Source organism: Thermobia domestica, chromosome 14, assembly GCF_964235325.1.
Source record: "Thermobia domestica chromosome 14, izTheDome1.hap1.1, whole genome shotgun sequence".
Lineage (NCBI taxonomy): Eukaryota > Metazoa > Arthropoda > Insecta > Zygentoma > Lepismatidae > Thermobia > Thermobia domestica.
Genome location: NC_137467.1, coordinates 43042588 through 43186766, shown reverse-complemented (window position 1 = coordinate 43186766; position 144179 = coordinate 43042588). Strand labels below are relative to the sequence as shown.

Below are 144179 nucleotides of genomic sequence, written 5' to 3'. Positions count from 1 at the left end.
CTTTGATTAAAGTGTAATATAAGTAAAATATGTCTATCCATAAAACAAATACACAATAAAATACATACATCAAACAGCGTCTCTGTGTTTCTAATTGATTCATTGATTGGACTTCAACTTTTTTCAGCTTCAAGGCTATATGAGACGGAACCACTTGCTACAGCCTAATATGACTCACTACTCGGTTTTGTATTGGAGGCAAGGACTCCACCATGTATCAAAGTTGTAACAAACGAAAAGGTGCCTCGTGGCTATAGATGGTTAGCATTTGCCCTTGTGTGTAGTAGAAAAGACGTTTTTTCCATTGTTTAACGTGTCTGGAATTGTCCTAGGGTATGAACAAAAGATGTCTAGAATGCATTCTAAGGGTAGCTAACGAACTTCCCTAGAATTATTAAAAATGTACACCTTGTCTCAAAAAGGTTGAGCGCATTCTTTACTGATGTTTTGAGGCAATAATTTTCTAAGTCCAGCTTCGGGTATCTTCGGGAAAAAGTAAGCCAGGTTCGAACCTCCAAGCCAGCCTTTGCAATCGGGAAAAAGTTTGCAGATGTGTTTTTCTTCTTTTAAATATAATAAGACTTGTTACCAAGTGTTTAAAAAAGCAACATTGATTGAAATACTTAATGATACAATATTTCGAAACTTTTTTTTTTTTTTTTTTTTTAATGTTAGCACATGCTTGTTTGTCGTTTAGCTCTCCATACGTAAAGGAACATTTAAATACGTTAAGGAATCTTTCCATGTGTAAAAGAATGCTCAAAGTTAAAAAATAGAACATAATTATCGCCTGAGTACTAAAATAAAAGTCAAAGTAGAACAGAAACAGCGTTTGTAATGGATATGAATGTCATAATTATCTTGAGATCCGTTATACCTCGCTAGAAGGTTGTGTTAGCTCATTGGTAAGCTGTCGGATTTCAAATCATGAGGTTGAGGGTTCGAATCCCGTCTAGGCTAATCCTTTTTTTTAAATTATATTTTCCGCAATGCATGAAAAATTATATAAAATAATTACATTAGAATACATAAGTTGTGTATATATAACATAATCATTGCAGAACATAGTAATTATTATGTTTAAAATATAACATCTGAGATAATTTTCACAGTAGGTCGGTATTATATATGAGGATGTAAATACAAGTTAAGAAACTCGTTAAATAGCAATAAATAAATCATGTAGTGTATTTATTTGCAGCTATTTGTCATATAGAGGGTAATCCTCAACATTCATAATACAGAATGTCATTTATGTTCTTGAAAAGTTATTCGATGCATAAACAGAAGGTATAAACAGAGAATCCAAAGTCGGAACGCTCGCAAAAAAAATTCATGAACCCCAAAGGTCACGTGAGCAGACTGGAATTGTCCTTATGAAGCATGCCACAGCAGAAAGTCTTTACATAGATTTTCAATTCAATTCCTGATATATGCTTTTGCAATGTGGAGGTGGTGATGCCTTGAGTCGGCCTCTCTCGCTCGCTCGCTCGCTCGCTCACTCTCTATTTATACAGAATATAAAAGTGGATTTATGTGTGTATTTCAACATAATTCTGATATATCTGCAATTTTAACTATATTTCTTACAGTCTGGAAAAAGAGTACTGTCGGGATACATATCAAAAATGCTAGAAACGGGTCGATATTAGTATCGAATCTATAGTTTCGTGGTCGCTTAGGTGAATAGTTCTACTTTCAATTCAAGTCCAATTAAGCTTCCATTAGCACCCAGGGTGGTTACGTAGCGACATAAAGATATCGAAATCATTCGATATTAGAATCGAATCGTAAGTTTTCAGCGCCGCCAACAGTGGAGCATTTCCCATTAGTCCACATTAGTCCACATTTCACATTAGTCCCATTGCCTAGAGGGCAACATATTTGCAGAGTGCAAAGTTTAAAACTTGAATAATATTTTAATTTTTTCCGTATGAAAAAGTTATAAATCAAGAGCAAATATACTATTTCACGAACAATCCTCTTTTACTATTCTAATATGTTTAATAATAGCGTAAGAAATCTAATAGTAATTCAGAACATGTTTCACAGTTGTTATTTTTTGTTACATAGTTGTAGCTGTAGCATGTAGTGAGTGGAATTTAACTGTAATAAATTCACTAATTAACCATATTCGAATTAAGTTTTATTTTTAAGTTCGGGATGAAGGGGTGGAGAAATATGTAGTTATTGGGGGCACCGAGCTTTTCTACATTTTACTTTCAAGATCTCCATTTTTCTTTTGTCATTTGTTCCTAATAAAAAAAAGTTCAGTCACTTTTGGATTGTCATAGGATAGTAGGAGTTGGATTTTGGGATGCAGCCTGTGAGATTCTAGAGGAGCTAACTGCTTGAAAAAATATTTTTGAATCATCTGTAACATATGAAATAAGGATATGTATCATAAAAAATTGAAAGTAACTATGTCTGCGTAATCATCACGGTCAAATTGCAAAGTCAAATGAATTGACGTTTGGTATATAATCAGGCTCCATTCCCAACTTGGAAGTTACCATACGCGTGTCACTTTCATTATAATACATATCCTTAGGGGGAGTAGAAGTCCGAATTTTTGCGAAAAATTTAGTATCTTACAAGCCGTTCAACTGAGAGCTGAAATTCAACATATAACTCTTTATTAAAAATAAAGAAAATATGTCCTGGCATTTTTTAAAATTATCTTTTATGGGTGGGGGGACGGGGGTGCATTTTCTATATATTGGAAATTGGTAGTGGGTTGATTTGTAAAAATAATCGAAAACGATTGATATTAGTTGAGAAACATATTGAGTAATGCATACTAAAGTTCTTTTTGAATTTTATACCCACTGCTTTCTATTTATAATTGCTGAAGCTGGTGTTTAATGTATGGAGCTTTCCGAGCATAAGGCAATCAAGCCATAAAGTTAGAGAAAAATGGCCATAAAATTTGTATTCTAAACTTAATTACATGGGCATTTTCAATTAGTACGGCATGCTTAATTATATAGAAAATTAGTTTCTCTCTCTCTCTCTCTCTCTCTTTTTTTTTTTTTTTTTTTTTTTTTTTTTACGTTGGTCTACTTTTCCTTGATTTGAAACTTTCAAATTTCACCCTATTTTCTACTGAAATGTGTCTGTAAGGCAACAAAGAAATAATTATATATGATAAATTTAAATTCATTTTAATTTGGAAGATGAGAAACACTTTGCCATTATATATCGTAAAGGTCAGACCCACCAGTATTGTAACAGAGAGGTGCTTGAGCCATTGACGGTAGAAATTCAAACTCCGATAAGTGATAATTTCACAGTCTTGTTTTATTACAAGTGTAACCTCTTTAGTCAATGGAGAGGAGGACGTGGGCCATCGGTCAGAGTTGATGTCGATGGGTTTTGGTGGGTCGGAGTTGGTCGCAATGGTTCAGAGTGGGTCATAGTTGGTGGTGGGTCAGAGTGGATCACGATGGTTGATGGGTCAGAGTGGGCCAATGGGGCATTTGGGTGGTGGGTGATAGTGGGTCATGGTGGGTCGTGGATCAAATTTTCATTGACCCACACCATCTCTGGTTAAAATTGTACTAAAGATAAGAGGCACCGAAGATGCATGTCGGCTATTATGCTCAAATTTTGCTCATGGATAGTACTCCACCAGGAAGCAATAAATCTGAAACGGTTCACGGTATCACCTTCTAGAACTCGAGATGTAGGGGTTTGTCTGATTGGCTAAATTAAGACGTCAATGATTTATCCTTCAACAACCAAGCCTTTTATGATCGTTTCCGTGGGGAAGTCAGGAGAACACGTGCCTAGTAATCGTAATATTGATAGTTTGCGTCCACCCCGGGTATTTTTTTTTTGTGTTTTTTTGATTCACCTAAATATAAACAAATCACACATATAGGCATTTTGACATATTTTGGGAGAGTAATTTTGTGGTTCGTTGGCGTTTCATCGCGTCTCTGCTGCTGGTGGTAAAGTTTTCAAAATGGAACTTGGGCCACCACGGATCGTCGCTGCGGGGCCACCAATTTCTGGCGAGAGGTCAATAGTTGACCATCTGTAGTCCACCGACGCTTACAGCTTAGAGTAATGAACGATGTCTTTGCCTTGTAGAGTTCATGACTACCGACGTCGGCAGTCAACTAGCTTTTAGTATTCCTTTACTAACCATCTATTGTTCATGTTTGTACACGGTGTTGTCATAATAATAATAATAATAATAATAATAATAATAATAATAATAATAATAATAATAATAATAATAATTATTATTATTATTATTATTATTATTATTATTATTATTATTATTTGTAGTAACAGTAGTATAATTGATGATAGAATAAATATTGTCTATGTATTGTCTAGGTAGGACTACACACAGGATTTGGCTCGTTTTGGTTCGACTTGACTCTAATCCGAGTCGAGTTGGAAGATATTTTTCGCGCCGAGTCCAAGAGTAGACCTCAAAGATGTCTGTTTCGAGTCGAGTCGAGTTTCAAAGAAAAGTCGTTCGTGCCCCTCCCTACTAATGAGAGCTTAATCGGAGTTAAGCGAAATTGAAAGTCTCACTATTTATCTAAGCGACCCCGAAAACTATGAATCTAATATCGATCATTTTCTAGCAATCTTTTATATGTATCCCCCTCCCATTCACCATAGGTAACCCGACAGCAATCTTTTTGAAACTATAAGAAATGTGGTTAAAATTACTCTAGACCAGTGGTTCTCAATCTAATTCCTATTACGATCCCCTTTTATCACACGCTCTTGCCAGCGACCCTTTTTAATTTGTTTTATAATAAGCTTGTGTGAGATTTTTAACATACCTATTTCTATAATAGTAGAATCCATTTTTTTGTTTATAGTGAACAGTGCCATGGAAAATCAGTGCCCGGGGCGAGAGTATAGTACGATGTCACCGTATATATGAGTGACGTCGACAGACTAGCTACGAAGCACCAACATGGTTGGCACGAAGCTCAATAACATTTTCAAAATAAGCCCTACCTTTCCTTAATTTTGAGCACATTTTATTACGTTTTTCCTTCTATTTTACACATGTGCACATGTACTTTCCTAACATGAGTAACACACTTCCTCCGAAATGTGTGGCCCCTTTTTTCGGCGCCCCGCACTGACAGTGGATACAGTAACTGTAATATCTATATTCCCAATGACGAAGGTGCTGGTTCAAGATGGATGTTAAACTCCTTCATTGAAGAGGCCATTAACGTATCCGATCTAAGCCCACAACTTCTTGACCAAATAATAGAATGATCATGCTACAAGTCTTTCCAACTGTTTTTTTGTAACGAAGACTTGGACAAGTTCTGCCTGATGAGGAGAGAAGAATATCCTGGTCTGGGGATTGCTGCTTTAAAAGTAATAATTCCATTTGCTATATCGTACTTGTGCGAAAGTGTTTTTTTTTATGGTAAACATTAAAACAAAGATAAGAAATCGCTTATCAGTTGAAAATGGTTTGATAATGTTCGTCATGAAGATTGAACCGGACATTGCTGCACTAGTGAAATTACACCATGCTTAGGTATCTCATTAGGTTTTAATTTTAATTGTATTTCAATGTGCAGGTTTTGTTGCATGTGTATTTTTCTAGTATTTCTATATACAGTTCTCATTAGTTTTATATCATACCTCTTTGATTTAAATTCATTTTTAAACAACTCTACTAACTAACTAACTCTATGGCCTATGGAACCCGGAGGTTCAATGCCGCGTTCACAAAAGCTCTACACTGACTTCTATCCTTAGCCAATTGGATCCAGTTTCTACTTTGTATTCTTATCTCAGCGAGATCCATCTTAATATTGTCCTCCCATCTGCGCCTAGGTCTTCCTAATGGTCGTTTTCCGATTGGTCTTCCAGTCAAGATTTTGAAAGCGTTTCTACTTTCTTCCATTCTAGCTACATGACCTGCCCACCTAAGCCTTCTAGACTTGGCGACCCTAACAATGTTGGGTAAACCGTATAAATTATGTAGTTCCTCGCTATGAAGTTTCCGCCATTCCCCATTCCCGTTCCTCTTGGGTCCGAATATTCGTCTAAGGATCTTGTTCTCAAATACTTTCAGTCTATGTTCTTCCCTCAGAGTAAGCGACCATGTTTCGCAACCATACAGAACAACAGGCATGATTATCGTTTTGTATATTTTAAGCTTCAAATTTCTCGACAGAATTCGCGACGACAAGAGACTTTGAACCGAATAGTAACACGAATTCTACACCCTTTGAAAATGTTCAGTAGACTTATTTTTTATTGTTCTTTACAGTGTGTATAAAAAATAAAAGTATGCTTATCAGAACAAAATTAAAAATAATATTTAAAAATAATTTCTGGTATTAGATTCTAACTATATTTAGCTCTTCCGCCTATCTTCGCGATCCCCTAGGGGCCGCGACTCCCAGGTTGAGAAACCCTGCTCTAGGCATGCATGAGTTATGTTGGAACATACATACATACACTTTTATGTGTATAAATGCAGATAAGAGAGAGTTGAGAGAGAGCGATTAAGGAATTGCCGCTCTCAATCTCTTCACTTTACTTTTGCGATTCGCGAATTTCTTGCGTGACAGTTTGGGGCTAGCTAGTTTTTTGTCTTGGACCACGATCCGATTTTCGATATGCTCTACCTAAATGCTGTAATGCGAATATTGAGAAGTTATCTGCGATGAAAGTAGCTGCAAATAAATACATTACATAACTTATTTATTGCTATTACACGATTTTTTAAATTTGTATTCAATATTCACACATAACACACCGACGTTCTGTCAATACCTCAGATGTTATATTTTAAAGATAAGAATTACTTATGTCGTGAAATGATATGAATATATATATTCAACTGATATATACAACTGATGATATGAATATATATATTCAACTGATATATACAACTGATGAATTGTAATGTAACTATTTTACATAATTTTCATGCATTGAGGAAAGTAAAATATCATAAAAGAATTTCACCTGAACGGGTATCGAACTCACGATTTAAGCGCTCGGTGGTGTACCACTGAGCTAATATGACCGCTTTTCGGAAGCTGCTTCTGAAATATAACTGAGCTCATACGTAAATGCTCTTTTCCGTATGGAAATCACAATGACGAAACGAGAGTGTGAATACATAGTCTCGAAATATTGTATCATTAAGTATTTCAATGTTACTTTTTTCTACACTTAATACCATTTGAACATGTCTTATTATATTTAACAGAAGGAAAAACATATCTGTACATCGTTTCCCGATTACTAAGGTTGGCTTTGGAGGTTCGAACCAGCAGCTTTAGTTTACTGTTTTCCGAAGATACCCGAAGTTGGACTTCGAAAGTGTTTGTCTCAAAACAGCTATCATCATATCGCTCAATCTGTTTGGTATATGGTATATGTTTTTATACGTGTAAAGTCAGTATAACAATTCATTCTTTAAACAGCTTTTCGTATGTATTAATATTCCTTTATAAAAACTGTTTTTAATATTATTATTACGGCGCACCATTTTCAGATTTCTTTCGCGAGTCGTTGACCAAGTCGTTCCCCACCAGCGTTGCCAGACTCACAGCTCGGAATTATTCCAAAACCTGATCGAACTTATGCTAGATTCGGTCAAATTATGCTAGATCCTCATAATTACTAATTCAGGAGTTTAAAAAAAACGAAGTTGAGATACGATAACGTAACTTAAAATACACAGAGAGCAAGAATGCATGGATAGAACTCAATACTTCACGCACCAAAATTTTAACTCAACTAAATTAATGCAGTCGTTGCCAGATTCAATGGCGTATATGTCGTATAAATGAATGCAAAGTTTTTGTTTACATATTTTGAAAGAAAATTACTTCGCAGCATAAGCGGAGTTGGGAATCGTCTGCTGGGGGGGGGGGGAAGATTTTTGGTCGGTCTCGGAGCTGTCATTTCAGGAATAAACATGATCATGAAGTCAGAAATAAAGATGGTGAAGTTGTCAAATGTTGGGGGGAGAATGGCCCCCATAGCTCCGCCCATGCGTCGGAGTTAAAGGATTAGAAAACCCTGGGTGGAGCCACAAAAAAGCCCAAAGACGTTTCGAACTTACTTCGAAAAATAAGACTGCCTGTATGGTTTACCGACTGTATGAATCAATGGAAGAGGATACATTTCTGCCGTTCTTTTTCTTCCCACGACCAACTTCTTTCTCATCTCCAGGTTTTACGGCTTTTTGATAAACTTGCTGAAATTGTGCTAGATTTGGGCAGGATGCTAAAAGCAAGATGCTAGATGCTAGAGACATGCAAATTATGCTAGATCTAGCATCATTATGCTAGATCTGGCAACGCTGTTCCCCACAATAGGCGTGTCGTGCAAGTAACCAATCACACGTCAGGTACTAGCTTTTACCTATTGCTTCCTTCTCACAGCTCAGAACATTGGTAACTATGGATAGACGTACAGCAGTAATTACTTTATGGGAGTTGGAAGGTTATTCTGCAACTGCAGCTAGCAGGCGAGTAGGTGTCTCGGCCTCTACAGGAAGGCGATGGATTCGGAAATATGGTGCTACAGGTCAGACTGATAATTTACGATCTCCTGGTCGTCCGCATGTGTCAACCGAAGCCCAAGATGCGAGATTAGTAAACGAAGCCCGGTTAGACCCACTAAGGACGTCTAGACAGCTAAGGGAAGTTTCTCTCTTTCCTGGTAGTAAGCATACAGCTCTGCGAAGGCTTCGTCATGCTGGGTTACGTGGCCGTGTTGCTGCCGTGAAGGAAAAACTCTCAGGCGACCACAAAATTTACCGTCTCGCGTTTTCACAGGCGAATGTGGGTCTCAATTGGGAAAACGTAGTTTTCTCAGATGAATCCATATTCACAACATCAAAGGAGGGACGCCGTTTTGTGTATCGTCCAAGAGGCACCCGATATGACCATGGATATGTGGCTGCTTGCAATCGCAGTGGCCATGTATCTATTTTATGTTGGGGTTGGATTTCCAGTCGCGGAGCAGGACAGCTTCATAGAATTGAAGGACATCTGGACAATGCTCAGTACTTAGACATTATCAGTAATATCATGGTGCTATCTGTACGAGTATTTTAGCCTGATGGTGTAATTCAGTTCCAGCAATACCAGTCGCCAATACATACTTCCCGTGTGATTCAGGAATGGTTCGCAGGGCATCCTGAGATTGATTTAATCGACTGGCCGCTCGTGGAGCAGACCTCAATCTCATGGAAAATATGTGGGCAGAAGTGAAGCGTACTCTAAGGGAAAGTTGGCCTGAGGCAGATCCACCAAGAACTCAGGATGACCTGTGGCATCTTGTTTCTGAAGCATGGCTGGAGGTAGGGGAAGGAGATAGATTTGTCACCCATGTAATAGATTCCATGCCCAGAAGAATGGAGCGTGTAATAAATTCAGAAGGGTCTTGGACACAATATTAATGTCCCAGCCTTAACTCCCGAAAACAGCCCTTTTCAGGGCTACCTAAACGCTTCTGAAAATATTTCTAGAAGTAAACCACTCCTTGTATCCGATTTCTGTGCAATCCTACCAACAAAAGAATGATAATTAGCTGTAGGCTTTGAACTCAAGACCTCTTTATTGGCAAGTCCGTACTCTACCAGTGAGCTAACATGAACACGCAAACCCAATCTGAAGAAACACGATTTTCAATTTCTGGTATTCGATGACAATGATCCTCATATACTTGGCAAATGTTGTATTCAACTTGGGATATTCCGCAACACACATACACACACACATAAACAAAGCGAAAGAGAGAGAGAGAGAGAGAGAGAGAGATGAATATACAAAAGCATATTCAACGTATTCGAATGAGACTCTAAGTAACGACATTCCGTTCTAAAGAGAATTTGTGTTTCTTCCCGTGACGTTAAGGGGATCGGGAGAAGTTATGTATCTTGAAGCAGGATACGACTTTGGATACTCTGTTTATACACTTTCTATATCCGTAGGAATATATTGTATTTCACGAATGTAAATGACATGCTGTAATGAGAATATTGAGAAGTTACATCTGTATGACAAATAGATGCAAATAAATACACTACATAACTTATTTATTGCTATTAAATGATTTTCCTAACTTGTATTTACATCCTCATATATAATACCGACCTACTGTGAAAATTATCTCAGATGTTATATTTTAAACATAATAATTACTATGTTCTGCAATGATTATGTTATATATACACAACTTATGTATTCTAATGTAATTATTTTATATAATTTTTCATGCATTGCGGAAAATATAATTTAAAAAAAAGGATTAGCCTACACGGGATCCGAACCCTCAACCTTATGATTTGAAATCCGACAGCTTACCAATGAGCTAACACAACCTTCTAGCGAGGTATAACGGATCTCAAGATAATTATGACATTCATATCCATTACAAACGCTGTTTCTGTTCTACTTTGACTTTTATTTTAGTACTCAGGCGATAATTATGTTCTATTTCTTAACTTTGAGCATTCTTTTACATATGGAAAGATTCCTTAACGTATTTAAATGTTCCATTACGTATGGAGAGCTAAATGACAAACAAGCATGTGCTAACATTAAAAAAAAAAAGGTTTCGAAATATTGTATCATTAAGTATTTCAATCAATGTTGCTTTTTTAAACACTTGGTAACAAGTCTTATTATATTTAAAAGAAGAAAAACACATCTGCAAACTTTTTCCCGATTGCAAAGGCTGGCTTGGAGGTTCGAACCTGGCTTACTTTTTCCCGAAGATACCCGAAGCTGGACTTAGAAAATTTTTGCCTCAAAATACCAATAAAGAATGCGCTCAACCTTTTTGAGACAAGGTGTACTTTAGCTTCTGATGTATTCAGAAACAACTTATAAATAGCAAGGTATAAAGGTATCATATTGTTTAAAAGTCGTTTCTGCGGCCATATACTCTTTGGACATACGGAAGTTCAGGTACATTTTGAATACTTTTAGGTCAGTTCCTTCATACCACTGTTTGGATACATTCTAGACATTTTTGGTTCACTAATGGAATACTTTAGAACAATTCCGGACGTTCCTACAATGATCTGAAGGCGTTTCTTTTTAAAAATGTCCAAATTATGTTCAAACACTGGATTGCCTTTCGCAGTGCAAATACGAACTTAACCTTCTGTGAAAACTGGAAGTAATGAAAGTACTACTTCTGTATCAATAATGAATTCTAGAGTTAGTTTTGAATTCTACTATAGATTCACAACAGAAAACGAAACTCACCTGTTATAATAAGCTTCTGTATTCATCAATATTGGTTAATTTCGATTTTCAGTTTAGAGTCTCTTTCAGCAGCGAGACTATACGACATATGGACCTACAGCTTAACGTGAGGTTATATCCATATGATCTCCCACCGGCAATCGAACCTGAGTCTCCCTCTCCATAGGTGTGTACGCTAACTACTTAGCCGCAAGGGAGCGGCTATATCTATGTTTTTAATAATCTAAAGCAGTCTTTCCCAGTTGGTGATGCGCGGGCCATTCCAAGGGCGCCGATTTCTCTGTAACTTTGGCAAGGGCCATTCATTATTTATATATATATATATATTCACAAAAATACATGTGGGCCCACTTAAGTTTGGGGGAACCGGACCCCCGGACCCCCAGGATCGGTACCCTTGAGTCCGTGAAAAAATTACGAGGTCCATGGCAATTTTAACAGATCGTAAGTTACAGAAGATTAAATAATGCTTTGGACCCCCTGTACAAACGTATGTATATATGTACTGTACGTTCTATGCTTATATTGTAAATAAAAACTTATTATTTTACACTTTGGCTCCCACGTGTATAAAATTGATAAACATATTCCATACAATATGTATCTCTAAAAATGGCCTCGGCCTGGTACATAACCATGAGTGATTCATGTCCGGCAGGCAATGTGTTTTAATTGTTAACACTGCCACGCACCTCTTGATTACTGTTACACTACTCAGGGATACCAAATGTTAAAGATCTGAGTTAATAACTTGCCTTTAAAATTAATAGGGGTCCGCCACTGTCAAGTAATTGAGAACCGCTGATCTAGACAATAACCTTAACTTTAAATATTTACACATTATACTAGTTTTAGGGTTTTAACTTTAGTACAGGGTAACGCAGAAAAAGGAGGAGGTTTTAATAATCCAATAAAACCAAGAGTGATGGAAGAAAAACATTTTATTCAGAGTAATAGGAACTTTAAACTTTGCCATTTAAGAAACATTCATGGAATTTATCATTTCTTTAAAATAACATCCTTTAGATGCCGTCCTCATGAGCCTCAAAGAGAGCCTCATTTGACATCCACAACTTACTTAGAAATTCGTCGTCATTGTTTATGTTTGTTGACAGAATTCTAATCGCAACTTGTAATCGTTTTCCTTCAATAGTTGCACTATCTGCACTTGTATGGATAAAATTTCAAATCTAAATGAAGAATTCAGCGAAAATTTCTCCCGGGACATTTCAACCGCTGCTGCTTGCTTACGAATTGAACGCCGCGCCCTGGGCTCTGTAAGACAGACTCCCGCACAGCATTAATGAGCCATTGTTACTAAAATGGCAAACTGTTTACTTACTCAAGGTCGCTGTCCAGCAGTGCTGCCACCTGCTCACAGCTGCCAATACGCATTTAAAAAATTTCGGTTATTCTGTTTCATCCTGTATACTACAACGTACCATATCACTAATTATTCAGTATAATAGCATGTAATGATTAAATTATATGTATTTTTTTTTTTTCATTTATTTTCAGTTACTTAAGGCATTCCGTATAGAATATCATTACGAAGAACTTGGATACTTCACGAAATTTTCGAACACACCAGACAAGCCATTGAAGTTCCGTTTCATAGACAGAGACCTCAGTTGAGTGTATGAGCAAAGTTGGGAGATTTCAACAATAGGAGGGAGAGAGTTTACCATTAGTGCAAGCGAATGAAATGTCTGCCGCATTTGGAGCCCAACTTGCTGCAATTATAAACACTTATGAGATGAATATAAAATGTATGTTTCAGATAATACAGTTTACATTTGTGTACAGAATGTTCCAAAACATTATCTACAACTTTTGGGAGTTGATTCTTGACACCAAGATAAGACAAAAAGTATAGATCAAACAAAGTGTTGACATGCTTCCTTTAAGCGTTATGACCTGCCAAACACTTGTCAAAAAAATGCGAATACAATCCTAAAGTCGACAACGAAATGGCGGGTCGAAGTCCAGTAAAAGGTGAGGTGAGGTGATTTTTAGTTTAGCGTACTTTTTCAGCAGCGAGGATATATGAGACGTGGAATCCGAACCTCATGAGCTCCCGCCGGGAATCGAACCCGGGTCTCCCACGCCAAAGGCGCGTGCGCTAACCGCTTAGCCACGAGGGAGCTCTCCAGTAAAAGGGAATGTTCATTGTTTTTAGTCGCAGATTCTATTAATGGACGACCGGATGTAATGCAGAGGCGGTGGAAGGGTAATTTTCAACAAATACAGAAACTTCAGGAGTATTCAATTAAACTTCAAGTAGAGTACGGCACTCTTTTCTAATCAATGTACTGTGGCTTTTAGTCGCTGAAATATTTTACTTATTGCTGATTTTTCCATATTGAACTTTTATAGAATACCCCAGGATTTCCCAATTTCTTTGGAGGCTACTCTTACCACACTTTTCCACCACATCAAACTGTACATTAATTGAATGTACCATTAAAAGTAATGAACATTCCATTTACACGACTTCGATACAACAATTTGCTCTCGACTTACAGCAATTTTCGCATTTTTCTGACGAAATTTTACCTAGTCACAGCGCTGAATGGTAGTATTTTTAAATCTAGATTAGGCTATACCTTTAGTTTTAGTCTTAGTCTCAGAAAACATTTCTCAAACGTGGTATTGTTCTACAATACTTCTCGAGAACGAAAATACATCTTTTACTATTTAATTCAGTACAATATAGACCAGCGTTTCCCAACCTTTTTCAACTTGCGGCACACTACGGGTGTAACTTGAATTTTCCCGGCACACCCATTAAGATATTATTATTATTATTATTATTATTATTATTATTATTATTATTATTATTATTATTATTATTATTATTATTATTATTATTATTATTATTATTATTATTTGTAAATATAAAACACGTTGGTATTTTTTTCTGTGATTAATGATATCTTTTTCACAGACAAGAAGGTTCGATCACTGGTTTCAATCCGAGGTAAATCATTATGCTTATTTTTCATTCTAATTTAAAAATAGAAAACAATTACAATGAAATATAAGACTCAGGTTTATAAAAATACACTTTCTCTTTCGAAAATTGTATCCAACCTTTCACTAAGAAGGAAGATTACTAAATAACGAACGAACAAACAAATCTCTTGTACTTTTAAAACACAAATGAGGGTAATTTGTATGCAGGTTTGCTTTCTCGAAATGACTGAATAATATTTTAAAATTTCAAGTTATGAAATAGTCTGCAACAATAAAGAAGCAATAATGGTAATAACAATTATAACAAATACCTTTTTAACATTAAACATGTACAGAATAGTAACACAGTATGCAACTTAAAATTATAGATTCATAGACGCTCAAAGTGATGTGAAACACAAATATACATTTTTCCTCACAAATATAATGTGAGACACAATGTCTTTAAATTTAATTGCAATAGAATTAATAATTATGTTTCGATTTCCTCGCGGCCCATTCGCGGCACACTGGTGTGCCGCGGCACACCGGTTGGGAAACGCTGATATAGACACTTAGGAGGGGAATTTGATTATATCAACCGAGCACTTTGCAACTCTTACGAATTGTTTTGCCCTTCAAATTGCAAGTTGCAAAGTAGTTTGGGTTGCAAATTCTTTTTTTGAGCAAAAACATCAGAGTTTTCCAAAGTTCCTGATATCCAAGTCTGTTATCGAGAAAACTATGAATGATAACTGTTTATCCTGTTATATATTGCTGTAAAGATTAATTATTAAATATTTATAAATAAATAAATCTCTAAAATTACGATATTATTTACTTCAAACTTGATGTGGAAGAATAATGCCGCATGCTGAATATTCGATTACCCTGGGGGGAGGGTTTGAAGTGTTTACGATGATTTAATTTGCTACACTTACCACCACTACATGATATTATTTGCAAGTGGTATCTGCTTTGAGAGTACGCTATTCGTTTGACAAATACAAATCTGATGTTGCGCGCGGAAACTGAACTGACGTTTGATTTTGAATGCTGGTTTTACTTCAACCTATTTACTTATATTGACGTTGGTAACGCTGTAATGTAGAAGTTCCCTTTCTTGGAAACAGTATACTAAGACGAGGATCTTATTACGTCAAAATATTCGTTTGGTGAAACATAATCTTTTTTTTTTTTTTTAACTTAATATTTTTACTTAGTATTAAGTAAAATTAATATTTTACCGAAGATTTGGCAACAGCGTATTGCCCTGTTATTGATGCTCGCCAAACGTGAATTCGGCTGCTAGATACGTAAAGTTTAATAAAGAACGTCTTTATTATTCATTTCGCACATTATTTTATGCATACATTTTGTAAACTTTGAAAAGTTTATATCCCATTCATCGCTATTCGACTTCTTATTTTGAGTAACATTTCATCTGTTCAAAAGGTTAGAATATAGCGAATTGTATCAATTATAGAAATAGGAGTCTAGAAAAAATTTTGCGATATCTAGATACTATTATTAATTGATTAATTACTGTGTGTTTTCGCCCCTCTTCAGCTGTATAGAAAGAAAGCTGCAATTTGAAGTGCAATATGAATGAGTTTTCGAGTTTTCACAGAGAAATGACTTTTACCACAATATGAGGTGGTAATTGAAAAGCAGATATATGAAATATGAACAAAATATGCTTTTTTTGCGAAAACCTCGGACATTATTATATAAAAGTTTCTACTTATATATATTTGTAATATCCTTTACAGTAGAATCGTGAAACCTCGGCTTAATGTGCACCGAAGGGTGGCCGAGTTTGTGAAAATCCTGGGTTATCAGGAATGAGGTTTGAAAAAGAATAAGTGTGAGTGTTTCCGTAGGAAATACAGTACTGTACTTGTAGGTATTGGTTGCTTGAGAATACAATACGCTGGTGAAGTCGTCTGCTGTGAATTTTACTGCGCGCAGCCATATTGGTTACAAACAATCTGTTGTTAAGGTGGTTGCTAACGGAGTTACAATGGCGTTGTATGTATCACCTGTGAGTCTTGTGAAAGACGAACTTAAAATTATGAAAAAAAAAAAAAAAAGGCTATATGTTCACGAATAGCAGTGAATATATTGACTTTATACTTATATGAAGGCTATATTTATCATAATATGAAATAAAATTACTCTACATTTTAATTCCTTCAATCGCCAATAACTTACTGGACAACAAGTGAGTGAGAATCCCAACCATGTATATGAGCGCCCCTTAATAATAATTTTAGATTGACTTTAATTAAAATTATTGAAAATTGTTATGCTATATACTTCTGTCGTTATTGTTTGTTTAGCTTCAGTGAAAATGTTTAATATGGAAGAAACTTGTTTATAAAACTAGTGGTAAGATATTCGGAACAAAGGAGTACAGCTCTAGAATAACCAATGCATTTTAAAGCATATAATTACGAATGCATAATCTCAGAAACTTAGCATCTTCGTGGAAATAATTTATTCCTCATTCTTTTGGTAGCGGGTGTCTGTTGGCTTTTTGGCACTGGTAAAGTTGAAATGCGTCACCAGAAATAATTAAATAATTTAAAAGGTATAACTCTCTAACTATCCTATATAATGTCCTAATGTTATCTGAATTATTTTCTTTGCGTCTACTACAAACGACGTACAGATTTGTAGCATGCTAGCATATACATGTATTATAATTCATAAGGAGAACCCGTACCAACTTACGCTGGGTGGTCACTTCACATAACACTACATCTATGATGATTAAGGGCAGCTTGCAGCTCGAGCGCATGTAAGGATGCATCTGTAGGGAGCAAACGGATCAGTGAAGTTGGGTGTGCGTGAAAGAAAGGCAAGTTCGAAAAGCGTACACTAGCCAGGGCTAGTAATCACTACAAGTGGATTTGCATTTTAATTTCTTAGTAACCATGGCACGTTTTTAACGCTGTTTCTATGTTCTCCCTCTACATAAATAATTTTCTTGCACAGAAGTATTTTCGTAGATTGGACAAATTTTACACATAAATTTTCAAATAGTGATCCCGTATTTTTCATGCGTACTTACTGTAGATCGATAGGATGGAGCAATTATATTTTATGTCAAACGGGATGAGAGAAATTAACAAGTCCCGTTTAAACTTCACTATATTGCTTGTACTATACTCTTACCAACATTCATATGCGGTAAGATACGATTAGGTTAGCTTGTGATTACTTAAATGCGGTTGTCTTACATATATCTGTAACGCCGATTTACCAATTTTAAAATCATCCATTGCCTGCAAATCTCAATTGTATCAAGAGTTTCAATTTTTTACACATATATGCAATCACAAAGGTAAAATTGTTATCGAACTTACGCTGGTAAGGATCGAAAAGAGCGGAGGCAGGCGAATATCACACTCCATGCTGGGCCAGGCACTATTCGAAGATTATATATGCCTTTAAACGTGTGATTCAATTATCAGTTTACTAAGAAACAATTTTTCAGTGTTCTGAGTATTAATATATATTGAACAGCGAAGTTAGCCTAGAAATGTCACAAACAAACAAACAAAAAGATAGAGCAAGTGAGCTTTGGTAAAAATATGTGTATTTTAATTTATTTCTGGCGGAATGTGCAAGGAGAGAAAGTGTCCTTCAAAAACATTGAGATATATTTGTTGGCCCAATAAGTAATTAATCACTATATCGCTTATTGTACAGTGTAGCTTTGATTTTTGTTTCTCTTTAATATGTTATATAGTACAATATTTCTAATTTCATTCTTGAAACAAAAAACATTGCATGTACCTCTTAAACTGTTATGGTTATATCCGAAAACGAAACAAATCATTTTCATAGGCGAGTACCATGTAAACTTCTTCATATAACCGCTCAAAGCTGGTTTGTTTGTAACCAGTTAGCTGAACAGGAAGCGAAAATGACGTTTACTTCACCAGCGTATAGAAAACAAGGATAGGTGCTGACTGCCACGGGTGCTGACTGCCACAGCCAATTATTGGTGATGACTGCCACGACAGTGGCTGATTACAAATATGAAGGTGCTGACTGCAACGACGGCGTGCTGACTGCCACGAGCCTGGGGGAAACTGTATTTGGAAAGAGAGGAATTAATCTCTCATACTAAATTTATGATTATTAATTAATTTAGTAGAGAATAATTAGGGATTAATTTAGTAATCATCACAGCAAATCTATGTGGCATCCTATAAGTTACAAATTTGCTCACTAAGTGGAACGACATACGCTTGGATGTTTATAAAGGAATTGTCTTTTCTGTTATATGTACAATTTGCACATTTCATTGTTTATATTAATTGTTTTATTGCATTATTTAATTAATATGAGGGTCTGAAACCAGCTGACAAGGGAAGTTTGGGAGAAGCACTCGCCTGCAGAGAAATAGGCTAAGCATGTCATTTGAAGGACCAATTCATGCTGATTACAACAGGTAATAAAACTCCTTTACTTGAGAACTGTTCGAGATATTCAGCGTGGAAGTTTATATGAGAAAATGAGTGGATGCACGTTTCAATGCGTTAAGTATTCTCTCCCATGGCGAAGCCTGATGGTTTGAACTTGCTGTTGCTTGATCACTGGGGTCCATCCACAGACAAATTGTCCATTACAAGTTGCATGACGGATGGCAAAGACCTAATGGTTGAGAAGATACCAAAGAATTGCACACAATTTGTGCAACCATTTGATGTGTTTTGATTCCGATCAATCAAAGATTATGGCAGATTTGTACATAATATGAAACTTCTTCATCTGGACGCTATAATGTACCAACGAAACAATCAAATAAAGTTCGTGTCCATACGAATCATTTCCGATCACCGCTATACATTGGATTGTTTCAGTTTGCGTTCTAAAAGGCAGGTTACGGTAGGTAGGTTTATAAGCCTATAACTTTTGAATCACTTGTCGAATTTGCTTTTTGGTTTGGTTCTGCGAACTGTTCCCTTGACGGATGCAACGCAATTGCACATATAAAATGTTCATGATGCAAGGGAGTCTTTTGCATGCATCATTTCTTCATAAAACAGAAGAACAACAGTGATCAATTTTCATCTCTAACCTATGATTATTGTGAACAATGTGATGACTAATTGTATCTAACAAACCCAGTTATTGCGAAACACTTTTTTTTCTGTTACTTCCAATAGCTTTCAATTCGTATGTCAATATTCGTTACTAATTATGTTGTACTTAACGCGTATAAATGCGTATATCCTGATTTTCTCATATAAACTTCCAAGTTGAATATCTCGAACCGTTCTCAACCGTACAGGAATTTTATTAGCTTGTTGTAATCAGCATGTATTGGGACCTTAAATGGCATGCTTAGTATCTCTGCAGGCGAGTGCTTTATCCTGAACTTCCCTTGTGAGGGACAGCCAGCAGTGCTTTTTTTATGGAACTTTCAAGAGCTGCTCGAAACAATTTGCGCAGCTGTACACAGTTCATGATGACATAGGGAGTTTAAGTGAGAATACATAAATCCTACCAATTTTGTACGCCCCGCTCCCTTACAAAACTGAAGTACACTCATGTCCAAAATCATTGTCGCATACCTATAACTGTCTTCTTGTAAGAATATAATTTGATAATTTTGCAGAGTACTTTTAATACTGATATGTGTATAATCAGGAAATGTATATTTGTGGTAAATTTCATAGGAAAAGAATTATAAATGCGAAAATCATAATGAGTAAAAGAAAATGTAACTAATGGACAAGAAAAATTTATTTTCGTTTTATTGTTCTTATTTACTGCTCTTTTGACATGAAATTTACCACATACTTGTCTTTGCTGATTATACACATACTAACATTATAAGAAATACCGGGCGAATTCGTTATCAAATTATAATACTAGAACAACATATTTATAGTCATGCGACAATAATTTTGGACATGAGTGTACATACAGAGACCTGTTTACCTTTGTTAGGTGTTGGTCTGAACAACACGATCCTAAGGTTCATCACGTTTCTTTCATGCTTCTTGGCGTCCGGTAATGTTACGTCTAGCAACTTTCTCTCAGGCTCGTGGCAGTCAGCACGCCATCGTGGCCGTCAGCACCTTCATATTTGCAATCAGCCACAGTCGTGGCAGTCAGCACCGATAATTGACTGTGGCAGTCAGCACCCGTGGCAGTCAGCACCCCACCGAAAACAAACTGCCGAAATATTCTTGAACAAAGGAAAAGTACTACTTTCTGAAGGCAATTGGTTAAGGAATTGACTAACCCTGGCAAAGGTTGCAGGTACACTGAACTTCTGAGCTCGCGCCGGCGCCAGACACGTGGTGGAGGAGTGGGAATGTAACGCGAGAAAAAGGAATTCGAGAAGAGGGGACACACGCACGCAGGCAATAACATTGAACGGGTCATCGTGCAAGGTTTATCTCGCCCTGCCAGCGTGTGGCCAAGTTATCCGGTGTCAGGTGCCGAGTTTTAGTGACACTACTGTATAATAAATATCAGTATCTCGTGTATACTACGTAAAGATCTTTGTTTTGTATGGAATGATATTTTATCAATATTGAAACTGGAAATCGTAATAGATTTGTACCAGTTCCTCTTCTAGTAGAGAGATTAGAGTGGACATGGAATATATTCTTAGGACGCTTAACTGATGGCAGAACTTCACATCTCGCTATCTATTACCGTCTTTACTTTATATCTACCAATGTTAAAATCTGAAGTGGTTAATATCTTCCATTTCTGGTTTAAATAGAGGTGTTAAGAGAGAAGATAGTACATACTCTTAGAACGTTAATTGATCCTAGAAGTCGCTTCTCGTTATTTTTGCTTTATATAGGTTAACAATAGGTTCTAGAAGATATCTACCCCTTCCGGTTTTAGTACACAGTTAAGGATGCAGATGAAATGTATTCTCAGGATGCTTAATCAGCTCCAAGAAACTGCTTTTTGCTATCTAATAACCATTTTTGTTCTGCAGTGATTAAGTAAAACCGGAAATGACTGATTTATACTATTTCCGGTTTGAATATTACCTTCATCAAGGAACTCGATTCTAAAACATTTGACCCGCTAGATCTTGGCCAAAATTGAGTGGTCTATCTAGTAGGTTTTAGACATTTGTCTTCCGGATGGACGAACGGACAGACAGGCAGAGTAAATATATACATAAGGGAATTTTGATTTTTTAAGAACCCTTTAAAAATTAATATTTTCACTAAGATAATATCAAGGGATCCCAGATAATAAGCTAAAAATATTTAAGGCGTCTTGAATGAAAAAAGCTTCCGTTCTTGCATGAAAACAGCATTAGGTGCCAAAAATAACTCTTAATTTTCAAGGAAGTTCTCACTTCTTTGTTTTTTTCTTTTAGATTATTCTGTTCATTTAGAAATATATCGTGCGGGAAAATATTAAATTAGGTATTCCTACGGGTAAGTATTTAAGAGTGACGTAATACTAGAAATTTTAGAAGGTATAGAATACGCTCGAGCTTTTTCAAAAATATAACCTGTACCTGCCCTTATACCCTCTATTTTCGTCTCTGAATTAAACTGAATATACAATGAACTATCAAAATATTAGGTGAGTATGTATACGCTCCACTAAATCCCTAGTATTTAGTACATGATCAAACGCAAGTAGAATATATCCAATCCAGTGAGACATATAAGAGTCCATTGTTAGTTCATCCGTACCTTATTCTGCTCAACAACTGAAACGAATGCATTTTTCAATTCTGTTTTTTTTCTCTCTCTCTCTCACTCTCTCTCTCTCTTTTTTTTTTTTACAATGGATAGGTAGATTATCTCGGCCAAGTTCGTTAATGGAATTAATCCGTTAACGTTGTTAACGTGTAACGACGATTTTAACGGTAGCTGTTTATATTTTATATCCCATATATATATAAGCGAGTTTTTGAATTATAATTTTTGCAAAAGATAGCTAGAGCGATTATGTCGGCCAAGTTCGTTAATAGAGCCAATCCGTTAAGTTCTTAATTAGTAAGATGACTTTAATTGTGGCTATTCATATACCATACATAGAAATATTTAGAAGTGGCCCTCTCTACTTCCTTTACCAGAGTTAGTTGAATCACCCATGTCATACCTTAGAGATTATCAACTTCATAGTTGCTTTATTTCGGTGCCTATTGACTGAATAATAATACTTGAACCAGTGTTGCCAAACCGATCAGTTAAAAAACCAGAAGTCTCGAAGATAAAAAGCAGGAGAAAGCAGTAGACACATAAAGTGGCGGAATTTGAGTGCAAATCTAGGGGGAACAAAAAAATGCCACTCTTAATAGGACAATGGACAAACAAGCAGTCCAGAATTCATTATTACTTTCATTTCAAAACAAAACAAGATAAGTTTCATAGAGTAAATTTTATTCGATGATTAGATAATCTTTCGGAGGTAGAAAGACCCTCGTGCCCTCTTTACATTATAATGTTTGATACATACGTGTGTGAAGTAAGACGTAGTGAAAGAGCAAAGTGGGGTGGGAAAATATCTTATCATGCACCTAGTTATAGTATAGCTATATGATACACTCGCAGGTGATCGTGACGTAAGACGATTTTTCGCTGACGATCGTGGAGAGGTGATCTAAGCTACACTTCCAACCCAAATCCCAATCCAAAACAACACATACCCGTAAATCTTACAGTAAGTCATAAAGATCGCCAACCATCATGATTATACAAAATGACGTATAGTTGTATCCTTGTATTTATATTATATACAGCAAACCTATAGAACTATATGCTCTACGAAGATTTGTGTATGCATGTAGAGAAATTTCCTTTTTTATGTAAGGAAAAATATGAAAATTCAATATTAATAATAATATATTTCTTTAACTTCTCGAAGTAGAGAAAAAGGAGGAGATTGTTCACTTTTCATTTTCTTTCGTAGTAGATCAGTAGAACGTACAAAAAACAGGAGATCTCCTGCAAAATCAGTAGCTCTGGCAACACTGACCTGAACATTAATAGCGATTCTTGAACTAAATGGTCTTGTTATGTCAATAAACAGACAAACAGGATTCTGAAATACAATGAATGTACAATTAGAGGGAAGTAAGGTGAAGTATTTGTAACATAATTCTCAAATAATACTTGTTACTTTTTGGTATTAAGGATCTTTATTTTATGTTTCGTTTGAAATTTTGACTTGCTGATATATTCAGGTATAAAAGAAAATGCAAACTACATTGTTTTTGGTAAGACATTGTATTTTAAAATTACATAGTCTCACACTTTAACAACCTTAATATAACACCATTAGTTGTGCCATCAGTTGGTGGTTGTGATAAATCACAAAAACGTTCCTTTCTTGAAAGTGATGTTGAATCCATTGGCATTAATTGTCAATATTCCTGTTAGTATTATTTTTATGTCCTATTAATTAGTCGTAATTTTAAAGGTCCGTGCGGGGCGTACATGAAAGTCACTTTGTAGTCTAATTTCTCATGATGGTACTCCAGTTTGTACTTTCGAAGAAGCTGAAAAGAGAAAAAAGAATATTTTAGGTCTAAAAGATTTCATTTACCTAGGGCAGAGAATACTAATCTTGATTTTTTTATCCTCTGCCCCAGGGATAAAAGTAAGGAGGAACGCGTTACTCTACTTCCAAAAATATCTATGGCGTTCCCCACTTCCTACAAAAATTACAATGGGCGCATGAGGGATGGCGTGACGTCACCCATCCTCCTAGCTTTTCAGATCCACTTTTACCCTTGCTCTGCTTCCTCCTCCAACAACTACATTTGTTTAATTCATAGCACTGCTACAACCTCGGGGTCACTGTTGCAATCTCGACAACTATTCTATATGTTATTTCCAACTACCGGTATGTGGCAGTGTTATAGTTACAAACAGGGCCGGAGTTATGGGGTGCACTGGTGCACGTGCTCCCCCCCCCCCGCCTTCTTTGTAAACATTCACTATCTAGAATGAGAAGCTAGCAGTGAAAACAACAAATACTTTCCATTTGCCATCATGTTTCCGTTTGGAGCTTAAAAGAAAGCAGAACTTTGCAAAAGAATAGTTTAAGTCGATTTTCTAAAATTTGAAGGCAAAGGAGCCATCAAGCAAAACAATATAACGTTTATCGAGTAGGCGGAACGCTTCTAGAGACTCTTCTTACATCAAAGGAAATTTCGTATAGCAGTTGACATACTGTTAATAGGAAAACATGAGTTCCAGATGCTACTGCAACGGTCTCAAGCTAATGCAGATGAACTGTTGCTTGAACATCGTCAAACAGGCAATGCCATGTAGAGTGTCTCGTGCTGGATTGTAATACGTAAGTTACTTGCTACATGTTGTGTCTTTGTTTTTGTTCTCCTCGAATCTTGTTCACAATTGCGAAATTAACTACGATCCTCATTCAAGTCCGCACACATTCCGTTCATTTTTGTTGTTATTATTATTATTATTATTATTATTATTATTTCTCGACAACACCTAATGTTTTCTAAAGCCTTCTTTGCGCCATCTTCTGTTTCTTATGCACTTTATGTTTACGTACCGAAGGAAACATAAAGTCAGTGATGCCAACCTGTGGGAAAAATCCCATGTGGTGGGAGTTTTTGACCTTATTTTCTCGGAAAGGGATTATAAGCAGCATATATGGGATTTTTCGAGAAGATCGAAATTTTTGTCTTACTCATTTAGATATTGTAAAAAGTGACAAACACCGAGAAATTTAATTTTTAATATTATAGTATACTTTTAATTAGTATAATGTGGGAAATTCACATGTAAAATGGGAATTTTTGCCTCTCGACATGGGATTTCATATTGTTTCAGGTTGGCATCACTGGATAAAGTTTGTAACACTACACTTTGAAGTTGACCCCGCATGTACCATCCACCGATGATTAATCACACTTAAAAGAGCTTTCGCGTTCCTCATAGACTTTCAATTTACGTCATTTGTGTGCAGTATGACCAGGTACTTTCTCGACATCTACGAAAACGCATTTTGTGCCATGGTGTCTACTAATCTCTGAAAATTGTAGCAAATTGCATATCTTAAAGAAAGTGAAAAAGTGTTCTAAAATTTAAGAACACCTACAGTCCATTATAAACGTAACAAATTCCTTACCTTGGCTATAAAAATTTGCATTTCCAAGTCTGCAAATCGTCTTCCCAAGCACATTCTAGCTCCATATCCGTACGGAAGAGAAGCAAATGGGTGTAGCTTAGAACTGGACATAGGACAAGCTGTTTCCATTACTTGCTTATCTTCCTTTAACCATCTCTCGGGTAGAAACTCGTTAGCTTTCGAGACATATTCTTCCATCGTCCCCGTCACAAGAGTTGGAAACACTACTTGTATCTGAGTGGGGAGGGGAAAATACCAGAAATTAGGAAATCTTTGTTAAAGTTAAATGAGAGCTGATATCACTACTGTATATTGTTATGGAATTGAGATTCAGTGAAAGAGAAACTACGATATTTTAGCTAAAGGCGAACATTCTCAAATACGTATATTCATTTTTGCACAAATAGGCGTTCTTCCACCTTCAATTTTGTTAAGTTGTAAACATTTCAAATAGTTTACGCAATAATTATTCCAAACCTAAATGAAGTTGCCTATCTTTTATTTACTTATTCATTTTTAATTAGTAAGGTATTTCTAACAAATTTCAACAAAATCAGTGGCAATTTCGTCAGATTCAAAATTAAATTATTTTCAGATTATTTTAGATGTACTTCAACAAGAAGGATTTGATTTCTGAAGTTTTGAGAAAGCAGTTCCTCGGGAATCGAATTTGAGTCAAATGTAATTGACATACTGGATGGACTTCAAAATGAGTTTACAAAGTAAAATATACATATATATATATATAGGCAAAACAAAAAACTTACGCCGTACCAAAATAAAGCTACACTAATTAAATAAATTATGACCTAATAAATAATTAACAACGAGTCCATAAAAAATAATTAAAAACCTTTTTTCTGGAAAATGTATGTTCGGGTCCCTGCAAGAAATTGAGTTGAGTTGATTTTAGTTCAGCGTCCCTTTCAGCAGCGAGGCTATATGAGACGTGGACCTACTGATTAACGTGGAATCCGAACCATGTGAGCTCCCGCCGGGAATCGAACCCGGGTCTCCCACGCCAAAGGCGCGTACGCTAACCGCTTAGCCACGGAGGAGCTCTACAAGAAATTGAGATTGCTGTTGTTATTGATGTTCAATTTATTTATTTTACTATATCTTGTGCTTTGGCATTATAAATGAGTTTAAGAAATTTTTCTCCCCGAACAGTGGAAACTATTACTATTATTATTAATACGAAAACGTTATTTAAATATTCCAACTCAAGTCAAAACTTCTTGTACAAAATTCCTTAATACCAAGAAAAATCGTCGATTGCACTAGTTTTTTGTGTGTCAAAAGGATGGTTACATTCCGTGAATATACCCCATATTCACCTGATTTGACCCCAGTGGACGTCATGCTATTCCCTAAGTTCAAATCTGCTCTGAAGAGGAAGCGATTTGAGGATGTAGCCTCAGTTCAGGTGAATGTGACGGTGGTGTTGAGCAGCATTACACTACACGCCTTTCCTAGGACGTTAGAATTCCTCTATGACTAATCCTACGAGTATGTGGTCAGGAAAGGAACGTATTTTTTAAAAAATACTGTGGTGATATTTTGTTCTTTCATCATTAAGTATACTGTAAAAATTCGAGGTAGTTCGGAATGTATTGAACGGCTGTACATAAGTTTGGGTATGAGCAACCAGCGATCTGCACGTTCGATTAGTATGTCCTGCTTCAAGCTTACCAAAAGATGCCAACTCCAAAACGCATAGTACATAAGATTTAAGAACAGTCTTCAAGTTTATGTGTTATGTATAAATAGTCAAGTTAAACTTCTATAAATGTTTCATTTCTAAAGAAACTTACCCCTTTCGGAATGCGATACCCACTAATGACAGTGTCATTCTGAAGTGTTCTGCCGTTTCCAATAACAGTTGAGTACATTCTGTAAAATGAAAAAGATGATTACAAACGAAATAGAATTTTATGTTCAAGTAAACACAAAACTAACTGGAACTGTATTTTAAAGAAAAAGGTAAGCCTCAAGTATACAAGGATCAAGTTGATAGCCAATTTTGTAAACGAAAGGCCACACAAGAAAATACTATTGTTCATGTTATAATTACTGTTTGTGTTATACTGTTTCTAGGAAAGTAGCAGATAAATTATCCAACCATTACACTTCTGCAAGAATAGATTTCGATATATATTTTCTATATTTTGTACATTTCTTTAGCTAGTTATTAATATTGGAACTATATTATACGTTTTACAATAATACGTTTTTTGGGACTTAGTATTTCTAGTAGGGAAACATGTTTAAATTACCCAAACGAAACTCCAAAACACTGTTTCTCTTGTGGTTCGCAGGACAATGGACAGATGGCAGTTTATCTACACCAGTGGTTCTCAACCTAATTCCTATCACGACCCCACTCTTTCATATCCTCTTGCCATCGCCCCCCCCCCTAATAATTTCTGGTTTTAATAAGCTTGTGAAGGGCTTTTAATATACCTATTGCGGAGATCTCACGATATCCATCTATTTCTATAATAGTAGAATCCACTTTTTGTACACAGTGGGATACAGTAACTTCCCTAAAAGCGAATGGACTAAAACCAAATTTGGTCAGATCATTCATATTACAAATACCGAATTCGATCCATCATATTGTTTCAAAATGGAGGCCGTTTGAAAATTTTAAAACTTCATATAATTCCTTAATTTTGGGTCATGTGATAGAAAAAGTGATGGCTAATTTTGATTTTTTTTAAAAAAAAAACTTGTACAGTTGTTAAAAAATGTTATTGACTTATTAATTGAACGTTATTAAACTTCATAATGTGCGTCACGAAGATTGAACCGAACATTGCCGCAGTAGTGAAATCACACCATGCTCAGATATCTCATTAGCTTTCAATTGTACCGTGCTATGCAAAAATGAACTAAGCGCCAAACTTTGAAAATCCACGTAAATGCGACGCTTGGTTCCTGATACACATTAGAACATTTTTTACAATCAAAAAGAGAGAAAAACCAACACCTTTCCAAAAAAAAGAAACATAATTTCACTTTTGATTACGGCTACATTAATGTTGGGCATCAACCTTTACACGTAATTTTCTTAAAAGTATGAAAGTGGCGCTTAGTTCGTTTTCGCAGGAAACGGTACAATTGTAATTGTATTTCAATATGCAGATATTGTTGTATTTGTATTTTTTCTGGTATTTCAATATGCAGTTCTCATTAATTTCATATCGTACGTCTTTCATTTAAATTGATTTTTAAACAACTCTGCATCTGTTGAAAATGTTTAGTATGTTATGTTGTTCTTAACACAATGTATAAAAATAAAAATATGCCTATCAGAACAAAATTCAAAATAATATTTTAAAATATTTTCCGGTATTAGTTTTTAATTATATTTATCGTCCGCTTATCTTCGCGACCCCCAGGTTGAGAAACCCTGATCTACACTATTCTCAATTCACCCAGATGATGCACTATATGTAAAAGGAAATATTAAACAAATAAATAAATATATAAAATAGAATTACAATAATCTTGTAAGTTTAAATTTATACTAGCTTACCTAAACACCTCCTTGATAAATGCTTTGAGATATTGCATTTCTTCTAAGTGTTCTGCAGTAATGTGAGTTGTAGGGGATGGAAGCACTGACTGTAGTTCTTGGAATACCCTCGCTTGTTCTTCTGGTCGAGTTGCTAATTGATACAACATGGATGCTACAGCCATTGAAATCTATTAATCAGGGATACATTAAAAAGATAAATTTTCTACTTCAAACAAAAAAAGTTTTAAACAAAAGTTTGGGATGTTATTTATCAAATTATCTTTACTAAATAAACTACGTAATTTTATCAAATCAACAATATCTTAAAATTTAAATACATGTAACATTCTAAATGTGTATTACGACTGTAGAAAATGCATTTCCCAGGACCGCTAGTTAGAAGGTGTACACAAAAAGATATTATAATACGAGACAATTTCAAACAGTTATGTACTAAATTTTCATTTATTTCCAACGTATTGTCTCGTGACGTCACAGATCACGTGTTCCAATCTTAAGAAAACAGACGGAGCCCGAAAACAAAACACAATGACAGTGAGGACCGAAATAAATTGGAGATGTTCCGCCTTGAGCTTACCTTACAACCTCTCCAACGAAAGAGAGGCAGTCCAACTTCGCTGGCAACCCCTAGATACGGATCTAAACCTGACAGAAACAACGAAATATTTTTTTCTTGCCCGTGTATATACATAATGATACCTTGGAAGACGCATTTAATCCGTTCCAAATCCCAAGACAATATGTTTGCTTAAAAATAATAAAAACTGGATTAAGTTGCTTTTAGGTTCCACAAACTCGAATCTTGAAAATGATTTGAACATTAAATACATTGATTTTAAAATATAATATTAACAATAATTATAATATTTGAGAAAAAAAGGAACTCCTTAGGATTCACGGAAAATTCGCTAAAAAGAGAAGCTATCCAACTCCTCGACGAGTATTGCATTGAAATGTGCACAAGTGGAAGGACATGTTGAAAGATAGAAAACATTCTTACTCCTACGATTCGCAACGTCATCGAACATGTATAACGATTGTTCCTCATAGCCCCTGAAAGTTATGTACCCTGGTTATACATGACTTGGATGGGATATGAATCTGATACATTGGAACTTGTTTTCACACGAAGAGAAATGTTGCAAACTCAGGATGATAACAGTCGATAGTGACTGTGATGTCTGGTACATTATTGATGCGAATCGATGTCAAATGGAACACGATACGCGATCGTAAGTTCCAAACGGGAACTGTTACCCGATGGGGAAAAGGGACACGCTGAAATCACAACGCAAAAATGACTTTCTATGATGATTAATATTATTATTAGTATGGTCATTAGTCTTATCATTAATATTATTATTATTATTAGTAGTAGTAATAGTATGATTAGTATTATTATGGTTAGTAATATGATGAGTAATAATAATAATAAAGAAGACAACCATAATCATTTTGCACTTCACTTCTTTTTTCCATACTTCAATTATGAACGTAATACTCTTTTTGCATTGTTTTATACTTGGTTTCTTTTATTTTGAATGTGGTGTTCATTTCGCACTTTACTTCACACTTTTGAGCTTTCGTTTGAATGTTCCATTTTTTTTTTTTTTTTTTTTTTTTTTGGTAATATAATTCACTCTTTAATATTTCAATTGTGAATGCGGTAGTCTTTCTACACTATATCCCACATTGTACACTTCCATTGTAAATGTGATGTGGCTTTTTGCCCTATACATCGGTCGTTTATACTTCAATTCTGAATGTGTTACTCTTGTTGCACTATACTTCACATTCTGTGTTTTGATTCTGATTGTTTCTTTTTTTTCTTTCTTTTCTTTTTTTCTTTTTTTTTTTTTTTTTTTTTTTGTACCATAGTTCATACGCTCTATTGTAAATGTAACGATATGTTTCGGCATTTCATTTTTAAACATGGCTGTCGGTTTCTTTATTCAAAACAGTAGTTATCGACTATAAAATTATGAAAACCATTGTATAATTTACTATAAAGAAATACGAAAATTGTGTCAATTCGTTTCTTGTACCAACTTACCGTATCAATGCCAACTAAAATTAGATCCAAGGCCATGATGCAAGCGGTTTTAGGATTATTTTCAGTCGCAATCACCCTTTCTAATAACGATAAATCCTCGGACGATACGTCAACCTTCTCTTTCAATCTCTCCATGGTCATGTTGATATATTTCATACAGACTCTGAAAAAGAATAAAATATAGCTTACATAAAATTAATCCTCGCACTACCTAGGTACCTTTTGTAATGCGGAAACCAAGAGAAAGTCATTTTGTATCCACCGTTAAGATTAAATATATCTCAGAAAAAAAAAAAAACAAATTAGAAACTCTTACAAAAATCTACAGTGATTGAAGTGAACAGTAGTCTAATACTAACAGCTACTTATTAGCCTATATTAAAGCTTGGTCCGGAAGTGGGCGTACCCCTAATTGGTGTTTTCTTACCTGGAGACCTGGAGATGCTTAATGAGTGGTTGGTGCCTCAACTGGAAAAAAAGTGGTATCAAAGATACTGTTATGATACAGCAGGATGGAGCACCAGCGCACTTCGCGATTCACGTGCGCAATACCTGAATCAGACGTTTCCTGGCCGCTGGATTGGAAGAGGCTGTGCATCTTCACTAGCTCCCTTTGCCTGGCCTCCAAAGAGTCTCGATCTGACTACACCAGACAATGATCTCTGAGATTTCATAAAGCAACAAGTATGAAACACTCAATATCACACAGCGCAAAAATTACGAGCAGCTGTGGAACACACCTTCACCCTCCTGACTCTGGAGTATTTCCGCAAAATATCTGCGAGAACATCGCGCAGAATTCAGCTGTGTTACGACATGGATGGTGATCATGCTGATGTTTATGACTCTTAAAACTCTTAAGAGTTCAAGGTAACTATGTACAGACACTCTACCATAGCTAACACTATACTGTTGAAACTAAAGTGGGTACGCCCACTTCCGGACTACCCTGTACTATCTAGGAGTGACACTTTTAAATGTAAGTCACATTTCTTAGCAACAGGGGCGAGGGTATTTTGTGCCCACCAACTTAAAATGGCAAATTAATGAAACATGCTAACGTGAAGCTCTCACAAGAAAATCTACAATGGCTGAAGGGAACAGTACACAGGATAAAATTAACCGCCAGGTTCAGAAAAGACTTGATACAGCTATTTATAACACTGCCATTATGGAGTAACATTTCTAAATGTCAGTCACATCTCCTATCAACGGGACGAGGGCATCTTTTGTCCCCTAACTTAAAATATAGCAAATTCTTGAGACACGTTCAATTTCCACCATGGTTAGGTATACGCTTTAGCTAAACATGTTGAGCAATAATCTACTTTTTTTTACAATTTTAAAGAAAGAATTAGAAGAGTAATTTAAAAAAAATACACTATTGTGGGCACAAAGTATCCCCTCGCCGTCCCCCCCCCCCCTTTGTTAGTGCGAGGGTTAATCAAGTTATTCAATCTCAATTTAGCGTCATGGTGGCTCAATGGTAGAATGCTCACCCACTGATACAACGATTAGAATAAAGATTTTCATTTCTGGGCTTTCGGCATCTATGGCCATTTAGCCCGTCACGTATAGAGGGATGACGTCCCTTGGCTAGCACACTATCTTATGAAAGGGAAGGAAGAAAGAATTGGGGAAGGAAAGAAGCGGCCTGGAAACACTATGTTAGGTACCATCCCTTCATTTGCCTGATATGAATGAGGGACACTCAGGTAAAACCTCACTCAAGATGTCTGGCCTGAGAAAGCTGTTACACTATCAAAAACAAGAGCGTTACCAACTACGACACGCGGGGTTACACTCTTGCAAGGAATTCCTGGTTTCGATTTTAGGTTATGTCAGCTAATGGTAGTCAACCTCGTGTTTGTGGTTTTTCTGGAGGTTTTCCCATTTCCTTGCACGTTCTCACTCTATCAATGATGATATTTTATAATCATTCACTCTTATTAATCATCAATATTATTTACCCGAAGTGCAAGGGAAATTGTTGTTTAGTTTTAGAATGTAAACGTTAAAGTCAATCACCTTAAATTACTCAGTTGCTTCCATTTCTCTCATTAACACAATAAAAACATAATACAATAAGTAAATATTCTATTTTTGTCCAACTATGTGATATCAGTCAGCCAAGTTTGAAACTTCTCTACCTTATTCGACCAAAAAAGAGATTAGTGGATAACATTATACTAAATATGCATTTCTGTTTTCTTTATTGGGGAGGAGATACGAAGAATATAGAAGGATAATGAAGGATAGAAAATAAACGAAGACAAGAGTGATTGAAACTAGTGAAAATTCTAGGAATGAAATTAGGTCAGATGAAACATTTGCGGTACCTAGGTAGAATAATTCATGGAATGTGAACTGGAATCAAAAGTAACATAAGAATGTTGAAAGAAGGAAAGTATTATTAATCAAGATCTGAAATGTGAACGGGAAAGAAAATAAAGATAGCAATGGCGAAATAAGTTTTTTAGGAAGAGGAATAGCAGTATTAGCGAAGATCTCAAATGTGAACGGAAAAGAAAATAAAGATAGAAATTGTGAAACAAGTCTTTAGGAAGAGAAATAGCAGTATTAGTGAAGATCTCAAATGTGAATTGCAAATAAAATAAGGATGGGAATGGTGAAATAGGTCTTTAGGAAGAAGAATAGTAGTATTGGTGAAGATCTCAAATGTGAATTGCAAATAAAATAAAGACAGGAATGATGAAATAAGACTTTAGGAAGAAGAATAGTATTACTAGTGAAAATCTAAAATGTGAACGGGAAAGAAAATAAAAATAGGAATCGTAAAATAAGTCTTTAGGAAGAAGAATATAATTATTAGTGAAGATCTTAAATGTGAACGGGAAATAAATCAAGTATATGAATGGCATAGGAAATATTTATGAAGAACAAAATCGTTATTGGTGAAGATCTTAAATGTAAACGAGAGAAAAAATACCAAGAATAGGAATGACGAAAGAAACATTTAGGAAGAAGAAAAGTATTATAAGTGAAGGTTTTAAGTGTGAACGAGAAATAAAAGCAAGGAGAGGAATGGAGAGAAAAGACTAGAATAAAGAAAAATACTATTAATTAAAATGTGAACGGAAAATAAAATCAAGAACGAGAATAGCAAAATACTTCCTTAGAAAGCAAATATTTTTTTATGAGTCCTTAAATGCGAGTTAGGGGAAAAAGATTGTCAAGTATTTTTGTAGTTTACGGGAGGAGAAGCACAAACAATACGATGGTCAGAAATGGATAACTGAGTTGTATTAAATCACAAGGAAAATTTAGGCAAAGAAAACTATGTTGCGAAAAATAGCTAAAAATGAGGAAAGTAATCCGATGTTATTGCTTAAGACTGAATTGTAATAGAATGCGTGTTGGTAGGTAAGAGGGGGAGAAAAAAGTTTATTTAACAATAGTGTTGCCAAAAGACAAGAAATTTCTCCCAATTGTTAGATGTTAAACTCTGTCTTACTATAAAAGTAATTATACGAACAGAATGAAAAGCATATATCTACATTTAAAGATAAGAAATCATTATGCAATATATTTCAATAGGAAATAAAATTTAAACGTTATTATACCATACATTTCGTAAATCTCTTCTGAAGAATTCTGATAACTTTTGGATGAAATTGAAAAACATTCAGGACATTCATTTGGTATCTAATTTTACAAAATGGAATAGGAAATTTCGAACGAGACGAAAAGAAGCTTTTACGAGAATCGAGATAAGGCAAAAAAAAAAAAACTTTCCTTTTCGACTCGATAATTACGCTAATTAACGAACATTCGAGAGGCAATTCTTTTGTTAAAATTAACAGATAAGTAGGTCACCTAAATGCCAGCAATTGCGAAATGTTTAGGATGCTTTTGTTATATCTGTATTCACAGTATGTATTTGGACAACAATTTAAGTGCTATTTAGGCCCATATACTCAACTGCTCGGAAACGAAAATAGTTAATTATTGTAGCCTATGCTACCTGTTCCTGATAATTTTTGTTAGTCGATTTGGAGTTTAATTAAGTATCGAGGCTGATAAATTGTGGACCTGCATTTTAAATATAGTATGCAAACTACATAAGCCCCAATCGTGAGGTTCGAACGTGACCCTCATGTACCATACAACAATGAGGAAGATCTAATGCTTATGCTGTTAAGGCTGCTAAAATGATCGTTAGTGTGAAACTTGGTAAACTAAAATGATATGAAAATTATTTAGCACAATTTCAATGCAGTTGTGGGAGAAAAACAGGAAGGTAGTATCGTAGGCAAATATGGTTTAGGCGAAAGAAATGAAAGGGGAGAGGGACTGGTGAATTTCTGTAGACAGAATTCACTAGTAATTGGGAACACTTGGTTCAATCAGCACAAGAGAAGAAGATATACATGGAAATCACCAATAGACGGCGGAAGATATCAGATAGACTATGTTATGATTCAGGACAGGTATCGGAATAGCTTAAAGAACGCGAAGACCCTTCCCGGGGCTGATATTATCTCTGATCATAATCTTGTGCTGGCCGAAGTAGATATTCAACTGAAAAATGTAGGCAGAAGAAAAGTAGGTAACAAAGTGTTCAATACTGAAAAGTTGAAAAACGAGGAAATAAGAAATCTTTTCGTAAAAAATTCGAAGAAAAATGTTCAAACGAGGAAAGGATAGGCGCAGGTAGTAACGCACGGTGGGAACATATTAAACGTTGCTTACAGCAGGCTGCAGAAAAAGCAGTAGGTTACCGCGAACACAAAACTGCTAAGAAACCATGGGTTACGGAGCAGATGTTGCAGAAAATGAGGGAGAGGAAGATGTGGAAACAGGTTGATACAGAACAGGGCAGAAAGATGTACAGAAAGTTAAATAATGAATTACGAAGAGAAACAGACAGAGTGAGGGAAGAGTTTTACAAAAGAAAATGCGAGGACATAGAAGAATTAGAAAGAGTTGGGAAATATGAGGAAATGTACAAGGAGGTGAAATCTATGGAATTTCGGAGGAAACAAGGGAGTATTATGATGGCAGGATAAAGGATTTAGTATTCTTCGGGATGAGTTTGAAAAGGCTATATCCGAGATTAGGAATGGAAAGGCAACAGGAATAGATAACATACCAATTGAATTCATTAAAAATGTAGGAGACAAGGGAAAGAAAGAATTGTGGCGACTATGCAATGAAATATATGAAACAGGAGAATGGCCAAGAGACTTTCTGAAAACGATTATGATACCGATGGCTAAGAAATCGAACCCAAAGAAATGTGAGGATTATAGAACTATTAGTCTCATATCTCATGCAGCTAAAATACTGCTCCGAATACTGAACAGAAGGTTATATGGAAGAACAAATAAAGATGTTGAGGAAGAGCAGTTCGGGTTCAGAAGAGGCAAGGGCACAAGAGATGCTATTGGATTATTAAGGGTGATCGGTGAAAGGTTTATAGAAAAAGGGAAAGAGGTGTATGTTGTATTTATTGATCTAGAAAAGGCTTTTGACCGCGTGAATTGGGAATTCTTGTTGGGAGTTCTAACAAAGATAGGGTTGGAATGGAAAGATAGAAGATTCATAAGAAACTTATACATGAATCAACAAGTAAGTGTTAGGATAGGGGAAGAACTGACGGAAGAGAGTGCAATTGGAAGGGGAGTTCGACAAGGATGCTGCCTCTCGCCAACACTATTTAATGTCTATCTAGAAGAAATGGTGAAAAAGAGCCTACATGATGATGATGGCATTTAGGTAGGAGGTAGAATGATTAGATGTATAAGATTTGCAGACGATATGGCGCTTGTTGCGGAATCTGAAAAGAAAATCAATAAAATGTTAGAAAAAATGAGAAAGGGCTTTGAGGAATATGGGATGAAGATAAATGTTAGAAAGACAAAAGCCATGGTGATTGGAACGAAGGGGTCTGTGTCAAATATAAAAGTAGGGGGGAGAAAATAGAACAAGTGAATAGTTTTCGATACCTGGGTCGATACCTGGGTCTAGTTTTCGATAATGTCGCATTCTTAGTAATGACATGAAATGCGAACGTGAAATAAAAGCAAGGATAGGAATGGCGAAAAAGCCTTTAAAAGAAAGAAAAGTCTGTTTTGTGGGACCTTGAACAAAGAGTTGAGAAAAAGACTCATAAAATGCTTCGTGTGGAGTGTTGTATTGTATGGGGCGGAAACGTGGACATTACGTAAAGGTGACGAAAATCGACTGGAAGCCTTAGAAATGTGGGTGTGGAGAAGAATGGAAAGAATTAGTTGGGTCGAGCGGAAAACGAATGAGAGAGTGATAGAAATGGTGGGTGAGAAAAGAACACTTTTAGATATTATTAGGAAGAGGAAGAGAAACTGGTTGGGACATTGCCTAAGAAGAGATTGTATCATGAGGGACGTCTTAGAGGGTATGGTGGCGGGAAGGAGAGGGAGGGGGCGAAAGAGACTACAATTAATGATGATATTAAAACAGAATGATCATACGCGAAGACGAAAAGGTTAGCGGAGGACCGTGGAGCATGGAAGCTTCTCAGCTGCAGCAAGTGACCTGCCAATAAAGGCAGAATACCTATGATGATGATGATGATGATGATTATCAATTATTTCAAAAATTCTGTTGTCTATCTCTTAAAATTTAACTTCTAGCAACTCTTGCAGTCATTCTAAAATAGAAATCCTTATAAAGCTACAGAAGTTAATTATACCCAGGGCCGGATTAAGGGAGGGGCTTACAAGGGACATCACCCAATTGTCCGGCTCCGATTTTAATGAAATTTTTGTTGCTGATAGAGGACATGTATTCATTACTTGTGATGACAGAAATTTTTGCCATCGTGCATGTTTTCTATTTTTTAATAATTTTTAAATGTTGTGATGTGGTTAATAGAGATTACTGCAGAAGTCCCTTACTACCCCTTGCAAACGGAGTGTTAATGAAAGAACAACCATGTAGATACGTATAGAGCCTAGGGGGAAGTCGTCTGGTACGTATGACCTTGACGGCAGCCATCTTGAAATCCGCCATTTTGAATTAAGGTCAATTTTCTTAAATGGGAATAGGGTAATATGATACATAATTTCGGGCTAGAATTTAATCAGAAAGACAATGGTGAAGTTAGTTTTAAGATGCGCTCATTTGGTGAAAAGTTACAGGCATATTAATTGTTTATACTTACTATGTGCATAAGTCCATTATCTCCACTTCTAACCCGCGTATTAATGATAATAACTGGATAAAGGTTTCGGTAATACATATTATGCCTAGTGGGAAGTGGTACGATAAGGGTATCATTGACGGCAGCCATCTTGAAATCCGCCATTTTGAATTAAAGTGAAGTTTTGAAAACTAAAAACCATAGCATGTGGCACCAAATTTTAATAGTAAATTTTCCCCAAAAGCCAATGATATACTTATTTTTGTTCTATAGTTAACCAGTATGAATTTATGACTCTTCTAATGTGCACGAAACGTCCATTATTCGATCTTCCAAATTGGCAACACTCCTAATTTTCATCGCATGTTTTAAGATTCCAACTGGCACTTTGCAATTGTTTCCATGGCTCATGTATTCTAAATTTATTACATTTTTTTAAGAGTTGCGATTTGTCAGTTCATGTAGTTCAAAGTATTGTTAGTAGTTATTAGTAGTTCAAAGTATTGTTGGGTAGTACTTAAGTTACAAACGCTGGTTATTACTTATACTTGTGTATTTTGTAAATTGAAAACAGTGCTGAGTCCCAAAATGAAATCTGGAAGTCAGATATATAACCCTTCTCACCCATCCGATGCAAATTCGTATGTGTCCCGTTTTTGCAAGTACAAATTGTGGTCACCTTGCTCCTGCCCCATCAGTACACTTACCTGCATGAGGTAAAACTTTGGTAAGATAGGTAGTGCCACCAGTGAAAACTGTTGGCAGGCGTAGAGGACAGATTCGTGGGATCAAGTGAAGGACGCGAATGTAGCGAGTGTTCTCGTGAACCCCAAAAGGACAACATGAGTGCGAACCAAATTGAAATTCGAGCTGTGCTACGATTTTTATGAGAAAAAAGAACTATCTGCAAAAGATGCAGAGGAGAAAATTTGTCGTACAGAGAACAAACCAGTACTGGATCGATTGACAGCTTCCCGTTGGTTCAAAAAATTTATTTCGGGTGATTTAAGCGTGGCTGTCAAGCTCCGCATGGTAGACATCCGATGGACATTAACGGTCCTCTGCAAGATGCTGTAAGCGGGAAACCACAATCGAGTACACGTGTGTTAGCAAGAGTGGTTGGGGCATCCAAATCGATAGTAAACCATCGATTGCATGGCATGGATTACGTCATTAATAACCCCGACAAAGTCCCCATGAGCCAACAAAGGAGAATGTCCAGCATAGAGTGATAATTTGACAGACTTTGTTAAAAGAAAAACGCGCGATCTTCGTTTCTGGACAGTAAATGAAAAGTGGGTTTTTTTGAAAAGCCCTCACGGACGTGAACAGTGGCTGAAAGCCCTAGCCAATGTAAAACAGGACAGATTTTGGAAAAACTCATACTGCGTACTTGATGGAATATTGACGGGATAATTCATTTTGAGTTTGTTCCAGGGGGGTCTTGCTGTAACAGGTAAACTGTATTCTGAACAATTACGCCGATTGCACGCCATTCTGAATAAGAAACATCCGACATTAAGGAGGAGGAAGAGGTTACGCTCCGAGCCATCGGTCTCGAAGTGTGACCAACACCCTGATGGGTAAAGGTAACCCAACATGATGGCCTGTACTTTGCTGAATAAAGGTTTGTCTTTGTTTCTGATTAATTTTCCTCCTTGTACGGTGCAGAAATTTTGGGACACCCGGTATTTTTCTGGCAGTTGTCTTCAATTAAGCCTGCACGTAAACGAGATTGATCGTCAAAAAAACTGCCTTGTACACACATGCAAATTAAACGAACAAAATACCTACAAAAACCTTTTTAAATAAAATGTTTGTGCTGATCCTTTCACAGTAGACGTTCCTAAGTGATAAATCGAATCAACAATAATATCTCTTAAAACAGGTAAAAATAAAGTCACGCAAAATTAGAATCTTCAAAGTTGTGTTTTAGCAACTCCACTAAATTAAAACTGCAATAATATTTTTAAAAAAAAATAAAAAAAAAGAAAGTTACCTTAAGGAAATAAAAGTGAAAACACTGAATCACTTACTCTATAAAGTAATCCATATTTCGAACGTATTTGGTCCATAAAGGCGTTGGTATATATCTCCAAAATGGCATTTTAAGTTCCAATTGTGCAACGTTTCTCAAAGCGAACTTGGCTGCATTGATAATTTTTTGAGGCTCCGAATCCTCGTTGATATTAGCTTCCAAGCATCCCAATCTAACATCCAGAGCTACTCTACCAATACCTGATAAGAAATTGAATAAATTATTATCAGTGTGTGTTTTGTACCTTAAATACATTGAAGAGTATATATTTGGCTCAGAAGTTCAACTGAAAAACGAATGCGATTAAAACTATTGCACTCTTATTCCTCCGACGTACACGCATGTCCAAAATGATTGTTGCATATCAATACCGTCTTCTTGTAAGAATATGATTTTGCAGGGTACTTTTAATACTGATACTATGTGTATAATCGGGAAATGTATATTTGTGGTAAATTTCGTAGGAAAAGAACTGTAAATATGAAAATTAGAATGAGTAAGACAAAATGTTGCTAAATGGACAGGAAAGTTTTATTTTCGTTTTATTGTTCTTATTTACTGCTTTTTTGACACGAAATTTGCCCCTTACATGTCTTTGCCAATTATATACATACTAACATTATAAGAAATACCGGGCGAATTTGTTATCAAATTATATTTCTACAATAACATATTTATACACATGCGACAATAATTTTGGACATGCGTGTACACAAGGTTATTTCCTCTTATAGTAAGTCGACCAGCATTTTAAGTTTAGAAGACGAAAATATCTAAAGATGCTATTGCTGCACATATACATTGCTTGATTGACTGATTGGGGTTTATATGGGGGCGTCACTAGCAAGTCTTTTTGCCCTCTTCATGAAAAGGCTAATGACCAGGAAATATCGTTCATTTAAAAACAATGTTCCAAAATAAAAATAATCAAAAGTATGGCTACCAAAAGATGACAAGGTTGACCTATAAAACTTCGATCAAATGAAATGAAATGAAAATTTTAGTTTAACGTCCCACGTTTATGTCTTTTAAGCTAACGGAGAGCAAGAATATAAGAAGTGAATGATAAATGAAGAATAGGTGGAATGATTCCCAAGTAGGAAGAAACGGGAATACCCTAGGGGATCGAACCAAGAACCCTATGCATCAATGTCAAGCGCTCTACCACTGAGTCACCGTGGCCCCCAGAATTTCGATCAAATATAGATTTTGATCTTCCTTTTCGTTTCCGAGTCCCTTTCAGCAACGAGCCTATACAAACCAAACCATATGAGCTCCTGTCGGGAATCGAATCCGAGGTTCTCACTCCAAAGGCGTATATGCTAACCGCTTGGCCACGAGAGAGCGCTCAATCAAATATAGAATAAGCAAGTAGTAGTGTCACGTGTATACCACGTGAAGAAGTTTTGTTTGTATACTGTAATATTTTCTCAATTAACATTAAAACTGGGAATGGCAGTAAGTTTATACTATTCTCAATTTCATTAGAAGAGAGGTTATAGTGAAATTGAATATATTCTTGGGATGCTTAATTGACTATACAAAACAGCTTATCTCTCTTTACTAGTTTTATTCCATAATGATCACAGTTAAAACTGGAATCTGGAGGTTGCCCATTTTCTGCCAATTTCAGTTTTAATAGAAAGATTAGAATGAAGATAGAATATATTCTGTAGATCAATAATTGATTGAACACAACCGCTCATTGGAATTGGTTACTGTTTCCACTCTATAACGATCATTGCTAAAACTGGATGTGATTGATTACAGCCACTTCTGGTTTGAATAGGGATTTAAGAGAGTACATGTATTCTTAGAAGTTAAATTGATTCCAAAAATCCGTTCCTAGCTCTGATCGTTTTTGCTCTGTAGACCAATATTTAAGTTGTAGTGGATTTGTACCGCTTGCGGCTTTAGCAAAGAGTAAAGGATGGAGAAGAAATGTATTCTTGAGTCGCTTATTTGATTTCAGAGACCAATTCTAGCTGCCCATTACCGTTTATGCTCTATAGTGATCAAAGTAGAAACCAGAATTCGTTTATTTATACCATTTCTGGTCTGAATATCGACATTACAAATGAACTAGGTTTTTGACTCTCTTCATCCTGGCGAAATTGATTGAGATACATTAAGTAATTATTGTGAATTTTTTTACTCCCGTGCGAACGGATTTATACGGACAGGATAAATATATAATGGAGTTTTAGTAAAACAAAGTCCTTAAAAATAACAATTGCTTACAGAAAAAACGAAAAAGAAGACACGAAAAATCTAAAATATTATAACAAACGAAATAAACAATATAGCTTTGAGTTTGAGAAAAGGTGTAAAAGTTTGATTTAAAATATGTACGAAAGTTTAGGAAAAAGTGCAAATTTCAATGGTAAATATTCATACAAACAATACGGAAACTAATTTGGTAATATTCGTTTAAGGATTCAAAATTTAATATCTCATTACAAAGTCTGCCTAAAACAAATCCTAGAAAATAATCCTATGTTTCTCCTATCATTAAGTAAAGCTAGTGGCTATATGAATAGCGTACTCACCTTTGGAGCGGGAGACTCAAGTTCGATACCCAATACAAGCTCATGTGGTTTGGATCTCACGTTAATTTGTGGTTTCAAGTCTCATACAGCCATACGATGATAAACAGGACGCTATAGTCAAAAACAACCAAACAGTCAATCCATCCACTAAGTAAATAGCTGTATGTACTTAAAAAGGCATTCAACACTTTCAATTGCTGAAATCTATGATTGATTCGACAGTTTGATGTTGTCTTCTGTCTTTACTCTCTATTCAATAGCTTTTGCCTAAAGAGGCTGCACTGAAGAAAAAGTAATTTGTTGCTGGACACGCTTGGTATTTCTTGTTTAATTATTATAGGAATAAAATGCAGAGAAGGAGCAAAAAATGTTTCAAAAGTTGCAAAAATAAAAAAAAAATGTGAGTCATTGACAAAAGATGTAAAAAGATTTTTGAATTAAAGAAAAAAAGTCCAAAAGAAGTGCAACTAAAATAATCTTAGGAGTTTTTTATTTGACAAGATAATTTGGGCATTTTAATAGCAAAATAATAATAAAAAAATCTAGTTCTACTTATTATTGTTATTTACTGTATGTTTTAAACTTCATTTTTGTTCTCGATCTTTAGTTGTATTTTGCCTATCTTTCCGATTTAGTTTTATCATTTATGAAACTTTTACTTTCATTATTCAATTTAGCTCTGTCTTTTAAGCACGGGATTCTAAATATTACTTACATTGCCATAGAGACAAATACTCCGATGCTGTCGTTCCTATTATCCCCCAATCAATAAAAGTTCAACAGTAAATTTGTACTTAAATAAATAATTCAACTACATAATTACTCCATATCCTAATGATAATACATGCAACAGTATACTTACGATCTAATAAGGTAATTCAACACTATGCTTGTCCCTTATGTTCAAAAATTTCATCAATATACACTCTATTATTAAACAGTTGAATAGTATATATATTTATAATGAAAACAGTTCAACAATATACTTACACTTTAATAATAAACAGTCAATGGTAGGTTACGTTCTAATAGTAAATAGTACCAATATATAGTCAAACAATAAACTCACATGAAAAAACATTCTAACAATGACATCCTGTAATGATAAACGGTTCAAAAATATACTTGCACTCTAGTGATGATCAGTTTAAAGATGAATTTACACTCCCAATTATAAACAGTTCAACAATATGTCACATTCTAATAGTAAATGGTTCAACAATATAGCTACATATTACAAATAAATAGCCAAATAATAAACTCTCATGATAAACATTGTAACAATGGTATTGCCTGTAATGATAAACGGTTCAACAGTATACTTACACTCCAGTGAAAAACGGTTAATCAATATACTTACTCTCTAAGAATAAACTGTTTAACAATATTTGCATTGTAATAATAAATGGTATAACAATATAATTATATATTACTACAGTAATAAAAAGTCTAATAATAAACTCTAATTATACACATTGTAATAATGACATTACCTGTAATGATAAATAGTTTCACAATATACTTACACTCTAGTGATGAACAGTTCAACAATATGTTTCTACTCTAATACTAAAAAGTTCGACAATATACTTACATTCTAATGATAAACGGTTCATAAAACAATATATTTACACTCTTGTGGTAAACGGTTCAATAACTATACTTACATTCTAGTGACCATTTATGAATTTCGTTGTCAAAATCCTCTGGCATGTCGTTGTTTTCATCTCGTAAGCCTTCCATCCTGTTGAAACAAAGCAAAATCTTGTAACAATACTCCTACAAGTGAATATCATACAATATGACTTCAAGTTTATGTTTTAATTACGGATGGGCAAAACCGGATTTTATAAAAACTTGAAACTGGTTTCTAGAAAAAACCGAAATCCGAAAACCAGACATTTCGGTTTTCTCCAAAAACCGGTTCGGGTTTCACCGAAACCGGTTTCGGTTTTCTTCAAAAACGATTCCGTTTCTCAACAAAACCGGTTCGGTTTTCACAGAAACTGGTATCGGTGAAAACTTTTGGAAAACACATAAAACTATTTCTGTTGGAATGGAAACGGTTTCCGAAAAACAACAAAGCATTATTCTGGTCAGAAATAGAATCAATTTTGTAAAAAAAAAACGGAACCGGTTTTAAAGAAAACCGAAACCGGATCCGGTTAAAAATTGAACCGGTTTCGGAGAAAACCTATATCCGTTTTCGGTGAAAACCGAACCGGTTTTGAGGACAACCGATAAGCGGTTTCGGTAAAAACCCGAATCCAGTTTTGGTGAAAACCGGTTTTTGAAAATCTAGGGTTTCTAAAAATGGCGCAAACGGAGTACAGAGCACTACTCTACAAGTCAAAATAAAGAGAAACATATATATAATTCTACACTTTTTGGGTCCTAGTTTGTAGAGGCGAATTGCACTTTGTGGCAACGTTCAAGTAGCATAGAGAAAGATGTATGCATAGAGAATCCATTGTATAGTTCAATAGATTCTTTCCACATGGCAGTTAAAATTAATAGGGATTGACACTAGTACCGTAACAATTGATGTAAATGCTTGATGGTTTAGTAGAACAATAGGGGAGAGGAAGGGAATGACGATCAGTTGGGAATGGCGATCAGCCCACTTTGCCCTCTTGCGTGACCCGAGGAAAAGTCAAACTAGTGCTGCCATCTGCCTCTTGTAGCAAAGTTTCTTGTGTTTTGTCGAGGAAGTAGTCAGAGAAGACTGAAGTCTACAGCGTGCTGAAACTTGTTTTTGGTGACTTTCTTATAAGGATCTGCATATTTCAACTCACGATACGTACAATGTTAAGTTGTAAGATCTTGAAGTTACTAAGATTCATAAAAAGTTATATTTACGTCTAATGCACGACACATAGTTATATTTCAAATAAACCACGTTTTACAGTATAACCAGCTCAATTTTCAAAATGGCGCAATGTTGGGAATGCAGATCAACGTGATCGGTTTACCATCATGGTTATCGCCATTCCTAACAAACATTTGGAATACTTCTCCAGCCAAAAATTATAAAAGAGGCTAGACCTAAGATAGGTAATACGCCTACTTGAGTCAAACGCTGAAAGTTTGCTATCAGTGTAACTTTTGTGGATCGTGGGTGCATGCTGACTGTACTGTTGTGGACTCACCACATGGATATATCTGTGACATGTCTTTGAAAAAAACGTCAATAAAACATTCAGTTGACGTTTCTCAGTCTTTCGAAGGCGCAGCGTAGCAAAAAAAAAAAAAAAAAAAAAAAAAAGAAAGAAAAGAAAACTTGAACTGCCTATGAAACTTATGTGTGTTTATTAAGCTTGTACTGTGATCGCCATTACCAACATGTGATGGGAATGGCGACCAAATTAGCAAATTGAGTTTTTCCCATTATGTTCCCGAACTGAAAGAATGATCCTCTTTTTATTTTACACACTTATTGTAGAAGGATTGGAGTACGTATTTACAAATTTGTTTCAATATATTTTGCAAATGAAACTAAATAATAACACATTTTTCTTAGGTGATCGCCATTGCCCAACTCTTCCCTACTAATGGTTCCAAGTAAGACTCGAACGTTGCCATATAGTGAAGTGTTTGGTTCCCCTTAGGACGCCCCGGAGGATATTCCATTTTCGCTTATTTTGTCTTGGAAGTATAGTGCTGTATTGTCCGTGGGCGCCATTTTCAGAACACCCGATATTTATATTCGTCTGTAGCTATAATACTATATATTTACCTGTTGAGAAAATCCACCGTCACTTCTTCTATAGGTTTGATATAGGATCTGACTATTTTTGGTTGCAGCAATGGCTTCTGGACTTTCGTTCTGAATCTTCTCCATGGTTCACCATGACTGAAAAGAAATTTTATTTGTTGTTAATTACCTTTCTACATCAGTTAGTATGTATATTTACCTTGGTAAAAAGAAAAAGTTAGTGAGATTGACTTTTTTTTAAAAAAAATAATTTGATTTTTTGTTAATCTTTAGAAACTGTTGCCCACGAAGTAAATTGATGTACGTTTCAAGCCAATTTGAAAAATACACGGATATAATCAAATCGTCAATATTACTGAAAACCATGTTAATAGGATAAATTATAAGGTTGGTAAATAACTAGAATTTAATGTTGGAAACGAGAAATTAAAACATGAATTAGTAGTAGAACTTAAAAAATGAAATTAAATCTTTGAGTTTTACGTCCCACATTTATACCGGTTAGGCTAAAGGAGACGGTGATGATGAGTAATGAATGAAATGGTGGAATTAAGAAAGTGGGAGAACCCTGAGAAAACCCACGCACACGGTGTTTGTCCACCACAAAGTCCACTTGGCGAGGGCTGGGATTAGTAGAACTTAACGTGAACAGGTATATAATACATATGACTGTCCGATTTGAAGAAGAAAATATGAATATAGCGGCAAATGACGAAAAAGTAAATAAGTAGGCTATAATAGACTGCAACCAATTTTCGAAGACAATGAAAGGTTTGACGGTTTTACTATTAATAGTTGGGTCAAGAGGACTCTGACTGCTGATTGAAATGCTTACGAATTTAAATTTTAAAATGTCCTGAATCAGACGAGAGAAGCGTAAAACTTTTCCACTTAGTATAACAGTGCGAAACCACATACGAGTTTGATGCACACATTGCCAAATTTGGGTGGACTGTCTTTCTACATCCAGCCCACAGCTTAAATTAGGCTCCTCGGCCAAGTAAGTTTGCGGACATCGTGTTCGTGGGTTTTCTCGCAATATTCCCGTTTCCTCCCGCTCTTCCATTCCACCAATTCTTCCATCGTCATTCGTCTCCCTTAGGACAAAGGGCATTTGGGGCGTTAAACTTAAATATTTCATCTCATTTCATTTTCAAATTAGGCTAAGATAGATTTCCATCTTTCTGGGCCAGTGAAAGATGAAGTGTCTGGGCTAGATTTTCCAATAGATGATGCGGTCATCACACTCTGAAACAGCGAACTAAATTGTTTGGTACTTTGTGGTAGACAAACACTGTGTGCGTGGGTTTCCTCGGGGTTCTCCCGTTTCTTTCCACTTTCTTCATTCCTCCATTTCATTAATTTCTCATCATTGTCGTCTCCTTTAGCCTAGCCGGCACAATCGTGGGACGTAAAACTCAAAGATTTCATTTTTTAACAAATTAGTTAATGGTGATTTTTTTTACAAGAGCGGCATCCAGACCTTCGTTAATTGCTGTCGAAAATGTGTCGAGAAGTCATTATTAAATAGAAAAGTAGAGTATTTCAGCTGAAATTACTTTTATTAATACAGAATTGTGATCTTTTACTAATGGTCTTCGTGAAGAAAAAATGAGGTATCACTTTAGAAGCAACTCTCGTACATTAATGCCCTTATTACCATTTAAGTGGTGTAATATTGGAGTAAATTGCACACACAAAATCTGATCACACAATATGCAGGGATGCAAACTCCCTTTTCTCATTTGTACGAACTTTGGATGATATGTCAGCATATATAAAAGCATATCATAGCTGCCAGAATGGTGAAGTAAGATAAATGTCTAGAATATGGCTTTGACCTTAATTCAGTGATAGGCAAACTTCTTTTCGAGAAAGCCAAAGAAAAGATACCTTTGGGCAGGCAAATATAATTTGCTAAAATCAACAATAACATATTTTACAAAATTATTGTAATACTTAAAGGTGTTATATTGCCCTGTGTTCGCAATTTAGGGGGGTGTTTACCACCTTCATCCCCCACGTTGGCCGATATATATATATATATATTTATAAACACATTTGTTGTACTTTTGATTCCTTTATTCACTCAAGAAGTTTCAAGCAAATTGGGGTGTGACACTTGAAAAACCTTGGTTGTGTGTCATATTAGAAACAGAAATTTCTCATAATCTGCTCAAACTGATGCACATCTCTTAGTCACTTTCTAATCTATGTCTTAGTCACCCCACAACTCTTTCGAAGAGACCCTATGCTTATTTCAATTCGTCAGATTAGAACTCATGTCGCGGGCCAGATAGAGAGCTTTTCAGAGGGACGCAGGCAGTGATTTAGCCATGACTGGCTTAACAGATAGCATTTCCCATCTATCAAGCGAGAGATCGAGATCCACTTTTCCACTAACCTAAAGATCAGATATACGAAATTATTCTAACGTTACTTCAGTTGTGGTTCTTATCATTATTAAAGTTTTAAAATGAAAGTGACTATTATTCTAATATGAGCACTGGATTAACTGTTAATGTTCGGAGGAACTCACATACAGAACAAAAATTTTTGGTAAGATTTTTACAGAAAAGATACTTTATAATACATATTGCAGGGAATATTCTTCATGTAACATTGAGTTAAGAGTTCCAAACCACATAATAAAAAATAGTATAATTTTAGTTCCGCTACACTGGAAATGTGAAATGTTAAGAAGGTTAACACATTTTTGTTTTACATGATTTGACTGATTATTTTAGTATGCAAACAGCAATATTCTACTATAAATGTAATTTTAGAACGGCTTCTTTTAGTTTCTTTTATTTGTTTATTCGTTTTTAAGCACATTGAATTTTGAAAGTTTGAATCTTTTAACAACGCTACAAAGAACTTCTGCTTTAATTAGCTTTCATTTTCCATTATATGTTCTGTTAGTTTTCTCTCTTTCATTATTTATTTACAATGGTACTTTGTTTGTTAGACTTCCAAACTATGCTATGCATAAGTGTCAGAAGTCTTACTTAAAAAAAAAAAAAAAAAAAATCTTTCAGTTTTACATTTCACGGGTATGCCGGCTAGGCTAAAAGAGACGGTGATGATGACAAATGAATAAAATAGTAGAATGAAGACAGCGGGAGAAAACAGGAGCGCCTCGAGAAAACCCACGCGCATGGTGTTTGTCGCCGACAAAGCTCACTTGGTGCGAGCTGAGATCAAACCAAGGACTCCATGCACCAGAGGTGACGCTCCAAGACTGAGCCACCGGGACCCCCAGGGTGTCTTATTCGAGAAGAACAGCTTTGTTCATTCTTTCGCCCGTCCGTCTGTCGAGAGTATCAGAGCGAAAACGGTAAGAGAAATCTAGAAGCGATTGCAAACGATTCAGGGTCCGACAGCAACATAAGCTGGCTATTCACAACACTCTACCAAAACCAGAAGTGGTTCAAATTTACTACTACTACTAATTTCAATATTTATTTCCGTAGAACAAAAAAAGTAAAAGATATCAAGAAGCGTGTTTTTGCTATTGATTAGGCGTCCAAGAATAGATTTCATCTATTCCGTTGAACCTCTATTTGAAATGAAAGTGGTTCAAATTATCTATTTGCAGTTTCAACGTTTATCGCTATTGAACAAAACGGTAATAGGTGGCGAGCAAAGGATTTTTGCAAACGTTTCAACAAGGTAATATGACTACCCACAAAATTCTACCAAAACCAGGAGTTTTTAACATTTATTATTACTTCCGGTTTCAATACAGATTTCTTCAGAGCGAAAACGGTAAAATATATTGAGATGTGTTTTCGTGGAATTCATTCAACCTCCTACGAGTTGGTTCTGCCTCCTTCATTCATCCTCTATTCAAACCAGAAGAGGTTCAAATCATATATTTTTATTTATTTATTTATTTATTGTATATTGAACACAACAAGTGTATACCCATTGATAGTGTTCAGTAGTATACCTAAATGATTAGTACATTACACAATATTTGTTCTACATGCTAAACTATGTAGTCAAAGTATTTTTTTAAGTGTACATCAAATATATCAATTGTAGGATATTTTATTTGAACGCTACAATATATTGTCCTCCCCGATAAATACCACCTTTACGAAGACACTTATGTGTCGGGTGGGGAGGATTGCGTGCTACAGTGAAATTTAGAGCTGTGTCGGTGGTAGTTCACTACCAGAAGGGCCACCCCTACCGAATTGGTCTAAATGGAGTAGCCAGACGAAGAGTGTTCTGCGAGAAGGCAGCAGTTCTCCAGTAGCCAAGTTGGCGGAAATCATATTGATTGGTACGGCAACTTGGACATTAGTCTCAGGCGTGGTCAGAGTGACTTTAACGGCTGGTGTACTGCGGGGTGGAAGGCAACTGGAAACCACCACTCTATTTTCCCTAGTTTGCTGGCAGCAAAAAGAGAACATATGAACAATGGTCTTTCGCAGATCAAAATGTAGTTCCGGAGGTAAAATATCCCCCCATTCGGATCTCCGGGAGGGGGATGGCTTGGGAAGAACTATTGGACGAGAAAGTAATAATGGGGGGAAGACAAACAGAGAAAGAAAGACAAGGAAGAGCAAAAGGTTTAGGATAGGGACATGGAACGTACGTACTATGTTACAGGAAGGAAAATTAGAAAATCTTAAAGAAGAAATGAAACAAAATAATTTAGATTTGGTAGGCGTTTGTGAAGTTAGATGGGAAGGTAATGGGGTATTGAACAGCGAAGGATATAGAATGTTTTACTCAGGTAATGAAAAGGGCGGTCATAATGGCGTAGGAATAATTCTTGGAAAGCGCTTAAAGGAGAAGGTAGTGAAAGTAGAATTTATTGATGATAGAGTTATGATGTTAAGACTTAAAGGGAAAACGAAGGATCTAGTGGTGATACAGACATATGCACCGACGACTTCGCATGCAAATGAAGAAGTAGAGGAAAATTATGAGAAAATAGAAGAAATTATAGATAGGGAGAAGAAGGGTGCATGCATAATTCTAATGGGAGATTTCAATGCAGTTGTGGGAGAAAAACAGGAAGGTAGTATCGTAGGCAAATATGGTTTAGACGAAAGAAATGAAAGGGGAGAGGGACTGGTGAATTTCTGTAGACAGAATTCACTAGTAATTGGGAACACTTGGTTCAATCAGCACAAAAGAAGAAGATATACATGAAAATCACCAATACACGGCGGAAGATATCAGATAGACTATGTTATGATTCAGGACAGGTATCGGAATAGCTTAAAGAACGCGAAGACTCTTCCCGGGGCTGATATTTTCTCTGATCATAATCTTGTGCTGGCCGAAGTAGATATTCAACTGAAAAATGTAGGCAGAAGAAAAGTAGGCAACAAAGTGTTGAATACTGAAAAGTTGAAAAACGAGAAAATAAGAAATCTTTTCGCTGAAAAATTCGAAGAAAAATGTTCAAACGAGGAAAGGATAGGCGCAGGTAGTAACGCACGGTAGGAACATATTAAACGTTGCTTACAGCAGGCTGCAGAAGAAGCAGTAGGTTACCGCGAACACAAAACTGCTAAGAAACCATGGGTTACAGAGCAGATGTTGCAGAAAATGAGGGAGAGGAAGATGTGGAAACAGGTTGATACAGAAGAGGGCAGAAAGATGTACAGAAAGTTAAATAATGAATTATGAAGAGAAACAGACAGAGCGAGGGAAGAGTTTTACAAAAGAAAATGCGAGGACATAGAAGAATTAGAAAGAGTTGGGAAATATGAGGAAATGCACAAGGAGGTGAAATCTATGGAATTTCGGAGGAAACAAGGGAGTATTATGATGGCAGTAGAAAATAAGAATGGGAAGGTAGTCACCGATAAAAATGAGGTCATAGGAAGATGGAAAGAATACGTTGAAGACTTATATGAGAGTAGGGATAGACCGTGTAGCCTAAATGTTGAAGTGGAAAATGAAGTAGGCGAGGATGATAAAGGATTTAGTATTCTTCGGGATGAGTTTGAAGAGGCTATATCCGAGATAAGGAATGGAAAGGCAACAGGAATAAATAACATACCAATCGAATTCATTAAAAATATAGGAGACAATGGAAAGAAAGAATTGTGGCGACTATGCAATGAAATATATGAAACAGGAGAATGGCCAAGAGACTTTCTGAAAACGATCATGATACCGATGGCTAAGAAATCGAACCCAAAGAGATGTGAGGATTATAGAACTATTAGTCTCATATCTCATGCAACTAAAATTCTGCTCCGAATAATGAACAGAAGGTTATATGGAAGAACAAATAAAGATGTTGAGGAAGAGCAGTTCGGGTTCAGAAGAGGCAAGGGCACAAGAGATGCTATTGGATTATTAAGGGTGATCGGTGAAAGATTTATAGAAAAATGGAAAGAGGTGTATGTTGTATTTCTTGATCTAGAAAAGGCTTTTGACCGCGTGAATTGGGAATTGTTGTTTTGAGTTCTAACAAAGATAGGGTTGGAATGGAAAGATAGAAGACTCATAAGAAACTTATACGTGAACCAACAAGTAAGTGTTAGGATAGGGAAAGAACTGACGGAAGAGAGTGCAATTGGAAGGGAAGTTCGACAAGGATGCTGCCTCTCGCCAACACTATTTAATGTCTACCTAGAAGAGATAGTGAAAAAGAGCCTACATGATGATGATGGCATTTCGGTAGGAGGTAGAATGATTAGATGTATAAGATTTGCAGACGATATAGCGCTTGTTGCGGAATCTGAAAAGAAAATCAATAAAATGTTAGAAAAAATGAGGAAGTGCTTTGAAGAATATGGGATGAAAATAAATGTTAAAAAGACAAAAGCCATGGTGATTGGAACGAAGGGGTCTGTGTCAAATATAAAAGTAGGAGGGGAGAAAATAGAACAAGTGAATAGTTTTCGATACCTGGGTAGTATTCTTAGTAATGACATGAAATGCGAACGTGAAATAAAAGCAAGGACAGGAATGGCGAAAGAAGCCTTTAAAAGAAAGAAAAGTCTGTTTTGTGGGACCTTGAACAAAGAGTTGAGAAAAAGACTCATAAAATGCTTCGTGTGGAGTGTTGTACTGTATGGGGCGGAAACGTGGACATTACGTAAAGGTGACGAAAATCGACTGGAAGCCTTCGAAATGTGGGTGTGGAGAAGAATGGAAAGAATTAGTTGGGTCGAGCGGGAAACGAATGAGAGAGTGTTAGAAATGGTGGGTGAGAAAAGAACACTTCTAGATATTATTAGGAAGAGGAAGAGAAACTGGTTGGGACATTGCCTAAGAAGAGATTGTATCATGAAGGACGTCCTAGAGGGTATGGTGGCGGGAAAGAGAGGGAGGGGGCGAAGGAGACTACAATTAATGGATGATATTAAAACAGAAAGATCATACGCGAAGACGAAAAGGTTAGCGGAGGACCGTGGAGCATGGAAGCTTCTCAGCTGCGGCAAGTGACCTGCCAATAAAGGCAGAATACCTATGATGATGATGACTATATATTGTGCACATTCTTCTAATAGGCGATATACTTGACGCATTCGTACCCTGGGGTGGTTCATGAAATGTTTGTAGCCGCGAGCGATTTTTCCTGTTCGGAACCTGAAGGGACATTTCAAACAGTAATATTGGCGATTCTATCTTATTATATACAAGTTTATTCAAAAAAAAGAAAAAACTCTTCTTGCTTCAAGAGAATACATTGAATAGCTTGGTAAGAGTTCAAGTTCAACATTTATCGCCAGAGAACAAAAGTAGTAATCAGTGGCGAAGGGTGGTAAGAGGCCTTGAGGCCCGGCCTACCCATTTACTTTCAGAAATTATAATTTATAATTAATTCATTTTCCTTGCACCGAATGCATGATATTTTCTAAGTTGAAAAAAATGTTCGATAAAGAAATCGTGGTTGGCACCACTGCTGGGAGGCTCACCGAGCAGTGTCTCAAGCGGCAGTAGAACTACCGCCAAGCTACTCAGAAAATCCCGCGAGAGAACGTGTTGGAAATGACGTTTTCTTCACCAGCGTATAACCTGCGAAAGAGACCGGCCTCAGCGCTTATCGACTTTCGTTTCTACCTACTAGTTTCTCTCAAGACCTTCGATTTCGATTCGATATATCAAACAAATAAAGAGCAATATAACGTTGGCTCCATTCCGTTCCAACTTTGCTTAATTTTGCAGACTAACTTAACGCAAAAACTGGAACAAGAAATTCTAAAGGCACTACGGCTATTATCGCAAACTACTAATGTCACTTTATTTCGTTGCTTTGGCGCAAACCTGTACGAAATCAGACTCGTTGAGTTCATTAGAAAGAGTGTTTTTTTTTCTTACATTTGCAAAAGTGAATGAGAGAAAATGTTAGTAAGTGGAGAATATGAATATACGTAATATAATTCGTATTAAAGAACCTTCTATGTGGGTGGTCTTTTGAAAATTAATGTGTTATTAAGGAAGGAAGACTAACGCCTGTGTTGAAAATAGAACAAACAAAGGGCAAGAGAGTTCCGCATGCATTGGTGTATATATATATATATATATTGTATATATATTGAACAATATAATTAAAAACAAAATTTTAGACGCAGAGTTTGTTTCAGTACATGTAGACTAAACAACATATGTTTCTTGTGATTCGCAGACAATGTGATAGTCCATCTTCACCACCCGATCACGCCAATTAAAACAATTAAATTGCATTATGGCGAATTAAGATCATCTATGAGTCACATACGTCAATTTCATTATGAAAAGTGAGTTTCGGATCGAATACGTGCTGTCGATAAACTACAATTGCATTAAATTTACGTGAATTCGTCTTCTTGTATTTCTGTAGTAAAATATTTATGTCTAATCTGTTTCATTTTACTATTATTATTATTATTATTATTATTAGTAGTAGTAGTAGTAGTAGTAGTAGTAGTAGTAGTAGTAGTAGTAGTAGTAGTAGTAGTAGTAGTAGTAGAACATTGGGCCTACCCTCTTGAAACTATCACCCTTCGCCACTGGTAGTAATATGTAGCGATAAACAGTTTTCTGCAATCGATTCGGGATTTTAAGAGAACATATCGTCACAACCACCGACACTATCAAAACCGAAATTTACTACTTCATTTGATTAATTTCCAGAAAGGAAAAATGGTAATAGATATCGAGATTCGGTCTCTTCCAATCGATTCAGCTTGCCAAAAATATGTGTCATGTTCTCCGTTGGCCATCTATTCAAATTGTAAGTGGTTCAAATTAACAATTTCCGGTTTCAACATCTATCGCCATAGGACAGAATCGGTAATAGATAGGAGCAAACGGTAATAGATAGGGTTTCTTTACAGTCGATACAGCGTCTTACAATCCGCAACACTATATCGAAACCGTAAAAGGTTGCATTTACTAGTACTTCTGTTTTCGATAGTGATTTCATACGTATATAGCAAAAACTGTAAGATATATGAAGAATAAACTTGTTTGAAATCGATTCAGCGTCCCAAGGATAGAGCTTTTCCTTCTATTAACACCGTATTCAAATCAGAAGTAGTTCAAATTAATGATTTCCAGTTTCAGCATTTATTTCCATTGAACAAGAACAGTAAAAGATACCCAGTAGGCCTAATGGAATTCTCGTGGGCCTAATGGATTTATCGTCCGAGGAACAGGTTCTAATTTTGATCTTATCACTCCATTATAACCAGTAGTTATAGATGTATTACCTCAAGATTGAAAATGAAATGAAATTTTTGAGTTTTACGTCCCACGGTTATGCCGGTTAGGCTACAGGAGACGGTAATGGTGAGTAATGAATGAAATGGTGGAATGAAGAAAGTGGGAGGAAACGGGAGAACCCCGAGAAAACCCACGCACACGGTGTTTGTCCACCACAAAGTTCACTTGGCGGGAGCAGGGTTTGAACCCGAGACCCCTAGCACCAGAGGTGAACGCTCTACCACTGAGCCACCGCGGCCCCAACCTCAAGATTAAATTCACATACTTGGAAGTTTACTCTAGTTTCTCACTATGAAACGAAACTCACTCGTTTATATTACGATGTCAAAGATAGTGTTGTATTATGTAGAAAGCTGTTAGCGGCGTTATAATAAAGAATATATTATTATTATTATTATTATTATTATTATTAGTAGTAGTAGTAGTAGTAGTAGTAGTAGTAGTAGTAGTAGTAGTAGTAGTAGTAGTAGTAGTAGTATTAGTAGTAGTAGTAGTAGTAGTAGTAGTAGTATCAAACTTCAATCGTAAACTCAGCTCTACACTTGGAATAAACTTTTATATGTTCTCTGTGATAACTGCTCACTATTGTAAGTATAACTGAAAATATAAACTCCCCTGATACAACCACGGTTCTCTTAAAACACTTTACAAAACATATAACAAACTAATAAAAATGCACATCACAATTTGAAAAGCTTTAAAGCTAATAGCTGCGATAAATATATGGGAAAATTTCACTGAAATTACATTTCAAGTGGAAATTTTTCATTAAAATGAGTATTTGCGGTGAAGCTATTATCTCACTCGTCACACTAATTGCGAACGTATACAATGACATTACATTTGTCTTCTCAAAGAAAATGTAATTGCTTCACGCTTTCACCATACATTATTCTTGAAATTAAAATAATGTCTTTCATTTGTATGTTTATATATATATATTTACTATGTATTTGTGTGTTTTATATATAGAGTGTCTCAAAAGTCCCCTGATATAGGGTAACTTTCTTATTATCAGAGTTACAACAAATTGTAAGAAGGGAAACCGTCTCCAAATGTGATGTTATCAATATAAAGTGGAGCAATTTTTCAAAACTGGACGAGCCGTTTGGGCTGTACACTCTTTATGTTCACAATGTTAAATGAAAATGCAACGTTACCATTAGTAGGGTATGGCAAAGTTTGTAAGAGTATGGTAAACGTGGGCAAGTTTTGAAACGGGGGCTAGCCATCGACACGTTAATGTAAAAGGCAGCAACTTTATTCACTTATGTTGTAGTTCCAGGTAAATGGCAATGTTGCATTTTCATTTAACATTGGGCGCATAAAGAGTTTGCAGATCAAATGGCTAGTCCGATTTAAAAAATTCCTTTACTTTAGATTTAAAACATCATATTTGGAGACGGTTTTCTTGTAACTCTGTTTTCAGCCAGCATCCTTCGCAGGAAAACCAATTGGATTGAACACATCTTGCGAAGAAATTATTTTCTTGATAGCACCATAGAAGGAAAGACAGAAGGAAAAAGAGGAATAGGAAGAAGAAAACAACTGATCTATGATTTGAAAAATAGAAGAAAATATCGCGAATTAAAAGAATGAACTGAAAATCGAGAAACGTGAAAGAAACACTTCCAGGCCCAAACCTAAGATTTAAAAAAAGTCATTATTCCCAGGACCAACCGTAAGGCAGAATACTTACTACCACTACTACTACTACTACTACTACTACTACTACTACTACTAATAATAATAATAATAATAATAATAATAATAATAATAATAATAATAATAATAATAATAATAATAATAATAATTCTGTTTCAAGATTCCCCCACATAGACCATAGACCTCCAAGATAGACCATAGACATCAAGTTGTATTGAAATTCTAACGTCAAGTGCTACTTCAGGCTGACATGACATCATAGAGCCCGGCGGCACCAAGCGTAAGAACAATAGAAATTAAGAATACGTGGACATTTTTATATAACAGTGAACTCCATATTTCTACATGGAAATAGTATATAGGTGCCTCTTCTTCTGTTGGCACATACCAATATCCCACCTGCAGCAGATAAAATTACGGAACGCCACCGGAAGTAATTGTTCATTTTTTTTTTCACTCTTGATCTCCTTATGTCTTCCAGACTCCCCTAATCACCAACTACGTACAGGTTTATAATATGCTTACGAGCTTATCTGCTATATAATGTGCCTGCAAACTTATAATGACCGACTCCCTAAGTCTCGGTGCATAATCTAGGACGCTGAACTCAAATAGAAATGTTAGAGCTCCTTCGTGGCTAAGAGGTTAGCGTATGCGCCTTTGGCGTGGGAGACCCGGGTTCGATTGCCGGTGGGAGCTTATCTGGTCCGGATTCCCCGTTAATTTGTAGGCCCACGTCTCATATAGCCTCGATGTTGAACACGATGTTAAACTCAAACTCAAGTCAGAGAGCAATATTAAGTTAATCCGAACGAGCTGGTAACACTTTCGCGAATAAATTCGGTCAACACTTAGTAATGAAATTTGAATTGGCAATAATAGATGATCTAGCTTATTTCCTTGTAGTCAAAAATACCTTTTATTTCATCGAGTTTTCCGTAAATCTAATACAGATTGCGAGGTGTCTGGAAAGTGGCGCAACCCGAACTTTGTAACATCAGAACTTTGAACCATGAATGCTAATGAAATGGAACTGCTACCAAGGGAAGGCTTGTTTTAGTAGATACTTTTGATATATAAGCCATGGAAAGGGGATTTGAAATTTGTCCTAACAAATGGCAGAAACATACGAAGCGATTCTTTTTTTTTCTTTTTTTTTTTTTTTTTACAAAAATGAAAAAATCAATCAGGAATTGAAGACAGGTGTGGCATTGTTTATGAATAGTTGTGAATAAGCAGACTGTATAATAAAGCATCCTCTTGATACAAGAACGATACATTCGTACCAAAAGCTGATATTCTACGGGTATGATAATGGCGGGCTGTAAAAAAAAGAAAGAAAAGAAAAAAGAAAGAAAAAGAAAATGTTTTCCGGCAGTATTGTGTAATATTACAACACTAACGGTAGCAAACGAAGTCAATGTACAGCCACTTACATAAGTACCTGGATCCTGACTGTTATAATTCCATTACTTGGTGTCCAGGTCATTTGCAGTTGTGACAACGCCTAGACAGATCTTACGCCCAACTTACACGTAACTTTTCTCGGCACTGACAGAAGTTGGTAGCCCTGATCGTGATAATTATGCAGGTAAAATTGTAAAGTAGATGACTAACGAAACAGTTCTCCATTCTAAGATAAATCTCTAGGGTTCCGATCGTGTTTTCCAAAGAACACTATATATTAATCTCAATATTACTGTGTATCTAATGTATTATTTCTTTATATATTGTATGTTTACACAAATAAAATACTGACCACCCATGAATCAGGGAATACTTGAAAGTAGCTGAAAACATCAAATTTAGAACAACTGCTAGAAATAAGTTCGTAAATGATTGCCCCATTGAGAGATATTCTCCAATTCTAGTCATTTCAACATCCTTTCTTTCTGGAGGAGAGATCTTGCTTGTTACAGTGAGTATGTATTGAAATTGACATTGAAACATTTGAAAACATCTGGCCGAGATTCGAATCCGGGTCTGCCGAATAGTAGTTCAATACGCTAACCACTTACCTACCGCGTCAGTGCACTTCTTATCTAAACTATTAGCTAGTTAAAGTCGTTGCATGTAACACAATACAAAATACTAATGCTCGTATAAAAAGACGTTTCTTATGAGTGTCAAAATGACTTAATCGAGAACAAGTTGTATAGACCTTGTCAATGAGGAAAATATTACGAAACTTTCTTCAGGTTGAGGTTACCTCATCGTTTTTAGCTGCTCCCGATTTATATTACTAGTATTCTTCCTCATCGTAACTTCTAATTTCCCAAGAATAAAAGCCGCAGCATTTACGGCGATCCCAAGGGTTTCAGTATTCGCGCGCTACCCTAGCCAGCTGTTTGAAGTTGGTCATGTAAAATGTACATAAAAATTTGGGCAAGAGAACGAAACCTAACCAACCCCTGCGGGCTTTCTAACCCATTCCTACTACTACTACTACTATTATTATTATTATTATTATTATTATTATTATTATTATTATTATTATTATTATTATTACTTTTACTATGGATCCTTATAGTAAAACTGCAAATTTATTTTAATGAAAAAGGGTTATGAACATTTAAAAAGTAAAATAAAAAATCCTTGGGCAGGGTTTGAACCCACGACAAAAAAGATTTTTATTACTAGGTTGTTGCGCTAACCCGCTCGGTAACGAGTGCCGATTTACTTTCCGCTATATGTAGGTCATGACTCTTGATGTCCTATCTGCATCGGCCAATAAGATCAGAGGATATCTGAAATTCTTGGAATCCGCGGAAACACAAGCCGGCAGACATTATCTTCGCATTCTTTGAATTGCATCAACACGTGTAGAAAAAGGAAGTTCTATTTTTATCTTCCGTAACTACTTGTTTCTCGTTTTATCTTTGTATAAGGAATTTGTGGTAGATTGGTAAATTATGAAACTCGTATGGCAGAGACACGGGTTTGAATCCCGTGGTGGTAACTATTTTATTCTTAATTGGATGATATTGTTTACGTCATTGATTTTGTAATTCCGTTATTCTTTTATTATATTATTATTATTATGTTATTATTATTATTATTATTATTATTATTATTATTATTATTATTATTATTATTATTATTAAAGAATAAAAGCCGCAGCATTTACGGCGATCCCAAAGGTTTCAGTATTCGCGCGCAACCCTAGCCAGCTGTTTGAAGTTCGTTATGTAAAATGTACAGAAAAATTTGGGCAAGAGAACAGAACCTAACCAACCCCTGCGGGCTTTCTAACCCATTCCTACTACTACTACTACTTGTTAATATCAAATAACACAATTATTTTGTTCCACCTGTTTATTCTGAATGTGTACCATTACTTACTCCGAGTTTCATTAAATTATTCGAATCTAATAATCTAGTTATCTTACTTGTATCACAATCTAAATATTAAATCTTCTTAATTAACATTGGTCAACTACACTGTAATCTTGTTTATCACATCCATCTCTCTGTTTTTATCTTTTTAACCCACTCATTACTACGTCACAGTATTATTACATTTGAAAGCACTTTGTGCCACTCACATATATCCAACACTACTAATACTATTACCACTATTATTATTATTATTATTATTATTATTATTATTATTATTATTATTATTATTATTATTATTATTGCAAAGTCGAAACTTGACTACATGTTTTATATTTTACGAATTTTCTGATTGGATTTGAAGTCTTTTTGTTGAATAATGGATACACTCCATTGTAGGGTGTATGGACTCATCTAAAACTCACAGGCTGTGTGTCTTGAAAGCCAACTAGTAGTATACATCCTATTGCTATTATTATAATTACAAATATCAATATCCAAAAATGCCTCAAGTTCTTTTTTCACTTACAGATACTCATCTCAGGTAAGTAAACAGAAACAAATGGAAAAGGGAAATGAAGGCCTTGAAAGTAAAACGTTGACAAATTCATCAGTGTTCAGAAGCATATTTATAAATCACACTCGACATGTAACATAAATATAGCAAAAATTAAGGGTCTGTTACTGGCGATCTTTGTGGCCAGCGCACCAGCGCAATGTGCTACTAGTTATAATTACTTTTCGTGTGAGTTCAAAGCCGGTCCAAGGAAAGTTTTTGATTTTAATCTTTTATTTTTAAATTTTAAAAATACTTTCTTTCATTAAAATACGAAAAATACTCAAAAAATGATTAGGTTACGTGTGCAGTTTTACTATACGAATCCACAGTATAAGTAGTAGTAGGAGGAGGAGGACAAGGAGGAGCGGGTTAGAAGCCATGCAGGGCCCGTTTTGTTCCACCTTGACTGCCATTATATAAATTTAACTTCAACTGCTTCTGCAATTTTCTTCTTCAATTCCAACAAAGGACAAACTTTCTTTTATTTCTACGATAATACACAATACATACACCAGAAGGTTTGGACAATCTCAAGCAGCAACCAATCAGAAACGTGTTTTTAGATTCTATGGCAGGGGTGGAGGGTGAAAAATATGCTGTTCAGAAGAAGCTGTCTACAATGAAGAGAGCAGAATAGGTCGGTGGATTAGAGTGGGTTATAGTGAGTGATGGGTCATATTTAGTCACGGTGGGTGATTGGGTCGTAGTGGGTTACACCCACGATCCACTGACCCACTCAGAAAACTCGATCCATTTGACCCTCTGACCAACTCCAACTCTGTATTTTACAACATAGAAGATGGAAAACCAAAAATTGCATCTTCACCATATTTTATTGTTTTACTTCAGGCAAGGGAAGAACGAGAGAATAGGGTTTGTGATTTTTACTGTCCTCCATGTTTCTGTGTTTTTCTCCCTTTCTTAAAGAGTTAGTGAAGAAACTGTAAAATTGAGTGAAACGTGTAAAAATAGGAAACAAGGTACCGAGGAAGGTTTGTTAAATTAATTAACTCTGTAATGCCGTGCTGTGAAAAATCAGGGCCAGAGGCATGAGCATATGGTAGCGCCTTTGTACATATTAGCTGTCAATTTAAAGTTTACTTCTATGTACTATTCTTTCTGCATAATAATTTACTATTTTATAACGACTGAAATCAGAAAGTTTCAGCATTATTACACTGGAATCGTAAAAGTGTGTAATTGCTGAATTCAGAGCACATTCAGATTTTTCTTATATCAGAACAGTAATATTTTAGAGTAGTAGATTTAGCGTTAGCTTCATAATGTTGGGGACGAGAGTTCGATTTCGGCTGTGGCAATTAACGAAATTTTTATAATTCGCAATATTGATACTTCTGATGTATACTAGCATGAAAAATATTCAATTTCTCTGGGTCTAAGAGTTAAGACGACTTCCTTCACGGGTGAAATGCCAACAACACAAAATTACGTCATCCGTATCAACCTTCATTCGTAACTGTATGGGAATGTAACGTGTTTGGACAAGAATTGATGAATACATAAGGGGTAAACACGAGTTTACTGCTGTGGTATGAGCCAAAAATGAGTTCCAAGGAATATTTCCTAGCTGTGCACAAATTGCAAATAGTGATCGAACTTACAACGCTAGTCACGGGAATGATCCTATTTAAGATGTCATCTCACCTTTCTACCTAGAAGAAGGGCGAAACAAAATGCATTATTATTATCAGCTAACAAATATTTATATTCTATTTATTATTGTCATAAAATGATAATTCTATCTGTAAATCTATAAATGTAATAATATTATTGCGTTAATGTGTAAACCTAAGAAACATCTGACATATTGTATATCTTTTGTGTTCCTATGAATACCTTCTACTATGTTACCTTTTATTTCCTTCTGTGGTAATAATAATAATAATAATAATAATAATAATAATAATAATAATAATAATAATAATAATAATAATAATAAAGAATAACATAATTACAATACCAATTACATAAACATTATCTTCCCATTCAGAAGAATTGATAATTCCCAGGACGGGTTTTGAACTCACGTAGCTGCAATAGGAGTTTCCTGCTTTCACATTATTTTAAAAAATAAATCGCCCCTACGGGAGTATTGTTCGCCACTGGCACCTCATGTCCTTTCGACGTATTCCAAACACTACAGGGACACGAACACAGAAATACTGAGGACAGTTAAAATTCCGACGTTGCTCTTCATGGGAATTTGAACACCTAGTGGATTGCACCTCATGATCAGAAGCCGCACGCCCGAGATCACTCGGCTAGTGACACCGTCTCAATTTGCCACAAATTATTCATATGAATATAAGACAATAAAGGTCTAGTTATGGAACATAAACATAGAACTGTCTATTTCTACACGTGTTGATACAATTCAAAGAATGTGAAAATAATTTCTGTCTTTAGAAATTAGAAGTTATGGTAAAGACGAAATGTAATGTAAATCGGGACCATTCCTGCAACCGGTGACTAGCCTCAACTTTAAGAACGTTTCGTGATATTTTCCTCATTGATAAACGTCTACATAACTTGGTTTTAAGTTAAACAAGGAAATCTCGAGTAAGTCATTTTGACACTCACACAAGCATTAGTATCTTTATATTTTTCCATGAAACGATTTTAACTAAGTATTATCTTGGGTGGAAGGTTAAGTGACTCGGTAGGTGAGTGGTTATTTCATTGACCGTCTATTCTCTAGACTCGGGTTCGAAACCCGGCCAGGCTAAAAGTTTTTCAAGTGTTTCTGTTTCAATTTCAATTTCAATTTCAATGCATACTCAGTGTGACAAGCAAGATCTTCTCTTCCTTAGAAAGAAAAAGATGTTGGAATAAGGAGAATTGGAGAAGGTCTGTCAATGGAGACAGTGATTTACAAACTTATTTGCAGCAGTTGTTCTAGATTTCATATTTTCGTCTACTTTCAAACATTTTCTGATTCAAGTGAAATCAGTGTTTTTATTTCTTTGAATATATTACATACACATTCATTACATACACAACAATATTGAAATTAACATGTGATGTTCATTGAACAACACGCTCTGAACCAGAGAGATTGTTCTCAGAATGGAAAAATGTTTCGTGCGTCATCTACTCACAATTTTACTTGCATAAAGATTTGACTCAGTGCTACCAACTGCTGTCAGTGCCGATAAAAATACGTGTAAGTTGGGTTGCATTTGTCCAGGCGTTGTTACAACTGCAAATGACCTGGACTCCAAGTAATGGAATTATAACAGTCAGGAGTCCAAGCACTTATGTAAGTGGCTGTACAGGGCTGGCTATCAACTATCATACGAATTGGTTGTTACAAGCAAACAAGATATTTGCAAATCACTAAGGAAAGAATGATGATTCCTATGTCTGGCAATGATTTTTGTAACACTAGTCTGCAAAATTAATAAAGTAGTAATATATACGATATTGCATCACTACAGAAGAGAGAAAAGCCCATAACTATAGTCCTCAGATTGACAGTACGTGGCGTTTACGGAAGAAATAACGATAATAATATCGTTGTACCTTTTTCCTTAGGTATTTGTTTGTTTTGGACCGAATTTAATTGAAAAAATTTCATTCTTTAGGAAAAAGCTGATCTTTGAATGTTATTGTCCTTAATCGTGTATTTCATGTGAATAAACACCCTACTTCTCACAACAGATTAATAAATGTTTTATAAACATTAGAGTATTTCATACTTTTTATACGAAAATTTCGTTATTGCAGTTATTTTTGCGTGGAATATGTGACTACTATTTACATAACTGAAACTCTGTTTTTCCGTTCAAACATGGAAATAATCAGCGGTGCCGATAGCCGTATAAGGAATGTGTGTTTTAGCGTCATACAGTGAAGGAAATATTCGCGCCAAGGATTCACGCAACAATAGTACAGTAGGATGTCAAAAATCCGAACGCGGTCCCTAGAAGCATTTTGCATTTTGTCGTAGCGCTAGCGATAAACAAACAATAGGGTTGTCCGTCGGCATTGTGCGAGGTCAGTGTTTTTACAAAAGCTCATTCATATGTAATTGTTTGACATACATATTTTTATTTTCCTTTAGGCCTATACAAGTTAGGTTTTAAGTGTGAGTTACAAGAACAATGTAATTTAGTGTACGAGGAGGTTACTCACAAACATTAAATGTAAGTAGCTTTACGTCCGGTATTGTAATTACTGTACGTACTATACAACCACTGTATCATGGCGTACAGTATATTTACGCCTAAATGGGATTTTCATGGTCATTTTCGAAAATTCGAACTGTCTGTGGTCCCAATTAGTTCGGATTTTCGACTTCCTACTGTATTTCCAAATTTTGGGGACTACAATCAAACTTTGGCTGGTAGGCTCCGTCCCCCATCCAGGATCGAGGCCCATGGAGACCCCTACATGACACAGAAACTACAGTATAGCCAATTGTCAGATGCTTTACCTAGTTGGGAGCAAGTATCTTTCTAGGTGATGGCCATTAAGGTATTATATTTTCTTTCCCAATGAGCGCAACATTTTCCAGTGGTTTGATATGTTGGAACATTGAAATGTTGAAGTGGTCATTTCCTTCGACACTAGAGAATCTACATGGGCCGGGGTGGTTCAGTGGTAGAGCGTTCACCTCTGGCACATAGGGTCCTTGGTTCGATCCTAGCTCGCGCCAAGTAAATTTTGTGGTGGGCACACACCGTGTGTGTGGGTTTGTTGAGGTTCTCCCGTTTCCTTTAACTTCCTTCATTCCACCATTTCATTCATTTCTCATCATCACCGTCTCCTTTATCCTAGGTGACGTAAAACTTAAAGATTCATTGCATTTTCATTTTCATACTCTTAACAGTGACACTCGTATTCCTAACAGTGACAATCGTATTCCCAACAGTGACAATCATACTCTTAACAGTGACACTCGTATTCCTAACAGTGACAATCATATTCCCAACAGTGACAATCATAATCTTAACAGTGACACTCGTATTCCTAACAGTGACAATCATATTCCCAACAGTGACAATCATTCTCTTAACAGTGACACTCGTATTCCTAACGGTGACAATCGTATTCCCAACAGTGACAATCATACTCTTAACAGTGACACTCGTATTCCTAACAGTGACAATCATACTCTTAAGGGTTCTCCTCTTTCCTCGCACTTTCTTCCTTCCACCCTTTTGTTCATTTCTCATCATCATTGTCTCCTTTAGTCTAGCTGGCAGAAACGTGGGACGTAAAACTTTAAGATTTCGTTGCTTTTTCACTAAAGAATACATTTTTAAATGGAACATACAGTGGCTCAATATCACAGTTCTCACTTCTAGTGCAAGATTCCTGGTTCCATCCTAAGCTATGTAAGCTTGTGATAGACAACATTCTGTACTTGAGTTTTCTCTTAGGTTTCTCCCATTTCTTTCCATACCCTTGTTCCATCAATTCTTTCATGGTCATTCATTTTCATTAATTATCTGTCTCCTTAAGCCTATAGGACACAGAAGTGGAATGTAAACTTGAAGGATTTCATTTTGTTGTTTGTAAAAGTGAGTCGTTTTAAATAAAATGATATATTACGTTTGTACCGAAGCTCCCTCATGGCCATATGATTAGCACATGTATATACCTTTGTCGTAGGAGATCGGAATATGATTCCTGACTGAAGCATCATGGAGTCGGTTAAAAATTACGTATTTTGCAACGTTACGTAGTAATTTAGTAATTCTCAGTGGCGTATTTAGGGGGTGGCTATCGGTTTTAAGCCCCCGAAATAAATTTGTTATATTCAAAACTTCATTAAAATTTGCCATACCCAAAAGGAAAAATAAAGTGCTTGTTCATGTGTTGTGCATAGCCCTTTCCGAAACAAATTCCTAAATACGCCACTGGTAATTCTATAAGCATTTACCTAACATCCTTTAGTAGTACGACAACTTTCAGTGGTAGATCAACAAATGAAGTAGCATTCTGTAAATTTTAGTTTTAGTTTAATAACGTTAACAGTAGTTTTTAAATTTTAGTATTGAATGAAGGAACAAAACTCTGACAGAAAATCCTGATCCTGCCGGTTGGGGGTTGAAGTCAGATTGGTGGTCGTTTATAAAAACAATTGCCAAATCAAATAAAAACCGTAGTTACACTGAAGAATCAATAGGATATAATATATATATGGCCCATTGAACAACAGGAAATAAAACTTAACATGCTGATTCGAAGTTTGAAGTACCAGAACTTTTTCTTCATAAAATATAAATTTATGAAATCAATCCATTATATTTTAATAGCACGGTGTATATTAGCTTTGCCTTTCTTTCCAGACCAACAGCGAATACTTTACTTAGTTTTCCATGAAAAATTATTCATGATAGTCGATTTCATAAACGCTTCCTTCTTTCTTGAGAGAACGACAAACTATTCTAAACATTAGTACAGGTTCAAAAAGAATGGAATGAAATGAAATGAAATCTTTGAGTTTAACGTCCGATGATTGTGCCCTTCAGGTTAAAGGGACACGATGATTAAAACAAGTGAATAATGATGTGAGAATCAGTAGAATATGAAAGTGGAACGAAACTGGGGAACCCCCGAGAAAACCCACGTGCACGATGTTACTATGAGTTCAGAATACATCACACTAGTATATATATAATGTCATATATGTTATATTAGACACAATTCCAATATGTGATCATACCAGGGGTCACCATGGCTCAGTGGTAGAGGTCGAACCCCTAGTTGAATCCCAGGCCACGCGAGTTCTTGGTTAACAATATCATATCGATGTGTTCTCGATGTTTCCCTGTTTCCTCCAATATTCACATTTTACCAATTATTCTGGATAACATTCGTAACACCTAAACGGCATAAGACCTAAAAATGTGAATTGGCGTGGGTTAAAAGTCACTGGTCGTCACAAAGTAAACTCTTACCGGAAGCTTCCACGTGTGGTATCCACGAAGCCACTTTTCAAAGGAAATTTTCCTGAGCAGCATCAATGATCCCAATTCTCAAAATGAATTTACCCTGGGTACCATTAAAGATGTTAATTTCCAAAGGAAATTTCCCGGTGTATCTTCAACGATGCTAATATTCAAAGGAAATTTCCTAATGTAACTTCATACCAGCCTTCAAAGGAAATTACTCAGCAAGACATTAATTGCCAACTTTCAAAGGAAACTTCTCTGTGTAGGATCAATAGCATCAGCTCTTTAAAAGGAAATTTCCACACGTAGGATTAATGATGTGAATTCTCAAAAGAAATTTCTCAGGGAATTCCAGCAATTTTCAAAGGAAATTTCCCAATATATATTCAATAATGCAAACTTTTCCGGAAAATTTCCAAATGTATGTTCATGAAACCAATTTTCAAAGGAAATGTACTACTAATGCTGAAAACTTTCGAAGGAAATTTCTACCTATAGTATCACTGTTGACAACTTCTATACGAGATTTCTAAGTGTTGCATTTATCGTGTCAACTTTCGGAGGAAATTCCATCCGAGATCTGTCTCAAAAGCTCCGTTAATTTTAAAACAGTATTCAGCACTAAGTTCACATAAGATCTGGAATAGAACCGAGACTAAATGTTACTAAAGCAAATTTATAGTCTAGGAGGAAATTAAGCTAATTGACGTACTAGATTAGCTGTTATTCAAAGTAAATCCATAATCTCAAAGCTATATGGAGATTAGAACGAACTTCATATACAAAATGGATTTAGAAGTTTCTCTGAATAATTCTGCTATAAAATGGTTCCTAAAATGTCCGTCAAAGGTAAACTTCCAGCAAATGAGTTTGCCCAAAGTAAAAGAGAAACCATCAACTTGGCAACCCGTGTAACGTGAATTTTATTTGAGATCCCTCGTGGCTAAGCGTTTAGTGGCATCTTTGGCGTAGAAGATCCGGGTTCAATTTCCGGTGAGAACTCATGTGGTTCGTATCTAGTGATGGGCAGTGGGAATATTCCCGGTGGGAAGGAATTTAAAAATGGGAATATTCCCGGGTTTTTTCCCTGGCCTATAAATTCCCGGGAAGGAATTTATTTCCATTTCTTTACTTTATCTTCCAAATTATAAGAACCATATGACTAATTGCTTTATTTTAATATATTATGATTTATTTCCATGTTTTAAAGAGTTTGGAGGTTAAAAAAATTAAAATTATTTGACGATACTTTATATAACTAATAATATGATTTTTTAAGTTCCATTTCCATTTGCACTAAATTAGAGTAATTAATTAGTATTGGGGGGCCAAAACTAGCAAAAGGTAGGATGATTTATGGAAGAAATGAGTTGACAGTGATGTTCAAGTAGTCAAGAAAGTATCGAACACATTTTTTTTTTTTAGGGCAGTAGGGGATTTATACAAAACGGAAAGGTAAGTGGAAGTGATTTATGTGAGAAAAGAAAGTGAATTGTTGGTAACGAATATAGAAAACAACGTGCCATGCGTAGCTCTAACCCGCCTTCATTCGCTAACGCTCGCTCTGCAATGCTGTCTGAATTTAATGTTGGTAACGTAATTTAACGTATGAAACCATAAAACAATCGCATCGGAATAGAATATCGCAAAAAGTAGGTGCAAAAGCTGGCTCCCAATGCTAAAGAACAGCCAAAATTAGCAAAGTACTAATTTACAAATGATAAAAAGGAACCATTTTGTAAAGTAATTTAGAATTATGTAGAAATAGAGATGAAGTACTATTAATAAACCCTGAACCACCATTACTAATAGACGTCAGTCTGTCTCCTCTCTCTGACTCGAATTTCTGAAGAGGTACTCGGACTTCTTTTACATGTGAATTAACGTATGGATTGTCGAGAAATAGGTAGAATGAAAGGTTGTGTATGGCAATGTTACGTGCTAAAATATCAAGATAAGTAAGTATCTTGCAAATTTTGTAAACATAAATATGTATGCGCAAATGTTGATAAATTGGTGAGACATGTATCTTCTAGCATTTACCCAATCTAATTGCTTTATAAGATTTATAAATTTAATGTGTTCATAATATCAGTAATAGAGTCAAGTTGAGCAAATCCATTTAAATATAAATTTAAACTGTTACTATATAATTTTTTCACACATATTGAATTGATAGAACATATAAATAAATATACATTTATGCGTACTCTCTAAATATAATAAAGTGTTAATAAAGAAACATAGTACCGTTCAGAATATATAGATCTTAAAGAACCCTCTGTGGACATCAGTAATAATATGCTGTGATATAAAAATTAATTAAACTTTGAAATCATAATATAGTAATAGAATGCAATTTTCTTTCTGATTGAACATAAATTCCCGAATAAATTCCCATTTTGGGATCTTCCCGGGAATATTCCCGAAAAATATCTTCCCGGGAATTTACCCATCACTATTCGTATCCCATGTAAGCTGTGTCATATAGTCTCAATGCTGAAAGGGACGCTAAAATCAAATCATACATGGACATATAAACTCTATCGTTAAAAAACATGCTTGAGAAGAGGCACATCCAATCATTTGCATCGACAACTATCACTTATAATGTGATAATGAGATTATTGTACATCATTTGATAAATATTGAAAGAAGTTGTTATTGTAATTTTTAATACACACTTCTGTTTTTTAATGTCTTTTTTTTAAATACTCCTTAAATTCAATACATAGTCATTAAGAAAAGCATCTACGAAAATATATAAAAATGTTTCGTAATATTTCTACTTACACCCCAACCACTCCAGGCAGATCTCCAAAGAAGTCTTTCCTTACAACACTTTTGTAATTAACCAAACAAGGCATCGAAGGACGATATGGCGTGGGACCTTCATTTCTGTATACTTTCTTGATTTCGTCTACGTCATACACAAACAACAAATCGGGTCTTCCAATCAACCCTGACAGCTTCACAATTTTTCCATACTCCTCATAGAACAGCCTAGAAATTGTAGCAACATCTGATATGTCATATTGACCTTGAGAAAAGTAAAACAACATCTAGTTAGAAAAATTGGTATCACTTTTCTATGTATTCGAAATGAATTAAAATTGTTTGCAAGTGGTGTTACTTTGATATGGTGAAATATGACTACAAAAAATAGATTCAACTCTGGAAACATTAATTCCATTCGTACTTAAAATTAAATTCTAAGAGGTAATGATATAATTCTACCCCGAATGTGTCATTAGTTATGGAGTATGACGTGTGACAATGTCTGTTAGGATGAAATGCAATAAATAGATGGTTCATCAAAATGTTTCGTAAGTAAATGTATTGTCTATGCTGGTGAAGATTAGAAGAAGAAGTGTAACAACACGCTGTGGTTATATTTTTGGCTACAATGAGAAGATCTTGTTTGTGAAGTAATTGTCATAATTTATATATGTATTCGTTTATATTTCTATATGGTTTTTACTTATAAAATATAATAATTATAATGTAACAAGAATACGTAAGTTTTTATGTATATTATGCTGCGACTTTACATTATATTTCACATAAATATATATGGTAAATCAAGTAATGGTTGTTATGCCTAACACTTCATAAATGGAGCAAATCTTCATTGGCACAATTCTATTTTTTGACTACCTAACAATGTCTTCTTTCTAATTATATTGAGCAGGTTTTTGAATTTCAAATTACGGGCTACCAAATTTGGAGTTTCCACTTAGTCAAATTTTCATTAAAGAAAATATCAGAAGTTTGGGTTCGTCTCCGTAACGTCATAATTGTTGGCATCTAAATTTTATACTATACAAATTTTCTTAAAAGTAATTAATATCTCTTTCAATAGCATTTTGCAGAACTATCTGGCTCACTTTCTAAATTTAGATACTAAACAAAATGTTTTGAAAAAAACTATTAGTTTATGTAATAGCGTTTTGCAGGTACTATCTGGCTTATTTTCTAAATGTAGATGCTATACAAAATGTCTTGGAAACAACTATTAGTTCATGTTGTAGTATTTTGCAAATATTACCTGGCTCACTTTCCAAATTTAGACACTATACAAAATGTCTTTGAATAGCAGTTTGCAGATACTATTTGGATCACTTTCTAAATCTAGATAGTATATGAAATGTCTTGAAAACAACTATTAGTTCATATAATAGCATTTTGCAGATACCATCTGGCTCACTTTCTAAATTTAGATATTATATGAAAGGGTATTGAAAACAATTACTAATTCATGGCATAGCATTTTGCAGATATCATCTGGCTCACTTTCTAAATTTAGATATTATATGAAAGGGTATTGAAAGCAATTACTAATTCATGGAATAGCATTTTGGAGATACCATCTGGCTCACTTTCTAAATCTATATGCTATACAAAACATCTCGGAAGCAACTATTAGTTCATGTAATACCATTTTACAGATATTATCCAGCTCACTTTCTAAATTTACATACTATACCAAAGGTCTTGAAGACAATTCATTTAATACAATTTTGCACATATTATGAATTTTGATTTTATTTATAAAGTTTCTTTCTTGAATAATATGAGGTTTTTTTTTTAAAAAAATACCAGAAGTTTATTTAAAAAAAAACTGACTTTGCTGCGTATATAGAACGATTGGGGACGTATACTCGTTCAAAAACAAACGAAAATGATTATTAAGATCATTGTACCTATGATGAAGTTAATCTTAAATATACTTACAAAACACACCCAGACATACATACACACATACACACACACACACACACACACACACACATTTATATATATTAACGGATTGGGTTGAGAAACTCTGCTTTTTTAATCCATACATCTTAATGGTGGGACGTTAAACCAAATGTTTCTTTTACAAAGTCACTTTTCAATCCCATTCAGTACATTTGTGTCATATGTCATAATAAGACTTACCTATGAATGGCATCAGCCTCCATGTATTGCCTATCAACGGAAGAGGTTTTGGCCCAGGAACTTCACTGTATGGCTTAGCTGTAGAGAGCTCTGTCTCAATATCTATCGCTGCCACTCCTAATGATCTATGTCTTTTGACTATATTATGAAGAGATCTTCTCATCTGCCGGGAGTTAAGTATTGGTTTTAGTATAATGTAAGGTCTAGCTTCCATCTTCAAGGCCAGCAATAAATCTGAAAAGAAAGAAAAATATTATAAGTGAGGGGATTCCAACATCCACTATACATCAGAAAACACTGTAGAAATTTTACAATATTATCGTATAGCGAAGTAACGCTATAGAATAATGTATAATAGGAGTAGAGTGGGGTCACTTGGCGCTGTTTTTTCTCCTACTGCGCATGCGCAAACCCTGGACGCTGATTGGCTGGCGCAGGTCACGTGACCCCGCCACGCCCTTTGACGCTGATTGGTTGGCCACGCCCCCTTGACGCTGATTGGTCGGCGCAGGCCACGCCCCCGGCCACGCCCCCTGACGCTGATTGGTTGGCCACGCCCCTTCACGCCGATTGGTCGGTGCCCGCCACGCCCCCGGTCACGCTCTTTTACGACCTCCTATCTACTGCGCTGACTGGCTGGCAGCGGACCCCCTTCCGATTGGCTGGCAGCGGACCCCGCCCCGTACGCACCGATTGGCTGGCGCAGGACCCTCCCTCTTTACGCTGATTGGTCGGCCACGCGCACGCTCTGCTGCGCCGTACACCGCACACATGCCACGCGCCACATAAGACTCGTCCCCTTTTATGAGCACTTTACGAACACATAACATAGCACATATTACACAAAGACTCGTTCCCTTTTATGAGCACTTTACGAACACATAGCAGAGCTAATAAAGAGTATGGCATATTTTCCAGCCCATTCATTCAACATGAGAACAGAAAGCGGTGGAACTCCTTGAAAACTTGTTCTTTAAGCTGTGTCAAAAATTGCGATTTTCGAAAAAAGTTGAAAGTTGGCTGATGTTTACCAAACGTAGGCAGATGATACATTTGATGATCCTAAATCGAATGGGGTTAAAATTTTATTTCTATCTCTCACTGTTTTCCCGATATAACGATTCGAATTTTTTTCAAAATTTCGACCCATTTGGTTTCTGAGTTTTTGAAACTCTCTATATGTGTACTCCTCTGGAAAGACCGGTCAAAAATGTGGCTCTATCTCTTACCGCTTTCGAGATATGACGGATTAGAGGCAAAAAATTTCGATTTTCGAAAAAACCGGTTGAAAGTTGGGCGATGTTTACCAAACTTGGGTAGATTATACATTTGATGATCCTAAATCGAATGCCGTTAAAATTTTATTTCTATCTCTCACCGTTTTCGAGATATGACGATCCGAATTTTTTTTTGGCAACTTGGCCCACCCTGGTCGTACAAGTTTGAAACATGGTTCCATGGTTCTTCATGTGGAAAATCGGCAAGCGGATTCATAAAGGGGAGATTTTTTCGATTATTTTTTCGATATTTTTGACCGTTTTCGAGATATGGGCCATTTTATGATTTTTGGACAGCCGAAAATGGACTTACACGATTAGTCTGGAGTATTTCTAGCAATGATGCTATGAAAGCCGGGAAACACCACTTCAATGTGTTATGTTTTTTTGGGGGGTCACCGTGGCCCCCCTCCCTTGGCGTACAAGATTAAAACATGGTTCCATGGGTTCTTCATGTCTAAAAACGGCAAGGGGTGAGGTACGGGGGGATTTTTTCGATTATTTTTTTGATATTTTTGACCGTTTTCGAGATATGGACCATTTTACGAATTTTGGATACCAAAAATGAACTTAGAAAATATTTAGCACATATCTTAGTCGTTTTTGTTTGGAGCCAATAGTAAATAGTTTTATTTTAGCCAATGAGATACTTGACTTGTAGATTTTGCTCCAATGAAAAAAAGTTTTATTTTAGCCAATCAGAGGAAAGCAGAACACTATATAAGGGGTGAGGTTCGAAGCAGTTCTCAGTCAGTTATTCGTCGGATTTCAAAAAGATAACATCGTGTGCAGTGTGTGAGAACAGTGAAGTGAATTTTTGGCGAATTAATGGTAAGTATTTTTTGAACTTTGTCAAAATTTTCGGTGGTGGATTTTAAGTGTTCCTCATAACCTCGCCCAAGATAGATTATTTTTTGAAGAATACGTTGTGTTGAATATGATCGTGAAAACCACGCGTCACAGCGTCCAAAAATAAGCCGAATATAGATTTTTTTTAAAATAAACATTTTCTAACTCAAAATTTTCGGTGGTGGATTTTAAGTGCTCCTCATAACCTCACCCAAGACCGATTATTTTTTGAAGAATACGCTGTACTGAATACGATCGTGAAAACCACGCGTCACAGCGTCCAAAAATAAGCCGAATATAGATTTTTTTAAAATAAGCATTTTTTAACTGTCAAAATTTTCGGTGGTGGATTTTAAGTGCTCCTCATAACCCCCAAGACCGATTATTTTTTGAAATATACGTTGAGTTGAATACGATCGTGAAAACCACGCGTCACAGCGTCCAAAAATAAGCCGAATATAGATTTTTTTTAAAATAAGCATTTTTTAACTCAAAATTTTCGGTGGTGGATTTTAAGTGTTCCTCATAACCTCACCCAAGACCGATTATTTTTTGAAGAATACGCTGTGCTGAATACGATCGTGAAAACCACGCGTCACAGCGTCCAAAAATAAGCCGAATATAGATTTTTTTTTAAAAATAAGCATTTTTTAATTTTGTCAAAATTTTCGGTGGTGGATTTTAAGTGTTCCTCATAACCTCACCCAAGATAGATTATTTTTTGAAATATACGTCGAGTTGAATACGATCGTGAAAACCACGCGTCACAGCGTCCAAAAATAAGCCGAATATAGATTTTTTTTTAAATAAGCATTTTTTAACTTTGTCAAAATTTTCGGTGGTGAATTTTAAGTGTTCCTCATAACCTCACCCAAGATAGATTATTTTTTGAAATATACGTCGAGTTGAATACGATCGTGAAAACCACGCGTCACAGCGTCCAAAAATAAGCCGAATATAGATTTTTTTTAAAATAAGCATTTTTTAACTTTGTCAAAATTTTCGGTGGTGAATTTTAAGTGTTCCTCATAACCTCACCCAAGATAGATTATTTTTTGAAATATACGTCGAGTTGAATACGATCGTGAAAACCACGCGTCACAGCGTCCAAAAATAAGCCGAATATAGATTTTTTTTTAAAATAAGCATTTTTTAACTTTGTCAAAATTTTCGGTGGTGGATCTGCAAAGTAAAATTCCGTTTTTTTCTATTTACAGGTTTAGAAAGAATACGTTATTGGGAAAAACATTAATTGGTGTTCTATAGTTGGAACAGTCCCAATTACTTTTTTCTTGCAAATACCTGATTTTTCCGAGAAGAATTTTGCAAAAAAAATATATTGCTTTACAGTGAATAATCGTTGAACGTTAAGAATAATAGGCTATTAGAAAAAACACTAATTGGTGTTCTATAGTTGGAACAGTCCCAATTACTTTTTTTCTTGCAAATACCTGATTTTTCCGAGAAGAATTTTGCAAAAAAAAATATATTGCTTTACAGTGAATAATCGTTGAACGTTAAGAATAATAGGCTATTAGAAAAAACACTAATTGGTGTTCTATAGTTGGAACAGTCCCAATTACTTTTTTCTTGCAAATACCTGATTTTTTCGAGAAGAATTTTGCAAAAAAAATATAGCGTTACAGTGAATAATCGTTGAACGTTAAGAATAATAGGTTATTAGAAAAAACACTAATTGGTGTTCTATAGTTGGAAGACAACAATATTCTAAAAGTTAGATAAACAGCAAAAAAAATGGAGCGATTTAATATAATATCTGAATCTCAGCAATATTATAGACAGTTTAAAGATAATGGGAATTTACTGACAATTGAATTAACTCCTCCCCCCGAGGGAGAAAACCCCCTTGAATGGGTAGAAAATGGTATTAATGAATTGGTACGGTATGTAATGAGAGGTGTGCTCCTCATCATCGTGTAGGGTTGACTTTTATAAACCAAAATCACCCAGATAAACCATTCTATTTGTCGTTTCGAACTGCTAATAATATGACTGCTGAAAATGTGTGGGGTGCGTTAGAAAAAGTAATTCAATCAAATACTTCATTCTTATATCAAGATCGCTTTATTCTCTATTTTCACCACGTCGAATTACCTATCGGTATGGGACGGGTGAAACAGAATTTTTCTGACATAAACGAGTACATAAAACATAACAGGGGTATTTTAGTCATTAAAAACCCTGAATACTATTGTTTGGGTCAAGCTCTGGTGGTGGCTATAGGGCTTATTGAACATAAAAATGATAAAAAAGAAAGAGATAGATATTGCCATCAATACGCAAAACATATGTTTCAAAAGGTATCCGAGTTAAGTGAAAAGGCTGGTGTTAGCCTAGAGAATGGCGGGGGGATACCGGAATTAAAAAAATTTCAGGCATATTTAGCGGACTATAAAATCACCGTGTATGATGGGTTATCGGGGGAAAAAATATTTTTCGAGGGTCACGGTCATGGCAAACAGATTAATCTGTTATATATTAACAACCATTATAACGTGATCACTAGCCTAACAGCAGCCTTTTCATGTGTTTACTACTGCGAAGAATGTCACAAAAAATTTCAAACCAAAGACAGGCACGTAGGGAAGTGTAAAGCTTTATGCAATAAATGCCAGAACAGACCACCATGCACAATTACGGAGCGTGTAGTATACTGCCGGGAATGCAATAGATGTTTTTATGGGCCTCAGTGCCTCAAAAACCATAAGGCTTCATTGTGCGCCATTCTGAAGGTGTGTCCTCAATGTCGTAAAGCCTACGTCGTGAAAAAAGGGCGGAATCCACATGTCTGTGGGGAGGTATTCTGCACGGGGTGTAATAATATGATGCCGTCAGGCCATTTATGTTATATACAACCATGCCGAATGCGTACCCCACAGAAATGGCTATTAGTGTTTTACGATATTGAGTGCCGCCAAGACAAAGAGATAGCCGGAGGTATTTTTGAGCATGAGCCCAACTTGTTAGTCAGCCAACAGGTGTGCTACCGTTGTAAAAACAGTGAGACTGAACGGTGTGGTGTATGCGGCGATAGAACACATGTATTTTACGGGGACAAATGCATCGGTGAATTTTTAGACTATTTAGCACAAAGGCGTTCTGAAATAAATAAAATAGTCGTCGTGGCCCATAACGCAAAGGGCTACGACGCCCATTTTATTTTACGTGCAATGATGCTTCATAAAGAGTGGACACCGCGAATAATTATGCGGGGGTGCAAAATTTTATCGATGGAGTATTTATACTTAAAATTTATCGATAGTCTAAATTTCTTGCCGATGCCTTTGGCCAAATTAGGCGACGCGTTCGATCTGCCCGTCTCGAAGGGTCATTTCCCTCATTTGTTCAATGCAAAAGCTAATCAGGAGTATAGGGGTGCTTTACCGGCTATCGAGTATTACGATGTGGAGGGTTTGAAAAAGAAACAGAAAGAGAAGTTTTTGCGTTGGTACAATGAGGAAAAGGAAACACTCGGAGAGACGGGTTTCGTTTTAAAAGAACAACTTATAAAATACTGTACGAACGATGTGGACGTGCTGCGCAATGCTTGCGTAAAATTCATGAAGGAGTTTGAGGCTATATCTGGCGTCAACCCGTTCGTGGAGACTATAAGCATTGCCAGCGCGTGCAACTTAATGTATCGAAAAAAGTTCCTGCACCCAGACACCATTGGTATTATCCCACATAGTGGCTACCGGTGGCGTGATAATCAATCTGTCGGCGCCGTTCAATGGCTCGTGTACGAGGCCGACAGATTGAAAACACGAATTCAACATTCTGGTAACGGGCGAGAGGTTGTGGTGAGAGGAGGATATAAAGTGGATGGATATGCAGACTATAATGGTGAAGAACACGTTTGGGAGTACCAAGGGTGTCTATTTCACGGGTGCAGGGAGTGTTACCCCACAGGCCGTGACAACCCCATATATAATGACGCGTACACTACTTTTAATATGCGTTATGAAAGTAGTGTAAATAAAATTATCCGGTTAAAAGAGCTGGGGTATATAGTTCATGAAATGTGGGAATGCCGGTGGCGTGAGTTTTTAAAAGAACACCCACCGGTGAGTATATTTGTAAAAAACCACATCATGACTAAAAAAACTCCAATTCACCCGCGGGATGCCCTGTATGGCGGTAGAGTCGACAACGTGAAACTCTACAGAAAGACGAAAGAGGGAGAACGTATCATGTATACAGATATAATCTCCCTCTATCCTTACTGTTGTAAAGTGGGAAAATATCCTGTGGGTCATCCGAAAGTTTATGTTGGTGATGACGAGTGTCCCGATATTTCAGCGTTTGAGGGAATAATAAAGTGTTCGATTTTACCACCGGCCAATCTCTACCACCCGGTGCTGCCCTATCGGAGTGGTGGAAAATTATTGTTCCCCTTATGCCGAACGTGCGCGGACACTCTGAATGAAGAAGAAGAGTGCAGGCATTCGGAATGGGAAAGAGCTTTGACTGGAGTGTGGGTTGTAGACGAAGTGCGGGTAGCTGTCGAGAAAGGATATAGAGTGCTAGAAAAACACGAAGTGTGGAGCTATGAGGTTGTAATGTATGACGCTGAAAAGAAAGAGGGCGGTCTTTTCACGGAATACATTAACCTGTTTATGAAGATCAAGACTGAGTGTAACGGTTGGCCTGCAGGATGCGTCACCGAACAACAAAAAGACCAGTTCATACAGGAGTATTATGAGAAAGAGGGTATCCGATTAGACCGGGAAAAGATTATGCGCAACAAACCTAAGAAACGAATTTCAAAGCTAGGAGTAAACAGTCTGTGGGGTAAGTTCGCACAAAGAGAAAACATGGAGCAAATCGCTATCATTAAAACTCCCGAGGAGTATTTCGATAAATTAACAAATCCGAATATTGAGGTTAATTCGTGTATTCCAATCGGCGACAAATTCCGTGTGCTCAACTGGAGTGTTAATGAGAGCGTTATTGCTCCTGCTAAAAACATTAACGTGATAATCGCCGCATACACCACGACACACGCTCGCCTCGAGTTATTTCGTTATTTGGATTTACTTGGCGAGCGTGTGTTATATTATGATACCGATAGTATTATTTACACTCAATCGCCTGGTGAGCCACAGTTAAAAATAGGAGTGCATTTAGGGGAATGGAAGAATGAGTTGGCAGAATATGGTCCGGATGCATATATCGAAGAATTTTGTGCTGGTGGCCCGAAATGTTACGGCTATTCCGTTGTTAACACTCTTAATGGTAAAACAAAGACAGTATGTAAAATCAAGGGAATCACACTGAATAATAAAACATTAAAATATGTTAACTTTGAACAAATGAAAGATATGATTTTAAATAATTCGCCTTCTATTAGCGTTCCTCTCGGTCGACAAATTGTACGTACTAAAGATTATAAATTGATTACTAAGCCGGAGGCGCATAAAATCTATCAGGTTACTGCTAGTAAAAGGAAACGAATAGAAAATTTTGATACACTTCCCTACGGTTATAAAAGAAATCGGATAGGGTAAATACAGTATTAGTAGAAACGATAGTTTTTAATTAAGTAGAGAGTAAAAAAATGGATAATCAAATTTTAAATCAATATTATTATTATTTCAATGAACTCGAGGTATGTGTTGGTATAGCATACGATGATGAGGGAGAATTTTCTGTTATTATCACTTTACATAAGTACTCTGATCGTATTCGTCTTTCACTTGATGAGTGGTATACTTTTCTATCATATTATTCATATATTGAAAACTACTTTAACGCTGTTACAGATTCTTCATTGCCTACACAATTTTTCATTAGTGAAAATTATAAAATATCATTGTCAGATACTCTTAAAGGTATTCGTCAGTGTTTTATTCGCTCGTCAGATGACGATAGTAATGGTCAGGTAAATTTCTGTGTTTGTACATGGCGAAAACTCCAGCTTCATTTGCCGTGCATTCAGCGGACCATAATTACTTGTTCTCAATTATGTAAAGTTGTAAACATGCCTGAAAAGTAATAATAATAATAATATGTTATTATATTCATAATTATTTTGTGGTGTAACAGAATATGGAGTTTCAACATCCATTTACTTGTATTATAGCTGGTCCCACTGGGTGTGGTAAATCATATTTTGTAAAAGAGTTTTTAAAACATTATGCCGAAAAATGGAAAAATATAGTATGGTGTTATGGTGAGTGGCAACCTCTGTATGAAACTCTATCCTCAGGTTGTACATTTAAAGAAGGGCTCCCCAAAATAGATGATTTTCCAGCACAAGCTGGCCCCCATCTGGTAATTATTGACGATTTAATGCGAGAATGTGATACACGAATTGTTGACTTTTTTACTAAAGGTAGCCACCACCGAGATTTAAGTGTTATTTTTATAACACAAAATATGTTTCATCAAGCTAAAGGTATGCGAGACATATCATTAAATTGCCATTATATAATATGTTTTAAAAACCCCAGAGACCAGGCTCAAATTAATTATCTAGCACGCCAATTATATCCTGGTAACACAAAATTTGTACAGGAAGCCTATCAGGACGCAACACAAGATCCTCATAGTTATTTGGTTTTTGATTTAAAACAGGGCACTCCCGACGAACATCGTGTTCGAACAAAAATTTTCCCCTCAGATTCTTACAATTATGTTTATGTACCGGTAAAAAAATAATCTCAATAACTGATATATTTTAATACTCAATTTTAATATAATAGCTACAAAAAGAAAAAAATGATTAGCAAAGAGAGTGCACATTTACTAAAACTTTTAGCAAAGGCAAAACCCAAAGTACGCCAAGCAATTTTACAAAATGCTGATCCCGAATTAATTCGTTCTATTTGTGAATGTTCCTATAACGTATTACAAGGAAATGTTCCGTTAAATAAAAAAGAGAAAAATAGATTAAAAAGATATAGAAAGGAATTGAGGTATTTAGCGAAAAAAGGTCCATCATTAAAACAAAAGAAAAAACGAATAATTGTACAAAAAGGTGGGTTTCTTACTGCTTTGCTTGCACCTATTATTGGAGGTATACTATCTACTTTAATTAAATAATTATGCAGCATGCACAAAAGCTTGTTTTAATTGCACCAGAAAAATTGCACCAATATCAAACTATATCTAATTTAGATGATGAGATGAAAAATATTTTAAATAATAAAAATATGAGTGTTGAAGAAAAATGGATACGCTATAAAGAGGTGTTACAAAAATATTTACACATTGTGCAAAAACCTACCGCAACAACATCAACTAGTGTTGGTACTAAGAAGGAGGAGGAGGAGGAGGATGAGGACGATGAAATGCTATCTACTCTTCCCGAAAATTGTCTGCGTAAAGCAAGACCTTTATTACGTAGATTAAAACAAAATTCCAACATTCATTGGGATGACAGTGGTAATGTTAATATTTATAATAAATTAATTCCTGGAGCTAATATAGTAGATCTAATAGCAGATTTTGTCAGGTATCGCAAGAAAAATATTCCCCCTACAGGTTGGGAACCCTTTGCTGTACTGTTAGCAAAACCCAATATACCTTTAGAGTATATAGGCAACCCACAACGTATAGAATATATTCGTAAGCTGACATCATCTGCCGCTGCCGCCGATCCAAAACAGGAGGAAGAAGAGGAGGAGGAGGAGCCACCACGTAAACGTAAAGTTGTCAACAGATGGTGTGATTATAAAATATGAAGAAGCTGGCCGCTATTTATTTTAACCCTTCACACCCTGCCTCGTTTTCAACTGCTACTGCATTATGGAGAGCTGTGAAGAAATCTATTCCTTTACACAAAGTGCAACAGTGGGTAAAAGAACAATCGACTTATACTCTGCATAAGCCTGTACGTAAAAAGTTTCCACGTAATCCCTATTTAGTGTTCAATATCGACGATCAGTGGCAAGCTGATTTAAACGATATGCACAGTCTGCAGAAGTATAATGATGGTAATAGGTATATTTTAACAGTGATTGATTTGTTTAGTCGTTATGCCTGGGCTGTGCCTGTACGTACAAAAACTGGTGAAAACATTATAAAAGCATTTAAGCAAATATTTGCATCTACACGTCGTAGACCCTTACGTCTACAAACAGATAAAGGTACAGAGTTTGTTAATAGACCATTTCAGTTATACTTAAAAAAGCAAAATATTAAATTCTTCACAACACAAAACTCCGAAATTAAAGCAAGTGTGGTGGAACGTTTTAATCGAACTCTTAAAGAACGAATGTGGAAATATTTTACAGCCAAGAAGACTTACCGATACATAGATGTGCTATCGAATCTTGTTCAGGCATATAATTCTAGACCGCATAGAGCTCATCAATTACCACCCGCCAGTGTGAACCAGGACACTTTTCAACAAGTTTGGAATAAATTAATAAAACCGATGCCACATACTAACATTGCAAAATATAAAAAAGGTGATACTGTGCGCATTACTAAAGCAAAACGGCATTTTGAGAAAGGGTACAAAGAAAAGTGGACTGTAGAAATATTTAAAATAAAACATGTGATACATAAGGAAAAGAAAGTGGTTTATGTGTTGGAGGACTTAAATGGTGAAGTAATTGATGGTACATTTTACGAGGAGGAATTACAAGGAGTGCCTCTGCCTAAAGTTTATGAAATAGACGAAATTTTAGAAGTTAAAGGTAAACGTGTACTTGTTCGTTGGCGGGGATATCCCCCTTCCTTTAATTCATGGATTCCTGTGTCACATTTAAAAAACATTTAGCCGCAATACAATATTATAAACGACTGTTATATTGTGTATATAGGAAAATGAATGATCCATACTTTAAATACTATACTCACCAAGCAGGAGGTGGTTATAACGTGTATAGAGGTGCACCATATCAAGAAGGTTATGGTATTGGAAGTTTTTTAGGTGGTTTATTTCGAAGTGTATTTCCGTTAATTAAACAAGGAGCAAAAACTGTTGGTAAAGAATTGTTACGTACAGGAATTAATGTAGCTGGAGATGTATTAGGTGATAATAGACCTATTGACGAAGCTTTAACATCACGTTGGCAAGAAGCTAAAAATAATTTAAAAACTAAAGCTCAAAATAAAATAAATCAAGTGTTGGTAGGATCTGGAAGAAAACGGAGAAAAGTTCATTTTGCAAAGACGACTGGTGGTACAAAGAAAAGGAAGAGTGATATTTTTGATTAATATGGAACAGACTAGTTTTTATCTTACACTACCGAGTAACAGTTCTATGGAGTATTTTCCACAAAATACTTTGTCATGTTATACTACCAAATTATATCATCCATTGGTGCTAGAGAAAGGTGAGTGGGAGACGGCAGTTGTTGAAGTACATTATACAAATTCATTTCAGAATGTTTCCAAATATACTAATAATATTTATTACCGTCTCATGAATACAGAAAGCTGGAACATAACTAAAATCTTACCAGGACACTATTATAATGTTGATGATATTTTATCTCAAATTAATCATAAAAGTGATATATTAAATTTACAATTAAAAGTTAAAGCGTCAGTAAAACGAATTGAAGTCAGTAGAGTAATAAAAGATCAAGAGAGGCGTATAGAAGTACGTCTATCTCCTGAACTAGCCAGAATACTAGGCTTTGATCACATACAACAAGAAGATATTGCAGTTGTGCATCATGCTCGTTATCCACCTGATTTACAAAAATCGCTACCTACACTTATGTATATTTACAGTGATATTGTAGAACCACAAATGGTGGGTGACACAGTAGCTCCATTGTTACGTATTATAAATACAAATATTACAGAGTATGGTATTAATAATGTACATATTTTTGACAATCCTCACTATGTCCCCGTGCAACGTAAACAATTTGATCAAATTATTATTGATTTGAGAGATAGTACAGGCAATCCACTTCCTTTCCAACATGACAGTGTATGTGTAAAATTACATTTTCGCAAACGTAATACGGTATTATAAATTTTACCATGTGTGAATATTAATAGAGAGAAAAAAAATGCAGTGTGAGTGTATGAAATCAGAATTAGATTTATTTGCTGGTTTACCCACTCAAACCAGTATTATAGGTAATAAAATAGTTCCATATAAGCCTGTGGCTTCGATAGCTGATAATGCACCAATAGAATTTGTTGTCCCCGGTCATGGGGATGACTATATTGACTTATCGCACACAATGTTTTATATTAAAGGTAAAATTACTAAATCAGATGGTTCTAATTTAACTTCTGCCGATAAGAAAATCGGCCCTGTAAATGATTTTCTCAATGCAATGTTCAGTGAATTGCAATTATATTTAAATAATCAACTTATTTCCTACTCTTCACACACATATCCATATCGATCGTATATCGAAAAACTGCTAAATTATAATGCTGAAGCTAAATCAACGCATCTTCAAACATCAATGTGGTTTAAAGATACTGCAGGGCATATGGACAGTGTGGCCGAAGCTAATGTAGGATTTAAACAACGTTTTCTTCTCACTACTTTAAGTCAGTCATTTGAACTATTGGGTTATATTCATGCTGATATATTTAATCAGGAGAAATTTTTACTGAATGGTGTACAACTACGCATTAAACTAATTCCAGCTAAACCTACATTCTGTCTAATGGGTGACGCAGATGCTGATGGAAAAGTTGTAATTACAGATGCAACATTGCTTGTGAAAAAGGTTGATGTATCACCAGCAGTTAAAATAGCGCAAAATAAAGTATTACAAAATCCTAAATTTAGAGTAAAATATCCTATAACAAAAGTGCAAGTGAAGACTGAAACGCTGCCACAAGGAATTATGGATAGTACACTTCCAGATCTATTTTCAGGCCTAGTGCCTAAACGTATTATTATTGGTTTTGTTACTAATACTGCTTTCAATGGTACTTATCAGACAAATCCGTTCAATTTTCAGCATTTTAATATGTCATTTTTTACACTGTATGTTGATGGAACGCCTGTGCCTTCCAAACCACTACAACCTGATTTTGATAATAAGCTATATATACAAGCATATTCCACGTTATTTACAGGTTCAGGTATTTATTATTCTAATCAAGGTAATAATATTTCACTAGCCGAATATCCTAATGGTTATACTCTACTGGTGTTTGATTTAACTCCCGATTCTAGTGCTAGCGCTGGATTTCATACTAGCCCACAACGGCAAGGAAGTGTACGCCTAGAGGTTCATTTTAAAGAAGCACTGCCATCTCCTGTAACAGCAATTATTTATGCTGAATTCTCTTCAGAATTAGAAATTGATTTCCAGAGAAAAGTATATATTAATCAAAAATGTTAAATACAATTGAGATTTATGAAGCATTACAACAAAATTTGCCTAAAGATCATTTTATTGGTGTGTATGCCGCTGATGAGTTACCTTTGTTTATTCATACATTTCCAGCCGCCATAATTATAAATACTGATTCTAGTGATAAGCCTGGTGAACATTGGGTTGCTGTTTATATATCTAATATGCGTGTGGGAGAGTATTTCGATAGCTATGGTATACCTCCCTATATACAACATCATATAAGGTTTTTAAAACGAAACTGTCTGTATTATACATGGAATAATAGACGTATTCAAGGTGATTTATCTCGATTTTGTGGACATTACTGTTTTCTATATCTAGCATGTCGTGCATCTGGTTATTCGCTGCACGATTTCTTAAACAAATTCTCACTCACCAATATTGATGCTAATGATGTTATGCTTTATTCATTTATGAGAGTATGATGGTATTATTTTTTTAAACTCCGCCATTGCCGGTCCCAAGCCCTGGATGAGAAAGGAGGAGGGTTGGGGGTGTTGCTACCCCCGTAAAAGAAAATAAGCCATACTCTTTTATTAATTCTGCTATGTTTAAATTGGAGTTGGAAAATATGCCATACTCTTTATTAGCTCTGCTATGTGTTCGTAAAGTGCTCATAAAAGGGAACGAGTCTTTGTGTAATATGTGCTATGTTATGTGTTCGTAAAGTGCTCATAAAAGGGGACGAGTCTTATGTGGCGCGTGGCATGTGTGCGGTGTGCGGCGCAGCAGAGCGTGCGCGTGGCCGACCAATCAGCGTAAAGAGGGAGGGTCCTGCGCCAGCCAATCGGTGCGTACGGGGCGGGGTCCGCTGCCAGCCAATCGGAAGGGGGTCCGCTGCCAGCCAGTCAGCGCAGTAGATAGGAGGTCGTAAAAGAGCGTGACCGGGGGCGTGGCGGGCACCGACCAATCGGCGTGAAGGGGCGTGGCCAACCAATCAGCGTCAGGGGGCGTGGCCGGGGGCGTGGCCTGCGCCGACCAATCAGCGTCAAGGGGGCGTGGCCAACCAATCAGCGTCAAGGGGCGTGGCGGGGTCACGTGACCTGCGCCAGCCAATCAGCGTCCAGGGTTTGCGCATGCGCAGTAGGAGAAAAAACAGCGCCAAGTGACCCCACTCTACTAATAGGATAGTAATTATAATGCAATTTCGTTATCTAAACTAACTAGCTAACTTTAAGTCCTATGGGACCAGGAGGTTCAATGTCGCATTCACAAGACTTTCCATTAACTTCTCACCTTAGCCAACTATATCCAGTTTCTACTTTGTATTCCTATTTCTAAGAGATCCTTCTTAATATTGTCCTTCCATCTCGCCTAGGTGTTCCTAATGGTCCCTTTCCGAATGCAATTTCGTTAATGATCAACACTTAAACCATTTTATAATTAAGAAGTTAAAAGAAAAAGTATTAACCAACTTTAAATCAACAAAATCGGCACTTTCAGCAAAATCGGCAATATGTTGAAGCTACGCAAGAACATACACACGTTGAAGTCGCTTAATTACGGTTTTCACACTGTACTACACGATGCGTTTCATGATCTAGCACTCAGTACTATATTTATATCTCATTTAAATTCATTTAAGTCCACCGAGGAAGTATACTCTTTGAAACAAGAAAGGACTCATCAAAATAGATCAACATATCTCGAAATTATACATGAACATACTCATAACGTTAAACATATAAACGTGTCAAATTGTTCGAAATTATCCATGAACATACAAATGTTATTATACCTATAAATGTGTCGAATTGGTCGAAATTATCCGTGAACATATACATAACATACATATAAATCTGTCGAATTGGCCGAAATTATCCGTGAACATACACATAACATTATGATATAAATCTGTCGAATTGGCCGAAATAATCCGTGAACATGCACACAACATTATACATTTGAGAAAATGTGAAATAGCAGACGTGCACTAACAACGTTGCCAAAGTTAGAATACATAGCAAGTGAGCGATAAAAAATACCAATTAAGGAACTATAACATGCTCGCTAACAATTATTGGAACTAAACGGTAGCAAAAATAGTAGCAAAAATATAATACAAAGACAATAGCAATAATAACAAAAAAACTTAGCGTCAATCCGACAACACTGTACTCTCAGGAGATATTCTCTGTAAAACACGAAAGATGACAGAAGGAAAAATTTCATGGATTCGGTTCGTCGACCAGAATACAACCCTCGCGTTCTATTGGGTGCTGAAATTGATAAATCTAGGTCAGGCTTCACGACTCCTTGCGACCACTATAGCAAGCTGACGGTACGTGGCACGGAAATTATGTTAGATTTTAATAAATTAATTTCTATTTAACTATACTGCTTTTCAAAGATGAATCATATATCAAATAGTCGATGATAGAGAGATGATCAAAACAACGTTTTTAAAGGTAAATAATCATGTAGTTTTCGAAAATGAACTAATTTTTATATCGTTTTTTGATAACAATAATTCTTAGTTTTTATTCTCGTAGAACAAAATGTTTATTTTATTTATTTATTTATTTATTTATTTATTTATTTATTTATTTATTTATTTATTTATTTATTTACGTACTGCATATGTAGAAAATGATGCTGTTAAGTAGTAGATTGCATCTATTTTTGTTTGTCGACTTCTAATGATAACACACATACCACTTATAATAATATATTATTTTTAAAATATATTATACTATTTTCAAAAATAGAGAAAATCTGTCTTTTGCTTCCAAATTTCATTCAATACTAACTGAATTCTTTATATTATTCTATTGACGTAACCAAAGATCTATTTACGTAAGACTTGCCAAATTGAACATTATGCATCCAGAGCCAAACTAAACTCATCCCCATCAGGAAGTCACGGTCGGAAAGAGGAATTACCGCCGGAGGCAGCCGACACCCTTCCGCGGCGGTACGACTATCTACTTGTTCAAAGTTGCCGACCTTTTGCCGAGGCGGCAAGCGGTCGAAAATCGTAAAATAAAATGCCCTTTGCCGACTCTTTATGCCGGCCTCTTTTCGACAGCGGCGCCGACGCATTTAATGCTCATTTCCGGCTGTTTGGCGACTGCTCGGCAAGGCAACTATTCGTCGCGGTCGAAACTCGCGCGAAAAGGCGCCTGCGTCCGGCGCCGGCAATCCGACCGTGGCATCTTGTTGGCATGGACAAATTGTCCGATTGTAGGCGGCAGGATCCTGATGTGGATAAATTAAATTCTATGTGTATACTCAAGTAACTCTCTGGAGCACTTTTAAAAGCTTTGAAACCTAAATGAAAAGTTCTTATCTGACAATTTGAACATAAATTCTTCCGAACATATGTTGCTGGATATTAAAAATGCAGGGGCGGATCGAGGACGGACTTCTGGGGGCGGTGGGTTGTGATACTGCTACTTAGAGCTACTTTTAAGAGCTCTAAACTCTGAGATGAGTTTTATTTATATATAAAATAAGACAATTTCCTCTTCTGGGGGAGAGAGAGCCCCGATCGCTCCCCTGGAACCGCCCCTGACATCGAGAAGGAAGATTGGATTGGGCCGTCTTTTATTCACGAAAACAAGAATCGTAGTCATACTCGAGAGCGAACAGTTTATTAGTGGTAGTGTTGATCATTGTTGCCTGCGAGACGAGGAAATTCTTGTCTCGTCTCGATAGTTGTCTCGAAAACGAGACGATAAATATATTTTCAAATTTGACACAAGACGACAAATATGACCATTTTCGTCTCGTAAACGCGATAAGAAGTTTTACGAGCCTCGTATGTAACACTAGCTTATTCAAATCTGAGATTGGGGGCACGGTGGTTCAATGGTAGAGCGCTTACCTCTGATACTTGGGGTCCCTCTTTTGATCCCCGGTCAAGCAAGTTTGTGGTGGGTAACATCACGTCCGTGTTTTTTCTCGGGGTACTCAAGTTTCCTTCCACTTTCCCATTTCACCAATTCTTCCATTATCATTCACTTGCTTTAATCACCATTTCCCTTAGCCTAAAAGACATAATCATCATGGCATGTTAAAATGAAGAATTTCATTTCATTTCAAGTCTGAGATAAGCACTGTTTTAGTGTTACCTGATTCCACTTCTTATACCCTGGCCGGTGAACGGTGATTTCTGACAGCTTTGCACAAGGCCACGGCCAGCGAGCAGAAAGCAGCAGGTCAACCAACCTAAGGCTCAGAACCTGTTGCGTCTTCATGGTAACCACCGCACATTGTCAAACTCACTCACACCCTCAACGAAGAAGCAGACGATTTTCCCCTTTCGCGAGAAGCCAATAGCAACACCGCACTCCTCAGTCGTCCTCGCGAGCTGAGCTGTCAGAAATAATTGTTCGCCGGCCACGGTATAGCCAGAATAATTCTGATAATTTCCAGTTGAAACTAATATTAAAAATTGTGACATAAATTTTGTGCATACATTTACAAAATGAGGTGACAAATAATTCAAAACGAGAGGAGAGAAACTGTTTCAGGATTCGGGTCCAGACGATAAAGAATTATTCGAGGAATGAGAATATCTTTCCCATTTCTCATTTCGTGGTCACACTAGTGCTGATATGATTGTTTCTAGGCTGTTGAACAATACATCGTCATCGAATGTCTCAACAATTTCAACAGAACAAGGGGAGAATTGTGATTTGCGACTATGCATTATTTTGTACCCGTATTAAATGGAATCCACAAAGAGCGCTGCAAATATGAACTTGATAGGTACAAGAAAGGATCAGAAAAGGCAGAAGTATGTTTTGCATGATGTCACGCCGCCCCCCGTACATATCTTTGCCGTTTGTAACTTTTAGGAAGTGAAGGGATGCCATAGATATTTCTTGGAAGTGGGGAACGCCGTACCCCACGTTCCTCCTCACTTTTACCCCTGCATGCAGTATCCAAACGGCCTGCCGCGCCACTTAGTAAGAGGACATACATCCTATATGTATGGTTATGGGAGAACAAATCGCCACAACCTGAACTCTTGAGTACAAATTTGGAGTTTTTGGGTGTTAGTTGACTCCAACTAACTGAGCGGGGTAGACCCCTATAGACATTTATATGACATATACATGCCCGTTCGAAATGTAGTTATTTATCCTGCCATAACCAAACAAATCAACCAATGTACACCTTGTCTCAAAAAGGTTGAGCGCATTCTTTATTGCTGTTCTGAGGCAAAAATTTTCTAAGTCCAACTTCGGGTATCTTCGGGAAAAAGTAAACCAGGTTCGAATCTCGAAGCCAACCTTTGCAATCGGGAAAAATCTTGCAGATGTGTTTTTCTTCTTTTAAATATAATAAGACTTGTTACCAATTATATATAAAAAAGCAACATTGATTGAAATACTTAATGATACAATATTTCGAAACTGTATTAATGCCAGCACATGCTTGTTTGTCATTTTGCTCTCCATACTTAATGGAATATTTAGATACGTAAACGAATCTTTCCATATGTAAAAGAATGGTGAAAGTTAAGACATAGAACATAATTCTCTCCTGAGTACTAAAATAAAAGTCAAAGTAGAACAAAAACAGCGTTTGCAGTGGATATGAATGTAATTATTATCTTAAATACAGCTATATATCGCTAGAAGTATGATTCAAGTAGCGCTTGTGTTAGCTCAATGGTACGCCGTTGGATTTCAAATCGTAAGGTCGAGGGTTCGATTCCCATCTGAGGCAATATTTTTTTTATAAAATACTATTTTCCGCAATGCATGAAAAATCATATAAAATAATTACATTAAAATACGTCAGTTGTATATATATAACATACAATCATTGCAGAACATACTGATTATTATGTTTAAAATATAACAGGTGTTCATAGTACGTTGGTATTCTATGATATATGTGAATGTTAAATACAAATTAAGAAAATAATATCATCGCAATAAATAAATTATGTAGTGTATTTATTTGGAGCTATTTGTCATCGGAAGTTACTTCTGAATTTTCTCATTACAGCAAGTGATTTACGCTTTCTGAAAGGTAAAGAGACTATTCGGGTATAAACAGAAATTATTATACAAACTCCAATCTTCGTTACAGACACAAAACTCCCGATCCCCAAAACTATGTAAACAGGAAATTTACGAACACGAAGTCATGTCTAAGAGACTTATTTATACTCGAGAAAGGAGGCAGAATAGGATTTCTTTCCAAAGGATTTCAGTTCAATAATCTGCAAGGCTTTTGTATATGGATGTGGTCCCTTTCTCTCCGCCAATATATATAAAGTAAGAGCGATCGATATTAGTGTCGAATCCATATTTCTCGTTTTTGCAGAAATTAATAATTACAACTCCGAAAGCGTTAAAGTCCAAATTTAACTCTCATCGTAAAGCTCCTTTGTGGTTAAGCGTATAGCGTACACGCTTTCGGCGTGGGAGACCCAGATTCGGCCCCCAGCGAGAGCTCATGTAGTTCGCGTTAATTAGTAGGTCTACGTCTCATATAGCTTTACTGCTGACGGGACGTTAAACTCAAAATCAATTCAATTGATTCAAAACCCATTATTATGGCGGGCGATAAAGGATGAAAAATAAAATGTCTCAAGTGACTGAGATTAGTGTCAAATCCATAGTTTGAGTTCGTGACACTGTTACAAACACAATGTCATTTAATGCCACGTTTTGGTATGAGCGACTATGCCTCCTGGATTTTGAATTTACAGGAGCAAGATCAAAAGCATTGCTCACACAGCTCTAAATGTTTTGATGTATGTATACGTGTATATTCCAGCGAAACTCCGGAATGTCTGGAGCAACTTTTACCTAACATGGGAGACATATTACTTTCAATTATCAGGAAAAAAATATTGTGGAATTCATATACCTCAAGGGATTGAAGTTGGGAAGAATGACATGTAAAAATAGTATAAAATGACTGATTGTAGAGTGTTATCCATTGTTTTCTTGATCGTTGAGATGAGTAGTGAGGTACTCAATGGCGTTATATCCAAATTCATCCCCATTTTTACAGGATGAGGGGCTTGGAGATATGATTAATAAAATGTAAAAACTTACTTAAATATTTGTCGAAGTAATAGTTTCCTGGGGTCGCGAAAGCGTTTCTAATAACTTAGGAATGTAGTTTGTAACCACTTCAAGATGGGCTCTTTAATCATATCATTTTCTCACCTTAAGAAGAAATTACCATCTCAACTAGTATATGTATCAAGCTAGCCTTCGCAATCGAGAAAAAATTGGGTAGATGTATGTTTCGTCTTTTAAATGATATACTAAATGTAAAATTAGAGATTGAGTTGGTCGGTGGGTTAAATGGGTCAAGATTTATGAGTGGGTCAGTGGATCGTAGGTCAGCAAGGCGTGACCCACTGCGAAACACCATCACTGTGACTCACACTGACCCATTGACCCACCAACCCATTCTGCTCAGTGCCTTCTGGATAGCATTTTCTGAACACTGGCAACTTTGTCTACGTTTTACTTTCAAGACCTCCATTTTTCTTCTTTTTTTCATTTGGTTGTAATGAAGAAAGAAGTTCAGGCTCTTTTGGATTTTGATATTTCCAGTTGTAACAATGGCAATAGGATTTACTGCTTGGATTTTGAGATGCAGGCTATGAGTTTTTAGAGGAGATAATACTGGAAAAATTGGTTTATTACAAATATAACCTCTTAAGTCAGTAGAGAGGATGGCGTGGATAATGGATCAAACTTAATGACGATGTATTTTAGTGGGTCGGAGTTGGTCACAATGGTTCAGAGTTGTTTATAGTTGGTGGTGGGTCAGAGTGAGTCATGGTGGGTGAATGCCAGGACACGTTCTGTTTATTTTTAGTAAAGAGTTATATACTGAATTTAAGCTCTCTAAGTTGAACAGCTTGTAAGATACTCAGTTTTTCGCAAAAATTCGGACACCTACTCCCCACTAAGGATATGTGTTATAATGAAGGTGATATGCGTATGATAACTTCCCAGTTGGGATTGGGGCCTGATTATATACCAAATGTCATTTCATTTGACTTTGCAGTTTGACCGTGATAATCACGCAGACATAGTTACTTTCAGTTTTTTATACTAGGTATAATAATTCATATATTACAGGTGATTCAAATTTTTTTTTCAGCAGTTAGCTTCTCTAAAAGCTCACAAGCTGTATCTCAAAATTGAACTCCTATTGCTATTGCCACTCTTACAATTGCAAATATCAAAATCCAAAAATGCCTGAGCGTTTTTCATTAGAAATGGAGATTCAGAAGAAGAAAAATTGAGATATTGAAAGTAAAACGTAGACAAGCTCACCAGTGTTCAGAAGATGCTGTCTACAATGCGCAGAACAGAATGGGACGGTGGGTAGTTGGGGGTCGTTTCGTCCAAAGATATTTCGTCCAAAGGATTTTCGTCCAGAGACATTTAGCCCAAACACATTTGGTCCAAAGAGCAATTTCTCCAAAGAACATTTTGTCCAAAAGACAATTGGTCCAAAGGACATTTCGTCCAAAAGACATTTGGTCCAAAGGACATTTCGTCCAAAACACAATTGGTTTAAAGAACATTTCGTCCAAAGGACATTTCGTCCAAAAGCCAATTGGTCCAAAGGACATTTCGTCCAAAAGCCAATTGGTCCAAAGAACATTTCGTCCAAAGGACATTTCGTCCAAAAGCCAATTGGTCCAAAGGACATTTCGTCCAAAAGCCAATTGGTCCAAAGAACATTTCGTCCAAAGGACATTTCGTCCAAAACACAATTGGTGCAAAAGACAATTGGTCCAAAGGACATTTCGTCCAAAACACAATTGGTCCAAAAGATATTTGGTCCAAAGGACATTTCGTCCAAAAGACAATTGGTCCAAGGGACATTTCGTCCAGGGATGTTTAGTTCAAAGCACATTTCGTCCAAAGAACATTTGGTCCGGTAACGCCTGGGGGTCAAGGGTTTGCTTCTATTAGAAGAGTAAAAGTGATGCATATAACATTATGACTCACAAGTAATACCTCCCAAGTGTAACACTCCGATTTTGAAAAAAATAGGCAGGTAGATACTACACACAAAATAAACGAATACGTGTTTTTCTGCGGAAAAGTGGTTTTAGGGGGGGCAAAAGCCCCTACTCAAAATTTTGAAAGTTCACGCCCGAAAGGCAAGAAGAGGTGGACCGAAGTGAACGAAATTGTGCACAGATATTGCAGACGTAAAATGAGGGAATACGTGTTTCGTATTTTCCTGGAAAAAATGCTTACGTGGGGCACAGACCCCTCCAAACCTTTGATCAATCAAAAGTACTAATAACAGTATGTCAGATGTGTGTAAAGAACATGAAGAATTGCAACGAAAATTTGAGTAGGGACAATATGCAAAAAATAAATAAGTACGTTTTTTTATTTTCTGCGAAAGAACGGTTTTAGGGGGCAAAAGCCCCCATCCAAAAGTTTGAAACTTGAGGCCCGAAAGGTCACAAGAAATGAACCAAAGTGAATGAAATTGTGCAGAGATATTGTAGACATAAAATGAGGGAATACTGGTTTCGTATTTTCCTGAAAAAAAGAAAAAGGTTTGGGTGGGACACAGACCCCTACAAAACTTTGATCGTGAAACATCAAAAGTGCGAATAACAGTATGTCAGAAGTGCTTAAAGGACATGAAGAATTGGAACGACACATTGTGTAGGGACAATACGCAAAAAATAAACGAATGCGAGTTTATTTTCTGAGGAAAAACGGTTTTAAGGGACAAAATCCCCCACCAAAAATTTTGAAATTTGAGGCCTAAAAGGCAAGAAGAAGTGTACAGAATTGAATGAAACTGTGCACAGATATTGTAGACGTAAATTGAGGTAATTGGGTTTCGTATTTTCCTTTAAAAAAAAACGATTGCTTATATCACGGACCTTTTAAACTGTTGATTACGAAATGTCAAAAGTGCAAATAATTATACGTCAGAGGTTCTTAAAGAGTATGGAGAATTGCAACGAAACCTCGTATAGGGACAATTCGCAAAACAATAAACGAAACGTGTTTTAATTTGTGCGGAAAACAGTGTTGTGGCCTAGGCCTCCTCCAAAAAAAAAGTAAATATTACCGTAATAGCGCAGGAAGTAGTGGACCAAAGCAAATGAAATTGTGGGTAGACGTTTTAGAGACCTTATGTAAAATAAGGTCTTTCGTGTTTCTGAAGATTCCCTATCCGTTTTGCTTCAAATTTGGCACATCAACAGCAAACAGGAAATTAATCGACACGTGTTTTTCTTTATGCGGAAAAACATTGTAAGGGTTAAAGGTGCCTCCTGAAATGCTATAAAATACACTATACTGTTTGTGCTTGTTGTTGATCTGCCAAATTTGAAGAAATCAGATGGAGACACTTGTGAAACACGAAAGGCCTTATTTTACGTATCCAATATCTACATACAATTTCATTCACTTCGGTCCACTTCTTCTTGGCTTTCGGGCTTCAACTTTCAAAATTTTGGGTGGGAGTTTTTGCACCCTATAACCCTTTTTCGCAGAAAATAAAAAACCCGTGTTCATTTATTTTTTGCATATTGTCCATACACAAAGTTTCGTTGCAATTCTTTATGTAAATTTAGGCACTTCTGACATACTGTTACTAGCACTTTTGATATTTCATGAGCAAAGGTTTGGAGGGGTCCGCGCCCCACCCGACCATTCTTTCTAGAAAAACACGAAACCCGTATTCCCTCATTTTTCGTCTACAATATTTGTGCACGATTTCATTCATTTCGGTCCACTTCTTCTTGCCTTTCGGGCGACAACTTTCAAAATTTTGGGTGGGAGCTTTTGCCCCTAAAACCGTCTTTCCGCAGAAAATAAAAAAAACACGTATTTACTTATTTTATGTGTAGTATCTACCTGCCAAATTTTTTATCAAAATTGGAGTGTTACACTTGGGAAGTGTTACTTGTGTAGCTTCTTATTTCTAAAGGAAATTTTGAAATAGAGATTTATTCCGCAATTTTCTTTTCGATAAAACAAATATATGTTGAGATATTCAGAAAAAACGTAAACGCCTGAAAACTAAATGGCCACCTTTCTTTGCTTTCATTAATAATTTTACAAAAATACAGTTTTAGCTTCGCAGAAATACAGTTGTAGCTTCGTTGTTTAAGGAATTCACCTCCCAAATGATAAAGAACCCTTTGAAGAGCATACTCCCTCTTCATTTGCGGACAATATTGCCTCCGCATGGTCATGTGAATCTTGTATTTGGTTTGAGACTTTGCAATGGATATCTTAAATGTACTGTGCTGTACCGAGAAAATTAATATGAAAGCATAAGTATATACTATATTTGCATAAGGAGTAACACTGAAATAAAAATACAAGACAAGTTAACAATTCTGGTTTGTCATACAACTCACTAATTATGTAGAAACGTCTGCCGAAGTTACACACTATCAATAGTCTACAAATAGAAATCAGACTTCTGGTTAACCTGAAAAGATACGTATATTCTACACGAAATGTTCCAACTTTCATCTTATATTTGTCAATCACTTTTCACAATGTTGCAGCCAAGAATGCGACTGTTTAAGTGTGTTATCTTTGGACACTAAGAATATATTTCACACATGTGTATTTTTTTATTCTCAGTATTTCTTCAAAGATACTTGACACATAATTTTTCACTTTTCTAACACAAGGATTTGAATACCTAATATTTAACTTACTCAAATTTAAACTCCATTAATTTTAGTTACCAGTACTTATTTTAGAACTATTTCATTCACAACATGAAAATTTTAGATGTCATGTTAGCAGTTATTACAGCAACATACTTCACACTACTACCTTTCCCTCACTCCTGTTGTTCGGCCATGTTGTTTTCAGGCGTTTACGTTTTTCTGAATATCTCAGCATTATTTGTTCTATCAAAATGAAAATTGCGGAATAAATCTCTATTTCAAATTTCCTTTAGAAATAACAAGCTACTGAGTCATAATGTTATATGAATCACTTTTACTCTTCTAATAGAAACAAACCCTTGACCCCCAAGCGTTACCGGACCAAATGTTCTTTGGACGAAATGTGCTTTGAACTAAACATCCCTGGACGAATTGTCCTTTGGACGAAATATATTTGGACTAAAAGGGTGGCCACCGGGTGGGCCAGTGTGAGTCACGGTGAGTGGTGTTTCGCAGTAGGTCACGTCCTTTTGACCCACGATCCACTGATCCACTCACAAATCTTGACCCATTTCACCCACTTACCAACCGACCCACTGACCCACTCCATCTTTGATTTTAACATGTCTTGTTTCATTTAATAGACGAAACATACATCCACATAATTTTTTCATCGATTGCGAAGGCTGGCTTAATATCATAATTGTAATGGTAATTTCTTCTTAAGGTGAGAAATTGATATGATTAAAAAGCCCATCTTGACGTGGGTACAAATTACCTTCCAAAGTTATTAGAAACGCTTTCTCACCCCGAAAACTATGAATTCGACAAATATTTAAGTAATTTTTGAGATTTTATTTTTAGCTCTCCCAGGCCATCATCCTGTGAAGATGGGGATGAATTTGGATGTAACCTCCATTGGGAGCATCACTATCCATCTCAACGACCGAGAAAATTATGGATAAAACACTAAGATCAGTCGTTTTACATTATTTTTACATGTCACACCTCCCAACTTCCATAACTTCATACTACTACAATATTTTCTTCTTAGATTGAAAGTAATATGTCCCCCAAGTTTGGTAAAGGTTGTCCCAGACATTCCAGAACTACGCTCTCCTTATTAGATGTGCTGGGGGATCTTACTCTTACTGGAAGTTGAACTTAAACTTAAAGGTCATCAGAACTGCTCCCAATGAACTTGGCGACCACGAAAGATATGGGTTGTATACTAACATTGGTTATTTTCAATTATTTCTACATGTCACAAATTTCACAAACTCCTTCATTGTGTTAATGAGGGCTTAACTTACATGGCATCTGAAGTTCCAATCTTTACCTAAGAGACCCCCAAAATTATAGATTCGACACTAATGTAGGTCTTTTTTTATAATTTTGATGTCAGTCCCTTTCATTCCTCCTAGGACAGCAAACGGATACTGCCACTGCTAGGACTAAATTTGGTCTTAAATGGCATTAAAATTTCTACCAATTAATTTAGCGAACAGTGCTGCATTTAGAAGCTCGGCGTCCCTACGCACTCTTGTTCTCGGCGCTCCCAATAACTACACATTTCTCCGTCCCTTGATCCCTAACTTACAAATAAAACTTAATTCGAATATGCTTAATTAGTGAATTTATTGCAGTTAAATACCACTCACTAGATGCTACAGATACAATTACGTAACAAAAAATAAATGGGAAACATGTTCTGAATTATTTTCAGATTTCTTACGCTATCATTAAATATATTAGAATAGTAAAAGAGGATTGCTCATGAAATAGTATATTTTCTCTCGATTTTTTTAACATTTTCATACGAAAGAAAATTAAAATTTTAAACTTTGCGCTCTTCAAATATGTTGCCCTCTAGACACGGCCTAGTTGGACTAATGGGAAATGCGGCACTGAAAACTTACGCTTCGACTCTAATATTGGTTGATTTCGATATTTTTTTGTCGCTACGTAACCACCGTGGGTGCTAATGGGAGCTTAATTGGACTTCAATTGAAAGTAGAACTGTTTACCTAAGCGACCACGAAACTATGGATTCGATACTAATATCGATCCTTTTCTAGCATTTTTGATATATATCCCGACAGTACTCTTTTCCAGATTGTAAGAAATATGGTTAAAATTGCTCTAGACATATCAGAATTATGTCGAAACACACACATACATCCACTTTCATATATACAAATACAGAGTGAGCGAGCGAGAAAGTGAGAGAGAGTGACCAAAGGCATCACCACTTCCACATTGCAAAAGCATATATCAGGTATTGAATTGAAAATCTATGTAAAGACCTTCTGCTGTGGCATGCTTCATAAGGACAATTCCAGTCTGCTCACGTGACCTTTGGGGTTCATGAATTTCTTGCGAGCGTTCCGACTTTGAATTATCTGTTTATACCCTCTTTTTATGCCTCGGATAATTTTTCAAGAATATCAATGACATGCTGTAATACGAATGTTCAGAAGTAACCCCTATATGGCAAATAGTTGCAAATAAATACACTACATAATTTATTTATTGCGATGATATTATTTTCTTAATTTGTATTTAACATTCACATATATCATAGAATACCAACGTACTGTGAACACATTATATTTTAAACATAATAATCAGTATGTTCTGCAATGATTATATGTTATATATATACAACTGACGTATTTTAATGTAATTATTTTATATGATTTTTCATGCATTGCGGAAAATAGAATTTCATAAAAAATATTGCCTCAGATGGGAATCGAACCCTCGACCTTACGATTTGAAATCCAACGGCGTACCACTGAGCTAACACAAGCGCTACTCGAATCATACTTCTAGCGATATATAGCTGTATTTAAGATAATAATTACATTCATATCCACTGCAAACGCTGTTTTTGTTCTACTTTGACTTTTATTTTAGTACTCAGGAGAGAATTATGTTCTATGTCTTAACTTTCACCATTCTTTTACATATGGAAAGATTCGTTTACGTATCTAAATATTCCATTAAGTATGGAGAGCAAAATGACAAACAAGCATGTGCTGGCATTAATACAGTTTCGAAATATTGTATCATTAAGTATTTCAATCAATGTTGCTTTTTTATATATAATTGGTAACAAGTCTTATTATATTTAAAAGAAGAAAAACACATCTGCAAGATTTTTCCCGATTGCAAAGGTTGGCTTCGAGGTTCGAACCTGGTTTACTTTTTCCCGAAGATACCCGAAGTTGGACTTAGAAAATTTTTGCCTCGAAACAGCAATAAAGAATGCGCTCAACCTTTTTGAGACAAGGTGTACATAAGTACTAAGGAACAACATCCAGTTTTAGTGAAAAATTATGTAATTTATGTAAAAATTGTCCTCATCATTCATCTAAAGTGATTGTATGTAAAATATAGATTTAGATATCTTAAGCAACCTAGGAAAATTTGAACTTGTTTCATTTATTTCGGTTTATGGACAAAAGTGTACTTTTGAAGTGTTCCTGAGTAGCCAATTTTATTTAGCAAGACTGTAGCCAAAATATTTAAGTTAAACGAAAACAACGTAAGAGAAAGTGACGATAAAATTACAAATAATGTGTGAGCATAACAAACATCGCTGTGTTACCAAAATATAGCCACATTTCAGTGGTTTTCCTTCTTTCTCCTCAAATGTTCCAACCTGAAACACTTTCAACTGCAAAGTTAATGATCCCTGGATAATAATAATAATAATAAAAAGGTGAAACTGTGTGATTTAAATCCAGACCTTTCTCTACTACGCAGGAAAAATAACATGGAATTCCACAATGCGTAATTGTAAAAAAAAAAAAAAAAAAAAAAAAATCTTTGTCAGATTTAAATAATATTAAATTAAAAACCCTACAATAAGATAGATATGTTGTTTCCTTGAAAAAAAATTGGCCATAGCTGTACAAAGTGAATTGGGAAACTGAATAAACTCAATGAATAGAGTGAAAAAAATGGAAGCATATTTCTCAAAACTATCTTAGAAAATGTAACAAAAATTCCGATATGGTGCGCTTAACATAAAATAGTATTCAATATTTCTAAAGCAATTTACTTTCCGGTTTTATAAGAGTTATTAGAAACTCTCACGCTAGTTGATGTATTAATTTCATAACTATGTTGCTTTTAACGATGGGGAGTCAATTCATTAAGATTTTCACGAATAACGTTGACTTTAACGATGGGGAGTCAATCCATTAAGATTTTCACGAATAACGTTGACTTTAACGATGGTGAGTCAATCCATTAAGATTTTCACGGATAACGTTGACTTTAACGATGGGGAGTCAATCCACTAAGATTTTCACGGATAACGTTGACTTTAAGGATGGAGAGTCAATCCATTAAGATTTTCACGGATAACGTTGACTTTAACGATGGGGAGTCAATCTATTAAGATTTTCACGGATAACGTTGACTTTAACGATAGGAAGTCAATCCATTAAGATTTTCACGGACAACGTTGACATCAACGATGGGGAGTCAATCCATTAAAATTTTCACGGATAACGTTGAATTTAACGATGGGGAGTCAATCCACTAAGATTTTCACGGATAACGTTGATTTTAACAATAGGGAGTCAATCCATTAAGATTTTCACGGATAACGTTGACTTTAACGATGAGGAGTCAATCTGTTAAGATTTTAACGGGTAACGTTGTCTTTAACGACAAGGACTCAATCCGTTAACACTTTCACGAGCAACTATGACTTTAACGATGGGTATCCATATTCTGTACATGGAATACTGACGGCTTCAACTAGCAGCATACATACTTAATTCCTAAATGTAAGTTTCGTGTGATCGATCCACTTTGTTGTCCTTTTATTTGCAGAATTTATTTTTCTTAAATGTATTTTAGCGACTATTTCTGCAGGATTGCTTCTGATTACTTTCTTTATAGAAGACATTTTCTCCACGACAAATTCTCCTCACCCTGTGTCATCTTGCAAAATCTTCATAGGACAAGTGACTCATGAATGATATTGCAATGAAATATTGGAGTTTAACGTCCGCCCTTGAGCCTAAGAGAAACGATAAGTAGAGCAAGTGAATGATGATGAATGAAGTGGTGGAATGAGAATGTGGGAGGAAATGGGAGTAGGCCTACTCCGAGAAAACCCACGGACATCGTGTTGTCCAACCCAAACCTACTTGGCCGGGGATCGAATCGGGGACTCCACACACCAGAGGTACTCGCTCTACCACTGAGCCACCGTGCCCCCTTAAAAGTGAATCAAGAATGCTAAGGTAATCAATTGCGTTAGGGTCTCAATCTGAAGACTCCTCTGGTAGTTCCGTGTAGCGTAGTCGCTAACGCTCTCGCCTTCAGTGCGAGCGGTCCCGGATTCGATTCCCGGTGGGGTCCCTCGGTCGAAAAAGTGTAACACGCTTTTCCAGACCAGCCACCCTGAATGAGGTTTTCCTCATTCACACCAGGCAAATGCCGGGGTGGTACCTAAGTTATAGGTCCCAGGTCGATTCCTTCCTTCCCCAATCCTTTCTTCCTTCCCTTTCCCCAAATTGTGTGCTCGCCGAGTAACGTCATTCCTCAAATTGTGAAGGGCTAAATGGCCTTAGATGCCCAAAGCCCAGACATCTAAATTCTAAATCCTAAATCCTGAAGACTCCTCTGCCATTGGCTCGAATCCCGCTCACACATCATGAGCGTTATATATTATTTCTTTCTCATTCACACTCAGTATCATCGTTCATTTCTCATCGTCTCCGTAAGTCTAAAGAACACAATTATGGATCGTGAAACTAGAAATAAATCAATATTTTACCATTCATATTTTTAATTGTATAATCAAGTCTAGGAGACTCAGATGGGTAGGAATTGTAGCACGAATGAAGAAAGTACGAACGCTTTTAAAGTTTTAACTGAAAATCCAATCGGAAAATGACCATTAGGTAGACCTAGGAGTAGATGGGAGGACAATATTAAGATAGATCTCGAAGAAATAAGAATACAAAGTAGAAACTAGATCCAGTTAGCTATAAGGATAGAAGTCAGTGGAGAGCTTTTGTGAACGCGGCATTGATCCTCCGGTATCCATAGGCCATAGAGTTATTTAATTACAAATATTGACTTTTATTTCACTATGACTATATGTTTAAAAATAAATTTTAATAATCAAGTAAATCTTAATAAAAAAAGAAAACAATTATCACTTAGAAAATGTCCTTTTTTCTTTTCAAGATACCATCTTTTTTTTTTTTTTAATTTCCTTCCTGGCATAGAATGCTGAATCCTCTCACGTGTGTTTGTGACATTAAATGTCTTAAACAATCAACATCGTTAGAAAGAATCTTAATGTTTTGAGCTTTTATTAGTATTATTACAAGTTTCATTTGTTTGGCTCTGCCTGCCAAGCTTGTCCACAGAGAAAATTCCTGCGAGTTTTCTTCCGTGAAATACGGATGCAGTGGTTACTGGCTGCATGAAAACATCTCTTTTAACTGATTCTTCAGAAGAAATTTACGTCACTGCTTGTATCCGGTGAGGTGAGGGAAATAGCTGCGCCGCAAAGATACGTGCGCTGTGGTTAAAATAAGATCATGCGAGGAATAATAGAAACTGCCTTTCGCTCGTTTCAAATTACATTTTATGTTTGTCTTTATTGCCGATAAATGGAATTTGTCTTCATGTTACATTCTTTTCGTCTGTTTGTATGTATGTGTCAGGGGCGGATCCAGGACGGACTTCTGGGGGGGGGGCAGTCGGTAGTAATACTGCTACTTAGAGCTACTTTTAAGAGCTACAAACTTTTTATGGATGGGTTTATTTATATATAAAATAAGAAAGTTTTCTCTTCTGGGGGGGCAATCGCCCCGATCGCCCCCTGGATCCGTCCCTGGTATGTGTACGAGGAGAAAATGACATGTAATGAATTCTCTCAGTTTAACGTCCCACTATTATGCCCGTTAGGCTAAGGGAGGCTAATGATTAAAGCAAGTGAATGATGACGAAAAAATCTCATGAAATGAGAAAGTGGGAGTACTCCGACAAAGCCCACGGACGCGATGTTGTCCACCATAAATTCACTTGGCCAAGAATTGAACCAGGGACCCCACGTACCAGATGAAAGCGTACTGCCACTGAATGATCGTGCTTCACATATACGAAGAGAGATCCAGAAATAATACCTACTAATTTTTTTCGTGCGAAATGTTTTAGAGATGACCAACCAAACAAGTACATCTTCAATAATAATAATAATAATAATAATAATAATAATAATAATAATAATAATAATAATAATAAAAATAATAATAATAATAATAATAATAATAATAATAATAATAATAATAATAATAATAATAATAATAATAATAATAATAATAATAATAAATAGTGTATCTGTGTGTGTGTATATATGTTATCAGCTTTTCGCATAGAAAGAAATCGAAATCTCCTAGAAGCAAGGGTAAAAGTGAGGGGGAAGGCGGGTGGACGTCGTTCCCCGACTTCCAAAAAATATTTTTCTCATCCCTCCACTTCCCAATAAAATATAATTTGCAAAGATAGGCGTGACGTCATGCGTCCCTGTACCTTTTTAGATCTACTTTTAGACCAGCTTACAACAACCAAATTCTCTATAGGGGAAAGTCGTGTGGTATCGGACAGCGGGTGGTATCGAACAAAAGCAGTTTTCGATATTTCCTGCTTAAGACGGCACATGTCAAGCATACAGTGAGTTGACTAGTGAGTTGACCAGCGAAATGAACCAGCCAAGCTCATGCCATATTGGATTTGTCCGATGAACGGTGTATCTCGGGCTTCAAAATTTTTGTATTTTTGCGAGTAATCAGATGCACGGAGATAGATTTGAGTGCCTGCAGCTTGTCACGAAGTAAATGTATTGATATATTATTGCAATCATAGCATTTATTAGGGTGTGTATATATTATAATTTAGGCGTATAGTTGTCTTCGTCTCTTTCAAGCCGGTAGATAGCCATTCATAAGTGCAAGCCTTTCGGCTGGTATCGGACAAAAGGGAATGGGGTAGTATCGGACAAAACAGTGGTAAGTAAACTTTTCGTTTTTTAATGGTTTCTGGCTTTTTCAGAAAACCATGGGGAAAATACGTGACAATTGCGATGAAGAAAGTATAAAGTTAGTCATGGACAAACTTATTTCCAAAGAAGCACGTGCAGCCAGTGCTAGATATTGTGCTCCTTAGAGTACATTAGAAGATCATGTCGGAAGGGAAAGAGGTAACAACAGCTAAGCCTCGCTGCTCGGATAACAAAGGCACATTTAGTAGAACATGACCAAGAAGAAATACTATACAATCATGTAAAGGCTTTGTATAGTTAACTAGCCTAATGACACTAAGAATATCAGAATTTGTAAAACTTTTTTAGAAACTTGCTGAAAAACTAAACATTATAATCTGCGGGGAGTCTTTTGATGATTCGATACAGCGCAATATATGTGAAAACTTGGTACATGAACAATATGAAAATTTTGAAGGCAGACTGTTTTATCATTGTGATTTATGTCAGAATAAAAAAATAACAACTCTTGATGAGACTAAGAATTTTAAGATATATTTTTTACTCTTATTTTAGGCTGTATTTCAAAGCGTAATAAAGCTCTATTTTGCGTGTAAGAACTCCTGTAAGTAAATAGCTAATATTTGAATTTGTTCTGTTATTAAATTACCTCAAAAGACCAATTCTCTATAGTTTTATGTTTGTCCGATACCACGCTCTACTTTCAAAGAATGCTAATTTGTATTACCTTTGATTTTTTACAAAAATATATATTATTAGTTTTTACCTGTCAAATCACCTTTAACACGTTGTGTGTAAGATACCAAGGTATAATTTTGTGCATTAAGTAATTTGATATAACTATTTTTCAGAATGACAAACTGAAAAAAGCTACGGTGTCCGATACCAGACCACTTTCCTCTACAGATAGATCTCTATCGGATCTAATCGTGTACGAAGACGTTTTTCTTTTAATTTTTAGCTTGAGAGGAAATTGCAAGAGGGTTAAAAGTTATGCACGTCTCTGCTTATTTCTAAGAATGCCGGTATACAACTCGCATTATATATTTACTACGCAAGCTTACACAACAAGAAAGAATAAATGTGTTGTTCTTTGATATTTATTTGTTTCAGTCATTTCTTTACTTCGAGTTATTTTGCACATATATATTTTATCCTCCCCATGTATTTCAACTAGTAATTAATAATGATTTCTTACCTATTTTTGAACATGAAAACCAAGAGGAATTTCTCCCACCACGGCATTAGTTTTAGCAAATCATTTTTTAAAGAAGTAGATGTGTCACGTGTTCGTCAAGTGAAGGATTTTGATTTGTATAGCGTTATACTTTCTCAATTAATATTGAAACTAGAAATGGTAGTGTATACCTATACTTCTCGCTTTAGTAGAGAGATTAGACTAGAGATGAAATACATTATTGGGACACGAAGTTAATTGAAGATGACCAATTCTCACAATCTATTACCGTTCTAGTCTATAGTAATAGACGATAAAACTGGAAGTAGTTGATTTCTGTCAGTTCCAGTATGAATAAACAGGTCAGAGAGAAGATAAAAATGGAAATGAAATCTTTCAGTTTAACGTCCCACGTTTATGCCCTTTAGACTAAGGAAGATGGGTGATTGAGCCATCGTACGCGTCTTTGATGTAGGAACCCCGGGATTGGTTCCCGGCTGGAGCTCATGTGGTCTAGATCTCGCGTTAAGTTGCAGGTTCAAGCCTAATATGGCCTCGCAGCTGAAACGGACGCTAAACTCAAAATCAAATCAAAAGCAAAATAAACGTTTCTTGCCACTGTGTTGCCCCCATGGGCGCCCGAAGAGGAAGGCAGGTGGAGCCCCAACCCCCAGGCTCACGAAAATGTATTAAATTTCTTAAGATTTTCTTGAAACAAATAAAAATATCAAATTTAATATAGCAACCAGGGATTTGAGTCCCCCCCCTAGAAAATTTTCTTCGGGTTGTTCATGGTTACCCATTAACATCGTAACTCGACATATACAGTATTTGCACATTTTCTTAAAAAACTATACTTGTTTAGCACAAAAATAATTGATATAAACTAAAGATTTGAACTCTTACTCATCATTTGAACTACACTATTTGTTTTCTAACAAAAACAATCTCATTTTTCATAAGAATATGGGTGTTAATATTTAAAATTTTTCGACTATTAGGTGTCTTTTTTTTTATTTTTTCGACTAAAGAATAACACCTGTTCGATACTTCATAAACGTAGTACCTTGTATTATTAACACCTCCACGGATTTGGCATCAAATGATCATACATATTAATCGGGAAAATAATCCTTTTTTTTTTTTTCGGGAAGAAGAGTGCGAACTGAGGTAAGTAAAAACAGGTGCTTCAGAATATTATTTTTATTTTCCTCCAGTTCACACTCTTCTTCGTGAAAAAAAAATCGGATTATTTTCCCGATAAATATGTGGCATCATTTGATGCCATTGAAGAGGTTAAACCCCACAACTTCAAACCCCTCCCAACAAACATTTCTGGATGCCCGCCTGCTTGTCGCTCTCTCTTATAGTTTCTGCTCTGTGTAGATCAATATTGAAACTGGAAGTTGTAGTAGATGTCTATCATTTCAGTTTCAGTTTACAGTTTTCAGTTTACAGTGAAATGTATTCTTGGGGCCACTGGCGCAAATCCCGGGGGAGGTGAGGGGAACATGTCCCCTCCAATCTTGGAACTGGGGGACTGTCCCCCCCCAAAAAATCCGATTTGAAATGTGCATTTTGGGGAGAAATATGTTGATTTGTGTCCGATTGCCACAAGGGAAAGTGCGATTAAATTGATGTCCCCCAGATTAAGCTTCAAATCTGCTCGCCTCCCAATGTTGAAGACAACTCTGCTCCCTGATCTTCCACAGCATTATTTTTCAACATCATAAATATTTTGAACATAGCTTTAAAAAATATATGCGAAAGGTCTTACCCGCCACCCCTCCCCAAGGCTGAAGACAGATTTGTACTTCTCCTTGGGACGTGTAATCGATTACCGAAAACCACTTCTTGCTACTTTCTATAGTCATCTATGTTAATACCAGAAATAGTTCATTTCTACTACTTCACTTGGATCAGTCACCTTGATCATAAAACTCCTCTTTATGATACATCAAATTTTTCCTGAGATTTTTGTGGATGGACCGATAGATAGATACCCATGTGGACAAAGAGAGTAAGCGTAATGAGTTCGTTAAAGCAGCTCCTTAACAATGAAAATTTTCTAAAAGTGGATGTGAAGAAGAATGGGAAAAAATAGGTCAAAAGGAAAACCTAGTATGAAATGTTACAAGTAGTGGAGAAAATAAGATAACTTTAGATGTAAGTAAAAGAAGATAAAATTGGTTTGGAAAGTTGGTTGAGAAGGTACTGTACTATGAATGACGTATTACCAAAATGAATTCAAGTTAACTAAAAACCGTGATGTATGGAAAGTGAACCATCAGCAGTTAATTATATAGGGGAATACATATGATGATGAGACTCATTAAAGTTCATTTTCTAAGCGCATAATCCCATGCGAAATGAACACTTTTAAAGTAATCAAATTGTTTCAGACTTTTAGAATTTTTCGCGCCTTATATAGTCAATACCACAATGGTAAACTAAGTACATAATTGGAATTTTCTCCTTAGAATTATATTAACGAAATTATTTGGATGGTCCCATAACAAAACGGACTAACTATATTTTTGATGGAATTGAAATAGAGCGACATTTGTGTTAAGAAGCAAAAAGTTCATCACTCGCCACAGAATCTATGCTTCACAACAACTTGCTCCATCCCTTGGCAAACTGAAGAAGCTACAAACTTGGTTCACTTTCGCATGGTAAAGCTTTCAGTTCACAAAATGTCACTCCAAAATGGCGCCGATCCTGGGGGGGAGGGAGGGCCGGGCCCCACGAAGCTCATATGGGTCCCCCTATTGTATTTATGTATATACAATATTTGGCATAATTTGAATGCAATTCGTTTTAAAATCCTCATATATATGCCTTCTGCATCTTAGTGGGCCCTTCCCAAATTTACAGAGAAATCGGCGCCCTTGATCTATCCTAATTTCATCACAAATGTAGTTTGTATATTTTGGCATGGGACCAACCATTTGTACTCGCTACTTATTTTCCCAAGAAATGTTAAGTTCATGTGGTTTAAATTCAGCTTTCTTGAAGGAATGTAGATAAGTGTTTAAACTTATTTAGAAATAAGCTTTAATCTTTGCGATATTGGGTTCTATCTTCTGTTTTATTTTCATTTACTTTTTCTTGAATGACAAAAAATGTGTTGATATTCGAGAACCGCGTAATAATTCTTTTATTTGTGCCTGCCAATTCCTCAGAATTATTTCTATCACATTTTCCTCCACTGTTATTATTATTATTGCTGTACCTCAGTTTAAACCGGTCTCAGCATAATATGACGCCGTCTCTGGCAAGTGCAGATTATTTGAAGAGGTCTTCTTCTTTAAATAATTTACTGACAGGTGTCTACAAGCTATTACTGATTGTTGTATTTTTGTTAGTTGTTTTGCTTTTATCTGTTTCAGTTGCGTAACAGTACTTTCAGGAACAATACTTTATTATTATTATTATTATTATTATTATTATTATTATTATTATTATTATTATTATTATTATTATTATTATTATTATTATTATTATTATTATTATTATTATTATTATTATTATTATTAATCCCGGGATATTTTAGCTTACAGGTCATCCCAAGGAAAGGCTCTTCACACCTAACAAAGCACAGACATGGATTCTTGTTTCGCCTATGTAAATTGTCTGTAAGGCTGTAGGCATAACATAAATAGATCGAATAGAAATCCTTCTTTCGCCTACACGTAAGATAAGACAGGAATAAGTGTAGGGTCTATGCATTTCCAATAGAAGTGTAGCCAGAACATGAATGCAATAAGTAAACAAAAATTCTTGTTTTACTTACATCTAACATGAGATAGAGATAATGATACAAAATTTCTTGCAGAGCTATAGGCAGAACAGGAAGGTGAAACAGAAATTCTGATTTTGCCTACATCTAACATGTGACAAAGATTACACAAATTTCCAGCAGGGTTGTAGTCAGAACAATAATAGGACAAATATCAATTAAATCTTTGGTTTAACATCGTATAATTCTTTATGAACCAAATCTAAGGAAGAAGGTGGTTATGAAAATTAATAAAATAATGGTATGAAGAAAGTTTAATGAAACGGAAGAATCCTCCCCCCCCCCCCCCAAAAAAAAAATGGAAACATATATGATGTTTAAGTTCACTTCGCACGAGTTGGGATCGAGCTAGAGTTCTCAGCGACCAGCAGGCCTGTAGCTAGCTCAAACACTTACGAGGGGCGGTTAGGGGGGCCGATCCAACCATATTATATTTCAACAGAAATTATTGTTTCACCTACATTTAAGATGAAATAGGAGTAATAGTATAAATTGCCATCAAACCTATAGGGAAAAATAGGAATTAGCCAAACACGAGTGAATCCACCTTTTCATCACTTTTCCTTATTTCGACATGAAAAGAGAACACAAACCACTGAGGGTACAAACATAAGCCTGAGATACCGTAAACTGTAACACTTTATGAAATTCAACGCATAAATTTATTCGGAAGAATTAACATCGGATTGAGCTAATGTTTATGCTGATCTCCACTTGTATAAACCACTTACAAAACATATGCTACAGAAACGTAAATTCACGAGTTATGCAGGCGTTAAAATATGGCTACACAATTAGCTATGCTTATCATCAAAAGCTCAATTTTTTTAACATATCAGGAAGCTTATTAGCTGCTGAAATAAGTTGGCCTTTTTCTTATCTGAGAAATTTCTGTATTACGGTAGTGCTTCATTAGCAGGATAATTGTAGAAGTGCTGTAAATGGAAACAAATAACCGAATTTTGTATTTCACAAATTTAGAAGAAGTGGACGAGCGTGGATGTTCCCAGCGTTTAATGTAACTAATGATCTTATCAGAGGCGTCATTTAGGGGGGGGGGGGCAGGAGGGGCCAATTCTTTCATCAATTGTCTACTAATATATTACTACAAAACGTGAAAGTCTTATGTCGGTGGTGCTCTTCCCCCCTCAAGCAAAGTCTGAAATGACGCCCCTGGATCTTATACTTTGAAAACACAAACAAAAATATTCCACATTTTTCTGATGTTCCTATAACAAATATGTATGGACTTACTTTAGCAAAATCTCAATATGGCTTCCATCTAGTGTTGTATTTCCCTACATACATTTGAGATGGAAAAAATCTAACTATCTAGCTTTTCTTCCTTTTGAAAGGGTCCAACTTCCTTTTGCAATAGATATCTGCTTATTTGGATTTTAAGTTTAGCGTCCATTTTCAGCGCCGAGGCTATATGCTGCCTGACCGAGGCTATATGATGGAATCTGAACCACAGTAATACATAACAAATCCGCTCACACCAGAAATAAAACCCATGACACACGTGCATGAAAGGCGCACTCTAGCTACTAAACCAGCAGGAAGAATATTTGTTTGAAATAAATGTTCATTTTATTTTAAGTACGGAATGTTTTTTTTAAAGATATTAAAATACAGATTATTCCAATAATCTTTGTAGATACACAAATTTCTTGTGAAGATTAATGTATAGCCAAACCACAGTGACTTGACCTCTGCTTGCACCACTGACCATAGACGCCATTATATTCTCCAAAGACGAAGGTATAAACTGGAAACAATTTATTATAGATTACTTCCCTTCTTCGCTGCTCTTGTGGTTAGAGTATGCTCGCGGTCTCGGGGTTCGATTTCCGGTGGGAAAGCATTGAGTAAATTTCAGTAGTTCGGATTTCATGTTAAAGTGTTGATAGGTCCTACATCTCTCATTAGTCATAGTGACTAAAATAAACTATAACCTTCAACAAACAAACAAACAATTGATTATTTACTTTAAACACATATAGCAATGAACCTCAATCACAGGACGAAGATATCCACGGGAGATCCATCCTTCGCCAGTGGTCGTCGTATGAGATATGTGGAAGTCATATTTCCATTTATAGACAGGAAACAGGTCTAATTCCGAGATTCGTGTGGGACAGTTCATGGGTTTTGCGGGGTGGAAGAAACTTTCGGAGATAAAAATATTGTCTCAAGACAAGAATATCCCATTGAAATTCATGAATCCTTAAATATTCTACTGCGAGCCTGAATGTTCTGGAACATGTGTAGGGTCTATACAATGCGAAAAATGTCCAGAAAGTCAGCTTATAAAATACCAGACTCAAGCGATCACGATCGGACCATATAATCAGTGTTAATACTGCGTGCGTGCGTAGCGCAACTCTCATCCTCTTGTCTCGAGATGACGACCTTGTCCTTCAGGCAACAGAACCACCAGTGAAAGTAAATGACCTTCTGGAAGTCCAGTAGCATCGTCACAAACAAAGTGCAATAATCAGCTGATATTTTAAGGAGTTTAAGATGTTGTTTACCGTTTCTTCCGTTTAGAAAATATTATGATCAGCATCACATAAATATCATGCATGTTTCCTTGTTCCTTATTGTATTATTTTGGACAAAGATCTACAGAACTAACAGGCTTTGAAGGTCCTCATAGTTGTTTAGCACAAGGACAAACTCTGCAATAACTACACAATTTGTATTTTATCTGTTTATGCGGTTACTTAGCTCCAATTGAATATAGATGACAGCGTATGCCTATTCATTTAGCAACTGAATGAAGTGTGCAACTTAATCAGGCTATAAAGTTGTTATAAAACGTATTACTAGTTATGTGAAAATTAAGGGGAGATATGGGTCAGGGAAAATATTGTAATGAATAAATACAGTGTTACAAAATATAATGTTTGCTCAGTATTTGGCGGTTTTTAGTGTTCTAAACGTGCTGTGTTTAAGTATGGAGTATCTTATAGAAACACTAAGTTTCCCTATTGCTCAAGCGGCTAGCACACGAGCCTTTCGTGTAGGAGTCCTGGGTTCGATTCCGAATCTTAGCGCTTTGAAAGTTTGAACAAATTATAGTGGCTTGGATTCCACCTTCAGCTGTAGATTTCACTTATCATATAGCCACGATGCTGAAAATGCTACTGAACTCCCAATTACAAAAAGACTATGTTCGAGGATCTGTCTCTAGACAGGTATCATATCAAAACCTGAAAGAGATAGTATATATGTTTATGGAGTCAGCGTTACAAATGTTGGTATGAACTCTAATTCTTATTCTGAAAGGAAAGGGGCAGACGGCAGAGTGGTTTAGTGGTACACGTTGGCAATAGCCGAGTGAATTCGAATTCTCGGTTTCGGATCGGAAGGGGCGCAACTCATCGCGAGTTCGAGTCCCATTGAAGAACATCCACACTGATTGATTTCATAGTGTCTGATGAAAGCAAAGATACTTTGCCGAAACTGTAAGGCTATTATTTATTAATATACCATTTGTTTTGGATCAGAATTTGTCTTTTATTTTATATTAGAAATTTCGAAGCTAGAACGAGAGGTATTGAAATGAAAATTTGAGTTAAGTCTTCCCCAGTCGTATAAAGAATAAAATGTCCATAATTGATTTGTTTTCGAAATATTCTTCTTCTTATTATTTATTTATTTATTTATTTATTTATTTAGTTTTAATTGAGCGAGCACTTGACTCTGTGACTACATTGCATTTGACCTTTACTATCCAGAACGCTTCATGTAGATTACTATTTATGAAAATGATTGAACTAAATGCTTTCAAAGCGTGCCTATATAATACTTACGAGCTCTTAATTTTTGAGTTAAATAAGAAGTAGTAGTACTGCTGGACGTGCAGATTAAACCTTGAATAATTTACATTAAAAATACAAATCACTGAACAAATAACGTTTATTTTAACAAATAATAACTGTGTAACAGTTTCGCCTACTAACTGAACATATTGATTTCATCAGACACTGTAAGAACATTACAAAGTTGCACCTAAATATAACAGGATTCCGGAAACTGGCTCTGAACACTGATGGGTGGTCAGAACGTACCACAGTGGGGCGAAAACGCAAAAAGCTGGCTAAAAGTAAAAAAAAACGAAAGTTAGTAACATAGGAATTTTTTTATGTAGTTGGCTAGAGTGATGTTAGAAGGGCCCAAATCCATAAATAGAATAGGGTTTTTACTTTATTCCGACTACCTGAGCCACTCTTAAATAGACTCTTTAGTAGGTCTAATGCGTAGAGAAAAATAGAAGAATTGTGACGCGTCCGTTGAAACGGTTGTAACTTTCCAACGCGTGTATAGTTTTTAAATCTGTAAAATTTTCCTATATCGTACTGGTAAGTAGAATAAGTGCATGAAGTGAAAAATTAATAATAATGATGTAATAATTTATAATTTGAATCGCAAGTCAGGCAAAATTTTCACATTGTTTATATATTTTATTAACTTAAAGCGTTGAAAACATTATGTGCACCCTCGTGCACCACGTTCATATTTTGTAGAATGGTAGTCTGAATATTAATTAATGCTGTCGATAAAAACGTAGCTGCCAAAACGTGCCAATTACGAAACGTGTTGATGTTAATTATTGTTCATTTAATGTTGCAGTGACAAGCCGTTGAAGTTATCATAACCGAATCAAATATCAATAATTTGTGTCATTTAAGTAATAATACATTTCTAATAAATAAGAACGTAAGTAACAAGTAATTGTTCATCAAAATATGTGAAAAAGTGAATGTTGTTAAAGATACATTGTGAAAATTATGAAGTATGTTGACATTCTTTTTATTCCGCTATTTTTCATCCGCCATTAAAAAAAAAAATAGTTGCAGAATCGTAATCAGCAACCTCAATATCCCCTTTATCGCCACGTTTGAGAACATTTCTTCGACTTTTTCGACTTTTGCTAATTTTATTCCGCCATCTTGGATCCGCCATCTTGTTTTTTTTTAACTTTAGTTGCAGAATCGTAATCAGCAACCTCAATAACCCCTTAATACTAAATTTCATTCAGTTTGAATACAGTTATCATATTTTGGCCAGCTTTTTGCGTTTTCGCCCCACTGTGGCGTACTCAGCCAATCATAACAAAAGTTGACAAAAGTTTAGAACCAGTTTCTGGGATCCTGTTACATTTAGATGCAACTTCCTCTTGTTTTTATACTGTCTGATGAAGTTAATATGTTCAGTTAGTTGGCGAAACTGTTACACAGTTATCATTTGTTAAAATAAACGTTGCTTTTGTTCAGTGATTTCTATTTTTAGTGCAAGTTATTTAAGATAGCAAAGCTAGTATCAAATCTTGAAACAAGACGAAGCATCAGAACAATAAAAATAATAGATTCTCCAAGTGAATCAGCGATTGGTTTTCTATTTTTGTTATACTTCAAAAGAACAAAAGCTTGTATCATTACGATATTAAATGAACACCTTTCCTGTCCTTAATTAAGAATAGTATTAACTCTTCTCTCATTGACATTGAGTTAATTGCAATTAGGGAACATGTTAGTAGAGCTTAAACACCAGGCTTAGACTAAAACAAAGACGTCGTAAATTATTTCTCTCCTTTAACAATCGTTGTATGCAGTTTAAGTGACATGCTTGATATTGTTAGTGTGGGAAAGCATTGTTATGTTTTTTCTGTAATCTACGGCCATTATTATTGGAAGAACATAGGGAAAGTAAACGTGATTGCATTACCATTTTCTCTTAACAGTACGTGACGTTTTGCACGTGAGAAAATTAAAATCCTAATTATAGCGAATTCATATGAATGTTATATCATAAGAATCAGATGCATGTCACGTATGAATGTTGACTTTATGCAATACTTGTAAGGTAAAAGAACAACGTTAATTCCACGAATTATGATCACAACGGCGTATACTGAATGTCATCATAGGAGAGCGGGATTAAAAGTTTTAGCCTTTCCACTTTGTGTACACTACTGTTTAGGATAGATAAGAAATGGTATTATGCTATTAAGGTTAGTCTAGAAACATGAAATAGGTCGTCAGAAGGAAGTACTGTACAATTTTTCACTCGCAGGGGGCATAATTTTCAGTTTTTACGAAACATAAAATAGATGGCAATGTTGTAGTATCCAACTTGGAAGATGGGAAAAGATCTTTGAGTTAGAAGTTTATCATCTCTTCTTTAATTTTCTTTTAGCGAAGGATGGAGTAGACGATGTGGGATGTCGTTTCTCTGCGTTCTTCGTAGAAATTTTCTTATTCGATCTTTCATCCCTCTAACCCGACACCGCTCACCACTGTCCAGTAATCTGCAGCTTGTGCAGAAGGAGGAGTTTGAATCTAATCGTGCCATTTCTTGTAAAGAACGGTGAACTAACGAAAATGCCGATTGCTGAGAGCACTTTTCTTTCGGTATTTGCAGTATATTGCTTGCCTTTGTTTACGTGGTACTGGAATTGCTATTAAATACACATTTGCAAAACATAGATTTAAACAAAAATGTCATAAACGGCAACACAAATTGAACACAGGAGCCTGCAATGGCGTGCACACAATGTTATAAAGAGGAGTTAAAGCACCCAAGTTCATATCGTATCTAGTAAATCGTACCGTTGATCTAGTAAAGGACAAAGTATACAAAATTTTTAATTCTTTATCCAGTATAAGGGCTCAGAAACACATTACTCATTTAAAACTTCATATACTGTCAGTATGGAGTCATAATACTCTTTAGCGATGATGACAATATAAGAAGGGGAAAGAAAAGGATATAGTTTTAACGGCAGGATTAGCAAGAGAGAATAGTGTTGTATTTACGAAGATATCAAGATAGCTATTATCAAATACTTGGAATTAATTAAAGAAATGGCTAAATAGTTAGTACATTGTAGAGACATTATCTTACATTGTTACATTGTTAATACATTATTTTACTTGTGAGTTCATCCGTGGCTAAGCGGTTAGCGCGGGAGATCCGGGTTCGATTCCCGGCGAATTCCACGTTAATCAGTAGGTCCACGTCTCATATAGCCTCGCTGCTGAAAAGGGACGTTAAACTCAAAATCAACTCTTTATTTTATTTGCAAAATACGTAGTAAAATATCAATCACTTCGTAAATAAATAATTCATTAAAGAAAATTAACCTATAACATTTTTTACCGACGCCCATGATAAGGGGTAATTAGTATTGAACGTATTGTTCATCTGTTAACTTTCAAACTTATTGAATTCTTGGAACGCCAAGAGGAGTAGTTATGTTTCCCACTTCTTAATTGTATGTTTACTTTCTACCGACGGTAGAAGAGAAGAAAGCATGGTAATTCATGAGGTCCGTATCTAGGGTGATCTAGGGTGTCGCCCCCCTAAATTTTTACTGGCCTCCCTAAAATTTTCACGGTAAGCTTGCAAATGAACTATAATATGGTTGGATCGCCACGCCCCCCTAACTTCTACCGGTCTCCCCTACATTTTGGGACTGCCTACCGGGCTGGTAATCATGATAAATATTGGATTCGAGATTTGAATGGATTTACATTTTCATGGTTCCTACAGAAATCACCGTTCCATCTGGTGTTAATGCCAGTTGTGGCTATTTTCCATTCTACAAACTGTCTCATTCACTGTTAAAACTTCATCCTTATTGTAATGATTATAATTATACTTCGTGGCATTTTAATGGTCAATTATACTGCCTACTGCACCTGTTGCTATACTTAGACAATTTTAAATCCAGCATATGTAGCACGTACGTAAGCCAATTGGTAGAGTAGGCATCCTGAAATACACATGATAAGAATAGAAGTAAATGATCGTTCCTACCGGAACAATGAGTGATATGCATAAAGATGACTAAGTATTAGTGAGTATAATCTCACCTCTTGAACGAGATTAATCTAAAGTGAGTTCTTAGTCGTAATTCGTATGCATAAAAAGAACGAATAAGAATGAGATTGTTCTCACAGTGACAGGCAGTTTCATCTCATGTGAACTTGGTTTTGATGACGTTTCGTACAGAAATGACGTAATGAATGCAATGTTTATTTCCTTCCCTTTTTAAATCAGGAATTCACAGGTGTGTAGCAAGTAAAAGCATGTCAGTAAAATTAAAATCAGTAGTGTTATTTATCCAGCACAAATGCACGACTTTTTCTTCTGTTAAATTAGATCAGTGGTGGTTCTCAAACTTACCGACATCGCAGACCTCTGTTCATTTGGGAAGTGATCTGCGGACTCCCTTGCAATGCTATCTAAAATTTCACATTGTATTAAAAACATACTAATTAGAATTACCATATGCAATAAGTAATTATTCTAAAGATACATGATTGTTTCCTAGTGAACGAAATTTCAATTCAAAATACAGTAACTTTCAAGACTGAATTTGATTTTTTTTTTTTTTTTAAAAAAAAAAGAAAATCCACTTAAGAAATAACGTTCTCAAATTAGAGGGTCACTAATGTGAGGAATGAAATTCGCTTTCTAGTTTAAGACGATTTTGCTTGTAAGTTTCAATATTGCAAAGAACAGAGAAAGTCTGCTCACATAAGTAAGTGGTAAGAAAAGGCATCAAATGTTGCAATGCCTTTTCAGACAGGACTAGCTCAGGAGAGTAATGCTCCCGGAAGTAGGAACGAAAAACACAGTTCTGATTGGTTGGCGTTATCTATGTCTTGCCACGTTGCATTCAAATAGCAGAATTCAGACGATTGTTGTCGTCGGTCCTCGTGACCGAGGTGGCTAGCGCTATATGATAGTAACGAAAAATTCTCTTTTGGCGTGTGTTCAAACCCGGCCATAGGGAAAGTTTTTTTAAACATTTTTTTTTACATTTTTATAACACTTTTTAAATTAAAATAATACGAAAATAATACTCAAAAATGTGATTTACTTACTTTTGTGCAGATAAGTAGTAGTAGTAATAGGAACGGGTTAGAAGCCCCGCAGGGCTCGTTTTGTTCCCCTTGTACTAAATGATATAGATTTTGTGACCAACTTAAAACAACTGACTAGGATAGCGCGTAAAACAACTGGCTAGAGTAGCACGCGAAAAAACGTACTTCTGGGAGTATCACTCTCCCGAGCGGGTCGTTTTCAGACAGGTCTTCATATTCACAGCACAGACGCAAACCAATTTGAGTCAAACCTTACTCTCAGTGGCGGACCTAAAAACTTACTTTGGAAGGGGTTTCTCTCTCTTTTTTTTTTTTTTTTTTTTTTTTTTTTTTTTGTAGAAATCCCAGAATTGGGGGAGGCTGATTTTATAAGCATAGGAATTCTTCTTTTCCTTTTTAAAAAATCTGAAATTGGTGGTATGATGGGGGCTTTATACCACCTGAAGATGAAGTCCATGAAATTCCGAGGCGTCGTGCAGTTAATGTACAACTGCTTTTTAAAAAATGCCCTAACAAAGAAGGAACTTCTCTTAGTTGAAGTAGTCCTGTATAACGGTTGACCAGCTTCAAGGCAGAAATTTAGTAAAGTAGGAGAATATTTAAATCTACAAATGTAGATATAATTTCTAATTATATTTTTTTAGTAACGGAAAAATATTTCTTGCATAACAGCTGTGAGTTCTATTTTATTAAAGCACATTTCACTTTTTAGGCGTCGCGGACCTTCTGGCTAGGTCCCACGAACCCTCAGGGGTCCGCGGACCCAACTTTGAGAGCTACTGGATTAGATTGATTAAAGTACGGCTACTTTCGTTTGAATATTCCAGTATATAAAACAATGACGACCAAAGTTCTTTGCTCTATACGGCCACAACTCTTGTTTCAATTTTGAGGAACCAATTTGGGAACCCTTTTGCATTTGTGATAGGGAAACAAAACGGAAGTGCTAACTCATGCAACAGTACAAAAATGAAATGTAATCTTACAGTTTAACGTCTCGCTATTATACCATTTAGACTAAGGGAGACGATGATTAAAGCAAATGAATTATTATGGAAGGATTAGTGGAATGAGAAAGTGGAAGGAAGTGGGAATACCCCAAAAAGATCCACGGACGGGATTTTGTTCACCGCTATCTGAGCCGGGAAGCGCTCTACCACTTTCTTAAAAGTTAACTGATTCACCGAACAAGTACCAGTAACTTAATTTCCTTATTTTTACTATATTTTTACTTCACTGTACAGTCTAGTTTTTCCAGTACCTTCCTTAATGACAGAGACACAAACACAGAAACATTAAGGAAAATTGAAATTTAAAAAAGTCTCGCCGGCAATCGAACCCAGGACCACGTACACCAAAGGCATACCTGCTAGCTACTAGACCAGCGGGGAGGGCACCACTGAGGCACTGTGTCCCTATCTCATGCAACGGTGTTTGGGGTTTCCGTGGTTTTGGAAAAGAAATGGCAATCGGTTTCCCAAAAACTTCTATAAGAGGTTAAAGAACGGGAATCAAAGTTTTAAAATAAGCAGAAAAAAATCGATTAGTTCACTAATTATATGAAATAGAAAAAAAAATAATAAAGTGCAATCTTTTTCCTCATAAAAGGTTAAATGTAATCACATAGCGAGTATTAGAGCGAACATGTTGAAATCGAAAATGGATGGGCCACCAGTGACCCTAAAATGGAGTTCACTATGAATTACAAACGAACAAGAAGTGGTTCCTCCGTACATCATCATATTTATTTGTTATATTTATTTTTTTAACATTTAGGATTTAGGATTTTTGAGCTTTGGCATCTAAGGCCATTTAGCCTGTCACGTACATGAGGGATGACGTCCCTCGGCGAGCACAATATCCGGGGAAAGGGAAGGAAGGAAACGGCCTGGGACTTAGAAATAAGGTACCACCCCGGCATTTTCTTGGTGTGAATGAAGAAAACCCAGGAAAACCTCATTCAGGATGGCTGGCCTGAAAAAGCTTTTCCACTTTTTCCACCGAGTGCCTCCACCGGGAATTAAACCCGGGACTGCTCGCACCGGAGGCGAGAGCGTTAGCGGCTATACTAAGCGGGGCTATTATTTTTTAACATGTTTTGTTTATTTATTGTAGTTTTTATCATTGAGAGTGTAACTTAATTTCCTCAGAAGTAGAGAGCAGAAAACTCTCTTCTTCTGATTATTCAGAGCCCCCTCCCCCTCTGGTTTCCAGTAAATTCCCAAGCAAACGTTGTGTCACCAATTGTACATCTTGTTTTTCAAATCTATATAGACTTTTTTAGTCATGTACATCGGAGTCTCTTCGAACTTTGGACACTTTTCTTCTTGGCTACACATCCATAAATTTATCCATTTCGACCACTCTAACAGACTGTGAGACAAGTGAGCTAGGTACTGAGATGGTTCACAAAATATGGAGATTAATCTCAGCTAGTTGAGATTATACTCAACTTTATGCATACGAAAAGTGAGAAATTATAGTTTGATTCATCTGTTCCGAGCATTTAGTCAAGTACGGTACCTGAGATTAAACTCAAATGACGTAACGTCGTCTCGCTTTTTATGCATACAATCTTGAGATTAATCTCAAAATCTTGAGCAAAGAGTAAGATCTCACTTTTATACATAACACCCATTGCGAAACAGAAACTGCGTAGCTCTGTGAGTTTAGGAAGAAACCATTTCTACTAAACACTGGTCGCCAGCTCTAAATTTCTAGTCGCCAATTGCTTGAACAAAGAGTTACGATTTGTTTTCATGACTGTGCTTACTCATTGTGTGTTTATTCATGTTACAAAGCACTCTCTAGAAGAATCAATGTTTATAAAATCATGTACTTTGTTTATCAAAATAAATAAAAACATTTGCTTGATTACAAAACATAATACTCTTCGTCGTATTATGATATGTAGAGCTTTGGTTCCTGAGTTATGTGGAGTCAAATTAAGATTCGGATTGGGCTTAAATAAAATTTTCTCAAAAGAAAATCTCTTTACGATCCATGTAACTCATCCCATTTCTACCCAACTTGCTATGATGATAGATTTTAACGTACTTAGTACTCATGTAGAATATGTGGAGCATAAACGTTATGGCTACAGACTCAATATAACAGAGTTTTAGCTATCAATTTCAGTTGTAATCGATATTGCTGAATTCATACACTTTTACCAAAGGAACGAGGCCTATATAAAATCATTTCCTAGGCTTTATTGCTTAGAAAATATAACAAATTTGACAGAGCACTGGAACGTTTCTTGGACGGTGTCCCTCTCGACATATCGGAAAATCCATGTAATGTCTCATTTAGTCTAGTAAATATCTACGAGATCTCTCATTTAGTCTAGTAGATATAAATGGGATGTTTCATTCAGCCTAGTGCATATTCATAGGATGTCTCATTCAGCCTAGTGGATATCCATGGGATATTTCATTCAGCCTAATGAATATCCATGAGATGTCTCATTTAGCATAGTGAATATACATGGGATGTCTCATTTAGCCTAGTGTGCATCCATGGGATGTCTCATTCAGCCAAGTGAATATCCATGGATGTCACATTCAGCCTAGTGGATTTTCATGCAATATCTCCTTTAGCCTAGTGAATATCCATGGGATTTCTCATTTAGCCTAGTGGATATCCATGGAATGCTCATTTAGCCTAGTGAATATCCATGGGATGTTTCATTTAGCCCAGTGGGTTCTGCGAAAATTCAAATTTCCTCTAACGTAAGTATCCCGGAAAGAGATAAATGTTCCGGGACATGCATGAGACCAGTAGAATGTTGCGTATAGCGTACGAAGAAGTGATAATGACGAAGAAACTTAAATACTTGAGATCAACACTACAGGAGAATGCAAGAATAGAAGATGTAAACAACAGAATTAATAAAGATTAGACAAAATGGAGAGAGGTGGCACGGGTATTGTATGACCGTAGTAAAAAAAATGAAACCAGTAGTGGGACGGAGAGGAATATTGGACGACAAAAAACAGAGGAGAACAAAAGTTGCATGTTAATGAAATCATGATGTTGCAATGGATGTGGGAGGAGCTATGTGGAATGAAAAAATTAGAAATGAGGTGATCAAAGTAAAGTTGGGGAGAGTAGTGAAAAAACTGCAAGAAAGTAGACTTGGATGTGTTTGAGCATGTAATCAATAGACCTTTAGAATATGTATATTACCCATTGGTTCCTATAGCACTAAATGGGAATCGAGAACGAGGGCGACCGAAGAAGAAGCGAATCGATTGTGTGGAGTAAGATATAACGTAGTGTGATGTCTCAGTGAATATGACACAAGTTGGAAAAAGATAGAGATCAGAAATCCGCTAACCCAGCCCTAGGTAAGTGGGAAAAAATTAGAGAAAGAAGAAAAAAATTACACCAATTTGATATAGAAAGAAGGTATTTAAGAACCCCAGCAAACTTTTAAGCTTTCCATCGATTCATCACTTACTTGTTTGTTAAAAATCAACGTCATTTCAGCACCGAGGCTACATGAGATGGGGACCTAAAGTTTAAGGTAGAATGGAAACAGCTTATACTAAAAATATAATACAATTGGCTTGTTTTTCATAAGTGAAAGCAGATAATGAAATGTAACTTACCACAATCACAGATAACGTTATTCTACAACAGGAAATGTGAACCTGAAAAAATTTCAGTATTGCTATCCATAGAAATGACAGTGTTGCCAGAATAACATTTCCCTCGAAATCTAAATTAAGGCAGCGACTAGAGAAACGAACTCAACTGCATTTGGTTACATATCATGTTGTCTTGGAATCCTGTGTACTACTTCTTAGATAATAGTTGTATTTAGTTTGTAATAAACAAAATGGTTTTAACATACAGTTATAAAAATTAAATAGTAACGTTAATTCAAAAGTAGTTCACAGGATACCAAAATTACATGATACGTAACCAAATGCACTTGAGTTCGTTCCTCCAGTCACTGCCTTAACTTAGATTTTTGCGGAAATGTTATTTTATCAACACTGTAATTTCTATGGATGACAACATTGAAAATTCCTCAAGTTCATATTTTCTGTTGTAGAATAACATTATATATGATTGTAGTAAGTTGCATTTCATTATTTCCTTTCACTTATGAAAAACAAGCAAATGAAAAATTTTAAATTTTATATTATTTTTAGTATGCCAGGCTCTTAATGATTTCAAATCGAACCCGGAACCCCTTCACCACAGACACACACTGTGGTAAAATCAGCAATGTGGCTGGATTCATCACTTGCAAGGATTGTTAAATGTTATGAATATTTGGAAGCTAAATATTTGAAAGTAAACCACTAATGAAAAAAAAATGAAATAAAATCTTGAATTTTACGTTCCACAGATATGCCGGCTACGTTAAAGGAGACGATGATGATGAGAAATGAAGGAAATAATGGAATGAAGAAAGTGGGAGGAAACGGAGGAACCCTGAGAAAACCCACGGAGACGGTATTTGTCCACCGCAAAGCACACTTGGCGCGAGTTGGAAGCGACCCAAGGACCCCATGCATCAGAAGTGAACGCTCTACCACTCAGCCACAGCGGCCACAAAATCACAATTGCATATACCGGAACTATGCAGGCCCGTATCCACGGGGGATAGATGGGACCGGGCCCTCTATATTTTTACTGGACCCCTAAAATATTCCCGGTAGGTTTGCAAATGAACTATAACATGGTGAACTATAATATGGTTGAATCGGGCACCTGCTAACTTCTACCGCCCCCTCCCCCTTTACATATTTGGGTTGGCTACGGGCCTGGAACTGTTTTCCTACTGTCGGAAGAAAGGCAATAATCATTAAATGAATGTTATTTCAAGTTGCGTAATAAAATAAAGGGTTTTTAAACCTCTTTGCGTGTATTCTTCATTAACTCTAATAAGAAAGTTTCTTTGCTTTATGTTCTTAGTAACCATTCTACCGTGAATATGTCTTTTATGGTCTCTTTTCTCATGTTTCTGCAGTTTTTTTATTTGTATATTTAAGGCCTTTATGTTCATTTTTATTCTTTCGCGTTTGTGTCAATGGGAAGAAGACATAATATTTTCCCACAGCAGTAAAAATTCTCAACTTCACTGTTTTTATTAGTTGGCAATTGCTTGTTTTCTTTTCTTGGCTGTTGGAAAATAACTAAATATACAGGGTGAACCAGGAAGATGTCCACAAACTTCAGGAGGTGATCCGCGAGATCAAAAGAAGATAAAAAGTCCTGTTGGATATTGTCAAATTCTGCGTTGTGTAGAAGTGACAGAGATATCAACTAACTAACTAAATAACTAACTATATGGTCTATGGAACCCGGAGGTTCAATGCCGCGTTCAGAAAAGCTCTCCACAGACTTCTATCCTTAGCTAACTGCATCCAGCTTCTACTTTGTATTCCAATCTCTGCGAGATCCATCTTAATATTGTTCTCCCATCCGCGCTGCCAACCAACCAGGGATACCAACTTGGAATCAAAACTTGAATCCTGACAATTGGAACGGAATAGAAAGACGTGCAGATCGTACACGACGCAGATTTCGACAACATGCAAGACGACTTTTTCTCTTTTTTCGATGTCACGAATCACTTCCCAGAGTTTGTGCACATCTTTCAGGTTCACCCTGTGTACGGATAGTTTTAAACGATAAATAGTCACCTTAAGGTTTTTGTAAAGGGACAAGTTTTGCCAATAGAAGTCACTACAGACTTCGTATCTCTCTCATGTATTTTTTACCTTTCACGAAAATTCACCATTTATCTTACAAATTTCAAGCTAGAGGTTTCAAATTTTTAGAGAAGGAACTTCATAACCTATCGAAGGCAACAATCCATGCCGATTTCTTATTCAGAATTTTCTTCATTGTTGAAACAGTTATATTGTTAAATGTTTGGATATCCCTTTCAATAAACAAACCATTTCAACAATGACGAAAATTCTAAATAAAAAATCGGCACAGTTTGTTGTCTTCGATAGGTTATGAAATTCCTTGTCTGAAAATTTGAAACTTCTAGCTTGAAATTTGTAAGAGAAATCTTGAATTTTTGTGAAAGGTAAAAATATACATGAGAGAGATAGGAAGACTGTAGTGACATCTATCGGCAAAATTTGTCCCTTTAAACTAACCTTAAAGACATTTTTTTTTCAAAAGTATCAGCAATTAACGAGAAAAAATGCCCAAAGATTCAAATCGATACATCTGATTGTGCTGAACAAAATTATATATGATTGAATATATATTTATATGCTTAATTTCAGATAGAATTCAGGAAATCGATTTTTCTGTAGACTTGGGAGCGGCATGGTGGCTCAGTACTAGAACACTTACATCTGGTGCATGGGTTCGATCCCCGGCCAAGTAAGTTTGAGGCGGACAACATCCTGTCTGTGGATTTTCTCGGTGATACTCCCATTTCCCCCACTTTCTTAGTCCACCAATTCTTCCATTATCATTGACTTACTTTAATCATCGTGTCTCTTTTAACCTAAAAGGCGTGGAGACGTAGAGATTGAAAGATATATAGATAAATTCTTCTATGTTAGTGTGAGTGTCTATATCCCGAAATAAATTCACTTGTCGACCGATATGATTCAAAAGTTTTGGCTTCAATCTGATAATCGCAAAATCTGAGTGTAGAGGGTTCAAATGTTGCTCATTGAAATATTACGTACAATTCTTCCATTTCTTCTTCTTCTTTTTTTTTAGTACTTTAGTGTTCCTCATGAGACGAGACAAGACGTGAAGGGTTTCCTCGTCTCTTTTCGTAAATTTTATAGTAGATTTCATCTCGTCTCGATTCACGGACAGCTTTTCTCACCTCGTTTCGTTTAGTAAATTGATGTTCAAAATATGTGCCATGAATTTTTTTTTTTTTTTTAATTCTTAATTTCATCTAGAAGCTATCAGAAGATTTCCGCATCACGAGCGATCCATAAAGGGTGTGAAATAATAATACTTAAACCATGTTTATTATTGGAGTATATTATATAATCACTTGCTCATCTTTAAACGTTGATAAGTGCCCCTCATTATCTTCGTACAATCACTTGATAAATGTATAGCCTTTCTACTATGAATCATATAACAATACAATGTGTTTGAAATTAAAAACTTGGGAAAATAGTGTTGTCCAGTCCACAAAACTCGAGAAATTTCTCAGCTCGCTTTGATTATTACATCAAATTATAATGCTTCTCGTTCTGTCTTAATTTGAAAATGTAGGCTACTTATAGTTTCGTGGACAACACTAATGCAAAATTATTTCATTTTTACTCTATTATTATTATTATTATTATTATTATTATTATTATTATTATTATTATTATTGTTATTATTATTATTATTATTATTATTATTATTATTATTATTATTATTATTATTATTATTATTATTATTATTATTATTATTCCTGTAATAAATTTTCCAGTTACAGCTTGCGAAATCAGTTGATTCTGAAATATCAATAGATTTACAACAAATAATTAAAGTAGTGGGGAAGAAAGTCCGTCACGAACTACATGTAAAGCAACCATCCTACCTCTTGCCTGATGAGACTGAGGAAAAACTCTTGAAACCAGTCACGTTAGCCAGTCACCGGGTTCGAACCTGGGCATCATCTTTTTGACGTAAGAATGCTTGTCTTGTTTATAGCTCAAAATGAGAAATAGTTAGATTTAGGATTTTAGATTTCTGGGCTCTCAGCATCTAAGGCCATTTAGTCCGTCACGTTTTGAGGGATGACGTCCCTCGGCGAGTACACTATCTGGGGAAAGGGAAGGAAGAAAGGATTGGGGAAGGGAGGAAGCGGCCTGGGGCCTATAAGTTAGGTACCACCCCGGAATTTGCCTTGTGTGAATTAGGAAAACCCAGGAAAACCTCATTCAGGGTGGCTGGCCTGAAAAAGCGTTTTACACTTTTTCGACTGAGTGTGCCCTCCGGGAATCGAACCTAGGACCGCTCGCACTAAAGGCGAGAGCGTTAGCTACTATGCTACGGGGGGTCATTGGAATAGTTAGATTTATAGGTATAATAATAATAATAATAATAATAATAATAATAATAATAATAATAATAATAATAATAATAATAATAATAATAATAATAGTAAAGGTGATAATGTAACTCGAATTAGGACTGAAATCAAAAACATGAGCTCCTTCTTGGCTAAGCGGTTAGCGTACGCGCCTTTGTTGTAGGAGACCCGAAATCGATTCCTGGCAGAAGCACATGTGATTCGAATTCCACGTTAATCAGTAGGTCTACGTCTCATATAGCCTCGCTGCTGAACGAAATAATAAACTCATAATCAACTCAATTCAACTTAAACCAGGAATATCTCGACATTTTAATCGAAATTGTTGAAAAGTTTAGGTGTTTGGAGTTTAAGGTTGCCTTTCCAGCACCGTCTATATGACACGTGCCCGGTAATTTACGGCGGAATCCAAACCACTGCAATGCGCTCAAATTTCAAAGCTCTCTCATCTGGAATTGAACCCATGACCTCGAGTATCGAAGGCTCGCGGACGCTAAATACTAGCCAGCGAGAAGGGCTCAGAATTACAAATAAATTTATCCGACCTTTCCGAAAATCCACTTAAAAAAGAAATATTAAAGATAATGGAAATGAGATATAGATGTATGTAATAAAATCTTACCTCCCAAAAACTCGTTAACAACTTATTAGTCAGTAGCCGTTTCCATGTTCATGGAACTCCACTATCCACAGCTGACAGACACAATGAACACTTGACAGTACACACTAACCTAAATGAAGTGTCGGCAAGAAATGATGCTGCGGTCCAAAAAATCATCCAGCCATTCTCTGTTGTTTGTTGGTTGAGGTCATGTGCGTTATTCTCTCTCTCTCTCTCTCTCTCTCTCTCTTTCACTATTCTTTTCCCTTCCCCCCTTCGCGTAAACAATTGACGCACGATCTTTTTTGCCTTCTTCCGTCCTCCAGCGACGGAAGGTGTTGGAAGACTCACTCAGATAGCAGAGACAGCTACTATACTTGCAACTCGCAGTTCAAGAAAGTGTGAAAAAAAAGTGTGCGGGAGGAGAAAAAGAAAATAATCTCCAGGGAATATCTTATGGAGAACATATTTTTTTCCCCCTTTCTTGCTGCGCTTAGTAAACGTTTATTGGAACTGTGACAGCGATTTTTGTCACAGGATTCGTGTGTTCCACTAATAATGCGTTATACATATATACATATTTATGCTATCTGTTCAGTCGGAGACAAAAAAGAATCTCAGAAACAACTTGATGGATCAAGGAAAAATTTTGAACAGACTATAGAAAATCAAAAGTTATAGCATACAGATTATACCCCACGAACCTCATTTACTCAATCTTAACACTATCCTGATGGATACAGGGCTGGCAATTTACCGAGCGAAGTAGCTCAAGTGGTAGGGCGTTGGCTTCGCATTCGGGAGGTCATGGGTTCGAATTCCGCTGCCGACCATTCTGTCTGAGGTTTTCCAGGGTTTCCCTCAGTCCTACCAGGCAAATGCCGGGATGGTACCTACTAAATAGGCCCTGGCCGATACCTTCCCAAATCCTTTCCATTCTTGTTGTTGTTGGATATCCAGTGTAAAATGGCCTCTGAGCTGTATCTAGTGATTGTTAAATAAATAAATAAATAAATAACAAATAAAAATTTGGCCGCACTGTGCAATGACATCATTTGCAGCCTCCCATTCTCCAGCAAGAACACATCTTAAAATCCAGATTTTTTTAATAATATGTTATCCTATCATGAACATTGAATGGGAGGGAAGGACACTCGCACTTAGAAAGCTCTAAGCACTACAAATACAATCTTGTTGCGTTTGCTTTTTTCCCTTTAAATAATAATCTATGATGCTAGTGAAAGATAAAGCAAACACACCTGCAGACGAAGGATACTAATTCTTTTTACAGAATTCAATATCGAGCTTCAATCTCAATATATCAGTTTGTAATTTCAGTGCAAGTATGTCTTTTATCTTTAGTTATTCTACATCTGTTAAAGAAACTTGAAAAAAAAAAAACCGTTTCCATCTTTAGTGATAAGCAACTTGTTTGCGAGAAAGACAAGACTAGCTTTCATATCAAAACTGCGATAACTAACTAAATGAAAAAAAAAAATGTTCACTACTGTTCCGAGAATTGGCTTCTTGTATTTGACATCATTCAAGAAATTTATCCTCGGATTTGCTTGACCATTTGCTTTAGCATTGTCCAAGGGACCTTAAACCAATGTCACCTAAACGTGATTCATGAATGTAGGGCCAGGTTAGTAAATTTAACTACATCATCACGAAGTCTGTTTCCAACAAGAAATATTTATTTTTACTGGAATTTGTGATGATAGATTTTGCTGTCCCTCGAAGCTTGCCTCTCCGTGCAAATGCACGTGTTGCTCATATGTAGACCCGGCACAGGATGGAAATGATATTCAATTCGGAAGTGGTAGTGATCAGTCATTTCCGGTTTTAAAATTAATCACTGGAGAGTAATAACGGGAATGCATAGCGACCGATTAAGCGTCTTCTCAATTAACACGGAAAGTGATAGAAATTTCTCCTATACTCATGACTAGAAGTCAGCGCGAAAGCGGATGTCCGTTTCAGTATAGCCTATTAAGAGATACATTTCTATTTTCTTAGGGATGGCCATTGTCAACGGCACAAATCTGTCTTCAACATTTCGGGGAGGGGGGGAGGTAAGACTGTTCTTGTTAGTGATGTTGAACAATGCTGTGGAGGATCAGGGGAGCAGAGTTGAGTTGAGTTGAGCTGAGTCGATTTTAGTTTAGCGTCTCTTTCGGCAGCGAGGCTATATGAGACGTGGACTTACTGATTAACGTAGAATCCGAACCACATGAGCTCACGCGGGGAATCGAACCCGGGAGCAGAGTTGTCTTCAACATTAAGAAGTGGACAGATTTGAGGCTTATCCTCGGGAGACATCAATTTCATCTCAATTTCGTTTGCAGCAAAGGGACACAAATCATCACATTTCTCCCCCCCCAAAAAAACACATTTCAAATGAAATTATTGTGGGGGGATAATCCCCTCCCAGTTCCAAGATTGGAGTTGACATGTTCCCTTCATTCCTCCGGGATTTGCGCCAGTGGTTATTGGTAAGATTATTGGTCCATTTTTGATACACTATTAGGTCCATTAACTACAGTGACTACAGTGTAGTCACTGTAGTTAATTACAATGCGAATTGAATCTAATGATAACTTGAATTTAATGAGTATCATGTCAAAGCATCTACAACACTAGGCTACTATCATATAATAAGTGAATTATCACTTAGTGCATAAAGTTCTTTTTATTAACATGGAACAAAATGAACAATTAAAATAATATTTTTCAGTGCGAATACTTGGTGCGCGGAGGTGAGAAAATAGTCAAGGCATCCAAAAGTAAGACTAACCTGAGGTTAAGGTAGGTCCGTTACCCCCTCCCCCACATTCAAATAGTAGAATATTTTGTAGTCAGCTGTTATGTGCGTCTTATGTGCGCTTATGTGCGCCCAGTTTCAGCTTATGTGCGCACATATTTACACACGAAAACGATGATAGAAAAGTGCACTCCAGGGTAACGCCTGAGTGCGACATTCGAATCCAGACTTCAAATTTCTTTGCCAAGTAGTATTCCATATGTCCGCTTATGTGCGCATAAAATTTTCATTTGTGCGCGCACAGGAACAAAGAAAATCCGTAGACAAAAATGTACAGAAAATTCATGACTTGCTCTAAATCAAAGAATAACACTTGAGATTTCTGCAGCAAGTAATACTCCATATGTGCGCCTAAGTGCACATAATATATTTAGTGTGCGCATAAAGAAACGCAAGATGTATCGTATTGAAAAATGTAAATCAGTGAAGTTCAAAGAGCGCACTTAAAGCAATGAAATAAGATAGAAACTTAGAACAACATTTGTTCTTTTGTACGTCATATTTGCCCTTATGTGCGCTCAATATCATTTTCTGTGCGCACATACTAACACATGAAAACGATGATAAATGTGCACTCTATCAGGGAAACACCTAAGTATGATATTCGAATTAGGACTGCATATTTATTTGTCAAGTAGTATTCCATATGTGCGCTTATGTGCGCATAAAATTTCCATTTGTGCGCGCACAGGAGCGAAGAAAATCGATAGACAAAAATGTACAGAAAATTCATGACTTGCTCTAAATGAAAGAATAACAACTTGAGATTTTTCCAGCAAGTAGATTGACAGGTGAAAGGATTGTTTATTTGTATAACAAGAATTAGTGATGTTAAGACACAAACTTTTTAATTTGAAATGAAAAGTGATTAGCTAGTGTCAGGACACAAAACGAGATAACTGATTGACTGGCAGTAATTTAGGTTATCTTCCACGACTCTATATATAGGTGTTAATTGTTGTATGTTTTTATAACTGTGATTACGTCTAATTAAGACACTGTTATAATACCGAAACGTTTCTTCTTGTACAGTGAATTTACTAGAAATTGTTGTACCTTTCACTATTATTAATTTAAATATAAAACATATTTCCAAGGTCTATAAGTGGGTCATTTAAAGCTGAGCTACTCACAATCAATTTTTTTGCATGCCATAACCAGTTATAGTCTCTATAGTTTAGGTTAGCAATAACTCGAAAAAAACAGTGCATGGTCATTAAGAATAACTAGCAAACTAATTAAGATATCAGGTTTTGCAATGATCAATTTGCACGTTAAAAGTGAAAGTTGAATCTTAAAGGTAATTCGTAAATGCGTAGAAGTTGCTCCGAAATAACTGTAAATAAACTATTAATATACAGTATATTTAACAGTAATCCTAAAGATACTATAACTTTGGGACTTCATTATTATTTCACAGAGCTAGAAATCTCTATAATTATTACTATTTTGGAATCATACAACTTTATTCCAGAAATTCAACCAGCGTTACATTTCATTACTCAATATTCTCATGTTATTGCGTAAAAGCAAAAATAAATGGCATACGTTCTATGTAGCCTACTATTGAATATACAGTAGTTGCAAGTTATTTTTGGTTAAATTTAAATGGACATTTTTTACTATTTTACAAGCGATCCTTTATAATGTAAAACTTAGAATACCTTTACTGTGTCTTGAATGTTATGTATCGATCAATACACTTTCATCAATTATCTTCAAGACATTAATTTCAAGACAAATTACCACCCAACAAGGTTCCTGTAAAGCAAACTATTCAATTCAGTTACACTTTATGCACCGTTGGCTCGATAAGTAGTTGTGGGTTAGACACATTACTTCTTATATCTAACCCACAACTAATATGTAGGCGACTGTTCAATGCAATATGTTTTAGTTCCAAGCTTATATAATGATGCATACATCAAGTAATTACTTCCTGCTCCACAACTCTCAACTTGCTACTCGTATCATGAATTTTCTGAATATCTTTGTAGGTGTATTTTCTTTCTACCGAAATGAAATGAATTGAAATCTTTAAGTTTTACATCCCACAGTTATGCCGGTTTGACTAAAAGAGACGGTGATGATGAGAAATGAATGAAATGGTAGAATGAAGAAAGTGGGAGGAAACGGGAGAACCCTGAGAAAATCCACGAGCACAGTGTTTCTCCACCACAGACTCCACACGGCGCGAGCTGGGATCGAACCCGGAACCCTAAGCACCGGAGCTAAACGCTCTACCACTGAACCACAGCGCCCCCTTCTTTCTTCCGATATGCACACATATGGAATATGAGTTGGTACAAAAGTATGAATGCTACATTTCAATGGCGCACTCAAGCGTCACACTGGATGAACTTAAGTCATTTTTCATGGGTTAATATTGAGCACACATAAGTTGATAATGCACACATATAAAGGCACATATGACGCTCCAGAAACAAATGGTGTTTAATCTTATTCACGGTTTCTATCTTACTGCGAGCGATCTTACTTTAAGTGCGAGCCTTTAACTACACTGAAGTGCATTTGCAATAATCACATATATATTGCGTTATTTTGTGCGCACAAAGAATATTTTATGTTTACTTAAGCGCACATATGGAATACTAGCCTTACTTGACAACTAAACGTGCAGTCGTAATTCTAACATCATACTTATGCGTTTCCCTTATGGAGTGCACTTTTATCATCGTTTTCATGTGTTAGTATGATATGAGCGCACATAAGGGCAAATATGACGCACATAAGAAGAAATGTTGTTTTAAGTTTCTATCTTATTTCATTGCTTTAAGTGCGCTCTTTGAACTTCACTAATTTACATTTTTCAATACGACACATCTAGCGTTTGTTTATGCGCACACTAAATATATTATGTGCACTTAGGCGCACATATGGAGTATTACCTGCTGCAGAAATCTCAATTTGTTATTCTTTGATTTAGAGCAAGTCATGAATCATCTGTACGTTTTTGTCTATCGATTTTCTTCGTTCCTGTGGGCGCACAAGTGGAAATATTATGCACACATCAGCGCACATATGGAATACTACTTGACAAATAAATATGAAGTCATAATTCAAATATCATGCTAAGGCGTTTCCATGATGGAGTGCACATTTATCATCGATTTCATTTGTTAGTATGTGCGTACATAAAATGATATTGAGCGCACATAATGCCAAACATGACGCACATAAGAACAATTGATGTTCTAAGTTTCTATCTTATTTCATTCCTTTAAGAGCACCCTTTGAACTTCACTAATTTATATTTTTCAATACATCTTGAGTTTGTTTACGCGCACACTAAAAATATTATGTGCAGTTAGGCGCACATATGGAGTATTACTTGCTGCAGAAATCTCAAGTGTTATTCTTTGATTTAGAGTAAGTCATGAATTTTCTGTACATTTTCGTCCATCGATTTTTTCGTTCCTGAGTGCGCAAAATGTTAATTTTATGCGCACATAAGCGCACATATTTAATACTACTTGACAACTAAATATTATAGTCGAAATTCTAATATCATACTTATGCGTTTCCCTGATGGAGTGCACTTTTATCATCGTTTTCATGTGTTAGTATGTGCGCACAGAAAATGATATTGAGCGCACATAAGGGCAAATATGACGCACTTAAGAAGAAATGTTTTAAGTTTCTATCTTATTTCATTGCTTTAAGTGCGCTCATTGAACTTCAATGATTTACATTTTTCAATACGATACATCTTGCGTTTCTTTATGCGCACACTAAATATATTTTGTGCACTTAGGCGCACATATGGAGTATTACTTGCTGCAGAAATCTCAAGTGTTATTCTTTGATTTAGAGCAAGTCATGAATTTTCTGTACATTTTTCTCTACGGATTTTCTTCGTTCCTGTGCGCGCACAAATGAAAATTTTATGCGCACATAAGCGGACATATGGAATACTACTTGGCAAAGAAATTTGAAGTCTGGATTCGAATGTCGCACTCATGCGTTACCCTGGAGTGCGCTTTTCTATCATCGTTTTAGTGTGTAAATATGTGCGCACATAAGCTGAAACTGGGCGCACATAAGCGCACATAAGACGCACACAACAGCTAACTACAAAATATTCTACTATTTGAATGTGGGGGAGGGGGGTAACGGACCTGGCCAAGGTTGTGTGAACTGGAAAACAAACTTTCTCACAACAAGCTATAACATAACACCTAGCTGACCTCAATATGTGCATCTGTGATCTGATCTATTGTTGGCAAGAAAAGTTAAAAACAAGATATCTGGTAGACAAATACACGTATTTTCCGAAACTGAACAGAAAAACAAAAATAACCAACACTTTGTATTTGTATACATAACAATAATATTTATCAGAAAACTATAATTTGGAGATTTTAAGATTCAAAAATAGAGTACCAACGAGTTGTGGCAAACAAGGACATTTACAAGTATAGAAAGACAGATTTTATAAACCAAATTAATTCTTTTGGATCATTCATTCGGCTTCCACCATTTCGGATTCACTTCGTTCCATTCAGAGCTTCGACACGAAGTCTCTGAGTAGCTGTCGTCAGGACATTAAATATAAACTCAAAAAGAAATTATAAATAATGTATGGTATAGTATAATAAGTCAAAATTTTCTATTAGCGATTTACATGCTTTTGCAGTTATTGTATGCTTCTTTTCTTTAGTACCGTAATATATTTGTGCATTTGACTTATAGCTAGGTGTAATTGTTTCTTTTATTCTGAATATTAATTAATTACATTATTTATTCTTCTTCTTATTTTTCTTCAATCTCTTTTATTTTACTATCTGTCACATCTGAATGAAATGTCATGATCATTTGGGTAATGGTCTCCATGTGACAAGCAATACACTATAACTACAATCCCACTATACTACCCGTTCCATTATTGTGGTATACTATTACACTTTACCCATTACACCGTTGAGAATCAATTTTATATATATCTTTTTATATATGTTACTACAAAGTAAAAGATATTTACAACTATTTTAGAAGAAACTTTTTTATTTGTAAAATCTGAAATGTTATAGAACAGTGGTTCTCAAAGTGAGGTACGCGGACCCCTGGGGGTCCGTGGAACGTTACCAGGGGGTCCGCGACGTCTAAAAATTGAAATCATAGCTGTTACGCAAAAAGTTACTTTTTTAGTCACTAAAAAGAAAGCAATTAGAAATTATACTTAGGTTTGTAAATTTAAATGTTTTTCCGCTTTACTAAATTTCTGCCCTGTGAGTATTAATAAGTTGTCTAAAAAGGCATTGCAGGCAGCATCAAGACCTTTTCTGATTTTTGCAGTATTAAAGCCTGAAATCGAAATCGTCTTAATGTGGAAACGGACCTAAGATTAATGATGACAAAACTTATTCCGGATTTCAGTGCAATCATGGAAAAACAGAAAAATAAAATTCATTTCTCAAATTAGTCACCCCACATTTGAGAACATCGTTTATCAAGTGAATTTCCTTTTTCAAAAAGCAGATTGATTTTCAGTCTTGAAAGTTACTGTATTTTCAATTGAAACTTCGTTCACTAGGAAACAATCATGTATCTTTAGAATAAATTACTTATTGTAATATTTTTCTTAATCTTTTTCTTATCAGTGGTAATTCTAATTAGTATATATTTTTTTAAATGTCATGTGAAATTTCAGATAACATTGCAAGGGGGTCCGTGGAACGCTTTCTGCGTTATCGGAAAGTTTGAGAACCACTGCTATAGAAGAAATATGCTGCCTACATCTGTTATCTCATTAGTAATGTGGATGCGGCATGGTATTTATATATGGATTCGATATTTTGTATTACCACAAATCTCAACCCATAACTTTATTGTCCTGTAATTCCTTTAAAAACGATGAGGTTATTAATTCGATCCATTTGTATGCAGGTTGCGGAAAAACTCCCGAAACGGTCCATATATATATCTCGCGAAATAAACAGATCGGCAAAACAAACAAAAACACGCGTTAAATAGTTTTGAAATAGCTATCCAATGATACCAAACACAACCCTCTATCTCCACTCCTTTCGGAGTAAAGAGACTAAATTTAAAATGTTAAATGAAATCCCCTATTTCTTATTCCATATTTGAATTCTCCAGAAGAAAGGAAGAATGATTTGACCTAGAATTGAAAATAGTGCCTTCACGGATGTCGCTTGAATTGACTGACAAAAAAAAGGGGGGCGCCAAAACATTGTGAAAATTCGGATTTTTACTTCCGTACTGTTTGGCGATACGATTAGTGTACTGGACTATGGAGTCAAAGGTCTTGAGTTCTATCCGCGCTCAAGGTAACCTTTCGTTATTTCCTCGAATAATGAGTTCATACCTTTTAACTTCAAATAGTACTTTATTCAAGTTACATACAATACAAATTTCGATATGTGTTTTGCAAACTAGCTTTATGAAGTGTTTCTTAGTAATAGGGTTATTAGGGTAAGAGATAACAGGGTTATTTACAACAGAAACAAAGCAGTTTTGTCGCAATTTGTATTTTGTTGCAAGTTAATAAATTATGGACAAATATATTTTTTTTTTATATATAGAAGTTAAAATGTGTGAATTCATCATTTGGGTACAAAAATACACATGAAAATATTACTCTGCGTGCGAATCGAACGGAACTAAGAATACGCATTTTCATAATGTTTTGGTATGTATATCCGTTTCTTATGTGTCGATTCAAGCGCCATCAGTGAAGGCACTGTTTTCAATTCTGGGTCAAGTCACTGTCCCTTTTTCCGGAGAATCTAAATGTGCAATAAGAAACGGAGGTTCCTATTTAAAATTTTAAAGTTACCTCCCGTACCCCCGAAGGGAATGGGGATAGGTGGTTGCGTTTGGTATCATTGGATAACTATTTCAAAACAATTTAACACGACTTGGCTATTTGTTTTGCTCATCTATATATTTCGCGAGATATTGGATGGTTTCTGGACTTTTTCTGAACCCTATACATGCTGTATCCGTGTTCCACTTCAACATAGTTAAGTTTCACTGATTTTGTTGATTTTTGTTGTTGTTTGTTTGTTTGTTTGTTTAAAATAGAATACCTTCGCAGTGGTTCCATATACATTTAATTATGATGAAATGATAGTCCTTTGAGCTGAACCATGAAAAACCTTAACCGTAGTGTGAACAGCATAACTAACTGACTTTAAAATGCGTATGGTCGCACTTAACTTAAACCCAGATACACCGATTTTGATTATTATTATTATTATTATTATTATTATTATTATTATTATTATTATTATTATTACTGGCGCAAATTCCGGGGAGATGAGGGGAGCATGTCCCCTCCAATCTTGGAACTGGGGTCTGTCCCAAAATAATCCTTTTTGAAATGTGTTTTTTGGGGGGAAGGGAGGGTTGAGGAGGGGACAGATATATAAAAATAAATAAAACTTAATAACTCTTGAACCACCCAAGAATCTCGATCAAATTTTCAACATAGATGAGGTTCGTGCCTGAGATGGTATTTATCTATTCACTTTGCCGATAAAACTTAGGAGAGAAGGTAGGAGGGATATATATATATATATATAATCAATAAAACTTAATAACTCTTGAACCACCGGACCGATCTCCATCAAATTTTCAATCTAGATGAAGTTCAAACATGAGATGATTTTTGTCATATCACTTTGACGATGTAACTTAAAGGAGGGGAAATGTATTTATAAATGATCGAAAATGACCGATATTAGTGTCGAATCTATAGCTTTGAGGTTGCTGAGATGAACAGTGACACTTCTGATGTCATTTAAATCGAAATTCAGCCTCGCAAAAATTGTGAGAGAAGAGTGGGATATATATATATATATATATATATATATATATATATATATATATATATATATATATATATATATATATATATACAAGGTCGTATCCAAAAGTAATAGGACTGACTTTTTTTAAAAAAAAATATTGGACATTTTGGTACATCGACTTTATACTCTTCAAAATAGGCCCCTTGGGCATTCACACACTTCTAGTAGCGAGCCTTCCAGGTTGCGAAGGCTTTCTGGAAGTCGTCCTCCGGGTTGCCGTTCAGCACCCTCGTCGTCACCGCTTGGACCGCTTCCGCCGAGTCGAAACGATGTCCCTTGAGCTGCCTCTTGATACTGGGGAACAGGAAGAAGTCGGGTGGTGTGCCACATCAGGGCTGTAGGGGAGTGAGGCAACGTGAAAGCGCCGAATTTGGTCAGAAGATCCTCACAATGCACGCGTCGTGGCACGGCGCGTTGTCATGGTGGAGCTTCCATTTCCCCACCAGGTCTGGTCGCACGCGTGTGATCCGATTTCGCAGCCGTGTGAGCACTTCCAGGTAAAATCTTGCATTTACACTCTGTCCAGGAGGTACAAACTCCTTATGGACAATGCCACGACGTCCAAAAAATGCAATCAACATCGACTTCACTTTCAATTTCGACATTCTGGCCTTCTGTTTACGGGGTGATTGTGCGGCTTATGGTATCCTCCTTGTAGGCCTGCGTAAGCATGTCCTTGGTTTCGGTCGTTGATTTACCCAGTTTGACGCAAAACTTGATGGCGTGCCACTGCTCCAAATTTCGTTTCATCGCAACTGACGACGAGGCGTCACAACAGGAGGTCACTAAGACAGTGGTCCACACTTAACTAACGCACGCAGGCGACTGCCGCCAGTCGACACCTGTTCCCAAGGCCCCCCTCCATAACATCCAGCCTAAAAACTACATTGCTCCGCGCGCGCGCGAAAAAATCAGTCCCAATACTTCTGGATACGACCTTGTATATATATATATATATATATATATATATATATATATATATAATCAAAATGACCAATATCAGTGTCGAATTCATAATTTTCGGGATCGCTGAGATGAACAATGACACTTCCGATGCCTTGGTCAGCAACATGGGGAGGAGAGGGTATATATAAAAATCATCGAAAATGACCAATATCAAAGAGCGCTTTAGTAATAGTAAAAAGTGACTGACTAACTTAACATATTACTATTTTTTCTTAATTTAACCCAGCAAAGCGGGCAATCGATGCTAGTTAGTGATAATATGAAGTAGGAACGTGAATAAAAGGAAGGATAGGAATGGTGAAATAGAGCATTAGGAGGAAGAAAATACTATTTTGTGGGACCTTGAACAAAGAGTTGAGAAAAAACCAAGAAACATGGGAAATCTAATCTCGTTTTGAAATTTCACGATCTCATCGAAAACAGTTCACCCACGTCATAGACTTCACCGTTGTACTGTTATATGATTTACAGCATAGAAACTAAAATTTGGTCTGCAAATTATGGACGCGTTAAAGTATCAAATAATACTTTCGATAAAGAGGATACTTTCAAATATCTAGGATCAATATCAAATATCTAGGATAACAGACGAAAACCATATTCACAAAGAAATTAAATGTCGACTAAAAACAGGGAATTCGTGTTATTATTTCAATTAATAATCTTTTGTCGTCACGAATTCTGTTGAGGAATTTGAAGCTTAAGAGTCTTCATCCCGGCGAAATTAAAATACCGTTAATTTTACAGTAATTATGTGATATCTTCAAATAGATAAAAGATAATTAAAATATGGAACAACAGCGCCCTAGACAATATTATTTTGCGTGAGGTACCGTTATCACAAGTCACCTAGTGTCTTTCCGTTTTCAGCTGTTTAGAAACGCGAAAATAAATGCCGATTTTCAAAATGGCTCGAAATCGAAAGCAGATAAGTGAGTCGTGATAACGGTTTCTTATGTAAAATAATATTGTCTAGGGCGCTCTTGTTCCACATTCCGATTATCTTTTATCTATTTGAAGATATAACATAATTACTGTAAAATTAACGGTATTTTAATTTCGCTGGGATGAAGACACTTAAAATATATGAAACAATAATCATGCCTGTACGGTTGCGAAATATGGTTTCTTACTCTGAGGGTAGAACGTAGACTGAAAGTATTTGAGAACAAGATCCTAAGACGAATATTCGGACTGAACCCGAACGGGAATGGAGAATGATGAAAACTTCATAACGAGGAACTACATAATTTGTACGGTTTATCAAACATTGTAGGGTCATCAAATCTATTATAGATGCCTTGGGTGGGCAGGTGATGTAACAAGAACGCAAGAAAATAGGAACACTTTCAAAGTTTTAACTGGAATTACAATCGGAAAACGACTATTAGGAAGACCTAGGCACAGATGGGAGGCCAATATTAAGATCTGTCTCGCAGAGATAAAAATACAAAATAGAAACTGGATCCAGTTGGCTAAGGACAGAAGTCAATTAAGAGCTTTTGTGAACGCGGCATTGAACCTCCGGGTTGCATAGGCCATTGAGTTAGTTAGTTTGTGCGTATTAACACCATGAAGAGCATTTACTAACGTTTAAAGATACAAGTTATTACATAATAATAAATTAGCGGCTCGCGAGAAGATAATGATAAGCTACTATCTTTAACTTTCGAGTAAAATGAAAAAAGGAAGTTTAATACTCCCATGGAATGCAATGCAATGACATATAACAAGCTTCTTTTGCTATCTACAGTACATTTCAGAAATTAAACTACGTACATACATAATGTGTCTTTTTTAAAAATATATCTATGATTTTATAATTTCGTAGCACTGATCCTTAATCTAGTACAGAAATTCCCTCCTTACATCTTGCCACAATTTTGACTAAGATGGAAATTCCCATTTTGCTAAAAAAAAAAAAAAAAAAAAAAAAAAAAAAAAAGTTTTAGGTTATTACCTTGGAGAAAACAGTAGCTGATAAGCCGTTAGTAAAATTAGATTAGCCGAGACGATTTTGCGTCAGTGAAAGTGAAAGAGTTATGAAATAGCAATATATACAGGGTGGGCAATTTATCTGGAACCTCCATGATAACAAAGAAACCAGAAGAGGAAGAAAAGCAAAACTTTGCATGAAACAACTATAAGGAGGGGAACATCGTTTTACGTATTAAACAATAACACGCGGTAAACAGTGTTCCCATCCTAGTATAAAGTTATTTTTTTTAAATTGCACTACTTCAGATTATTACATATTTTAAATCAACATGTTAAACGAAAACTTAAAATATCACATTTATTATTCAATGTTGCAAACTAAGGGTGATATAATATCACACACATCCAAAGTTTTGAAGCCTCTATCATACATACAGCACAACGAAGATGTACAAGACAAATGCACATCGGAAGTACCTTAGCGTTGGATACTATGATCATGGTATGACTTGTTTTGA

At 36.0% G+C, this 144179-nt stretch overlaps 1 protein-coding gene across 1 annotated transcript; it reads right to left on the bottom strand.

Annotated features, from left to right (window-relative positions):
• Positions 1-23418: 23418 nt before the first annotated feature.
• LOC145669654 (putative cytochrome P450 301a1, mitochondrial) lies at positions 23419-130416 on the bottom strand. The gene is made up of 11 exons (XM_081737906.1): positions 130099-130416; positions 73471-73704; positions 71323-71569; positions 46381-46497; positions 44312-44388; positions 40094-40295; positions 30914-31076; positions 28858-29027; positions 27131-27209; positions 25317-25550; positions 23419-23709 (listed from the first exon to the last, which is right to left on the bottom strand). Exons 2-11 carry the CDS (start codon positions 73682-73684, stop codon positions 23599-23601), a joined length of 1614 nt encoding a protein of 537 aa, XP_081594032.1. The 5' UTR covers positions 73685-73704; positions 130099-130416; the 3' UTR covers positions 23419-23598.
• Between the last annotated feature and the right edge of the window lie 13763 nt (positions 130417-144179).

What these genes read in the sequence shown, in the direction of transcription:
- LOC145669654 (XM_081737906.1), bottom strand. Translation starts at nt 73,684, where the DNA reads ATGGAAGCTAGACCTTACATTATACTAAAACCAATACTTAACTCCCGG. An exon ending in AATATGGATTACTTTATAGA is followed by an intron (nt 31,077 to 40,093) that starts GTAAGTGATTCA and finishes ATTCTTTTTCAG; the next exon opens with AGTCTGTATGAAATATATCA. An exon ending in TTTATCAAGGAGGTGTTTAG is followed by an intron (nt 27,210 to 28,857) that starts GTAAGCTAGTAT and finishes TTCATTTTACAG; the next exon opens with AATGTACTCAACTGTTATTG.